This window comes from Lithobates pipiens, unplaced genomic scaffold (genome assembly GCF_037356315.1).
Source record: "Lithobates pipiens isolate NorthernLeopardFrog02 unplaced genomic scaffold, aLitPip1_a1.2 Scaffold_10, whole genome shotgun sequence".
Classification (NCBI taxonomy): domain Eukaryota; kingdom Metazoa; phylum Chordata; class Amphibia; order Anura; family Ranidae; genus Lithobates; species Lithobates pipiens.
Window position 1 is genome coordinate 79733946 of NW_027507686.1, and position 113228 is coordinate 79847173.

Here is a 113228-nt window from a genome sequence, read left to right on the forward strand (position 1 = left end):
GATATATTTCTTAAGTTTAGTTTCAATGAACTATCCATAATGGAAGAATCCAGGGAAAACCCAACCCAAGACACAGAACAGGAGTGGGACCAACCCACACACACACAAGATGGAACAGTAAGAAATGACATTCCACACACACCAGGGTATAGGAGACCCGAAGGGAGGACAGTAGGGGAATATGAGCAAGACAGATATAGGGGGAATCACACTCCCTATACACCCAATATTCCGAGACATCACAACAGATACTCTCCTCTAAGGGAATACCCACAATACACCCCATTTAGAAACCGGAGATTTGAAAGAGATTTTTTTCCCAGGGGACAGGAACACAGACCACCAGGCCCGAGAGATACGAGACATGGTCCCCAGAGAGAATGGAGACCTTTCCGATATCCAATAAGGAATCAACAGTACGGGCCCCCCAGAAGAAATGGTGGATGGAACCCGAGATGGACCAGAGAAGACAATACGAGGAGGAACTATGGGGGAAACGGCCATCATCGGAATCAAAGAGGGGAAGAAACACACTGGATACAAGACAGAAGAGCAGAAAACGCATACGAGGAAAGAGAGGAGGCCTCCAGAAAAAGAAGAAGGGAACAATAGGGGAGGGCATTTATAATTTAAGTAAGGTGGTCTTTACGGAGGAAGAGCTCAGGGTGCTGGACATGGGCTTAAAGTTTGCCCCAGATAAGGGATTAGATAAATTTGAAACATATATAGACCTCCAAAGATTCGTGAGGAAACTTAACATCAAAAAATTTTTTGCAACCAGGAATCCCCACACGAAGGAAGATACTAACACATTTTACCAACACTCGCAATTAAGAAATAACTCAACCTTCAATCCCAAAGTCCAGCAGGATGAAAACATTAAGGTCTTCAAGAAGATGGTTGAACACGACCTAAGGAATATAGAGGTGAGGAAAACCAAAGGAAAAGGAATATGGGACACCATTAAATCAATAGAAAAGAGAAAGGGGATTATCATCAGACCCGCAGACAAGGGAGGCGGCCTTGTCATTTTGGATAGACAAGACTATGAGAAAGAAATGGAGAACTTGTTGAACATACCTAACACATACAAGAAGTTGAAGAAAAACCCGAAATCAGAATATGAAACTAAACTTAAGAAATATATCAAAAGAGGTAAAGATTCAGGCATTTTGAATAAAAAAGAGGTAAGATACCTACTTCCAAAGGCGGCAAAGACCCCAGTTATTTATTACGTCCCTAAGATCCACAAAAATCAAACTCACCCACCCGGGAGACCCATAATAAGTGGAATCGATTCTTTGTTTTCCAGGCTAGGGGCATATGTGGATGGTTTCCTACAGCCCCTGGTGACAAAAGGAAGGTCATACTTAAGGGACAGTAAGCAATTACTAGAGGACTTGAATGGAATCCCCATCAGTGAAAGTGACATACTGGTGACGATAGACGTGGAATCGTTATACACAAATATAAAACAAGAGGATGGCATCAGCAGTGTCGAGTGGGCATTGCAACGACTATCGGATTTAAAACAGGAGCAAATAAAATACATCATTGAAGGCCTAAGGATGGCAATGACTTCGAACTATTTCTGGTACAATGGAACTTTCTATACACAGACGAAAGGCGTGGCAATGGGGGCAAAGTACGCTCCAAGTGTGGCGAACTTGTTTTTGAACCGATGGGAGGAAGAACAAATCTATGGAGTGCATAGGCAAAATTTGAAATTTTACCGTCGATATATAGACGATATTGTATTGGTATGGGGAGGCACGGTAGAACAACTGCAAGACTTTTTTGGAGAAATCAATGACAATATATATCACATTAAATTCACAGGAAAGTTTAACACCCAGACTGTAGATTATCTGGACCTCCAAATTTACAAACATGAAGGAAATCTTGGCACCCGTACCTTCTTCAAGACCACAGATCGCAATGGGTACATTCCCACAAATAGCTGCCACCATTCCAGGTGGCTAGGGAACATACCCAAGGGCCAGCTTCTACGGCTATACAGGAACTGTAGCAAAATTGACGACTTTGACAAGCAGGCGGAAATCGTCATCGAAAGGTTTAGGAAGAAAGGGTATAAAGAAGAAAATCTCCGTAAATTAAAAAATGAAGTAAAACATATGGATAGGAAAAAATTAATTGAAGGTAAGAAAGTAAAACCAAAACAAAACCTCCATAACATCGCGTTCCTTACAGGGTATAACAGGCAACACAAAGATGTGGAGCGTATCATCAAAAAACACTGGCCGATCTTACAAGCAGACAGCTCACTCCAGGCCATGCTGCCGAACAAACCACGGTTCATCTACAGGAGGGCTCCAACACTCCGAAACAAATTAGTAAAAAATGTGGTGGACCCACCAAAACAAATAAGAATCTCTGAGACCCTAAAAGGATTCTATAAGTGCGGAAACTGCCTCCCATGCAGAAATAGTAAAAAGACCGAAAAAAAGAAAACTACTTTTAAATCCACCTCTAATGGAAAAGAATATAAAATCAAAGAATTGATCACTTGTAATAGCTCCCACGTCACTTACGTCATTGAATGTCCTTGCCACAAGCAATATGTGGGAAGGACCACCAGGGAGTTAAGAGTCAGGATAAGGGAACATATTGCAAATATCAAAAAAGGCTTCCAGAAACACAGTGTTTCCAAACACTTTAGGGATTTCCATAATCGGGACCCTGGACAAATGATTTTCTACGGAATAGACAAAATAAGAGGCCACTGGAGAGGGGAAGACAAAACGATCAAAATATCCAGGAACGAAACGAAATGGATTTTCAATTTAGATACCCTCCAGCCAAGGGGAATGAACATAGAATTAGACCTCAATTGCTTCTTAACTAACTTTTAATAGTTAACTGCTTGCCTCAGCATTGGATAATGCTGGACGAATATTCCGTAGTCAAAGTCGAATGTTATCCATACACACACATGATGTTACAGGATTCCGACAAGACCTAACCACATATATAAGTAGCCTATCTGCCCCAACACAAGACAATTCATGAACTTCATGGCCTATACCTTTGGGTTCAGGTCGAATGTTATTCATTCAAAATACATTAGATGTGTCGGAATTACAACAAGACTTGACTACCAGACACTTTAGGTATATGAGCGTCCCTTTATACACTTTACATTTACATTTAATTCTCAGTAGGTAAAACATATTTTATATTTTTTAATTTCAATTTTATTTTTACAGTACGACCAAACAAAAAATAGTTTTACCCCCAATTGGGAAGTAATAATAATCTAAATAATCTAAAAGTCCCCCTGTTGGAACCAAACACACAGTCACAAATATCACAATCACCTATAGGACGATTCTAAATAGACCTTCTCAGTACCTCCACATATATTTAAATCTTTTTAAGAATTTTAATTTCTCCCGAAAAACTTTCCTCTTGAAAAACTTTCCTCTGGAATAATTTCCTCTTCTATATTTATATATTAGTATGCATAAAAAAACTTTTTTAAATATAAAAAAAAAAAAAAAAAAAAACCTCTTAAATGATGTCACATAATTTTTATGAATTTTCATGCGTTTTCTTCAGTATTAATGTGTACCCCCCTTTTTTATGTATGAATTTTTTTATGTATGAATTTTTATATATGTATGAATTTTTTATATATGTGAATTTTATATATGCATTTCTATACATATATTTATTTACTGTATTTTTATTGTCATTTTTGTTTTCTTATTCAATATTCCCCAGATAGAAGTAATTATAAACTTCCGGTTAAATGGGAAAATACTAAGGAATGTCATCTAAATTGAGTATGGTTTATGGGTAGGCTGCAGTGCTCCAAGGCTAATTTTATCTGTCTTCCCTAAGGGCGCTATAGGGGGAGTAACTGTGTCCATCCCCAGCAGAGTAAGGGCATCCCACACCCAAAATGGCGCTGTTAGTTCAGCGCAGGCGTAGTGGAGCACTGCACCCTATTTAAGCAGTAAGGTGCACCAATATGGCCGCTCCAGAGGACGTCGTAGTGACGAAACGCGTAGGGCGTGGCCACGTTGTGTGCACTCGTTTGAGACGAACGGCGGAGTTTTTTCCATACGCATATGCTTTTAATGTAAAATGTGAGTAGATCTTAATATTAATAAACGAACGATTTGGTTAAGAACGTATTACACTATGGATATGTCTTTCCTTATATAATTAACGTTGGATACCATACGGACGGAATAACGAAGCTTCACCCAGTGCACCAGCAGCAGCCAGAGAGCGACACAGTGGCTTACATTGTGAAGGTCCATCCAGCCCCACAGGGGCATTAACTCTGGTGAGAGCATTCACATACTATAGCACTGAGTGGCGCACCGGGGATGAAGTTCTCTAATTGAAAACCCGCACTATTTGCACGAGTGAATCAAATATTCCCTATTGACTTTTTGTACCAATTACAACAATAATCTGAAGAGGCAGTATTACTAAGCCAAATATTAATTTTGGACTTACATTGGACACAGATGCGTCTTCATGCGATTATTGGTTGAAAATATTTCAGACCCCTGGTTGTTTTGATCCTTAGTTATTGTCTATTTGCACATTTTGCGTCTTCATGCGATTTTTTGGTTGAATTATTTCTGATCCTTGGTTGTTCTGACCTTTAGTTGCTTTTTTGCACATTTTTTGCACATGTTTGCACAATCTGTTTTAAACTAGCACATTGTTGAATACTAACATTATTTCCACCATTTTGCACACTTAAATGAATGTTTACATGTTTTTAGTAGGTTGATACGTATAGGATAATTTAACACCCAATTTTGTTTTAAATATAATGGAACATGAATGTTGACTCCACATTAATCACACACAATTTTCTTTGGATAAAATTGCTTTAGGATATCTCTGCACGGTATCACCAACAGTTTTTTCTTTTTCTTTTTATATAAAAAATAAACACTAGGTTTTGATGATAAGTTAACTCATCTCATCACTGATAGGGTTTAGTGCCATAACCTTTTTATTTCACACTTTTCATTTCCCTCTCCTCCCCAATAAGGAAGTGAGGGCTTCAGGCACAGGCAGCTCTAACCCAGTATATTTCCTTTTCTCTCTCCATTTTTCTAATTTTATTTCACATATTTCTATCACATTGGAGATCTGATTTTTCCATAGCGCGACTTTATTTATTCATTTATCTATCCTCAATTGAAGCATGATGGAGTCCAATGGTTGGGCACCCCTCAGGACTTGCTTTGCCCTAGTTTCATCCACTTCTCGGGGGTCCAGTCCTTTTCTTAACAAAATCTGATGTATGATCTTGTCCAAACATCTCATGTAATCTGACAGATTTTCCCCTGCATCTTGATAGGTGTGTTCCAATTGGTAGATTAGGTCAGAAACCTTCTCTGTTCTCCCAAACACATTCTGCAGGATGTCCAAGTAGTCCTGGGCCACACAGTTTCGTTTACTGAGTTTCAAATTTCGGATAGCCTCTGAGGCAGGTCCTCTTAAACTTTTCGCAATTCTTTGTTTCTTATGTGCCTCAGGGATGTTCCACTCATGCAGAGCTTGTGTGGTCTGCTCCAACCATTCTTCAAAGTTGCTTTCCTCCGGGGGTATGGGCTGCCTTTTGGAGAAAGTGCAGAGTTTCTGGTATGAATTCCCGGGGTATGCAGGGCTTCCCTTCTGGCATTTCACCACAAAGTCCCCTAAGGATGTAAGAAGCTCTGGTTCAATTATGGTTGGTCGTGGCTAGGAGGAGACCTTTGCTTTGACTGACTTCATCTGTGTGGAACTGACAGGGCTTTCACCTGGTCTCTCTGGGTGTGTTAAGAAAAATGTGGTTCTGTCAGACAGCTTCACACTGGTACCTTGGAAATTCTTGAGGACACCTTTCCTCCATTCTAGTAATGCATAGGTGCGAGAACAACGCCTGTGCAATTTCTCTAATCTGTTTCTCTTCCCAGTCCTCCCCTGGGAGTTCGATTGCCACTCTCGCTTCTGAGCATGTGCCTTCCGCTTTGCACCACTGGACCACGTGTAGCACTGACCCCCGAAGGAGCTGCTGGTTTTATTTGGGCCTGCACTTTGCTAAGGAAACCCCTTAACTTGACTCAATCCCCTTGACACAGCTGTGGTGAATTATGAATGAGTAGTGAAATGATGAGAGATGACCCCATAATACACCATACAATATACCTGTTACCGTGATACTCGATGGCTCCACCTGCTGAGAAAAAAACAGTACTCCACACAATTGAGGTACATAACCATAAATGTACTTTACTATAAATTGTTATAAGCAGGTGGTTACAATAATTGTACTGTCACCCTAAAATGAAATGACAGAAAAATTTATTCAACACAACAATTATACAAAGTAAAACTACAAGGGAGCTCCCCCTACTTTAAGAGATAGTTGTAAGATCTTGTTAATAGTACACAGTCTTTAATCTTTGTTTCTTCTACTAGCTATGACGGTCTTTATAATTTGTAATCCAAAAGGCAAAAAGGTTAGGCTGAACTTAAAAGCGGTCCTGCTACTATCTCTTTAAGCGCTCCAATGAGAGTTCCCTCCTGTATAGTACAATGCTCAAGATGCAACAAGGATTAGGCCTTGAGCCTGCCTAAAGTCAGTTTCTGTAAGCTTCTTCCGTGAGACTACAAATCCCAGCAAACACTGTATGTGATTCTATCTGAATGCAAGTGCGTTACAAGATGTGGGCTGCAGCCTGCTCACCAACTGGATCTGAAGTCCCGTTCAACAGCTCTGGTCCGGTGCACCGTAGTTTGCTGCAATGCCGGCTGGCTCCGTCACTCAGTTACGCTGGGTGAGCCGGGTCCTGTGACACTCCGGGAAGTGTCTCTGGATCTCTCCCAATCCAGTCACCGTGTCTCTCATGTTGTCAGATGACTGGCAATGTCTGTCGCTGCAGCGCTCCGTAATGGCTGTAGGCTGCTCCTCCTGAAGGCCTCAGCACGGGTCCTCACCAGTAGACCAAAAGTCCGGAAGAGGCCTAAAATGGCCACGCAAGGCTCTTTTATAATCTACCCAGCATGCAATTCTGTCCCAGGTGACCATGGGTAGGGCACCTGGCATTCTGGCTAGGCAAAGGTCAATAAAAAGGAACATAAACATAGTCACTTCTTATGATACTTTCCAATGTTCAAGAAAGAAAGATCCAAGTCCATTACTTGCTATTGGCTGCTAGATGGTGCCAAAGTCATGATAATGTCCATAGACTTATATCATAATAATTTCAACAAAGATAAATAGACAGTAATGTCAGCACTACATATACATATATATATATATATATATATATATATATATATATATATATATATATATATATATTTTAAAACAACTTAATCGTAATTAAACATTTCAGAGCTTAATTAAATACCTTGGGCTGGCTCCATCCTGTCATAGCACAAGACTGCCAGGAGATGTCTTACCACTGAGAGCCTCTGCCATAATGAAGGCACATAACTCCCTTATGTAGCCAGCTTATGGCCAGGGTGTACCAAGATGGCCACCAATGGCTTCACGAGGCTACTGAGCATGTGCTGCAGCTGTCACACCCAGTGGCGGCCCGCCCATAGGGGGCGCCCGGGCACCGCCCCCCCTCCTCCTAGGTGTAAAAAAATAAAAAAGTAAAAAAAAATAAAAAAAAAAAAGTTAAAAATAAAAAAATTAAAAAATAAATAAAATGGGCCCTTTAAGACATAAAAAAAAAAAAAAATGTAATTTAACAATTTAACATAGTGTACTGTGGCGCCGGTCACAGTGCACTATGAGAAGCGCCACGTCGATGCAATCACAAGATTGCATCCATGGCGCTTCATTTGCGGGTTAAAAACCCGCCTTGCGGAGCACTGCAGAACGCCGACTAGCTTCCTCCCGTAAAATCACTGTGATTCTACGGGCGGGAGCATTGTCATTCTTAGACAGGCAGGTCACTTCCGGTTTTCGGCTGCTTCACGAAACCCGGAAGTGACGTCGGCAGCTCCGTTCCTCAGCCCGAGCGGAGCTGCAAGACAGTGAGGCAGGAGGTGAGTCACCGCATAAAGGCTTTCTAGTTTCTACTTTGTTGAGAATGTTCATGCATTTAGCTGAATGAATGGAAAAAAAGCTTTCACAGCCAGAAAGGTTTCCCCAGGCCAGGCGACTTTTGCCGTGGCCAATCAGAGAATGAGCTCTGAAGGGGGAACTCCACGCCAAATTTCTGAAAAAAAATTTGACGTGGGTTCCCCCTCCGAGAGCATACCAGGCCCTTAGGTTTGGTATGGATTCCAAGGGGAACCCCCTACGCCGAAAAAACGGCGTGGGGGTCCCCCCCAGATCCACACCAGACCCTTATCCGAGCACGCTACCCGGCCGGCCAGGAAAGGGGGTGGGGACGAGCGGGCGGCCCCCCCCTCCTGAGCCGTACCAGGCCGCGTGCCCTCAACATGGGGAGGTGCCTTGGGGGAGGGGGGGCGTGCAGCCCCCCCACCCCAAAGCACCTTGTCCCCATGTTGATGAGGACAAGGGCCTCTTCCCGACAACCCTGGCCGTTGGTTGTCGGGGTCTGCGGGCGGGGGGCTTATCGGAATCTGGGAGCCCCCTTTAATAAGGGGGCCCCGGAATACCGGCCCCCCACCCTATGTGAATGAGTATGGGGTACAATGTACCCCTACCCATTCTCTCCGGCCGCAATGCCAGGGACTCGCTGCGCTGCCACTTATATAGGGACAATGGGGCGGTGTCACATGGGTTGATGTCACATGGGTTGGTCACATGGGTTGATGTCACATGGTGACCCCGCCCCCTTACGATGTCACAGTCCCGGAGGATGCTGGGACTGTAGCCATGTGACATCAACCCATGTGACCAACCCATGTGACATCAACCCATGTGACACCGCCCCATTGTCCCTATATAAGTGGCAGCGCAGCGAGTCCCTGGCATTGTGGCCGGAGAGATCGTCGAGTCAACATCTCCTGGAGAAGAAGAAGAAGAAGAACGGGCGGCGGCGGCGGCGACAGAAGACCGGGCCACTGCCTGTAAAAGAGCTATAAGAAGGCGCGGTGGCCCGGCAGAAGAACCGAAGAGGGGGACAAGACCTCCGAAGTCGGAAGAAGAGGCCGGCGGCGAGGAAGAAAGCCGGGCTCCTCCGCTAGCAAAAGAGCTACAAGAAGATAGCGGAGGAGTCCGGCGAGAAGACCCCCGAAGACGGAAGACCCCCGGAGCTGTGCAATAAAATATTTTAACCCTGTGTTGTGTTTTTTTTGTACTTTTTTTCACAGGTGAATGGTAGGGGTACATTGTACCCCATACTCATTCACATAGGGTGGGGGGCCGGTATCCGGGGCCCCCTTATTAAAGGGGGCTCCCGGATTCCGATAAGCCCCCCGCCTGCAGACCCCGACAACCAACGGCCAGGGTTGTCGGGAAGAGGCCCTTGTCCTCATCAACATGGGGACAAGGTGCTTTGGGGTGGGGGGGCCGCACGCCCCCCCTCCCCCAAGGCACCCCCCCATGTTGAGGGCACGCGGCCTGGTACGGCTCAGGAGGGGGGGGGGCGCCCGCTCGTCCCCACCCCCTTTCCTGGCCGGCCGGGTAGCGTGCTCGGATAAGGGTCTGGTGTGGCTCTGGGGGGACCCCCACGACGTTTTTTCGGCATAGGGGGTTCCCCTTGGAATCCATACCAGACCTAAGGGCCTGGTATGCTCTCGGAGGGGGGAACCCACGCCAATTTTTTTTTTCAGATTACATAAGGGGCGTGGTTTATGAGAAGTGGGATGGGCCAAAATGATGGGCAGGGTCATGATGGGCTGGGTCTGGTGCCCCCCCATCCAAAAACTTCACCAGCCGCCACTGGTCACACCCCTGTGATGCAGCTCCACCTCTCTAGGAAGTAAAACAAACACAGGAGAGGTGCGCAAAGCACCAAGACATACACAGAGTGAGGGGAAGCATGTGGATGCCATTTTACAGCCACTCTGGGCTTCTAGTCATTATAGCTATCCTCATGTGAGTTATTTAGCCATAGTGACCGGTAGGCAGAGCCAGCTGAGGAAGCATGAAACTGGGGAAAGCCCAGACAAGAAGGGGCTGTCTCAAACCAGGAGCAGAATATGTGCAGAATCCCAGAGGGAATGCCTGGGCTCCTATTCTCCCAAAAAGATCCAGGTTCCCAAACTTATTGGCGCCCTTAGCAGCCTAAGTATTGGGACTCCATATACAGGGGAGCATGAACCTGCATTTGTGTACCAACATAGTGGTATGGTAAGGGCTGTATCAGTGATCCACGATCCTGTAGGTTTGAGGACAGAAGAAAGAATGGCGCATGGGGGGGCCTGACTCTTTATTTATAGAGTTAAAGCGGGAGTCCGCCGGGACTCCGCGTTTTTTTTTTTTTTTTAAAGCCAGCAGCTACAAATACTGCAGCTGCTGACTTTTAAAATAGTGACACTTACCTGTCCAGCGCGCCCGCGATGTCGGCACCCGAAGCCGATCTCTCGATCGTCTCTCAGGTGCTGCCGTCGCCATCTTGGGTATGGGAATCAGGAAGTGGAGCCTTTCGGCTTCATTTCCCGGTTCCCTACTGCGCATGCGCGAGTCGCGCTGCGCAATAAGGATGGACCCGCTGCCTCTGGGATCTGTGTGTTTCCCAGCAGGCAGCGGGGGACTTTCGGAAAGGGGCGTAATCTACGCCCCTTTCCGCAGAGAGCTATCCCAGAAGTGGATGCAGATACCTGTACTGTACAGGTACCTGCACCCCCCTCCCCCCTGAAAGGTGCCAATTGTGGCGCCGGAGGGGGGGAGGGTTCCGATGAGCGGAAGGTCAACTTTAGGGTGGACCTCCGCTTTAAATTGGTCCCGTGGGTTGGTTGGGGGCGGGGTAACCAAACATCTCTATGCTGCCATGCAGGCACCAGGAAAAGTATCATACCATCTGAGATCAATGGACAGGCAAACAGGTCCAAACATGTAGGTGGTAGGTAGGTGTGCTGGCCGTGATATAGGGTTGAATGAACAGCCCTATATACACGTCCCAGACAGGTGTGCGGTAATTTCCTCCGCATCACCTGACTTGGCCGGGGATGTGTGCGCTTGCACTATCACCGCGATCGCACACGCGCAGTACAACGCAGCACCGCAACAAGCTAGACCGCGGCAACAGGAGCATCACACTCAGGAGTCCAGGACTGGGAGCTCCCCCTGGTGTGGATTTCAGACACTGCACGGGGGGGGGGGGTGGGGGGCAGTGCGTGGGCAGATGGTTAAAGCCTATGTGATTGGATGAAATGACAATCAAAACAAGAAAGAAAATGAAAATAGCCACAAAGGTGTAAATGGGAAAAAGGGGGGCAGATGTTACAGTACTCTACTACTGCAAGAAATGCCTATGTGGAGCAGTTGCGGCTACCCGGCCACACATTAAGTCCAAAGTCCGCAATGCCCCACAAAAAATCAAATCAGACTGGTGCCAAGATGTAGGTGGCCATAATAACCTAGAGAAAAGAAAAAATACAATTAAAGCAGTAGTTTAAGTAATATCAACAAACAATAACAACAATATTACACTTGATATATTTTTATAGAAGAAATAAACATAGAAACTGATCATAATGAAGGTGACACAAATAATATCGCAAAATACATATTTTTTTTAAAACAATAACAACAATCTAAAAAATGGCAAGCAGGGAGGAAGAAAATAAACAAAAATAAAAATAATTTTTATAGGTAGCCTGCCTGTTGCCTAATATTCTAGGCTGCTATACGTCTTTTACTACTACCATCAATTTAATTTTAGTCATCTATACAAAGGTATATAAAAGGTACGACTAGTGACTCATATCATGCATATTTTTTCTGGATTTATCAGCATGGGTCTTTTTGATATATAGGGTGTGTCGGCTGTCTATACTATTCACGGATATATTGGACATACCCATATATAGTGCTAGATTGCACTGTATTGTTACATGGTATACCTACCTCACTATATCTTCTTACCATGCTTATTAGGCACGCCACCATGTGTTGTCCACAGTACCACTTGCATGCTCTATATCTGGTCTTGTTCGGACTGCTGCCATGGTGGCCCATTGCTCCTTGAGACATATATTTTATAATGATTGTACGCCATTAAAATTTTTATTGACTGCCTTTTTTCCTCTCTAAGGCCGCGTACACACGCGGGGACTGTTCGCTCAACTTTGTTCGTCAAACAGTTTCAGCGGACAGTCCGCTCAAAATTAGCATGGACGGACTTGGCCACACACGACGAACGAACAGTCCGCTGAAACCGTGCGCGATGACGTGAACGGCACGTACGACGGGACTAGAAAACGACGTCCTATACACTGCAATGCAACCTTCGGCGTGTAAATTCTTTCTGAGCATGCGCGAGACTTAGTTTGACGAACAAGCCTACACACGGGCGGACTGTCCGCTCAAACCAAGTTTCAGCGGACAGTTTTACGGAATTTCCGAAAAACTTTGTTCGTCAGACTGTCCGCTGAACCTGTCCGCTGAAGCCCACACACGAGCGGACTGTCCGCCGAAACACTGTTCAGCGGACAAAGTTGAGCGAACAGTCCCCGCGTGTGTACGCGGCCTTAGAAATTACTCAGCTCCCGAAGAAGCATTTTCTCGTGAAACATGTAGCAATTTATGTTATTACTCAGTATACACTTATATGTCTTATTTTGACATGTTCTGCATGTATTTAATCCACATTGGAGAGGTCTAGTTATCACTTCATTGGGCAGTATTTTTTAACGTGTTTTATGTAATAAAATGTACTTTATTTTTTCTATAATTGGTGCCTCTTAAGTCAATTTTTCTGTACTTTCAGATTACCGTTTCTATGTTATCACTTGCTCTTTTGCATGTAAGCAATGCTTCATGACAGTTAGTTATGTATTTGCAATACACTTTTTATTCTCAGTTTGCTGCATGGTGTGCCTGTCTGTGCACTCAATGTATGCCCGCCGTGTAGGGGAGATTGATTGGTGGTCTGGCCTCGGCCATCTTCAAACACCGGTCCTTTTTCGTAAAGCAATCCTGTGGCTACCCCCTTGTATTACTCTTGTTCTTATACTATTAATTATGTTTATTTTTTTGGGTTGATTGTCATTATGTTTTTTGTCATAGATAATACTTTGCATTATTCTTCCTAAAGAAGTGGAATTGTCCACAAAACATGTAGAGGACTCACTATTCACTGAGGATCAACAAGATCTTATACTCTCAGTGTTTTACACCCCTGAGGGCAGGGCTGGACTGGGACAAAAATTTGGCCCTGGACTTCATCATGGCCAGCCCACTTTAATGTTGAGTGTCTCCATCAGCACTTCCCTTTACATCAGAGTGTCCTCCCTCTCCTCCACCTCCCACATGTACTCACAGTTTTGAAGGCAGCTTCTCGTTCCTCTCTCCAGTCATGTGATAAGTGATAAGGGGAGAGAGGATGGCACTTCTGCCAGCTGTCTATCTCCCTCTGCAGGCTGGAAGGAGCAGAAAGCCTAATTCTCTCTCCAGCAACTGATGGCAACTGTTCCTCCTAACAGGAGTGAAATCGCAATCACTTACTCTCAGAGAGGAGTGGCTCCAGGACTGCACCTGACCAGCCCACTGAGCCATCGGCCCACCGGGAAACTCCCTGTAGTCCCAATGGCCAGTACATGCCTGCCTGAGGGTATAACATTGCTTTTATATGCTCAACAAAATATGGATTGTTGCTTTTATCTATGTATCTGTAAACTTGTCTTTTACGTATTTTCGTACTAATAGAATTTTTGTTTAATAATTTTTTTTGATGTAACTCTATGGGTACCGAGATAGTCCATTTTTTCATCTCCTATCTGAAGATATTGTGGGACCTGTCTCCAGTTTTTTCTATTTACCTTTAAAGTATAGAATATAGTGCAATATTTCAGGGACTACTACATGAAATTGTACCACATTCAACCCCCAGCCATTCCTCTCCTTCAAGCCTGCCTTAGAAACCTTGGTCTTCACATCCTCTAGGAGCCAACAGCAAGGCAATGGAAAACCCAGTGCTAGGACAAAGTCATCTAGTGCCCAGGGTGAAGATGTCAGATGCAGCCACCCAAGATTCCCCCAAGATTTATGAACAAAGTCTCCTCCCCCTCAAAACAAATTGAGCACTAATCTGTAGGCTTAAAAGCCCCCCTCCCAGTATAAGTCCCCCCAAATCCCCCCTTTTAGCTCAACTCATTTTCCCTCCTTCCAGCACAAATTCCCTTACGTCGCCCCTCTTAGCCCCCCCCCCCCCAATTTCCCCTGCTAGAACAATTCTTCCCTTGTTACACCCCAAATTCCCCCTCCAGCAGAAATTCCCTCCCCAATACCCCCTGCACAAATAACCCCTTCCCCTCACACAGTACAAACCCCCCTTCCAAATTACCACTCCTTACACAATCCTCCAAATTTCCCCCACTAGAACAAATCTTACTTCTGACATCCCCACCCTGCCTTCCAAATTTCCTTTCCTAGAACAAATATTACTCTCGTTACCCCTCCCCCCCCCCCCCCCAATTTACCCTAAAAGCATAAGTCTCCAGCAGATTTTCCCTCCTAGAACAAATCTTACTCCTGTCACCCCCCCCAATTCCCCCTCTTAGCATAAATCCCCCAAAATGTCACCGCCTAAGGCAAATCTTACCCCCCATATTTCCCCTCTCAGCACAACAAACCCCCCAAATCCCCATTCCCAGCACAAATCCAAACTTTTCCTTTTCCAGTACAAATCCACCCATCCCACCACCTAGCACTAACCCTCTTATCCTTGCACTGGAAGAATGCCAGCTATCAAAGCTGAGTGGGCAGGACTGGAGCAGCTCTCACACATCAGGTCGCAGCACAAAAACCCTCAAGGCTTGAAAAGAGGGGTGGGGCCCCAGAAACATATTGGCCTGCCCTGTATCCATCCCTTTGGTTGGTTCCACCCACCCCTGACATCACCATTCAGCTTTCACAGCTGCCGCTCTTCCCGTGCACACTGCCAGTCAACCCGTCAGTTTTGACACTAGAGCGTCTGCTGTTAGCTTCATCATCTGCTGCATGTGATGCTGTTCCATCTGGCTGTGCCCTTTTTCATGTCCATGATGTGTCTATGCTGATCTTCCTGTAGCCCAGATGTAAGAGTATTTGTTTTCAATAAATTGTGTCACATTCAGTTTGACTAATTCCAGCGCTCTTTTTTCCTTTTTCAGAATTGAGGAGGAGCCTAGGGAAGCTGACTTCTAACCCTTTTTCAGGCAGCCAGCAAGCAGATATGGCGCTGCACTGCTGCAAGGCTATTGGATCACTGCTTGAGGACACACTGGCTATCAGAATGAAACTTTAGAGAGTTTGCTTACCTGCTCCCTAACCACATTCTTTGCTAGGAGGAGATGAGGGATGGTTAAAACCCTGCACAGTCCCAATTTGTCAGTCCCAATTTGGAGCACTGTAGCTGCAGTGTGGATATAGAGAGGAGAGAGAGCACAGCCTGCACCTCGTGGCTCTCTCCTCCTTCAGAGATTCGACTTGTCACTACAAGCGCCAAGCTGACTACTTGGCGCCCCTCCCACCTCGCATGATACCAGCTCCCAGGGCAGCTGCCCCTCCTGCCCAACTCTTATCCTAGCTTTAGGAATCCCCTATCACAGATGGCAAGTTCCTTGGCGCCCAGTGAAATCCAACAATGTCGACTAGTATAAAACAATTTGGGCCATGTTAGGTAAGACGTTTTTCAGATCCTACACCCACATAGTTGAAATAGGGAACATGCTACAAGACACCCTATGTGCCAAAATCTCAGTTATCCATAAAGCATGGAAAGATCCCCTTGCTGGAGTTACTGGCCAATCTACCTGTTAAACCCTAACTGGAAAATCTTCAACAATATATTGTATAACAGGCGTCTACCTGACCTGTGCAGTCTTATAGACCTTGATCAAGTAAGTTTTACTGCCAAAGACAATACCACCAAATTTTAATTCATGGTGCCACCTCCAGTAAAATCCCCCTGATATTAATCTCTATGGATGCTGGGAAAACATTTGGACAGAGTGAATTAGAACTTCATGAAATCAAACCTTCAGCACATAGTCCTGGGTCTCAACATGTGCAGATGGATAAAAGTGAACTGCTTCCATCTAACAATCTTTGTGAGGGCCAATGACTTCCACTGTGCGCGCTTCTCTCTACACAATGGCAATTGTCAGGGCGGCCCTTTCTGATGATTTGCATTCTCGTTTTAGAACCCCTCTTTTGCCACATCAGAATCAACCCAAGTATCTTACTAAACAAGTTCAACACAATATATCTGCCTACTTAGAAGATTTGAGCCTTTTTTTTATCTAAACCAGTAACTTTCCTCCTTAGCCTACTAGCAGAACTTCACCATTATGCAGACCTTTTCTGCTTTAAAGCTATTATTTAGAAATCCCAAGCCATGAACATCTTGACATAGAAACATCAGATCATGAATATCCAAAACATCTTACCTTTAAAATACTGTAAGTTGTAGATAAATTTCTCTCTTTCACCTACTTGGGAATCCATTTTTAACCACTATCCACAAATACCACTGTATTGACCATTCAGTCCTAAAAGAAAGGCTCAAAATCAAAGGAAGGCATAGAAATCCCAGAGCCAAACCTTTATTACAATGCCACCCACACTGCCAGAATATTGGATTGGTATAGGACCTCCTCACTGAAAAATAGGTCTTCCTTGGACAAGATTTATCCACTACCCCACTAGCAGGCCTATCTTGGCTCATTCATGGTGCCCAAAAACATGGTATCCACCATCAATTAATTATGGTGACCTTGTGCGCATTCTCCTCTTCTGCTCATTAAACCCATGGTTTCCTCTGGTCTGGAGCCTTGATCCAACAAAATACTCCATAATATCTTACAAGAAGACATTGCTAATACATACCTGGAACCCTCTGCTTTGGAAACAGGAAGCAAGCTAAATACTTTCTTGTATTAAAAAAAAAAAATGAGACAAAGAGAGAGAGAGAGAGAGAGAATTGTGCCCTGTGCAAAACATTAGTAAGAATTCATGTAGAATATGCAGTTCAGTTTTGGTTACAAGTTCACAAAAAGGATATTGGGGAACTGGAGATCGTGCAGAGGACAAGCAAACTGATGAGAGGCATGGAGGAGCTCAGCTATGAGGAAAGATTAGCGGAACTGAATTTATTCTCTCTTATGAAGAAGAGATTAAGGGGGATATGATCAACATATATAAGTGGTCCATGTGAACTTTTTGTAGAGTTATTCACTTTAAGGTCATGAGAAAGGACAAGGGGGCACTTTTTATGCCTGGAGGAAAAACTATTTAGGCTGGGTATACACTAGAGCATGGTGCGGCTCACTGCAGTGTCCAGTGCGTCTCCATTCACTGGTTCAGGTACAATTTCAGCCCAAATTTCTGGCTGAATTCAGACCTGAAACAAACCAAAAGACGCACAGGACTCCTGTGCAATTTCGGAGCTGCTTCCGAGATATGTTAACCGGCTTAATAGAGAGCTGGTCACAATCTCCTGCTATGCGAATTGGATGTGGAAAATTCACATCCAATTTCCAAAAGTGTGAACCCAGCCTTAAAGATTATGCAAACCCTCTTCTATAGCCAGTGAAGTGAACAGCCTCAGATGATACACAGAGATGAAACAAATCTCTCTACATTCGTTTTACAAGTATATCTGCTGTCTTTACCTTTCTCCTTTTTTGTACTACAGATTATGTTAAAAATCTTTCTTCCTCATTCAGCAGTGAGTGTGGAGTCTGGGCATACACTGTGTGAGAGCTCATTGGAGGAAAGCACCCCCTCTACATAGGAACAGGAATGAAGAAACTTGCAGAGCTGCAGTCTGAATACACACGCTCTCTGCTTATCTATCTTTAAGTTCTCTCCCTGACACAAATTTCCAGCTGCTTTTATCTCCTGTGTCAGAGAGCTTGTCAGAAGTTATCATGCTGATAACAGAGGAATGGAGCAGTAGAAAGACACTGCACTCATAGCTTTAGAGAGAGATAAGTACACACTACAGATATATCAGGTCAGATTTCATAAAGAAATTCACATACAGAAAGAGCTGTGAAAATGTGGAATGGACTCAATCAAGAACTAGTTCTGTTCAACTCAGTAGATTGCATAGCTCTCGACTGCTCCTGATTTGGAACAAAGTCCCTCTTTCCTTCGTTCCTCCTCATTTGTCCCTCATTTTGGTCTGATCTATATAGTTAAAAGGTATAAATTATGGGTATAAAATGCACAATTTACCTATCAAAAAGCGTTTCCCAGTGCTAAAACTTTCATCCAATGTCTAAACTGCTCCATTTGTAAATGTCAAAAGCCAGTATAAAGGAAAAGTAGTGGTAAAAAAAAGCACATGTGTTTTTTTTAATTCTCCTATAAAGAGGCGTAGTGGTGGTGTGTCCTGTGCCTACATACTTTTGCTAATAGGTGTCCTTGTTCCCATCTCAAAAAGTTGGGTAGTATGCTAAAGCTGGATACACACTATACAATTTTCTGTAAATTTTTTCTTTCAGATTTACCAAAACCATATAATATGAGGTCAAACCTAGTTTCACACTGTGGTGCTTTACAGGCGCTACATTGCTAAAAATAGTGCCTGCATAGTGCCTGTAAAGAGCCTCTCCTGTGTCTCTAGTGTGAAAGCCCGAGGGCTTTTACACTGGAGTAGTGCGCTTGCAGGGCAGTAAAAAAAGTCCTGCAGGCCGCATCTTTGCAGCGCTGTAGGAGCGCCCGATACACCGCTCCTAAAGCGCCCTTGATCGCTGAAAACAATGGGGCAGCTCCGCCGAACCGCGGCATTGCACCACAATATGCGGGCGGTTTTAACCCTTTTTTCAGCCGCTAGCAGAAGTTAAAACTGCCCCGCTAGCGGCCGAATAGCACCATTAAAATGACGGTAAAGCAGCGCTAAGAATAGTGGCACTTTACAGCCAAAACCTGCCTGCCCCAGTGTGAAAGTAGTCTTAGGGAAATCAGGCAACAAAAGTTGTATAATGTGTTCGGGGTCTTACTCTGTCTATAAGGCTGCTTTCACACTGAGGCAGTGGGTCTGTTAGTAGTAAAGCGGCGCTAGTTTTAGTGGCGTTTTTCGGCCCCTAGTGGGATGCTTTTAACCCCCAAGAAGGGGTTAAAAGCGACTATGTTGCAGCGCTTTCAGATCCATTTTCAGGCGCTTTGGAAGCACTGCCCATTAATTCCAATGGCCAGGGGCAGTGTGAGAGTGTGGTATACAGCGCTCCTATACCGCCCTAAAGATGCTGCTTGCAGGACTTTTTTTCCCGTCCCGCAAGCACTCGGGCCCCCACACTGGGGAGGTAGTTTCAGGCGCTTTACAAGCGCTAAAACAACTGAAAACTGCCTCAGTGTGACAGTAGCCTTAGAAATGAAAGACTTTTGGCTATACATTCTCTAGATTTTTGAAATGCTTGGACCAGGTACTCATAAGCCAACTGCAACCACCAGATGGCGCTCCGCCTCCTCCTTCTCAATAATGCTTTTACAATGATATAGTCAAACAAATGTGTATTCTATACTCGTATACCGATAAACAGATTTTTTTTTTTTTTTTTTTTTTTAGGGTAAATAGAAGTAATTATTAACTGAATCGTTTGTTCTTGATAAAAGCAACCAAACACTTCCTGTAATATTAGTCAGTTCCCTGCAGTGAAACGCACGTTGCGTTCCAGACAACAGAGCAGAAAGGCCCCCTCTGTATGGCCTTCGAGGCTGCCCTGTAAAGTGCCTGTTTTTAGCTAGCGTTGCAATCGTAACCATAATCGATTCGGTATGATTTGCCGTGACGGATATGACTTGAAAATCCAGCGTATTTTGCGGAAAATAGAAAACTTGAAACTGTCAGGCGCGGTGTAGGCAACCTAAAGCTCAGTGGTCGGGGGGAAGAGGCGGAGTCGGCGGGGAAGGGAGGCGGAAGAAGCCGTAGAGTCAACATGGCGGAGGTGAGGGATTATTATTAGTAGTATCTCTGTGTACAGGTTTATATATCGCTAACATTCATTGTTTCTTATTTTCACTTTAAAATGAATGGAGAGGGGAGAATTCTTCACACATTGTAGCCGTGCTGCTCCTGTTTCATTAAACAAGGGATGCTGGAGGCCTGTGTTTTCATGTCACTCATCTCTATTATCAGTGAGCTAGGGCTGCTTTCAGTGCTGTAACCTGGGGAAGGAAGCAGCCATTGCCTTGTGTAAGACAATGATATGTCGCTGCTCTGTTATCCAGTGATCAGCATTGTCGAATAAGTGACAACTTGTTTTAATGTTTTTAAAAGTAGCAAAAGACAACTTTTTTTAGGCCTTGTTCACACTAAAGCATGTGCCTAATGGGGGGGCTGTGTTTACCTGGAGGGGTATTCCAGGCATCCCCCTGCAGGCAGTCCCATAGATGTCAATTGGGATATAGCAGCTGCACGGACGCAAACGATACTCCCAATCTGACAGTCATGCAGATGAAAGGATTTCAGATTGGGAGGATCATTTGTGCCAATGCCGGTGTGTCGCTGTGCAGGTAAACGCAGCCTTCCACAGGCGTGCACGCTAATTTTGAATAGAGCAGTGAAAGAATAAAAATGTTCATACAGTGCGCAGTGCTTCGACATGCCCTCTGCACATCCAGCTAAAGTGGTTGTAAACCCTCTCCTATACACAGTGAAGTGAACAGTCTCAGATGATACGCAGAGATGAAACAAATCCTCCTACATAAATTATACTTGTATATCTGCAGTCTTTCCCATTCTACGCTCTTTGGAAAGTTCAGATCTAAGGATGAGCTCAGGCGTGTTCACATTGGACCACGTGTAGAGCCCGCCAGGAAGTTGGCGCTGCGCTAATCACAGGCAGTGAGACTTTGCCCTGATGTGCGGCAGCAGAGATCGGACAATGTCTCACTGCCTGTGATTAGCACAGCGCCGACTTCCTGGCGGGCTCTGCACATGGTCCATGTGAACACGCCTGAGCTCATTCCTATTCAGATTGTGTTAGAAATCTTTCTTTCTGTTTTAGCAGCACACATGGGTGGGTGTGGAGTCTGGGCATACACTGTGTGTCAGTTGATTTCAAGGAAAGACACACGCACCCCCACTCCACATAGGCAGAGGAATGAAAGAACTTGCAGAGCTGTATTATAAATAGACAAGCTCTCTGCTTATCTACCTCTTAGCTCCCACCCTGACACAAATTTTCAGCTGCTGTTATTTCATGTGTCGGAGAACTTGTCAGAAGTAAGTATGAGCTCCGGGGTGTTCGCACACTTCACGTGCAGAGCCCGCCAGGAAGTTGGAGCAGCACTGCGCTAATCACAGGCAGTGAGATATTTCCCAATATGCGGCTGCAGAGATTGGGACAATGTCTCACTGCCTATGATTAGCGCTGTTCCGACTTCCTGGCTGGCTCCGCACGTGGAGTGTGCGAACACGCCTGAGCTCATCCCTAGTCAGAAGTGACTCTGCTGTTAACAGAGGAACAGAGCAGGAGAAGGAAATGGCACTTGGAGCTTTGGTAGAATTAAGTAAACACTAGAGATATGTGTGCTTAGGTCACACAATTCATGAATGAGGTTTACAACCACTTTAACAATGGTGCTCAGGAAGGGTGAGTGTTGATTGGAGCTCATTGTTGGGGACGTGTTGGATCACTACGCTCGCAGCAATGCGGATCTCTAGTGGAGTTCTAGCACAGGGCAGTGCGATATAGCTCTAAGGGTCACCATACACATTACAGTCTGAAGTCCTTGTATAATCCACTTTTGATTTACCAAAACTCCAGCATTTCAACACTATCTGCATATTTGTCTGTGTGTGTAATATGCGGACTAAGGATGAGCTCAGGTGTGTTAGCAGCTTCCCCATGCCCGAGCCCGCCCAGGAAGCTTACACTGCGCAGTGCCAATCACAGGCAATGAGACATTTCCTGATCTGTGCACCTACTTAATCTATCCATTCACTTTATATGAAATCAGGCAGGTCCTTGCACTACATGATAATTGTTAGTAGTTCTAAGCCCTGGTTGACACCAGTGCGGCTTTGAAATCGCTATACTTCAGTGCCATTTCAGAGCCACAGATCAGTGTGATGTGCACCTCTGATTTCATTGTGGCTTGCGACATTTAAAGGAGTTGTAAAGGCAGAAGGTTTTTAATCTTCATGCATGAAGATAAAAACCCTTCTGTGTGTAGTAACCTCCCCAGCACTACCTAATACTTACCTGAGCCCCATCTTTCTACAGCGATGTCAAGGAGTTTCTTGGCCATCCTACACTCTCCCTCTTGATTGGCTGATACACAGCAGCAGCGCCATTGGTTCTCACGGCTGTCAGTCAGTTAGCCGATCAGGAGAGGGAGGTGGTGGGGCCAAACGGCAGGTCCGTGTATGAATGGACACACAGAGCTTCAGCTCGGCTCTGGTGCCCCCATAGCAAGCTGCTTGCTATGGTGGCACTCGACAGCAGGGAGGGGCCAGGAGCAGCGAAGAGGGACCTGAGAAAAGGAGGGTCTGGACTGCTTTGTGCAAATCCACTGCACAGAGGAGGTAAGTATAATATGTTTGTAATGAAAAAAAAAACGAGACTTTACAACCACTTTAACTGAAGTCAATGAAAGTCGCGATGAAATCAGAAAAAAGTAGTGCAGGAATCTTTTTCAAAGTTCCTGCACATGAGTCACGGCTATTTTAATGTGAGTGTGATGCGATTTTGGAACTGACAAATCACATCGGTGTGAATCAGCACTAAAGGGGATTGTAATGAGTGTGGTGAGCTTAAATTGGAGCCGTAATAATAATAATAATAATAAAAAAAAAATACAGTTTTATTTGCAGAAGATATATACTATAGGGTTGATTTGCTAAAACTGGAGAGTGCACATTCTGGAGCAGCTCTACATAAAAACCAATCAGCTTCCAGGTTTTATAAGTCTAATTGAACAAGTTGAAGTTAGAAGCTGATTGGCTACCATGAACAGCTGCGCCAGATTTTGCACTCTCTGGTTTTTGTGAATCAACCCTTATGTCTGTTTTGCATTAAACTTTCTTGCCTGCCTGTCTGCTGCTCAGCTTGGTGTACAATTTCAGCATCTGCTGAGATAAATGAACCCCCACAAATTTGCAGGAGTTGCGTCATGTTGACCAATGAAAACAGCCAAAGGTGTCAGAGACGGGTGCAGGAGTATGACTCCCACAGGCATCGGCATGGTGGGACTTGCAGTTTCCCAACAGCTGGAGGGCAGCCAGTTTGAGACCCCCTGCTTTAAATGTCTTCACCCAAATCCACCAGATCTGTCATAACCTCTCTTCATCAGGGAGACTTTCTAGTCTGTTGAAATCAAGGATGCATAATTGCATGACTCCATCTTTCCAGCATTTCAACACTATCTGCATATTTGTCTGTGTGCTTAAGACTTCCAGTTTGTGGCCATACCATTTGTTCTGGCTTCTTCACTCCGGATTTGTTCATCAAGTTATTAGCCCCCATGCAAGCCTTACTGAACTCCAGGAGTATCTCCTCCCAGGAGCGAGCCGATGAGGGTGGCTAATTCCTACATACAGTGAGACCATAGAGAACGAATGTAGTGACCCTTTAACAAGAAGTCAGGTCACGGCACCAAAAAAAGGAATTTGGGGATTTGGAGGAGGCAGAGAGCTAAAAACTGTAGGCCCCAAATTGCCTCTAATGTAATGTTGCAATTGACATCATGTTTGGCAGCTTCCTTAGTTGGCAATTGGGCTGCCTATCAGGTCCACACATGCCTTCTGCAGACCTCATAGGCAGCCCAACAGCCAAATGGAAGCATTGAAAGAGCAGGCTGTTAATTGCGAGGCAGCAGCTTAGTTTTGACAGCCTGACAAAGAAATCAATGTTACTGGCAGGAACGCCAGGCAAGAAAATGTTTCAGCAGATTCACCAAAACAAATAAAATCATTTGCTTAAAGCAGAATTATACATGTCTCAAATCCAGCGATGCCATTTTCCGGAGCTCCCTGCCCGGCCGCTGACATTTTTGGGTGGCCGGCTTCTGGGCCTCGATCGCCAGCCACTTTTATTGGCCAGGTGGGGATGATATCAGTTATCTTTGACATTGACGAATTTGTACAATGAGCTGTGTGCGCGCAACTCACTGTACAGGCAGGTAGATAACTTTAATGCATAAGAGACAAAGCATGTCTCTTCTGCAGTAAAAATGCTGCATGTTCGCCCATATTTATTTGGTAGCTAAAGTTCCACTTTGCCGGACATAGTGAAAAATAAATTTGGGGCTTGCATACACCAAGGATGGCGATTTATAAACTAGTTTGAGTGTGTTTTTCTCTTTAGCATATTCAACAACTTGATATGTTTTATATAACACCATTTTATATTTGTAGATATAAAAAGATATATTGTAGCTATAGAAAAGATATATTTGCATGTTAACACCTGCTGCTTTCATTCTTTCAGCCAGAGATTGTGGAAGGATGTCGATTACCTGTCCTTCGCAAGAATCAAGACAATGAAGTGGAGTGGCGTATGTGATTCTGATAGTCTCTTGTTTGTTATTCATTATTTTTAAATAAATGCATAATGTGTAATACATTTTAAATCTGAGAATATGCAGTGCATTGCAAAAGTATTCACCCCCTTGGCATTTTTTGTATTTTGTTGCCTCACAACCGGGAATTAACATGGATTGTTTGAGGATTTGCATAATTAAATTTACAGAACATGCCCACAATTTTGAAGATTTTTTTTATTTTGAACAGTAACTAGGACAAAATAACAGAAAAAAAATCAATGTGTACACCCCCCTAAAGTCAATACTTTGTAGAGCCACCTTTTGCAGCTGTCACAGCTCCGAGTAGATTTGGATAAGTCTCTATGAGCTTGCCACATCTTACCACTGGGATTTTTGCCCATTCTTTTTTGCAAAACTGCTCCAGCTCCTTCAAATTGGATGGTTTGCCCTTGTGAACAGTAATCTTTCATTCTGACCACAGATTTTCTATTGGATTGAGATCTGGGCTTTGACTAGGCCATTCCAACGCATTTACATGTTTCCCCTTAAATCACTCAAGTGTTGCTTTAGCAGTGTGTTTGGGGTCATTGTCCTGCTGGAAGGTGAACCTCCATCCTAGCCTCAAATCACACAAAGAGTGGTACAGGTTTTGCTGAAGAATATCCCTGTTTTTAGTACCATCCATCTTTCCCTCAACTCTGACCAGTTTCCCAGTCCCGACTGCTGAAAACCATCCCTACAGCATGATGCTGCCACCACCATGTTTCACTGTGGGGATGGTGTTCTTTGGGCGATGTGATGTGTTGGGTTTGTGCCAGATATAACGTTTTCTTTGATGGCCAAAAAGTAAAATTTTCATCAGACCAGAGCACCTTCCTCCGTACATGTTGGGAGTCTCCCACATGCCTTTTCGCAAACTCAAAAAGTATCATTTTGTTTTTTGCTGAAAGTAATGGCTTTCTTCTGGCCACTCTGCCATAAAGCCCAACTCTATGGAGCGTACGGCTTATTGTCGTCCTATGTACAAGTACTCCAGTCTCTGCTGTGGAACTCTGCAGCTCCTCCAGGGATACCTTAGGTCTCTGTGCTGCCTCTCTCATAAATGCCCTCCGTGCCTGGTCTGTGAGTTTTAGTGTGCGGCCATCTCTTTTCAGGTTTGCTGTTGTGCCATGTGCTTTCCATTTGGTTAATATATAACTCAGATTGAAAAAACATTGAACTAATGGCTATAATGTAACAAAATACCACAAAATGGTAACAAGCCAAGAGGGTTGAATACTTTTGCAAGGCACTGTATAATGTACAAATCAAAACCCAGTTGTCAGTTATGAGGGTATTATAATCTCCTGTGGTCTTTTAGCACAAAATGGCTGAAATCTATTTTTTTTTGTTTTGGATAAAGTAGGTTATATCTAAATATTTTAGAAAATGATCTCACTAGGATTCTATAGATGAATGACAATATGCCCTTTAGTTAGATGCTATTTTATTTTCTGTATTATTTTTAGCACTGGCAGAAATCCTGAGTGTTAAAGACTTATCTGCAAAGAAACTGTTCTACGTTCACTACATTGACTGTAAGTAAACTATCTATTCATAAAATATTATTTTAGTTGTTTAGTAAAATTTGTATTGTATGTTTTTAAATGCCTTCAAAAACTTAAATTATATGTTACGTTTTACAGTTTCCTGCAGAAGCTGTTTCTCTGTGTACTAATATTGGTTATAGATTTGTGGTATTTTGTGTTATTGGAAGCCGATGAGTGTTTTCTTCAGTTGGGTAAAACATGATGTCAGCTGTATGAAACAAAATCTCTCTTAACATAAGAATTAATATAGTTAGAATTTTTTTTAAATTTAAATGTTGAACGGATAAATATGCTGCATGCAACTCTTTCTACTACCGAAGTTGCTGGGAAACAGTGTAGTAGTTTGTGTTCCACCCAAAAATGGAACTTGCGCTTATCTGCTTCCTCTCACCTCCAGTGTCACGTTTGGCACCTTTCGGAATCTGCAGCGATCTATGCCATGTCCGGCCCCTCCTCTGTCCCCCTCCACCTCTGTCTTCTGGGAGACACACAGGTCCCAGAAGACTGCAGGGACCAGTCAGGACACGCAGTGTGACTCACGAATGCGCAGTAGGGAACCAGGCTGTGAAGCCACAAGGTTTCACTTCCTGATTCCCTTAATGAAGATGCCAGCGCCTCCGCCCGGGAGCCGAAGGCTGCTCTCAATTAACAAAAGGGCACAATATCCTCTGTTAATTGGGAGCACAACTCTTTGTTCTGCTGCATCTGACAGACAGCACATGACCATGAGAGCAGGAGCTGCATGCTCTGATCTCTCTGCCAACTCCACTCCCGGCTTGGCTCAGAGCGGGGGTGGGGGTGTAGGGTTGTTAACCCTGCAGGCTCTGCTCGTGTAGTGTAATCACTAGAGAGGGGTGTGAACAATCTCCCAAAAGCTCATATCCCTTACAATAAGCCCGCACCTAGTGGGATACTGCATCAGTTTTCTTCATGAAAGCCTGCCATATTGGCACAGGAAGCTGACTTAATTTCCCTGTATTTATCTTCCAGTTTCTTTACTATGATAGTGGCTGAAAGTAATATTTTTCTTACAGCAAATGCACACTGCGTGGAACATGCAAACACCAGTCATGCTCCCACAGACACTTGGTACACATGTATTTTTAAATATTATTGTGTTATATTAAAGAGTAACTATTTTTGCTGAGAAAAAAAAGTAATCCACTCTGGATGATTATGAGCATGTTAACATTTTTTGTTGCAGATTCCTACCTGTTTCTGCCCAGATGGAATAGCTTTTTGTTAGGCTGGATTTACACCTAGGCATTTTTTGTGCTTTTTGCATTTTGCAAATTTGCACTACAGCCCATTTACATGTTTTCCTATGGAACACGTTCTGTAGTGCAAATCTGCAAAATGCATAAAGCATTAAAAATGCATAGGTATGATTCAAGCCTCAGACCATGCCCTGTGCAGTATAATTCAGAAAAGGAGTAACTGAGTATAATCATCTGATACACTTTCAGTGTTCTGATGAGAAACATTGCAGTTTCTGCATCTCTTATGAAGTCATTAACCCTTAGGGAGTATCTCACAAAAACCCGACTTCCAGAGTTTGTCACCCAAGCAAGAAATCACATTTTTAGAGGTTCTGTATAATAACGATGTACAGAACAGATTGCCATATTAGATTGAAATTTACAAAAAATTATAGTGGCTTCAGATTGAAAATAAAGGTACATTTTTATTAACCACTTCAGCCCCGGAAGGATTTACCCCCTTCCTGAGCAGAAGACATTTTGCGATTCAGCACTGCGTCGCTTTAACTGACAATTGCGCAGTTGTGCGATGTTGTACCTAACCAAAATTTACCTTTTTTTCCCCCCACAAATAGAGCTTTCTTTTGGTGGTATTTGATCACCTCTGCAGGGTTTTTTTTGCGCTATAAACAAAAAAAGAGCGACAATTTTGAAAAAAAACGCATTATTGTTTACTCTAATAAATATCCCTCAAAAAATACATAAAAAAATAAAAATTTTTCCTCAGTTTAGGCCGATACAGATTCTTTGACATATTTTTTTGGTAAAAAAAAAATTCAATAAATGTTTATTGATTGGTTTGCGCAAAAGTTATAGCATCTACAAAATAGGGGATAGATTTATGGCATTTAAAAAAAAAATTTTTATATTAGTAATGGCGGCGATCAGCGATTTATTTTTTTTCCCTTGCCGTGACTGCGACATTATGGCGGACACATTGGACAATTTTGACACATTTTTGGGACCATTGGCATTAATACAGAGATCAATTCTATAAAATTGCATTGGTTACTGTAAAAATGACGCTGGCAGTGAAGGGGTTAACCACTAGGGGGCTAGGGAGGGGTTAAGTGTGTCCGGGGGCGTGTTTCTAACTGTCTGGGGGATGGGCTAGCAGTGACATGACACTGATCGCTGCTCCCGATGACAGGGAGCAGACGATCGGTGTCCTGTCCCTAGGCAGGACAGGGAGATGCTGTGTTTACATCGGCATCTCCCTGTTCTTCAGCTCCGTGACACGATCGCGGGTATCCCCGCGGACATCGAGTCTGCGGGGCCCGCGGGCACGGAGCTTGCAGCAGACACGCATGTGCGCACGGCGGGAAATTTAAAGTAACATATGTTATGTTACGGATACGTTACGAATACGTTACTTTGCCCAGCCGTGCCATTCTGCCGACGTGTATATATACAGGCGGCGGTTGGCAAGCGGTTAATAATAATACTAAATTACAGTATGGCTTGATAGCAATTGTATGTGCTATATTATTTTTTTCCACGAAAGTGGAGTTACTTCAAACCAATACAATATATGTTGTAGCATAATGTATTTTCATAGAGCTGTGTAAAGCAAAAATGTTAATTATTTGTTTATTATTACAGTTAATAAGCGGCTAGATGAGTGGGTTACTTACGACCGTTTAGACTTGAAAAAAATCCAGTTTCCAAAAAAAGAGGCGAAGACTCCAACCAAGAATGGGCTTTCTGGGTCAAGGCCCAGCTCACCAGAAAGAGAAGTGGTGAGTAATCTGACAAGATGATAAAAAGCAGATTCTCACCTCTGTGTGTGTGCCAAATGTGCACTGTAGCTTTTATTAAAAAAAGCAGTCATTAAAAACTGGACACACTTGAAAAAAAACATGCAGTTAATTGTACAGGATCAGATCAAGGGTTCAATACTTGCACTAATCATAGCCATTTGTAATAAAAAATAAATAAATAAATTATTAAGCCAACCTGTTCCAAATATATATATTTGATTTGTAAGTGGTCAACACCAGGCTGGCTCTCATTAACCCAGTACATAACAAAGGTGTCACTCATTTGCATCAGGAATCTTTAAATGTGGCTAGTATAAATAAAAGAGAGCATCTATTTGGAGGGCTTGATACCAAAAGTGATCATTTTTGCAGAGATATGATGGCAGGCATGCCTTAGATTTAAAGCCAGCATGTGATGAAGCTTACCAGCATGCTTCAAGAAATTATCGGTTTTTGGTACAGTTAATTTCTCAACTAGAATTATCAACTCTTTTCTTGATAAGGCCTTTACACAACCAGGTGTTAACGTTAGCATGTTAATGCTAGATGGAGTGTCATATTCACAAACATTCTGAAAATAAAGTTTTATTAACCCTTCTCTAGGCTGGGAGTGCTTAATAGCATTTTTATGGCTGTAGACTTAAACAGGATTTCAGTAGATATTTTAAAGATATGATTTTATAGCTGCAGGAAACCTTCACCACATTCACGTTGTTTTCCAGGCTGTGTAATGATTATTTGATGCATTCGGAAATTTTCTCCAAAAACTTTGCTGTGCTTTGCCTACCAAGTTTTCTCATTTTGTGTAATAGAGATTTTTAGGACCACAAACATGCATTGATTTTCATTGGGTTGTTAATGAAAGTGATACTAAACGCACACTAACAATTATATTTGAAATCAAATCTTTTTTTATTTTGTGGAAATAACATGGTGTGGGCAGATTTCAGACAGTCACAGGATGTGTCACACCCCTCCAGCCTGTTTCTTAGAATAAGAGTGAGGTGAAGCCTCCATCAATCAAGATGTTATATCCCACCCCAATTGTGTTTAGCTGGTTACTGGGCCTGGAGGAGGAGGGAGGGAGTTGGCTGTCATTTACCACTGTGTATATGCTCACATATGTGACTCTCTAGTCAAATGGGCTGCTCAGATATGATGGGGGGAATGCTCAGCATAGAATCTCACTGAAAACTGAGCATGTGCAGAGTTGCCACCACAGCTGCAAAATCCCTAGCTGAATTAGAGACTTGAACATAATATGGTGATGGAGAGCAGCAGGATCAATCAGTTTTTTTTGCAGAATACAGAAAACAAATCTCCCACAACAGTAAAATCTGTATATGCAGAATAGCATGCTTGTTATACTCACTGTGGAACTTAAGTGATTAATCCTCAGCATTGTGTAAAAACGCTGTTTGATCCTGTATGCACAGATCCTCCCCCTCTTGAACGGCTACTCTGGACAAGTTAAGGTAGTCCTTCTGCACATGCTCAGTTTGGTCTCAATTGCTGGAGAGAACATTTCCTGTTTCAGTTGAGCTGTTCAGGTCACATGATATTGGCATCACACATTTGGCTTTGTGTACAGATTCTAAATCGAAGCCCAGTGACTAAAAAAGAACACAGTGGGCGGGATGTCACATCTTGATTGATGGATGATCCACCTCCCATAAAATCATAAGGACACAGGCTATAGTGGATTTCAAGAGGCAGTGATTCCCATAAACGACATAACACCACTGTATTGTTTTTTCAGTGTTCTTTTTTGACACCTCAACAGCATCAGTTACAGCCTGCAGACGTGCATATTGAGGTAATATTATTAAAAATACATTTTATTTCCCAATTTCTAAATTCATAAATAATACAGATCGTGCCAAAAATGTGTTGTTTTCTTTTTTTCATATTTGTGATCTCTCTGTCTCTCTGTCTCTCTGTCTCTCTGTCTCTCTGTCTCTCTGTCTCTCTGTCCTTATTGAAATAGGGAACACTATGTTAACAATAAAGATGCCACCCTAGGTGAATGATTAAAGTGTTACTAAACCCACAACAGTAAAATAAGTCTGTATATGAAGTAAGGCTCTATCTGCAGTAAGGCTCCATGCACACTGAAGCTTATAAACCGGCCTCTTTATTGGAGTTTGGGTGTTTTAAACTCCCCTCTATGTTATCCTATGTGTCCATGCACACATGGACATTTTTGGATGTTTATCGGCAGTGGACTTTATGGACTGTTTTCTGAACGCCATAAAATCACTTTCAGGAGTAGTTTTTCTGACCACAAAAAATGCCAAACGCTGAAAAAACCTTGATAAACACTCAAAAACGTGGCTCACCAGCATTTTTTAACGTTTTTGATCCATTGGAGAAAAAAAAACACAACGTTAACCGCTAATAAACAATATTGCAAAAACATAAAAAAAACGTTGAAAGACTTGCTGCAAAGCTACTAGCGCTTTTATAACGTTATTTTAACGTCCAGTGTGCATGGAGGCTAAAGCATGCTTGTTATAGCCCTTAGCGTGGAACGTAATGGGGTTAATCCTCTGCATTGCGTAAAAAGGCTGTTCAGTTCTTTCTCCTCTGATCCTCTCCTTCTTCCACAGACTCCAAAAAATAACCTGATATTCACAGAGTCTATAGAGTCAGGCTACTCAGTTTGGTGTGTATTGCTAATTTTTTATTTATATTTTCTTGGGAGGGTGCATGTGATCAGCACAGGGCCAGTCAGCACTGTCCAGACAGAGGATCAGGGTTCTTGATGTCTGATAGGATAATTGTGGTAGAAATGAAAATTCCTCCTTTAAGCTATCAGCACACACTGATAAATGTCACTAGATTACTCTAACTGTTATATACAGCTGATGAAAAGGGGTATTTATCAGTTTATATTTACTAAAACTATTGCATTTCCTTGTTCTGTGTACTGTGGGAGACCAGATATAGTGAATTCAGGAACAACATGTAATACAGCATTTATTGATAGTTTTTTATGATGTGGGTTTAGTGACACTTTTTCAACATTTGGTTTTTCACAAATAATCTCTGCCTATAGTGTTAAAAAATAGACAATAGCTTCAGTGTAAACTTGTTTCCAAAAAAAGAAAAACAAAGCCAGAGTGTCTGTGCCTTAATCATTATCTACTAGATATTGCTGCCTGTTATATGCAACTCATTTTGTGTTTCAGACTCGGACCCTCAGGTCCCAACAGTTTAACTTGTGTATTGTTCACCTGACCTGATGCTGGATTCTTAACTTGTCTATATAATTTATTAATGAAAGTCTTAAATCTGATCTGTGTGGGGAACTTTCATTTTCAGCTTTCTTTGGCATTCCAGCTTAAGTTTTTCATCTGTGTCTGGTTTAAAGGGCTGCTTTGCCACCCCTGTCCCAGGCAGGTGGTGACTGTGTGCATAAGTGTCAGTCTTAAAACATAATGACACAGGCAGATTATTTCTGAACCTCTGTCCCTGACACAGTGACATACATTGAGAAGAGATTTTTATTATCTCTTCACACAACAATGATAAATAAAGTAAATTCCATAAGTGTGACCCTCCCACTGTATTAGGGAGAGGTGATAAGCCTGTGTCATTCCTTTTCCACAGAGGAAGATTCCTGAACTCATTCTACCTCCAGTTGCAGCCCCTGCGGGAGGAGGAAAATCTCTCCCTGTTCCAGTAAGATATCATCTCCCGTACTTCCGTTCATGTCTGTTTCTCTGATTTCAGTATTCTCCGTAAGATCAACTTTCCATGTTGTATTTTCTTTTCTTTTAATGACTTACAAGTTACTTTGCTCTTCCATCAGAAACGGAAAGTAGAAATTGTATCACCAGCCACTCCAGTTCCACCAGTGGTAGAAACCACTCAGGCCTCAGTCTTTCCACAGGTAAAACATACAATGACAAGCAGTTTTAATTATGTTACAGTTTCACTACCATTGTAAATATTTGCGTGTAATCACTTGTCAGTTTTTTTTTTTTTTTTTTGCTGTAAGGCCCCTTTCACACATGTCCATCCGTTTGCGGATAAAATATGGACATACATGCATTCCTATGGAATAGTGGGTTTCTGCACAAGGGTCTGATTCTGCAGACAGAGGAAAATCCTATTTTTCTATCCGTCTGCAGAGCGATTTGGATGAACACAGACAGACAGTCCGTGTTCATCCGATCCCCCATAGAGGAGAGCGGAGATCTGACAGGGTGGTCCCTGCACAGTGTGCAGGGACCGCCCTGTCATCTGCCGGCAAACAGAGCGATCCCCACTCAGCAAGCGGATCATTACGGATTCCGTTTTCTCTTTTGTACACTTGGGGATGGTGTGTGTGTGTGTGATTATTTTTATTTGCTAGTACATATTTTGGGGAAAAAAAGCAAGAAGTTTTCTTTTTAATAAATTTATTCCAGATTATAATATACTAATTTATGATTAGTATAGCCAGGAAACTGCCAGGAAACTGTCAGGAGGATCTGGCGGCCAGAGCACACAGAGCGGGGATCTACCGCTGGGACACGGCTTCTATATAAATAGCCGGCCACTGTCAAATCAAATCCTGCCTCCTGGATCAGCACTGGACTAGTGTGCTGTCTATTAGAGTAGCCGATCCAGGAGGCGGGACTTTTTTTTTTCTTACAGCGCCTGGCTACTCATATAGAAGCCATGTCTCAGCGGGAGATCCCTGCTCTGTGTGATCCGGCCACCAGATCCTCCTGACAGCTTCCTCCAAATTCCTCCCTGCTGCACTTATGGGCAATGATAGGCTGTACTGATGAGCAATTATACAGTGTCTTGAAAAAGTATTCATTCCCCTTGAAATGTTCCACATTTTGTCATGTTACAACCAAAAACGCAAATGTATTTTCTGGGATTTTATGTGATAGACCAACACAGTGGCACATAATTGTGAAGTGGAAGGGAAATGATAAATGGTTTTCAATTTTTTTTTACAAATATCTGAAAAGTGTGACACACTTTTGTATTGAGCCCCTTTTACTCTGACACCCATAACTAAAATATGGTGGAGCCAATTGCCTTCAGAAGTCACCTAATTAGTAAATGGAGTCTACCTGTGTGTGATTTAATCTCAGTATAAATACAGCTGTTCTGTGAAGCCCCCTGTGGTTTGTTAGAGAACCTTAGTGAATAAACACCATCATGAAGGCCAAGGAACACACCAGACAGGTCAGGGATAAAGTTGTGGAGAAGTTTAAAGCAGGGTTAGGTTATAAAAAAAAAAGAAAAGAAAAAAATGTCCCATGGATCTCATCTCATGGAGCACTGTTCAATCCATCATCCCAAAATGTAAAGAGTATGGCACAACTGCAAACCTATCAAGACATGGCCGTCCACCTAAACTAACCGGCCGGGCAAGGAGAGTATTAATCGAGAAGCAGCCAAGAGGCCCTTGGTAACTCTATAGGAGCTACGGAGATCCACAGCTCAGGTAGGAGAATCTGTCCACAGGACAATTATTAGTTGTGCACTCCACAAATCTGGCCTATATGGAAGAGTGGCAAGAAGGAAGCCATTGTTAAAAGAAAGCCATAAGAAGTCCTATTTGCAGTTTGGGAGAAGCCATGTGGGAGTCGCAGCAGATTTGTGGAAAAAGGTGCTCGGGTCAGATGAGACCAAAATTGAACTTTTGGCCTAAAGCAAAATGCTATGTGTGGCGAAAACTAACATTGCACATAACCCTGGACGCACCATCCCCACCATGGAACATGATGGTGGCAGCATCATGTTGTGGGGATGCTTTTCTTCAGCAGGGACAGGGAAGCTGGTCAGAGTTGATGGCAAAATGGATGGAGCCAAATACTGGGCAATCTTAGAAGAAAACCTGTTGGAGTCTGCAAAAGACTTGCGACTCGGGTGGATGTTCACCTTCCAGCAGGACAGCAACCCTAAACATACAGCCATAGCTACAATAGAATGGTTTAGATCAAAGCATATTCATGTGTTAGCATGGTCCAGTCAAAGTCCAGCCCTAAATCCAATTCAGAATCGGTGGCAAGACTTGAAAATTGCCATTCACAGACGCTCTCCATCCAATCTGACAGTGCTTGAGCTATTTTGCAAAGCGTAATGGGCAAACATTTCACTCTCTAAGTGTTCAAAGCTCTTAGAGTCATACCCAAAAAGACTTGCAGCTCTAATTGCAGCAAAAGGTGGTTCTACAAAGTATTGACTTCAGGGTGGCTGAATACAAATGCACGCCACGCTTTGGAAATGTATTTGTAAAAATAAATAAAATTTGCAAAACCATTTATCATTTTCCTTTCACTGCACAATTATGTGCCACTTTGTGTTGGTCTAGCACAGGGATATGCAACCTCCATCTGTTGCAGAACTACAAGTGCCATGAGGCATAGCAAGACTCTGACAGCCACAAGTATGACACCCAGAGGCATGATGGGACTTCATTTTGCAACAGCTGGAGGTCCATTAATTGCATATCCCTGACCTATCACATAAAATCTCAATAAAATACATTTTTGTTTTTAGTTGTAACATGACAAAATTTGGAAAATTTCAAGGGCTATGAATATTTTCTTTTCAAATATTTTATTGACAAAGGGAAAGGAAACATGCATAAAACATAACAACATACATTGTAGCCCACAGAGAAGGGGAATATATCCAAATGTCCAGAAATGCAACGTTTAGCTGACTGAGTCGCAGGCCACATAGTTGGATAATGATAAACCAAGGTAGAACATTTAAGTATGTAACGACTGCATTGTACTATGGTATTAGAGGTTAAGGGATGCCATATGCATATACTAAGTGACAGAAAGAGAGAACCCTTGGAGAGGTGGTACCAGTTGGCAGTAATGTGAAGCCCAGTGCACAAGGGGCATCTAACGGTATAGGAATTAAAAAAAAAAGAAAAAGGAAGATGGACCATAGGATAGAGGAGGATAGTGATGAGAGGGGATATTATGGTTATTCAATAGATCTTATTCCTGAAACATCTAAGTTAGTTGAGGTCAGGACAGGTCATCATTCTTGGAGTGGGTTATTCCAAATCTGGGGAGGTAGTGTGCATGGAGTCTGACGGGGGAAAGGGAGGGTGTAGGAGGGGAAAAATATAGGGAGCGAAGGGGATCCCGGGGGATGGTTTGTTAGGGGGAAGTTAACCACTTCAGCCCCTAGAGAATTTATCCCCTTAATGACCAGAGCATTTTTTTGCGATACAGCACTGTGTTGTTTAACTGACAATTGCGACGTTGTACACAAAGAAAATTAACTCAATTTTTTTCCCACAAATAGAACTTTCTTTTGGTGTTATTTGATCACCCCTGCGGTTTTAGTTTTTTGCGCTATAAACAAAAAAAGGCTGACAATTTTGAAAAAAATATATATATTTTTTACTTGCTATAATAAATATTCCCCAAAAAATATATATATAAAAAATAAAATAATTCTTCCTCGGTTTAGGCCGATATCTAATTATTCTACATAATATTGGTAAAATAAATGCAATAAGCGTAAATTGATTGGTTTGCGCAAAAGTTATAGCGTTTACATAGGGGATAGATTTATGGCATTTATTTTTTATTAGTAATGTCGGCGATCTGCGATTTTATTTTATTTTTTATTTTTTTATTGTGACTGCAACATTACGGCGGACAGATCGGACACTTTTGACACTATTTTGGGACCATTGACATTTATACAGCGATCAGAGCTAAAAAAATAGCCACTGATTACTGTGTAAATGTCACCGGCAGGGAAGGGGTTAAACACTAGGGGGCGATCAAGGGGCTAAGTGTGTTCTAATTGTAAGGGGGACGGGCTCACTAGATCATGACAGAGATCACTGCTCCCGATCATTGGGATCAGTGAATCCCTGTCATGTTACTAGGCAGAACAGGGAAATGCCTTATCTCTCCATTCTGCCTCTCCATGTCACGATCGTGGACCACCGGCGGACATCAAGTGTGTGGATCCCACGATGTCCGCTTGCCCACTAGCCTGTGATGATGGAGGGATGTACGGGTATGCCCATTTGTGCAGCCAGGCCATTCTGCCGACGTACATCGTCATATAGCAGTCAGTAAGTGGTTAAAGATCTATATTGGAGTGACACTGATATCAAATGTTCATAAGGTTCAAGGGGACGATAGCACTTCATCAGAATCTGAGGGGATAAAGTGAGCAATCCACGGGCCCTATAAGTGTTCATATTTGAGAGTTTTGTCCTGGAGAACTGCTTCTATTTTGGCATGGATTATGGCTCTGGTGACTCTGTTTTTGGTCTCTACAATGTTGAGATGAGGGGTTTTCCATGCCTTGGCGATTGTTTGTTTAGTGGCAATCTGCAAGAGGAGTTTATATTGGAGGCGAGTCGCATCCAAAGGTTTTTTGAGTAAGGCTGTAACTGGATTTGGGTCCAATGAGCTGTTAAAAAGTGTGGAAAGGATATAGAAAATTTCAGTCCAAAAGATTTTAACCAATGGACAGGTCCACCTAATGTGGAGGTGGGTGTCTGCTTCTGTGCAGCCACGAAGCAGAGATTGGAGTATGAGGCCAGGTATTTAGAAATCTGGGCAGGGACAAGGTACTGGCGCATGAGGACTTTGTAGTTCGTTTCTAATGCTACAATATTTTCAGAGGCTGATTTTAGTGGCTTCCCATATATCTGACCAGTCTTTGGCGTCTAGTAAGTCCCAAGTCCCTCACCCATTTAACTGCATGTTGTAGTGAATTATGGGGTGGGGGAGTCTAGTAGCTGAGCATAGAGGTCAGAAATTAGACTTTGAGTGTGGGGATCTTTGTTACAAGTGCGCACAAATATTGACATTGCAGACAAAGACGTGTCTCTATGGAGGCAGGGGGTAAAGGAATGTTTAATTTGGAGATAGCAGAAAAGTTCAGTGTTCGGGAAACCATGAGTTTCGCATACGGATGAGAATGGCTTAAATGTGTCGGGTGTTGTAATCCAACCGGGGTAAAAAGCCGGATTGCGGAGGTATGGCAGAAGTGGGTTATGGGGGTGATTGGAGGCCAAATTTGTTTTTGAGCCTATCCCAGGTAGTTAAACTATGTTGGTTTATGGAGTTCCAAATGGTTCTGCAGTCGCATGGGTGAAGCCATAGTATGTTGGCTACTGATAATAGATCACAATCTACAGAATCGAGTGTGACCCATAATGGTGTTTCTTGTGTGGCATGGTATTTAGTAAAGTTAGGGATTCCTAGGCCCCCCTAGATTTAGGGAGGAAGAGGATGTTTCTGGCGATGCAAGGTCTAGTGTTGCCCCAGATATAGTGGAGTGTACATCATTGTAGAATTCAAAGGAAATGCCATGGGATGGGAATCGGTAAGACCCGAAATAGATATACGGCAATATGGTAATTTTAACGACGGAGATGCGGCCTAACCATGCCAGGGTAACGCAGACCAAGAAGATATGAGGTTGGTTAGATGTGTTGGCATTGCAGGGTCTGCGGTTAAATTGATGCCAAGGTAGGGGATATAATAAGGTGACCAGTAGAATTGGAGAACCTGTTGGAGTTGGGATAGGAGTGATGGGGTTTAGTGAAATGCCAAGGGCTTCATGAATACTTTTTCAAGGCACTGATAGGCTGCACTGATGGGCAATGATAGGCGGCACTAATGGGCCGCACTGATAAGACGGCACTGATGAGACTGTGTTTAGGGGCAGCCAAGATCAGAGCTGGGTGGGGCAAATGGTGGCGAGTAACTCTTAAGGCCTGGCTAGTGGCTCAGCACTTGAAATTTTGAGCTCTGGTATAAATTATATATGGAACACTGACTTTGTCTTAGCAGTCTCTACTAGTTCTTTTTACATAGACTCGGAATAATCTTCTATACAGTATTTAGTGTTCTATAAAAAGGAATTTAAAAATCTGTAGTAATTTTCTCGTCTATACTGGGAAAATTATTGAAATGAATGTGGTCCATGCCTTATTCTTAGTCATTTAGTTTGTGCAGTACAGACACTTGAAATGTCTGGAAACGGCCAGTAACTTTCCTCTTTCTGTTTGATGTGATTTTAGCCTTATTAGTGTAATTGTGACAGAGAAAATTGAGTACTGTCCGTTATACTTTTTTTTTTTTATTTGCACTAACATACAATTTTTCAGGACAAGCTTTCAGGGTATGTCCCCTTCTTCAAGGCCCAAGCAGTACTGATTCACATTTTTTTTTTTTTTTTTTAACATTCTGCTTAAAAATTTGTGAATCAGTACTGCTTGGACCTTGAAGGGGACATACCCTGTTAGTGCAAATAAAAAAAAGTATCACGGACAGTACTCAATATTCTCTTTCTGTTTGAAAGTTAAAGTGGGTGGATACAACTCCAGCAACCTCTCCCTCCTCTTTGACATGTGGCCGCTCTCGACAAATGGGCACACACCTTAGCAGCAAGCCAGAACGTGCATGTTTTCCATGCGTCTTCCTTTCCATAGCAACCTATCAACATATTTAAACCAGAAAGTGGAGGCAGAGTGAGAAGCTGTACACTGTCTTCACCTCCAGCAGCTCTCCTGTCTGTGTTCTGGGCTGCACGGTCTGTGTCCTCTCTCCACCACCTCCTCTGATACTTCCTGGGCTTTGATTTCTCCCTTTCCATCACTCACATTCAATGTCTGTGTCGGCTTCCCCTCCAGCCGCTTTGAGCACAGGAAGCTGTCAGGGGCGGGGAGGGGGGGTCGGCACATCACATTATCATGTTCAGCGATCCCTGGATTCTCTCTACACATCCCATTCAGACAGGAAGACATCAGTCACTTGTTTACATGTCTATCTCATTGTGAATAAACAAAGTGAGATGTGTTCAATACATTGCAGTGCTGCAGGGGAAAGGGAAACGGGAGTTCCCATCTTCAGCCAGTGTTGTATTGTGCATTATATTTTTTACAGGAATCTAGAATATGTATAAAAAGCACTTCAGTGACTTCTTTTTTACAGTCACTGAACTGCTCCTGCTATTACTGAAGGCATGTATGTGTGCTCAGGATCCTCTGCCAGTGCCAGGAGGGAGGGGGGGAAGGGTGAGGAAGGAGAGGAACTAACTGTTGGAAGCAGGTATCAATCAGAGGAGAAGGAAGGGGGTGGATCCAGACTCCCATTGTGGTATGACACTTCAGGAAAGTCTCTGGTCCCTCCCACAGGTAATTAACCCTATTTTATCAGAAAGGGTGCACTTCTCAGAGTGCAGGAAAGCTCTGTAGGTACTAGTAGCTCATAAGGATTGAAATTAAAGCAGAGTTCCACCCAAAAGTGTAACGTTCTCTCATTTGTCTCCTTTCCCCCTCCGGAGCCCCAATTGGCACCTTTCAGGGGGGAGGGGGGACAGGACATCTGTCTTTGGTCCCACTCCAGGGATTCTGCACCATGGCCCATGACATCACCACAAGCCTCACTCTTCCTCCCCCTGTCACCAGGCTAGTAGGAGAGGGGAGCGGGGCCTCGCGCATGCCCGCAATGGCCACGGCAACAGCCGACAGCTGATGGAAACATCAGCTGTGGTGCCGACATCGCTGGACTCCAGGACAGGTAAGTGTCCTATTATTAAAAGCCAGCAGCTGCGGTATGTGTAGCTGCTGGCTTTTATTTATTTATTAATTTATTTTTGGGCGTACCTCCGCTTTAAGCAAAAAAAAAAAAAGTTTTCTTTTTTTTTGTAAAGTGTTTTCCTTTCTAGAAACATCATTGGTCTTTCAAATATTTTTGGGAGTAGTATCTACTAGTTTTGGAAGTGTATAAACAGCTTTAAACATAATCGATGGTCATAATCTTCCCGTTTTTCAGTTATATAGTTGGCAAGGGTTGGATAAAGATTGAGTGTATGTTTTTACTGCCCTACCAATATTTTTATACATTATTTCCTAAGAAAGGCATCTAAAAGTTGTATTTTTTTATTTTATCTAAGCTCCCTGCTGACACCACCAAATGTGGAAAGGAATTCCACATCCTTACCACTCTACTAGTAAAGAACCTCTTATGCATTTTAAGATTCAATCGCTACTCGTTCAACTTCATTGTGTGACTTTGTGTCTACTTTGGAGACGACCTATGAATAAATAGTTTTATCCCAATGCTAAAGTCCTCATTTAAAGATTTTTATATTGCGATCATATCCCCTCTTAAGCGCCTCTTCTCCAGGGAAATGCATTTGTAGTTTTTCCTCCAGCCTCTTTATTGGCTTTGAAATAAATAAATAAATTGAGCTAAGTGCCTGGTGCTCAATGAAACAAATGAAAAAAATAAGTGACACAGCTGCACTCATAAAATACAAGTGCTTAAATGATCTAATAGTCTGCTTGTTGTGCTGTGTATAAACTATGTTTTCTCTCAAATGCTAAATAAAAAATTGTATGCATTAGGACTCATTTCCACGAGACGGATCCACTTCTACTGAGTCTGCCTCTGTCCGCCAGCTCAGCGGGAGATCTCTCCGTTGATCTCCGCTGTGCGGATGACAGGTCCCTCTTTGCTCACTGAGCGGTGAGGGGCTTGTCGAGTGCCGCTGGTTTCTATAGAGAGATTGGATGAAAACAGACAGCACATCTATTTTCATCAGATCTCATCCGATCTGATCCGCCAGCGACGGATCTGGACGTAGGGCCACCCGTCTGCTTTTGGCAGATCGGACCGGGATGGATGTCAGCGGATATGTCAACCTCTGACATCCGTTGCTCCATAGACCAGCATGGAGCGCCCGTTCAAAACTGACAGACGGACCTGAATGGTCAGACAGTGTGAAAGGGGCCTGAAAGTGTCATCTCAAACACAAAAGCAATAAACAAGATTAAAATGTGATCTCATGGTTAATGTGTCAACAGAAAAGTCCATCTGTATATCCATCCATCAAAGTGAATCTGTAAAATCCATCCATGGTCATCCATCCATCCATCCATCCCTCCTCCTCAGTTATCCGATTTACAAAACAAAAATGTAACCATTAAAGTATTGTTTCAAACAGATTAATCACAAATCAAAACAATGTTACCTATATGTATCAAAAGAAAAGTCCATCCATATTTTCAGCCTTTCAAGTGAGTCAGTGAAATCTATCCATAGTTAACCCATGTACACCAGTGATACCCTCCACCTCTTTCCACAGAGCCACTTACCAGAAATAAAGACCCCAGATTATAGGTGGTCTATAAGCGCTCGGAGGTGTATAGCTCTAGCAGCAGGGGTTTCCTCCAGATCAGATGCACAGCAAGCCAGTGGGGGACTGAAGGAAACACTACCTCTTCGGCAATAGATCAGACAAAGGAAAAATGACAGCCTCCAATAGTGAAATACTATAATTGCTAGATAAAAAAAAACTGTAAATCTACTCACAAATAATCAGAAACCGAGCACTTATCACATCAAATTTCAAACACCGATGTACTGATTCACTTTATTAGCTTTGTTGCCCTTCTCTGGACTCTCTCCAGTTTAAGAGCAACCTTCCTCAGGATTATTAACCAAAACTGGACCACATTCTTAATAGTGTTTCTAAAGATAAAACGTGCATTCTTTGCATTAAGGTAAAAAATGTTTTACTGCATCCTGTGACCTCCCCCCCCTTCCCAGCCACATACTTCCCTGCTCTGCGCTTGCGATGGGGGCAGACACACAAAAGGAAGTGCCAAGATCGCCAGTGGGGGATTCCAGAGGAGGCAGTACGGGGCTGCTCTGTGTAATACCATTGTTTATTATCTTCATTTAAAAATTGCCTTTAAAACCGCTTTAAGATGTGGCTGAATCAAAATTTTGTAAAGTGATCGAATTTTAGTTTTCTCTCTTGAGTAAATACCCTTTTTTTTTTTTTTCAATGTTTTTGTTTTAGATTTGGCAGAAATTAGAAATGAAACCTAAACCAGCAAATACATTTTGTGAAGGATCAAATAATAAAAATATCACATTTAGAAAGATGTATTTAAAAAAACAACATTGTATGTAAACCGCTTAGGTAGTTGCTAAATTTTACACATTATTTATACTTCCAACATAAAGAGCTTCTAAGACCAGTCATTTTTTATTTATTTTTTTAAACCAGCTAAATGTTTTCTAATTTTGTGTGAGTGTGTTAGAGTTAGCTCTTCTGTCAGGTTTTTATTTGTATCGCCACTGTGACACTTGTACTAGAGATGAAGGGGTCGGTGTCACCAGGATAGGAATACAATGAGGAGAAAAAAGTATTTGATCCCCTGCCGATTTTTTTTACGTTCGCCCATTGACAAAGAAATGATCAGTCTATCATTTTAATGGTAGGTTTATTTTAACAGTGAGAGACCGAATAACAACAAAAAAATCCAGAAAAGCGCATTTCAAAAAAGTTATAAATTGATTTGAATTTTAATGAGTGAAATAAGTATTTGATTCCTTCGCAAATCATGGCTTCGTACTTGATGGCAAAACCCTTGTTGGCAATCATAGAGGTCAGACATTTCTTGTAGTTGGCCACCAGGTTTGCACACATCTCAGGAGTGATTTTGTCTCTCTCCTCTTTGCAGATCCTCTCCGAGTCATTAAGGTTTCAAGGCTGACGTTTGGTAACTCGAACCTTCAGCTCCCTCCACATATTTTCTATGGGATTATGGTCTGGAGACTGGCTAGGTCACTCCAGGACCTTAATGTGCTTCTTCTTAAACCACTCTTTTGATGTCTTGGCCGTGTGTGTGTTATGGGTCATTGTCATGCTGGAATACCCATCCACAACCCTATTTCACTGCCCTGGTTGAGGGAAGGAGGGTTGTATCCAATATTTGACAGTGCATGGTCCCATCCATCATTCCTCTGATGCTGTGAAGTTGTCCTGTCCCCTTAGAAGGACCCCCCAAAGTATAATGTTTCCACCTCCATATTTGATGGTGTTCTTGGGGTCGTAGGCAGCATTCCTCCTCCTCCAAACATGGTGAGTTGAGTTCATGCTCGATTTTGGTTTCATCTGATCACAACACTTTCACCCAGTTCACCTCTGAATCATTCAGATGTTCATTAGCAAACTTTAAGACCGGCCTGTACATGTGCTTTTATGAGCAGGGGGACCTTGCAAGCGCTGCAGGATTTCATTCTTTCAAGGCGTAGTGTGTTACAAATTGTTTTCTTGGTGACTATGGTCCCAGCTGCCTTGGGATCATTGACAAGATTCTCCCATGTACTTCTGGGCTGATTCCTCACCGTTTTCATGCTCATTGAAACTCCATGAGGGGAGATGTTGCATGGAGCCCTAGACCAAGGGAGATTGACGGTTATTTTATGTTTCTTCCATTTGCGAATAATCGCACCAACTGTTGTCCCCCTCTCACCAAGCTGTTGGCGATGGTCTTGTAGCCCATTCCAGCCTTGTGTAGGTCTAGAATTTTGTCCTTGACATCCTTGGACAGCTCTTTGGTCTTGGCCATGGTGGAGAGATTGGAATCTTATTGATTTCTTCTGTGGACAAGTGTCTTTTATACAGGTAACAAAGCTGAGATTAGGAGCATTCCCTTTAAGAGTGCTCCTAATCTCAGATCGTTACCTGTATAGAAGACACCCGGGAGCCAGAAATCTTGCCGATAGGAGATCAAATCTTTTTTTCACTCATTAAAATGCAAATCAATGTATAACTTTCTTGAAATGCATTTTTCTGGATATTTTTGTTGTTTTGTCTATCACTGTTAAAATAAACCTACCATTAAAATTATAGACTGATCATTTTTGTCAGTGGGCAAACGTAAAAACATCAGCAGGGGATCAAAAAATACTTTTTTTCCCCTCACTGAACTTGAACAGCAACAAAAATATTCAGAAGTTCTAACCCTTGCACACACTAAAGTACCTTTTGCTGTTGGGGAGATTTCCCTGGAAGGGAGTGAGCAGAACAATCTCTAACAGGGAACCAAATGGGAATAAAACCTGACAGGGGCTATGCCCAAAACCTAAGTAGAAATTTCTTTTTAACTGGAGCTGGCTTCATGTCAATTGTTGACACCTATACTGACGTATTTGTTGTATTCTTAAGTCTATATATTTGTAAACCACTGAAACTTTATAAAGTGCCTGCTGGCTCTTCTGGTTCTTTCTTGTAGAATGGGGCAGCACGACGGCCCAGTGCCCCTGCTGTACCTCCTGGACGAAAAAGGAAATCAAATTGTCTGAGTGCCGATGAAGTACTGATTGATGAGGTAATACATTATTATTATTTTTTTTACATTTGGCTATTGAGAAATACTATGATTTACTGATGACTAATGACCTTTGGGACAGCCCTTAAACTAAAATGAATTATAGCGTGACTTTTAAAATACTATTTTCACATGAGAGAGGTTATAATTACTCTTATGTTATTTTAAATGAATGTCTGATTTGTTTACATCAATGGTAACTCTACTTTCTTGGGGAAAAAAATTAAAATAAAATAATATAGCATAATAAATTGCAGCACAAGTCATATTGTAATTGAATGTTATTACAAATTACCTTTCCCTTTCAATCTACAATTCTACATATATTAATTTTCTTTAATTTTCTTTAAAATGCAATATGGCAACCTAGAGGCACCCTGGGGGTGTACAATCCCTGCAATGTACATTGATCACCCACAGGTGAATGTTTTATTCTCAACAAAAGGGGATTTACTCTTTACATTTAGTGAGAATTCGTTTAGATCCATTTTTGGTATTTTAGAGCCCAAATAAAATTAAGAGGGGCAAATAAAAACATACATTTGTAAATGTTTGGCTATTATGCAAGATATATTTGAGCTCCAGTGCCCCCATAAAAATGTGTGCTTCAGGCAGCAGGTCGTGGAGAGGGACCGATACCCTGTGTGGAAGCAGCGTTCTGTCTGCAGTGATCTGATACACCAGCTCCCTGTCTAGTCATTAGGGTTAGGGTTCATTCAGATGGCTGTCCATCTGTGAGAATCCATTCTTGGTGTCAGAGAAACTTCCTACAGCCCCACTCTGTGTGCAAATAGCCATGGCGTGGCTAGATGTATACACTATACACATTGATGGTCGCCCCTGCTGCTGTTTAAATGTAACTGCTCATCAGAGCTGCAGTAGAAAATCCATTCTCTGATCTCCCCAGTGGCTAATGAACCTGGAACCACTCAGCTTTGAGTAATTTTTGGATGTGGAGCTATCAAACCCTGAACCCATAGCTGGAAAAGAAGCTCAGAACAGTCTATGCGGGATCAACTTCAAAAGAGTTGATATTAGAGATCAAAAAAAAAAAAAACCTGGTATCTCATTTAAAGAGAACCTGTCACCAGCACTATGCTAACACCTAGGGAGTTTTTCAGCCACCTTGTGATAGCAATAAAGTACATGCACATATGAATGCAAATGCGCACAACAAGTAAATATGTGTATGAAAATGACGATTATAGATTGTGTGTAGGAGAGAGCCCATCCCTTGGAGAAAGGGGTATGCTGTAGAAAATCATCAACATTATTGATCTAAAGCATGTTATGCTGATCCTTTAACAAGCAAGGCATGGATATTTGGTGGGTGTTTGATGATAGGTGGAGGCTATTTGGAAGATTTATATGTTAATAAATGATTGGGGATGTTTTAGTGAACTGATGTATTATAAGGGACTATGAATTGATCACGTGTCACTTTGGTAGTGTGGAATTATCACTTGGTAATATTGTCATGCAGTGCTTATTCAGACTTGTTTGGATTTATTGTAAGGGCGAACGTGTTATTGATAAATGGAGTGTCTGTCCAACTGTCATTTATTTTAAAGATGTATTATAAGCAACCTGGTTTGTTTGAGGGCTAGGTTAACATAATATTCTGTCTTGCATACCTTAGGACTCCCAGGATAGCTCAGATGGAATCCCTACTGCACCAAGAATGACAGGAAGCTTGGTGTCTGACCGCAGCCATGATGACATTATTACTCGAATGAAGAACATTGAATGTATTGAGCTAGGACGTCACCGCCTCAAGCCTTGGTACTTCTCTCCATACCCCCAAGAGTTGACTGTGTTACCTGTCCTTTACTTATGTGAATTCTGCCTCAAATATGTCAAGAGTCTTAAATGTCTGCAGAGACACCTGGTAAGTAAAAACACTATCTGTAATGAAAAAAAGGTTAAATATTTGCTTATTTTTCAAAAAATATTGTGTATACTTCTTTATTATGTACAAGCCTAAAATATTTGTTCCAGATTTTATTTCGCATATATGGCCATCAGGTGAAGCACTATGTTCATTTTCACAATTGTCAGGCTCTCCTTATCTGCTTCGCAGATAGTCTGTTAATCGGATCACTCAATGAGATTAATTTGCACACAAAATGGAATCAATCAAAACAGTGACTCATCGCCTCATATCTCTGTTTCAGTTTTATTCAGAGAGAGGGTCTGAAGACAGGCTTCTCCTGTGGTCTCTTATACCTATGCATTTTTCTTTAATGCACCTTTTATTGATCTCAATGGAAACACTTCAAAGCATATGCCTTAAAACATATTAAGTCAGCATGCATCATAAAACACATTATTGTTTCACCGTAAGCATCAACACGTGTTCATGTGCAGTGATGTGCGCTGTGGTATTTGTTGGTATTCAGCACATGTAAAAATTTTGTAAAGGTGCATGTTAATGCAACCTGACATGCATTTCCATTTGTTTACATTGATTTCTGTTGAAAATGTATAGGTGTGAACAGGTCCTTTACGGTTCTGTGAAATCCCAAGTTATAGATGCAGCCGGAATAAATAATTTCCCCTCTCCTCACTACAGTACTTGAACACTCTCTTATTAAATAAGAAAACAAAAAGTTTTAAAAATTACCGAACAAAAAATGTGTTCTAAATAGATTAAATAAAATCTATAATTTTTATATATATATATATATATATATATATATATATATATATATATATATATATATATATATATATATACATTATACACACACATGTGCATCTCAAACATTTTTAATATCAAAAAGTTAATTTATTTCAGTAATTCAATTTAAAAAGTGAAACTCATATTATATAGATTCATTACACAGAATGATATATTTCAAGCATTTCTTTCTTTTCATTTTGAATTACGCCTTTCATGTCTAAGCCTTTTTCTGACATTTGTTGCTTACAAGTTAAAATCCATATTCTTTGCTGGAAAATTACTTAGAACCCACAAACACACAGCACAATTTTTTGTTTGTGTAATGTGAAAGATGATGTTATGCCGAGTAAATAGATACCTAACATGTCATGCTTTGACATTGTGCACACTGGTGGAATGATGACAAACTACATTACCTAAAAAAAATCTCCATAGGCAACGCTTTAAAATAATTTAACGGTTACCAGGTTAGAGTTACAGAGTATGTCTTTTGCTAGAATTATTGCTCTCATTTTGAAGATACGTGCAATTTGAACACAGTTTACATTTGCTGGTGCGACTTGCATATGCGTTTTCATATGGGTTTTCTTTGCTGCACAGGGTCAGGGGCACTTTAACCACTTCAATACAGGGCACTTAAACACCTTCCTGCCCAGACCAATTTTGAGCTTTCAGCGCTGTCGCACTTTGAATGACAATTGCGCGGTCATGCTACACTGTACCCAAATGAAATTTTTATCATTTTTTTCCCACAAATAGAGCTTTCTTTTGGTGGTATTTGATCACCTCTGCGGTTTTTATTTTTTGTGCTACAAATAAAAAAATACCGAAAATTTTGAAAAAAAAAATGTTTTTTTTTGTTTCAGTTTCAAAACTTTGTAAATAAGTACGTTTTCTCCTTCACGGATGGGCACTGATGGGGCTACACTGATGGGCACTGATAAGGCGGCACTGATGGGCACCAATGAAGTGGCACTGATGAGGTGGCATTGATGGACACTGATAGGCGACACTGATAGGCGACACGGATGGGCGACACGGATGGACACTGATAGGTGGCACAAATTGGCACTGATAGCTGGCACGGATTGGCATGGATGGGCGGCACAGATGGGCATGGGTAGGCGGCACAGATGGGCATTGGTAGGCGGCACAGATGGGCATGGGTGGGCACTGATAGGTGGCACAGGTGGGCACTGATAGGTGGCACAGGTGGGCACTCATTAGCGGCACAGGTGGGCACTCATTAGCAGCACAGGTGGGCACTCATTAGCAACACAGGTGTTATACTGTACTAATGGATGCCAATCAGTGCCAAACAATAATGCATGCCAATCAGTGATGCCCATTGTGGGCACTGATTGCCATCCATTATGGGCACTGATTGGCATCCATTGTGCCTGACTGGCATCCCTGGTGGTCTAGGGAGGATTACCTCTGCTGGGCATCCCTGGTGGTCTGGTGGCGTCCCTGGTGGTCCAGTGTGGGCATCCTCGGAGGGGCTGTGCTGATAATCGATCAGCACAGACCCCCCCTGTCAGAGGAGCAGCCGATCGGCTCTCCTCTACTCGCGTCTGACAGACGCGAGTGAGGAAAAGCCGATCACCGGCTCTTCCCATTTACACTGTGATCAGCCGTGATTGGACACGGCTGATCACGTGGTAAAGAGTCTCCGTCGGAGACTCTTTACCGAGATCGTAGTTGCCGGGTGTCAGACTGACACCCCGCAACAACGATCGCCGCGATGCGCGCCCCCGGGGGCGCGCATCGGCTCATAATCCTGATCACGTCATATGACGTCCGGTTAGGATTATGAAACCACTTTGCCGCCGTCTATTTGTAATAGGGCGGGCGGCAAGTGGTTAAAAAATTTTTTTACATTGTCCCTTTAAAAAATTCTGATCACTTTTATTGCTGTCACAAGGAATGTAAACATCCCTTGTGACAGTAATAGGTAGTGACAGGTACTCTTTATGGAGGGATCAGGGGTCTAAAAGACCCCAAATCCCTCCTTTGCACTTAAAAGTATTCAGATCACCGATTAAATACTGTAATTTTTTTTTAAATCTGCGCCATTGGCATTGGAGACCCGATCAAAGCCGAATCCAGCTTTGTATGGGTGTCGGCCTAGGTGGACGTGGCGGCTGGTGGCTCGGGTCTCCCGGTGGGACGGAAGGCAGTGGGAGGGGGGACGTCCCCTCCTGCTCCTTTAGGATAACAGCCAAGTGGCTTTTAGGCGCATCAGTTATCACTAAAAAGCCAACCGCTGGCTCTAAAAAACGGTATGGTGTAACCCCTTCAAGCCATGAACACAAATTTGCACACGGTCGGCACAAAGGGATTAATATGGCTTACAGCTAGTGAAAATCCCAAATTCTGTATCTCAGAAAAGTACTATATTGTAGACTTATGGTGTCACAATATATCAATAATGTCACAATAATCAGCTAATTAACTCAAAACACCTGTAAAGGTTTCCTGAGACTTTAAATGGTCTCTTAGTCTGGTTCAGTAGGTTACACAATCATGGGGAAGACTGCTGACAGTTGGCCAGAAGACAGTCATTGACACCCTCCACAAGGAGGGTAAGTCACAAAAGGTCATTGCTAAAGAAGATGGCTGTTCACAGAGTGCTGTATCCAAGCATATTAATGGGAAGTTGAATGGATGGAAAAGGTTCATAAGCAACAGGCATAACCACAGCCTTGAGAGGATTGTAAAGCAAAGCCCATTCAAGAATTTGGGGGAGATTCACAAGGAGTGGACTACGGCTGGTGTCAGTGCTTCAAGAGCCACCACACACAGACATATCCAGGACATGGGCTACAACTGTCACATACCTTGTGTCGAGCCATTCCTGAACCAGAGACAAGTCAGAAACGTCTTACCTGGGCTAAGGAGAAAAAGGATTGGACTGTTGTCCAGTGGTCCAAAGTCCTCTTTTCGGATGAAAGTACATTTTGCATTCCATTTGGAAATCAAGGTCCCAGAGTCTGGAGGAAGAGTGGAGAGGCACAGTTGCATGAAGTCCAGTGTGACGTTTCCACAGTCAGTGATGATTTGGGGAGCAATATCATCTGCTGGTGTTGGTCCACTGTGTTTTATCAAGTCCAAAGTCGGCACAGCCCTCTACCAGGAATTTCTAGAGCACTTCATGCTTCCCTCTGCTGACCAGATGGAGATACTGATTTAATTTTCAGCAGGACTTGGCACCTACCCATGCTGCCAAAAGTATCAATACCTGGTTTAATGATCATAGTATCACTGTGCTTGATTGGCCAGCAAACTCGCCTGACCTAAACCTCATAGAGAATCTGTGGGGTATTGTCAAGAGGAAGATGAAAGACATCAGATCCAACAATGCAGACGAGCTGAAGGCCACTATAAAAGCAACCAGGGGGCTTCCATAACACCTCAGCGGTGCCACAGGCTGATCACCTCCATGCCACATGGCATTGATGCAGTAATTCATTCAAAAGAAGCCCTGACCAAGTATTGAGTGCATACTATACTGTACATGGACATACTTTTCAGTAAGCCAACATTTCTGTATTTAAAATCTTCTTTTTTTTTTTTTTTATTGGTCACATGTAATATTCAAATTTTCTGAGATACTGAATTTAGGGTTTTCACTAGATGTAAGCCATAATCCTCAACATTTAGACCCCTTTCACACTGGGGCACTTTTCAGGCACTATAATGCTAAAAATAGCAGAGCTTTACTGCCGACGCACCCACCGCCCCAGTGTGAAAAGGGCCTAAATGCAAGAAATGCTTGAAATAGATCTCTCTGTGTGTAATGAATCTAAATACTATATGAATTTTACTTTTTGAAATGAATTAGTGAAATAAATTAACTTTTTGATATTCTAATTACTTGAGATGCACCTGTATATAGATAGAAAACTCTGCACCTGTGTTTGAATGATTCCCAACTAACTAGAAAATCATGAGCGTAATTATTTATTTATTTTTCCTCATTGAGTCCAGTCCGTGTCTAACGGTGAAATGGCAAAACACTGTGTACATTATAAACTAAAACACAAAATAAACAGCAATGAGTGAAAATCACCCTGTGTTTGTATTGCCTTTACTGGAAAAAATGTATTTGTAAGACGGAGACTTTATATAGACCTAAAATATCAGATACAACAGTTTAAGGTGTATGCAATGGCAACTGGTCCAGTGACAACTGCCTAAGATGGAAATTTCTTTTACTTTAGTGCGATTTCTATTCATTTCCTTTTGTAACTCCAAAACAGAAAATAAATTCTTCTCAGCCGTGCACAAACAAAAGGAAATGATTTGATAGGGCTTGGATAACCCTTGCCTACTTTATACAAAAATTTTATTCAGAAAATGAAGTCCTGCTAGATCACTTCAGGGTGGCCCATTTGCAGTTATAGCTATGTATAACATTAAAAATAAGTGCCTATACTCTTTAAAAAGTTTCACAGTGCTCTGCACATTCTCAGTTGATCTCTATATTTAGGCACTGTGACAAATTTGTAAAGGCCAATCTGCTGACTGTCTAAAGATTTACTGCTACTCAGGAGCTTCAGCAAAATGGCAGCTTCTGGCAAGAAGAAACAGGAACAATGCTCAAGGCAATCTACAGCACACTAATTTTGGTAGCATAAATACTAGTCCTGTTGCACACAGGAGTAAAAAAAAAAATGCTGAGTTTTTTACTGATCTGTAATTGGATGCATTGTTGTTTATGAAACATTGCACACAGCTGAGTAAAGATTAGTAATACGGCATTGAGTACAGACCAGTAAAACAAAAATAGAAAATTTTACATTTGAGTGCAGTAATTTACTCACATACACGTGTTAACTAGTTTATAGGCATGTTTACGTTAGTATACAGTAAAACCTTGGTTTGAGAGCGTTTTGCAAGACAAGCATAATTTAAATAAATTTTTACTTGATATACAGGGGATGTCTTGATATACAATTAGCATCATGTCACACCTCAGTAAAAAAAAAAAGAGAAGAGAGGTGCCTCTAAGTGTAATATGGTTACATTTAACAAAGGTACAGCATTTAGCAACTCACATGGTTGATGATTAAAACAGGTACACCTAAGTATGCAGGGATCCAGGGTAAAGCTGTCTACATAGATCATCCTCCGCACCGCCATCGACGTCACCATGCTGCACTCCACAATATTTTCAAGCCTCACTTTCAGAACGCTCTACTGCACGATAGTCTGCACGATAGTCTGCACGATACTCTTCCCGGTCACGATTGCAGATTGACATTGGTGAGAACCGGCGATGCAGAGGATGGTCTATGTGGACAGCTTTACCTCGGATGCCTGCATACTTAGATGTGCCTGTTTTTCAGGGCTTTTTTTCCTCAAAAAAAGGTGCAGGAATTCGCACTCCCCCTCCTAGGTCACACCCCTACCTGCCCCTAGAATGCCACCACCCAGTTAGGTAAGAGACAGCGCAGTCCAGCAACATTTAACAGGGGACTTGGGCCATCTTTTATATTGATTGGACCCTGGGTGAAAATTTTCTTTGGGCCCCCTCTGCATGTAATTTCGCTCTCCACCTGCTGTAAACTTGCAATAAATAGCAGCTAAACTCCGTTTAGTGTAGCAGATCAGGCAGCAATTGTGATTAGTTGCTAGAGGTTACAGCACATCATCATTGCACACCCATTGGCTTCTGGGACTAGGTGCGGTATCATCAGTAGCAGTGGGTGGGGGGTGTGGTGAATGGTATTAATGGCGGTGCTTGGGAGGGGGAATTGGTGGCAGTGCTTGGGAGGAGGGTGAAATCGGTGTCAGCGCTGGGGGGGGGAATCAGGAGCAGTGCTTGGGGGGGGGGATCGGTGGCAGTGCTTGGGAGGGGGGGATTGGTGGCAGTGCTTGGGAGGGGGGGGATAAGTGGTAGTGCTTGGGAGGGGGGGGGGATCAGTGGTAGTGCTTGGGAGGGGGGGGGGGATCAGTGGTAGTGCTTGGGAGGGGGGGGGATCAGTGGTAGTGCTTGGGAGGGGGGGGGGAGAATCGGTAGCAGTGCTGGGGGGGGGGGGGAGAATCAGTGGCAGTGCTTGGGGTGGATGTGATCGGTGGCAGTGCTGGGTGCAGATCAGTGACACTCGGCCACTCGGTTCCCCCTGCATGTGAGAGAGAGTTTTAGAGAGAGGGGTCAGAGAGGGGTGTGAGAGAGATACCCAGTAGCTTTCATAGGACATTCATGCTGGCCAGCAGCGGGCAGGGCCCATTCTTCTTCTGGGTGAGGTGCTCTGCTTCATCCAGCAGAGTCCCGGACTGCATTCGCATCCCGCCTGTCTTCAGGGAGCCTGACCCTGGCTACCCCGAACATCTCTCTCACACACAAAACATGCTTTCAGTCGGTCTGTATTGAGAGGCAGAGTGGAGTGCAGATTATTCCGCCTTTCGCTCTCATAGGCTGCAGCAGTTTGATCCTCCAGAGGCCACCAGTGGCGGGGAGTGCTCTGGCGGCAGAGCAGCAGGCTTCACAGATATGGACATGGGAGTTCTCTCCGGCATGTTCCGGCAGAAAAAAAGCCCTGCCTGTAATCATCAACCATGTGAATTTCTAAAATGTTGTACCTTCATTAAATATGACCATATTGCTACACTTAGAGGTGCGACTCTTCCCTTTTATACTCTGCAGCTCCTGCTAGATTTTGCTTCTAATCCCCTTGTGGAGGCTGCTATTTGTAAATGGACATTTTATGGTTACACAAACTATCACATTGCTATAATATTTTGATATGGGCTGTAAACTAAAGGATTTATGAATAAATGGTCATGGAACGAATCATCTTTTCCATGAATCGTCCGTTTCCATTATTTCTTATGGGAAAATTTGCTTTGAATTACAAGCATGTTTCCGGAACAAATTATGCTCGCAATCCAAGGTTTTACTTTATTACAATAGTGGCAATGTAGAAGACTTTTACTTGTCTATATGCTTACGCACCTTTGCTCGCCTATACTCAACATTATTGAGCTCTTCACACACAGTGATTGGACCCTTGCACACGGGCATCATGAGTAAACATCAGTAAATTACGAAGCCTGTGTGCAAACACTTGCTGCCCGCCATATAGCAAAATGACAGCGGCAAAGTGGTTTCAATATCTTGACTGGACGCCAGGATATTAAGCCGCTGCGCTCCCCAGGGATCCCAATCAGTGCCCACAATGGATGCCAATCAGTGCCCACAATGATTTGCAGGCATTGTGTGGCACTGATTGGCATCCATCAGTACCATACATTACAGTACATCTGTGCCACCTATTGGTGACACCTGTGTGCATCCATCAGTGCTGCATATTGGTGCCTGTCAGTGCCCATCAGTGAAGGAGAAAACGTACTTATTTATAAAACTTTGTAACGGAAACAAAAAAAAAATTTCGGTCTTTTTTTTTTTTTGTTTAGCAGAAAATAAAAATCCCAGAGGTGACGATCAAATACCACGAAAAGAAAGCTCTATTTTTGGGAATAAAATGATAAACATGTGTTTGGGTACAGTGTAGCATGACCACGCAATTGTCATTCAAAGTGCGAAAGAGCTGAAAATTGGTCTGGGCAGGAAGGTCTATAAGTGCCCGGTATTGAAGTAGTTAATGTGGAATGTATGTTTCTTGCTAAAGAACATTATTTTTATCAAGATGTTCTGGGTAAAATTCCACTTAAAAGCATATATAATCTAAAAGAAAAAATAACATATATACTTTTATTTTAAATCTTATTGGTTGATGTGGACAGTACCACTTTTTCTTTACATACAGCAGGAGATTTTGTTCCCATTATAGATTAGTAATTGTCCTTTATGCAACAATGCTGATCCTTTCTTTTGTCCTTCAAAGACAAAATGCAACCTGAGACATCCGCCAGGGAATGAAATTTACAGGAAAGGGACCATCTCCTTCTTTGAAATAGATGGACGTAAAAATAAGGTAAGTACAGGTGCATTTTACTTATGTAAATCTAGGATGTACTTGGAACTGCGTTTTTAGCTTCATGGAAGGAAAACATAGATAATCCAACTACAGGGCTTTCCTCAGCAATTTCAGTTTTGATGCTAACCTCAGATGGCTCCCCAGGAGCTAACAGAGCAGGGCTTCTGGATATGATGGAGCACATGACCTCCTCATGTGACAGTGTTTGGGCCTGAGCCTTTAATCAGTGTACCTTGACAATGTCACATGGGGTAGCCCGAGATGTTTAACCGCTTAAGGACCGCCACACGTACATATACTGCGGCAGGACGGCCCTTAAGTGAGTCTAGAGCGCATGATCCCGCTGTGATTGGACACAGCGGGAGCAAATCAACGGGTCCGCCGGAAACCCAGCGATCATTCCAAGAGAGGCAGACTGGCGGTCTGCTAGTAAGGAAGACAGAGATCTTGTGTTTCTGCTAAGCAGGAACACTGATCTCTGTCTTTCCACAGCTAAACCACACCCCTCCTCCACAATAAGAGAGCACTCCCAGGGAACACATTTAACCCATTAGTACAGTGACAGTGCATTTTTTTAGCACTGATCACTGTATTGGTGTCACTGGTCCCTAAAAATGTCACTTAGTGTCAGATTTGTCCGTCGCAGTCCCACTGAAAATCACTGATCGCCGCCGTTACTAGTAAAATAGTAAAAAAAAAATCCATAAATGTATCCCATCGTTTTGTAAACACTATAACTTTTGCGCAAACCAATCAATATATGCTTATTGGGATTTTTTTTGTTTACCAAAAACATATAGCAGAATATATATTGGCCAAAATTGATGAATAAATGCGATGTTTTATTTTTTTATTTTTTTTATTGGATATACTTTTTAGCAGAAAGTTAAAAATATTGTTTTTATTTTTTTTAATTGTCGTTTTTAAATAAAAACCACAGAGGTGATCAAATACCACCAAAAGGAAGCTCTATTTGTAGGGAAAAAAAAAAGGACATGGATTTTATTTGGGTACAGTGTCACACGACCACTCAATTGTCAGTTAAGCTAATGCAGTGTGGTATCGTTAAAAATGGCCTGGTCAGGAAGTGGTTAAAGATGTTCTCTAGCCTCACCTTTTAGTATATCACATTTATACAGCCTTCTCTCCTCTACTGAAAATGCTTACTCTAATTTCACTGCAAACTGAAAGTTTCCTACATTGTGCAATAGAAGCTGCAAGTCAGGTGGAGCCTACCTTATTTCCTGGCTAGAGGACCTCTAGCATCATCCAGCTCTTTCTTCCTCCAGTCTAACTGTTCTTGGCCCACCCCTTTTATTAATTGAATTTCTGTTGTTGCAGTCATGTGAGCATTACATGAGGCAGTCTACCTAGGACAGGGGTGTCCAAACTTTTTTCAAAGAGGGCCGGATTTGATGAAGTGAACATGTGCGAGGGCCGACCATTTTGCCTGACATTCTTTGAACCGTTAAAATGCGGTCTAAGTGTGTTCGTTCAAGCTCTAATACACTGCCCAACAAGAATTCTCTTGCCTTTGTGGCTGTGTGTGGGAAGAGATGAGCTTGGGCGTATTTGTACATACTGTATTAATTGGTGTATAACACGCACCTTCACTTTAAGAGGGAAGTTTCAGGGAAAAAAAATGTTTAAATAAAGAACTGTGAAGCAAAATAATGGTCAGTGCCCACCAATGCAGCCTAATCGGTGCAAATCTGCAGACCCACCATTGCCAAGAATGTAGCCTCACCATTGCCAGGAACACACCCACCACAGCCAGGAATGCACCCACTGTTGCCAGGAATGCACTCACCATAGCCAAGAATGCCACCAGCATAGCCAGGAATGCCCCCACCATAGCCAGGAATGCCCCACCATAGCCAGGAATGCCCCACCATATCCAGGAATGCCCCACCATATCCAGGAATGCCCCACCATATCCAGGAATGCCCCACCATAGCCAGGGACGCAGCACCATAGCCAGGGACGCAGCACCATAGCCAGGGACGCAGCACCATAGCCAGGGACGCAGCACCATAGCCAGGGACGCAGCACCATAGCCAGGGACGCAGCACCATAGCCAGGGACGCAGCACCATAGCCAGGGACGCAGCACCATAGCCAGGGACGCCGCACCACTGCCAGGGACGCCGCACCACTGCCAGGGACGCCGCACCACTGCCAGGGACGCCGCACCACTGCCAGGGACGCCGCACCACTGCCAGGGACGCCGCACCACTGCCAGGGACGCCGCACCACTGCCAGGGACGCCGCACCACTGCCAGGAACGCCGCACCACTGCCAGGAACGCAGCACCATTGCCAGGAATGCACTGACGAGCACCAAAGAAGAATCTCCTGTTTACACGGCGGCTTCTTTAATAGAAAGTCCCGCCTCCTTTGATGGACAGTGGCAGTGCAGGAGAAGGACTTCCTATTACAGAGGCCGCCCGTAAACAGGAAATTCTCCTGTGTACGGTGCTCGGTCCTGTCCTCCCTGTACCTTCCGAAGCATATATATCTTTTGTGGCCCCGGCGCTGGGAGATCGCCGGGGGCCACAAAAGATATATGTATGTCCAAATAACCAGGTGGGCCATTCAAAACCGGGCCGCGGGCCAGACTTTGGACATGCCTGACCTAGGAGCACCCACTCCCCCAGACTTGTACTCAACCATCAAGATATTTTTGTATTTATCCAACTATGTAAATTAATATGTCAATGTTTCCTATAGCTGATCTAAAAATTCTAGGTAGTGATCTATACAAAAGCTGTGATAGACGCACGTCTGTTACTATTATAGATAACTACCTAGAAGTTTTAGATCAGAGTCCTAGAAGAACATTTGTCATATTTATTTACAAGCCCTGTTGAAAGGGGATTGTTAGCCCCAGGAAAGCGTTGGTTCCTTTATATTCCTGCTATAATTTACAATAATGAATCCTGGACTCCTAAACCCTGGTACATGCTATCATTTTTTTTTTTTTTCGTTCAACCCAGCTAATGGCTGAGAGCCCTGACCAGCGTGTTCTGGTGGGGGGGAGGCTGCCCCCGTCAGAACACAATAGCACAGCAGGGGGAGATCGCTGTACTAATGTTGTATTATTAGTACAGAGGCTCCGACCTGAGCCGTCAGTCTTTTTTGGGGTTGAACGAAAAGAAACTAGTAGTATGTACAATGCTTTAAACACTTTATTAGGACAGATCCTGTTCAAATCTTGGTTACAACTGATAATAAAGACCTACAAGCACTGTACAGAAGGGGTTAATTATGATAAACATAACTCCCCATCCTTTTGTTAACATTACATTTAAGGGTAAAGCTAGGTAGGTATTTTAAGAAAGTAAGCAGAATTTTTTAAATATTTTTTTTAAGTTATACTTTATTTATAAGAACATGTAATAAAGTAGGTGTTATCCCAATTTGGCTGCAAAGGTTAAATACACTTTAAAAGCTAACTCCAGCTTTCAGACCATGTTTCATGTTACATGAAGCATGGTTGGCATACACGGCATGCACAGCCTCCACACCCAAACCACCCACTCGCCCCCAACTACAGGATTATGTGGTCCTTTTTCCCACCCGCTTTTGTCATAGTTGAATTCTACACAGCTGTGTGGTAGCTTTGTCCATGCAGCCGCTACAATTCATTAATTCTTGACCTTTCATAAGTCATATGTTAATAAACAAGGGTTTGTGGCTAAAAAAAAAATCTTAGCCAACTAGGAAATCAAGTTTTGAGTCTGGCTGTCACTGCTGTGAAATATACTATTACCTCCTTTCTGTCTCTAATGTACTATTAACTGTTTTCTTTCATTTCAGAGTTATTCTCAGAATTTGTGCCTTTTGGCGAAATGCTTTTTGGACCACAAAACATTATATTATGACACAGATCCCTTCCTCTTTTATATTATGACTGAATACGACTCAAAAGGTTTCCATATTGTTGGCTACTTCTCTAAGGTTGGTGTTCTTGTAAGCTTTAAAGATATTCAGTTTCTGCAATATCTGTAGTTACCGTTTTCTGATAATGAGAGGCAGATTTACAATCTTATTTTCCTGGCAGAATTCTTGAGCATGCAATAGTATAAGATTCCCAAAGCAAGCATCCACCTACTGTTAGGAAAAAGAGTTCAGCATTTGAAGTAGCAACTTAACATAACCCCAGTGCAAAGAAATAAAATTATATTTATTAGTAACGAGTCTCAACACACAAAAAAATAAACTTTTGAACTTTTTTTGGGAAATGCACAGTGCTTTCCCTTCTGTTGGTTTGTGGTGAGGTGCAGATGCATTTTTTTTACATTGTATAGGTGTTAGGCCCTTTTCACACTTGTGCGAGTTTTCCTGCGACTTTGGACATCAGAGTCGCATGACAAGTCATACCCAATGATAACCATTCATATCTGCAACTTCAAGGTAGACCCTGTACTACTTTGGTCTGACTTTAATGCGAGTTGAGGTTCGTAGACCTCAAGCTTACAAAGGCATTCCCTGAAATTGCGGCAAAATCACACGACTTTCAAGTTGCAGCAGTGTGAAAGGGGCCTTGGGGTGCTTTTCAGAATGAATGGCGGTGCAAATATTCCATGCATTATGGTGCTTTCTCATCATAATGTGCACTAGTGTAAATGGAGTTTAAACACCACCCACCCCCATCCTGGAGGATCTACTAGGACAGGTCAAACACACCTGGACAGAGTAGAACATCTGACTTATTGAGTGGAATATCTCATCTCAAGTTATCTCCACCTTCTTTTTTCAAAATGATGTCAAGGCTCAAATTATCAAGCAATCTTATGAGCAGGTTCACCCTGTTACTTTGCAATAATACACATGTAGTATGGTGCCATTAGTTGAACCCCACCACACTTTGCAAAAGCATGTGCATTGCAGCAGACTACAATGCACAGTGACACACTACCATGCATTGTGGTGCACTGTTACAAAAACATTGTATGAATGAACCTTTATTTAGTGCTTTATGTTGCCTTACCGAACACTTTAATGCACCACAACAGTGTGAAACCGTCTGTAATGATCAAACATTTTGTGCACAAATGCAAAGAAATATTGACTTGGATAAAGATAAAATATCATTTTAGGATCCATTTGTGCAGAGATTCACAACTCATAAGGATTTGCAGACATTTTACTCTGCCAGGTGTTTTATTTAGTTTTTGTTTTCCATTTACTGGACACCCTTTTTACTCCATCCTTTGGGTATCGTGGACCTCAGTGTACCTGACCTAGGTGTAGCCCTTAGAATGCTATGAAACAAATGCAAATAGAAGTATTTTTCATTAATTCGCATAACCTTTTTCTCAAGGCAATCAAAAATGGTTATTGTACTAAGTCCCTCAATAAGGATGGGACTTTTACATTGCCAAAGTATCGGTTTCCAACTCTATGGTAAAAGTAATACAGTTACACTTTAACGGAGGAGAGAGTAAACGCAACACCAACTACCTCAAGATCACTAGCAGGTGTCTCCACCATTTAGGAGATGACTAGCTAGATTCCTTGAATGTAACAGGTCAGTATAAATACCTCTAGTATCCCTCAGGCCGCGTACACACGCGCGGACTGTTCGCCCAACCTTGTCCGCTGAACAGTGTTTGGGCGGACAGTCCGCTCGTGTGTGGGGCTTCAGCGGACAGTTTCAGCGGACAGTTGGACGAACAAGGTCTTACGGAAATTCCGAAAAACTGTCCGCTGAAACAAGGTTTCAGCGGACTGTTCGCTCGTGTGTAGGCTTGTTCGGCCAACTAAGTCTCGCGCATGCTCAGAAAGGATTTTCACGCCGAAAGCTATAATGCAGTGTATAGGACGTCGTATTTTTCGTCCCGTCGTACGTGCCGTTCACGTCATCGCGCACGGTTTCAGCAAACTGTTCGTCCGTCGTGTGTGGCCATGTCCGTCCATGCTAAGTTTGAGCGGACTGTTTGCCGAAACTGTTGGACGGACAAAGTTGGGCGAACAGTCCGCGCGTGTGTACGCGGCCTCAGGCATCCTTGAACACCTGTGCACATTGAGGTCATTAGCTTTTGATTACTGTCTCCTCCTGGCAGCCCAGCACAGGGGTGTGTCCCTACCATACTGCAGGTACAGCTTTGATCCCACTGGATTGCTATAACTAGGTAATCTGTGTTTATTTTGATATTGGGACACAGCTCCATCATCTCTATATGTTAGATATGAACTGGATATCTCAAGTAAAATTGCTATAAATGGGTGGCATTTGCAGGCACTACCCTATGTAGTTAGGGTATGTAATAGTTAAACCTGAATTTTAAAATGTGCACAAAATTAAAAATTGTGACAATGGAATTGTCCTGTATTAATGTTTTTGTTTAATAATTATTTGAATCTGTAATATAGTGTAACTGTATTACTTTTACTACATAGTAGACGACCTTTATTCTGGTTCGTTAACATTCCCACTATTATGAGAGAGTTTAGCACAGTGCATATTTATTTTGGGAATGTGATGCTAATAGTCAGCCTTTGCACCAAGAAGCTCTGTTGTAATCTACAACAGTTAAGGTAATGCAGACCATTCACGACTCTCTACTCTGTTGACCTTTCCAGGAGAAAGAGTCTACAGAGGACTATAACGTGGCTTGTATACTCACCTTGCCACCTTACCAAAGAAGAGGATATGGAAAACTGCTTATAGAATTCAGTAAGTAGCCTACAGCACTTCTTAGTCCATTGGGTCTTGTGTACTTATCTGAAATATACTAATATTCCTTACTTCTCGCAGGTTATGAGTTGTCTAAAGTAGAGGGAAAGACGGGCACGCCAGAGAAGCCACTCTCAGATTTGGGTCTTCTATCTTACCGTAGCTACTGGTCTCAGACAATCTTGGAAATCCTCATGGAACTGAAGACTGAGACTGGAGAAAGACCACAGATCACTATTAAGTAAGATGTAATGATTAATATAAGTAAGTCATAAGCCATAGAGTGATATGTACAGGTGGTGTAGTAATGTTCAGAAACTACCTTAATGAGAAAAAATTGTGTATATGTTCTAATGTGGGCTTTTTTTATTTTTAGTGAAATTAGTGAGATAACCAGCATAAAGAAAGAAGATGTTATATCTACACTGCAGTACCTAAATCTCATCAATTATTACAAGGTAAATCTCTAAACTAAAATCTTAGCCCATTGCCTAGGTATTCAAACTTATTATTGGCAAATGATTGTATCTATTGCATGCTAGATCTATTCCAGGAGTTTGGTATTCTGCAAAGCCCAGGTGGTCAGCCTGCTGCCCTTTGGAGCACTTACTGTGCAGCCTTTGGGACCCTTGCAGACAATGAGAAAACATTTTCTTTTTTCTTTTTCTTTTTTTTAACCTCAGATCTATAATAGTGGATATCGCTGTGACTGCAGGCATCCAACAAGAGAATGTCAGTCATTATCTTAATCGTACAGGGCACAGGCTAGATAATCATAGACCTTGGTGGATGACTAGGTGTTACATCACACCACAGGTGGCACCTTTACCATCACTTGTGCCCAGAAACCTTATAATGTACTCAGGCACTTCCCAGTGCCTTTTTGCCACAGGACAGTCGAAACCTGGGTCACTGTAGACCATACCTGTAGATGCCCTTACCCCATTTCCACACCCAACTCTGTGAGTACCCCAAAAGGGAATATCCTCACTGATAGCATATGGTGGAAAACAGGCACAAGGGAATACCCCTCAAGCCACTCAGTGTGACGTTACTTTCTTTGCACCAGAGCTCTACATCCGTTTCTAGCAGTATCAGCACACATCAAGCGGCCTATCTGGCCAAGAAAAATTTCTCTGCATTTATGTCCACCTTCTCTACCTAAGTCAGAAGTGAATATACCTGTTCTAGAAGCAGTAGAAATGGCACAAAGTGAGGAAGACCTGGAATTGGTGCTAGAGTAGGCCCTCAGGCTCCTATAAACATGATACCCTGACAACTGCTTGCCATTATAGACATGCTCTATTCTGCTGTTTTCAAAAAACCTCAGGATAGTTACACTCGAGTCCCCCCAGCTCACCATCCCCTTTGGGTACTAAGAGATCGGCGCTTTCTGTGCTTTGCAGTAATAGACAAACACTTTTGATTTGTTATGCTGCTATTCAAACTATCATCAGCTTCCAGAGTTTTCACAAAAATGTTTGCAGCTCCCCTCATCCTCCTAAGAACTTGGGACATTCAGGTCATAGGATATCTAGATGACCTTCTTCTGAGGGATTCATCTCCTTAAAAACAATTTGCAAATGTCCAAACAACTTTACAGATTCCACAGGCCTTCAGCTGGAAACGTACGTTGGTGCGGGGATTCGTCATTTCCGGGTCCCTATGTGATATCCAATACAACCATTATATCCAGAACAAGGCAGGTATCACACGCCATCATGAATATATATCCATGCGCACATGCTGTAGAAACCTTGGTGCCGGCATTGGCATATTTTAAACCAATTTTTAATAAAAGCTCCCCATTAATCTCCTGGAGCTCAGGCAATAAAATTAGCTTTGCGTCACTTGATCTCCCTTCTTCAGGGACACCAGATCAGTGTGCAGTCAAACAATGCTACAACAATGGTCTATGAAACATCAGGGGGGATCCAGGAGTCCGGCACCCTTAAAGGAAGCAAATTTAATTTGTCCTGGGCGGAGATCCTGTCTCCAACAATCTCTGCTGTTTACATTCTGGAAGTGGAAAATTGGCAGGGGGTCTTCCTCAGCTGTCCACACCATGTCTTTGCCAAAAACAAAGTTTTGATTTCAAATATTATTTTAAGTCTGTATCCCAAAGGCTTTTTTTTTCTGAATGTGTGACTAGTAGCAGAGGACTAGAACTCCTGCTTATGCTTCCCTGCAGATAGGCTGGGAAAGATCTGGGTTATGTGTCAGCAGTATATCGATTAGGAAAAAGGTACTTGGATGCTTTTTTTATTAAAATAATTACAGTGCCATCACCCACATACAGAAATAGAAGAGACAATATAAATTTAACCACTAGCCGACCAGCCTCCTCATATACTGCGGCAGGTTGGCACAGTTGCGCAAATCGCCATAGCTGTACGTCGCTACTTTAAGACATCACAGCCCGCCGCGTGTCCCCAGGGCTAATGTGCGTGCCCAGTGGGCACGATGGCCGCCAGGCACCCGTGATCGCTCGTGACAGAGCGAGAACCTGGGATCTGTGTGTGTAAACACGCAAATCCCGTTTCTCTGAGGGGAGAGGAGAGAGATTGTGTGTTCATACCAAGTATGAACACCGATCTCTCCTCCCCTAGTCAGGCCCATCCCCCTACAGTTAGAACACACATAGGGGACACAGTTAACCCCTTGATCGCCGCCTAGTGTTAACTCCTTCCCTGCCAGTGACATTTATACAGTTAATCAATGGCTTTTTTTTTTTGTTCTTATCGCTGTATGAATGGCTATGGTCCAAAATAATGTCAAAAGTGTTCCGATCTGTCCGTCGCAATGTCGCAGTCCTGATAAAGATCGCAGATCACCATCATTACTGGTGGGAAAAAAAAAATTATAATAAAAATAACATAAATCTATCCCCTATTTGTAGACGCTATAACTTTTGCACAAACCTATTGCAATTTTTTTTGTTTTGTTTTTTGTTACCAAAAATATGTAGAAGAATACATATCGGCCTAAACTGAGAAAATATATATATATATTTTTTTTTAATTTGAGGATATTTACTATAGCAAAAACTAAAAAATAAAAACCGCAGAGGTGATCAAATACCACCAAAAGGAAGCTCTATTTGTGGGGGGGAAATGACACAAATTTTGTTTGGGTACGTCGCACAACCTAAGCAGTGCCGTATTGCAAAAATGGCCTGGTCAGGAAGGGAACAGTCCCCAGAAAGCCAATGCTCCTGTGCACAACGCTGGATCAAGAGGGAGCTCTGATGAGTACTAAGGGGGGGGGGGGGTGCTGCTGCACACAGAAGGTTTTTTTAAAATTCATGAATGCAAAAAACCTTCAGCCCTTAGAACAAGTTTATCAATTGACAATTGCTAGAGCCAAAAGACAACAACTCACAAGAGTTTATGCTCCCTCAAAAGATAAGGTACCTCCATTACATCTATGTGCTCACTCTACCAGATCTGTTGGAGTTTCCTGGGCTTTGACATCAAGCTTCTGTTGCCCAGGCCACCACCTGGTTTTTAGTTCATGCCTTCTCCAAGTTCTACTAGGTGGATGTCCAGACTCCTGCGGATGCAGCCTTTGGCCGCAAGGTTTTCTCAGCAGCACTCTGCGTTAGTTCTGTGACCTTTTGTTTTGTTGGGCCTGTTGACACTTCTTGTTGCCTGCCCCTCTGATTCATTGCTTGGGTACGTCTCAGAATCTGGCAATCCAGCCTGGGTCCTGTACTATATGATTAGGATAAACAAAATTTTGACTTGCCTGTAAATTCCATTCTCTATCCTGTTGCACATCTGTAGTCTGATAACTTTCTTTGACATTATACTAGCTGTATATTATCTGCAGCCCTTTGGTGATATCAGGGATGCACTTGAGGCTACTTGTATCTATCATGTGCGTTGACCATGACTGTATTGTAACATATTTATTAGCTTGCCAATTTTCCTAAATGACTGGAGCATATGTTTATTACAGGGACAGTACATTCTTACACTTTCAGAAGACATTGTGGAAGGTCACGAAAGAGCTATGCTGAAGAGGGTTCTCAGGATAGATTCCAAATGTCTGCACTTTACACCTAAGGACTGGAGCAAAAGAGGGAAGTGGTAGGGAAATAAGATACAAGAACTTGAAAATCAGAAGAACCAGAAATGTTAAGCTGTTGTATGGCATGTAAGAGACTTTCAAAGCCTGAACGCCAAGAACATTTTGAACAAGTGAATTTTTCCACTTCATTCAAAACAGAACTGACAAACCATTCTATCATTTCGTGGAGGCCATATGGCTGAATACGGTCTTTTAGATTACCGGCTGATACAAAAAAAACAAAGTGCCACTGATGCCAAGGTGTGAGTGGTCCCATAAGCTTGAACTGTACATTTAAAAGAGGTGCTTGCTATACAGAGTAAAAGAAATGGTTTTTAAGACACACAAACAACAAAAACAATGACTTATTGAACTGATTGGACAACTATGGAGTAGTCTATAATCAATCTTTATAGACTTTTTAGCTGTAGGCTTTATTTAATTGACTATCATTACACATGGCTAGCTCCAAAAGAATATTTGCTTGAATATCATATCCATCTGATAAACATGTTAAAAAGAAATTGCTACACTCATACATCTTTTTACAGATTCCCTCTAAAGGTGCAAGCAGACATGGAGGGGGCTTTAAGGTGTTCAAGCATAATTCAGTCATTGTCAGGCAAAACTGTTTGAACTTGAATGATCTACTCAAACAATACTCATTTGTGGAGGGAAAAGTGCAAGGAGACAGGTTCCACAGCAGCTAACCTTCAGGGAAACAATGGCAATCAAATGATGTTTCAAATTTACCAGAGTGGTCACCCAGAGCTGTCTGCACTCGCCATGGGTTTGTTGCCAAATTCACCTAAAAATAGTGAAATGGGAAGATATTTGTCAAGTGATACCTTTCAAGGAAAAGCTTTCCCCCCTTGATGTGATTTTTTTATGAAAATAATTTGATTTATACATTTAGATCAGCTTGTTATTACTTGATGGCTTTTGGACTGCCTAATGGAATAAGCTCAGAAGAGTTTTATAGAACAAAAACGTTTAAAAATATTTTTTGTGATTTGTTTTCCACAAGTGATTTGCTGTGACTGTATGATGGAAGCCAGTGCTAGCTGTCATTTGAAGATCTAAAGTGACATTTTTTTTTTTTTTTTTAAATACAAATGTTTGTTTTTTACTATGTCTCTAAGATATCTTTTAAAAACAATGTGGGGTTCTTTACATAGATAATTTTTTTTAAATATCTGCAGGTAAATAAGTCATCTTCTTCAGTTTTAAAGTACATGTTTGTATTAATTTTTGCACCAAACTCTAAGAGTTGCTCCAGAAGCATTATGATGGGCAGTAGCGGTAATAGTCACCCTGGGTTGCATGGTTTATGGAACAAAAGTTTAATTCACCTGTTGCTAGCCAAGATTGTAGGTCTTCATTTCAGCTGCTTCTAAAATGTATTTATTTAATTTTTTTATTACTTTATTCTTTATTACAAACCAGTTTAAGGGTAGAGATTCACCACCATGATCAACCTCAAACCAGATAATGAACCCTAGAAAGTGCTCACTTTATTTTTATTTATTTAATTTATTATTGGAGGAGTGTGGGATTAAAAAAAAAAAAAAAAAAGGTATTCTGACCTCCCTGCTGCAGCATCAGTGTGATGCTGCAGCTGACTCATGCTGGCTCTAAGCCCAAGAACCGTGCAATCACATAACCACTGATCGCTCCATTCACTCAGAGCTGAGAGCAGTGACTGTTAGTCACTGCTTTCTGCTCATCCAACACTTGCTGAAGAGTAGGCAGGAGTGGCTGGCTCAGGCTCTCAACAGTAGGCTGGGAGGCTGAGCCAGTTGTTGGTCAGGCACCTGGGTGGATCCCAACATTATTGTCAGGATCGGCTCTGTGATGTCAGCTGACTTTAGCCCACTGTCAGTTGATTCTGGGTGACCCAACAGAGAAGTTTAGCCCAAAAAAGGTTTGGCTAGACTTCTTTCTTAACACATTATGTTTCACCCAACACCGTATTTTCTGTTTTAAAGAAAAGGTCAATGTATTGTCCAGCAAAGTATCAATACAGAATATTTAATGTGCATTAACCTCTTGCCGACCAGCCGCCGCAGTTTTACTGCAGCAGAATGGCACGGCTGGTTGAAACAACGTTACCTTACATTACTTCGCCCTTTGGCCACTAGGGGTGCGCGCCGTCAGTGTGTGTCTGGAGCCGATGCAAGTGCCGCAATTGCTCGTGACAAACAGATCCTGGTTCTCTAAGGGGAGTAGAGACCGATCGTGTTTTCATACTATATATGAACACTAATCTCTCTCTCTCCTTCTAGACAGTCCCATCCCCCCTACTGTTAGAACACCGTTAACCCCTTGATCGCCCCCTAGCGTTACCCCTTCCCTGCCAGTGACATTTATACAGTAATCACTGCATTTTTATAGCACTCATCGCTGTATAATTGTCGATGGTCCCAAAAATGTGTCAAAAGTGTCCGATATGTCCGCCGCAATATCGCAGTCCCGATAAAAATCGCAGATCGCTGCCATTACAAGTAAAAAAAATAATAATAAAAATGCCATAAATCTATCCCCTATTTTGTAGACACTATAACTTTTGCGCAAACCAATATACGCTTAATGCATATTTTTTGTTAACCAAAAATATGTAGAAGAATACATATCGGCCTAAACTGAGGAAAAAAAATTGTTTTTCTGATAAAAAAAATGTAGGTATTATAACAAAAAGTAAAAGATGTGTTTTTTTTTTTTTCAAAATTGTCGCTCTTCCTTTTGTTTATAGCGCAAAAAATAAAAACCACAGAGGCGATCAAATACCACCAAAAGAAAGCTCTATTTGTGGGAAAAAATTACGTCAATTTTATTTGGGTACAGTATCGCACTACCACACAATTGTCAGTTAAAGCGACGCAGTGCCGTATTGCAAAAAATGGCCTGGTTATTGAGCAGCCAAATCTTCTGGGGCTGAAGTGGTTAATTGCTACATAAGAGATCAAAAGCGTGGAATGGAAATGTCACAGCTAAGAAACTGGTTGATGAAAGTGCACCTAATCCTTGCCTATCAGTAATTCAAGCATCTATTTAGCTTGACAGCAGACACCAGTAATTTTAATTCTTACCTTCCTGCTCTCCCCTATCACAACTTGTCAAAACCCTGGTGATTCCAGGTATGAGGAAACACGTACCTCACCTGTATTACCACATATCCTCAGTGTCCAGTTTCAGAGAAGTTTATAAAGCTCTCAGCTGAACTCAAATTTATGAAATTTGTATAGGAAATTTTAGGGGCTTGCAGCTAAGGGAGTTCAGGTGAATGTATTAGCTTCTAAAGAACAACTTACTTTTTTTTCTTCCAGGAAAAGTACAGGTTAACTTGGAGGAACTGCAGGCTGCGCGCATAATTTGTAATAAAAACATCTGTACCATTCTGAAGCCTCCCTGAAACCACTTTGCATATTATTTTACAGTTGTGCTCATAAGTTTACATACCCTGGCAGAATTTGTTTTCTTGGCCATCTTTCAGAGAATATGAACACAACTTTTCTTTCACTCATGGTTAGTGTTTAGCTGAAGCCATTTTTTATCAATCAACTGTGTTTTCTCTTTTTAAATCATAATGGCAATAGAAACTACCCAAATGACCCTGATCAAAAGTTTACATACACCAGTTCTTAATACCGTGTATTGTCCCCTTTAACATCAATGACAGCTCGAAGTGTTTTGTGCATGAGGCTCTTTATCTTCTCAGATGGTAAAGCTACCCATTCCTCTTGGCAAAAAGCCTTCAGTTCCTGTAAATTCTTGGGCTGTCTTGCATGAACTGCACGTTTGGGATCTCCTCAGAGTGGCTCGATATTGAGGTCAGGAGACTGAGAGGGCCACTCCAGAACCTTCACTTTATTCTGCTGTAGCCAATGACAGGTCGACTTGGCCTTGTGTTTTGGACCCTTGTCATGTTAGATTGTCCAAGTATGTCCCATGCGCTGATGGATGCAAATGTTGCTCCAGTATTTTAAGATAACATACTGCATTCTTGCCATCAATTTTGACCAAATTTCCTGTGCCTTTGTAGCTCACACATCCCCAAAACATCAGTGATCAATCTCCGTGTTTCACAGTAGGAATGGCGTGTACCTTTTAATCATAGGCCTTGTTGGCTCCTCACCAAATGTAGTGTTTTTATTGTTGTGGCCAAAAAGCTCAATTTTGGTCTCATTACTCCAAATGACTTTGTGCCAGAAGGTTTGAGGCTTGTCTCTGCTGTTTGGCATATTGTTAGCAGGATACTTTGTGGCATTTGCGTAGTAATGGCTTTCTTCTGGCGACTCGACCATGCAGCCCATCTTTCTTCAAGTGCCTCCTTATTGTGCATCTTGAAACAGACACACCACATGTTTTCAGAGAGTCCTGTATTTCACCTGAAGTTATTTGTGGGTTTTCTTTGCATTCCGAACAATTTTCCTGGCAGTTGTGGCTGAAATTTTAGTTGGTCTTCCTGACGGTGGTTTGGTTTCAACAGAACCCCTCATTTTCCACTTCTTGATTAGTTTGAACACTTCTGTATGGCATTCTCAATTCTTTGGATATCTTTTTATATCCTGTTTTTTTTAAATTTAAGACAGAAAGACCAGTCCACAAGGACCTCATTAACAAAAATAACGCTTTAACAATGTTACATTCAAAGATACATCTATACAGATGATATTCCCGTCCATTCGGAATGTTAAAAAGGTGTCGGTGTGCGGGATATTATATGTGGAACCTTAGCGGGTCCGTCCAGTAGACGTGATTTGGTATGGCTGGAAAATGGAAGTGTTGAGTTCCATTAGTCCAGTGGACTCAGTCTCCCTTCTAGGATTTCCCTAATATCTTGTATGTATAGTAAGAAATCAGATAAAGGAAAGGCCCCGTAGGGGTTGAAAAGACAGGGCAAAGCCCCTAAGAGCAGGAAGATAAGAGAAGAGTGTGGGGTGGGGATGTAGGAGGTAATGGGGAGGTGGGATTGGTAGGTGATGTGTCTTCGAGCCTATAATCGTGTGTCCAACCCCTCTAGGCAGCGTCGCCCATCTCGGACGCATTCAAAGTCAGCATCCAAGAAAGGAGCGGGATCGGATGAGTCAATTGGACAAGTTGTTAGTCAGTCCCTCTGAGGCTTTGTCCCTCGTCAGAGTATCTAAATATATTCCAAAGCTGCCATGTCTGGGAGGATGTTTCCTGTCTGTGTTGATTAGTGAGGATTAAGTCCTCCATCCATCTGATCTCATCCACTTTTTGCAGCCATTGGGCAACCGTCGGGTGTGGGGACTTCCAGTTTAGTGGGATGTAGGCCTTGGCCGCATCCAAGAGATGTCGGATCACAGATTTTTTGTAGGCTCGTGGTGGTATGTCTGTCGTGTGTAGATGAAAGTAGGTCGGTTCGTCAGGCACTGTCCAGTTTGTGAATGTTTGGGTGATACGTCGGACTCCCCCCTCCCCCCCCCCCCAGAAGTTCTGTAGTCGGGGGTATGACCAGAAAATGTGCAGGAGGGTGCCTTCCTCTGTCTGAGGCCGTTGGGAAGAGTTTGTGCAATAGGGCAGGGGTTCTGTACCGGTGAGTAAGGATTTTATAGTTTGTTTCCTGGGTTTTGGCGCAGAGGGAGGATTTATGAGTAAATTTGATTATGTATTGTCTTTTGTTGTCATTGAAACAGCAGTCAAGGTCTCTTTCCCATTTGGTGAGGGATTGCGGTTGGTAGTCCTGCGGAGGTTCATTCAGAATGGAGCATGTCAAGGAGAGTGTATGCGTGAGGACACCAGTTGCTGTACAAAGCTCCTCCAGAGGGGTGAGGGGTTGTTATGAGTTATTGGGGGGGGGGGGGGGGCGGGAGACTGTTTAGGAAGTGGCTGAGTTGCAAGGCTCTCATGAAGTCTAACTGGTATGGGCCATTGGGGTCTGACAGCTCCGTGTATGTCCGCCACCTGCCCAAGGTGCTGAAGTGGGACGCATGATATAGTCCTGCCACTCGAAAATTATGGAACTTCTTATCGTGTAGGCCCGGTTTAAACTGAGGATGGCCTATGATGGGCCGCAGTGGGGAGTTGCAGGTTGTGAGGCATGATTTTGCCATTAGTTGCGAGCATATGTTAGCCGTGTTGCCTATCGGGGGGTGGTGCTTGATCTTGGGTGGGAGAGTACTGTGGCACCAGGGGATTGTATGGAGGGGTATGGCACTTTGGTCCTGTTCCAGTTGTGTCCACAATTTGGTGTCTTTATGTCGACACCAGTCCAACAGTCTGCTAAGGTGTGTTGCGTGATAGTACATGCGGATTTCTGGCAATGCCAGGCCTCCGTGTGCTTTAGGTAGTGAAAGTAATTTCCTATTTAGGCGTGGGTGTTACCCTTCCCAAAGACATCAAGTAAATGTAGAGTGGACTTGTTTAAAGTAGTCCCCAGGTATTCAGATTGGCAGGGCTTAGATTAGATACAGGAATTTGGGGAGTATTGACATCTTAAGGATGTTCCAGCGACCGAGCCACAAGTGGAGTCTGTTTCCCCATTCATCAAGTAATTTCTGAACTGCTTTCAGTAGGGGGGGGGGGGAGTTGAGCTTAAACAGTTGAGGTACGGAAGTGGGTATGTAGGTGCCTAAGTACTTGAGGGCCGAGTCAGTCCATTTCAGGTGGAAGCTATCTTTAAGTCGCTGGAGCTGGGGCTTTGGTATCCCTATGCTCATAGCTTCCGATTTGTTAAAATGTATTTTTAGGTTTGTGAGACGGCTGTAAATGTCGAACTCCCTTAGGAGGTGTGGTAGGGAGGTTGAGGGGTTTGAGAGGGAAAACATGAGGTCATCCGCATATGCCGATACCGTGTGACGTGTCTCATTAACTCCTATTCCGGTGATGTCTGGGTTTATTCTTACGTGGCACAGGAAGGGTTCCAGGGTCAGGGCGAACAGCAAGGGCGAGAGGGGGCAGCCTTGCCTAGTCCCGTTTGTGATTGGGAATGTTTCCCGAGAGAACACCGTTCATCCTTCCTCTGGCCGATGGCGCCCTTTAAAGCCGCGGCCACCCAATTTAGCATCCTATCTCCCAGACCTATATATCTCAGCGTCTTGAACATGAAAGACCAGTTTACCCGGTCGAATGCCTTTTCAGCATCCGTTCCCAGGAATATACATGACGTTTTACAATCGACCGCTATGTGTAGTAGGTTGAGGACTTTGGCGGTGTTGTCCCTAGCCTCTCTGGTAGGGACAAAGCCCACTTGGTCCAGGTGGATGAATTGGGGCAGGTATTGTTGTAATCTGGAGGCCAGTATCTTGGTGTAGATTTTCTGATCAGTGTTTAGGAGGGAAATCGGGCGGTAACTCCCGAAATGGGCCGGGTCTTTGCCCTCCTTGGGGATGACCGAGATTTGTGCTTGCAGTGTAGTGTAGTGAAAAGCCTTCCCTGTTCCTATACCATTAAATAGTGAAACTAGGTGCTAGGGTTGGGAGAAGGATCTTATAGTAAGAGACGGTGAGACTGTCCTGGCCCGGGGCTTTGCCTGGTTTTGCGTTTTTTAGGGCTAAGTGAAGCTTGGGTAATGTGATGGGTTCTTCTAGGGATTCTTGCGTCTCCTTTGATAGCGAGGGCATTTGGGATTGTTCTAGATAAGCTGTCATGGTCGCTGCTGTGGGTGGCATCGTGGCAAGATTGTATAGGGCGCTGTAATAGGTTTTAAATTCCTGTGTGATCTATTGGGGTAACGATCTTTTCAGTCCCACGGTGGTCCTGATGTGTGGGATGTAGGATGCCGCCCTTTGTGTCTGCAGTGTTTGGGCCAGAAGTCTCCTGCATTTGTTGCCCAATTCATAAGTTTTCCTACGGCAGATTTGCAGAGCCGCTTTGGCTTTAAATTGAAGGAGGTCGGTAACTTGCGAGCAGATCGTGTTAAGCTCGATCCCAAGCTGTCTGGTCGGAGTCATTTTATGGGTCAACTCCAAGGCCTGGAGTTTGGTTAAAAGCATGTCTAATTGTGCAGACCTTGCCTGTTTGAGTCTGGAGCCGTGTTTAATGAGGACCCCTCTGATAACGGCTTTGTGGGCTTCCCACACCACCCCTGCGTTACTGTCTTGGGTACCATTGGCATCAAAATAATGTCCCAATTCCTTGACCACATCCGCTAGGACTTCAGGGTTCTGTATTAGGCTTTTATTAAGTTGCCATTGTGGCCGCTGTCTTGTTTGTGTATCTGATAGGGTGTAGCGCATTCTGATCTGGGCGTGATCCGACCATGTAATCAAACCAATGTTAATTTCCTGTATTGCATGGAGTTGTCTGTGGAGGACTAGGAAATAGTCAATGCGTGAGTAGTTCTGGTGTGGTTTGGAGAAGGTGTAGTTGCGCTCTCCCGGGTGAAAGAGGTGCCAGGTGTCAACCAGTTGTGCGGAATGCAATGTTAGGCTAATACGTTTGCACGTGTCACGTGTGGTGGAAAAGGTACCAGAGGAGGTATCTTCTGTTGGGATCAGTGGTATGTTCAGGTCACCCCTATAATTAGCTGACCCTTTGAGAAACGTATGAGGTGGTTTACCCGCCTTTTTAGGAATGCATCTTGGTGTTCGTTTGGGGCATATAAGTTTGCCAGGGTCACCTTCCTGTCTCCGATCAGCCCCTTCAGATACAGGAAGTGGCCCTCTGCGTCTGAGAAGCTATGAGCGTCCAGGGCACTCTAGAAGAGATAAGGATAGATACCCCTCTAGTCTTGGCTTCAGTGTAATTGGAGTGGTAAGCCAGAGGATAGTGTCTATTCCTAAGTAGCGGGAGTTTATTCTCTCTAAAGTGTGTCTCCTGCAGTAGAACTATATCTGCCCTGGTTTGGTGCATATCGTGGAGTAGCATCCTCCGTTTCTCGGGTGTGTTTAACCCCTTTGCATTAAGGGAAATTATGTTGAGGACGTCCATGTTTGGGGGGTTAGAGAAGGTTATGTGGTGGGGAAGGGGGGATAGGGGGTTAAGAGTAGTATCAGGTTAGGATAGAATAGGTGGAGCTAGCTCCGAGAAGAAAGAGAGGAGATTAGGAAGCTGTCTCAAGGAAGTACAGCAATAGGAGGGTAACTATTGTAGCTCTATTGGCTGAGATGCTCCGAAGGGATTTCCCTGGGTATGGAACGCGGGCCTATGTGGGGGAGTAGGCAGACGGGGACGTGAGACGAACCCCCGGCCCCCCTCGGCAATCCGTGTGAATGTATCGAGCAGGTATCTGCATGACGAGACATGCAGACTGCAGCTACCAACCATGAGTGAACATTCTGAAAAATAATAAACAAGGGTAATGATTCACAACTAGCAGTCTTACTTTAACAGTTTAACTTTACCATGAAACAGAACAAGAGCAGCAAATACAGTGCAATAATCATTAGCATGGATGTATTAAGGAGCATTATGCTGTATACAATCGGGTATATTCCCCATCCCTGGATCTAGGGGTCTCAACCCCCATTGCCCCCCACTGGCTATTGTGGAACATTGGTCTGCAGGAGAGTGTGGCCCCGTTAGTTCCTGGGTGGTCTTGGTGTTCCCCCCCCCCCCCCCTGGGTGGAGCAAACAGTGATCCCAGGCAGGGGAGGGGGGTCGGCATCGCGTCTATCTTCCAGGTGGTAGAGTATTGGTGCGTGGACGTGTGCTGCCCATCCACTTCCCCTTGGTTCTCATTATTCCTCTAATGTAAAAGTACTACCCAAAGTAAGAGGGGTGGAGGAATTGCTCTGTCCTGGTTAGAGGTCCCTGGGTGTCTGATCCCCCCCCCCCCCCTGGTTAGAGGGCCCCTGTCTCCCAATGTAACAGGCATGATTCATGACCTGTCCCACATCGGGACAGGTCAGTTGGTGTGCTCAAAGTTCTACTTCATGTCCATTTGGAGCGGTGGCATTCTGCTACTTTCTGTTTACCTGTAACCCAGGAGTAGGGCGTAGTTGGCGTGCATTCGGGTTAGTCCTGGGATGGTCCATGTCCCTGGGGTAGCTCATGAGAGAGCTAGGTAGGCCTTCCAGATGCTTGGGTTGTAGCTAGTCGACTCATCCAATCATCTGCTGAGAATGCCACCGACCGCGGGTTCGTCTGTCAGTTCTGGGGGTGTACACATGGGGATCACTTACAGACGTTGCCCTCGAGGGGAGCGAAACAGGCCGTTAGGATTCTGCCTGGAGGAGTACTGCGGGAGGTCTGTGGCTTGGGATACTGGAGGTATTAATATGTGGGGGCAGGTTTCCAGCAAACTTAGTTCGCTCAGTCTGGGGTGCTTCCGTTAAGGTAGGTGGTGGTGAAACCATCAGGGATGGGTGGCCCAGGGCCTACTCGTGTGCTGCTCCTCCAGACGTGGAACGGTGCCTCCGTCTGCCTCGTTGCTGGCGAGGTGGTAAGGGACCGCGGTGTGATGAAGCGCCCGATCTACCCATTTGGTGCGGGAGGATCTGAAGCCAGTTGGGAACTGGTATTGGCTCCGCGTGAAGAAAGCGGAAACACGCCAGTAGGTCCGCGGCGGCCAGGAGAGCAAAGGCCCCGGAGTCTCCGCAGAAGGTCACTGAGAGGGGATAGCCCCAGCGGTAGGTAAAGCCATTCTGTTTAGCTAGATCAAGGAGAGGTCGTAGCAGGGCTCTACGTCTGAGAGTCGAACTGGACAGGTCTTGCAGAATTCTGACTTGCGATCCGCCCACCTCTATATCACCATGTTCCCATGTGTGCCTCAGGATATCTTCTTTTTGGGTGTAGCAGTGCAGTCTGCAGATCACATCCCACAGCCTTCTCAGATTGGCGGGTCTGGCGCCCAAGGCTCTGTGTGCTCTGTCTAGAATGATAGCAGCTTCTGGATCCTCTAGCATGGTACGGAAGATCTCGCTGACCTTCGCCCCCACATCCTCCGCCTCCGCCGGTATACCACTGTTATTACGGCGGCTCCGGTTCTCGACATCCTCCAGGTGCAGCTGCAGTGCCACAGCGGTGTCTCGGTGCTGATCACGGGATTGTTCCAGCGCCGCCACCCGGACTTCTAGCGTGGACACCGCTGTCTCCCCTGTCGTCACCCGGTCCGCCAGACCTCCCCCCTCACCTCCTGTATATCTCGCCTGTGGGTCTCTTCTAGGCGGAGGATCAGGGCTTCAATGGCTGACTGGGTAGGGAGAGCCTGCAGCATCTCTCTGATGTCTTGGTCCAGCGTATAGGTATCTAGTGGTTGGGAGGCTGATATCGTGGCTCGTTGGGGATTAGGAGGGCTGTCCGGGGAGCCGTCAGGTGGTGATTGGATGTTGGGCAGGAACTCACCAGCGTCTGAGGCGTGTGGCTGCTGTGTAGCTCCGCGCGTCTGGCCTCGTGGTGTCGCTACTCTGGCTCCGTGTGGCTTTTCCTGTAACTGCCTGAAGTAGCTGTGGATTTCTCCCGAAGTCTTGCCCGATGGTGTCCCCCGGGTTGCTGCTCTGGTTCTGTGTTTTTTACCTGAGCACATACCGGTTCAGAGGTACAGCTTGCCGGGGAGTGAGGGTTCAGGCTGGGGGTTCATGTAAAAACCAGCCATGTCCAGACTGCGACCCTCAGGAGGGTCCGTACACAAGGGCGCCACGCTGGCTCTGTGAGGTTGCGAGCGGGTTCTCCAGGCGGGTCCCCGGTCCTGGCCCAGTCTGCAGCGCTGGTCTGGGCGATACTCTCTGAGGTTCCAGCTAGTCTATTACTCCCCCAAATCCAGCAAGTTGGCACCCAAGTTAGGAGAGGTGCAGGGGGGGAGCAAAGTAAGGAACTGCCCCTAATAGGCTAGGGGTTGTTGGAGCCGGCCTTAGGAGCTCAGATTGACCAGTGGGTGTCTTTATGCAACCCAAGCCATCCGCTGGTCGCAGGTCCCTGGCATGCACTGGTTGAACAGGGACTCTGTGTGCACCAGCAGCCTCCCCTCTCACATCAGACACACAGGCTGGTGCACAGTATTGAGGATGAGAGTTGGCATTGGGAATGTAAGGGAGGCCCAGGGTGGTGTGTAGTAGGCAGCAGCCTGGAAGAATCTGGCCTCAGGATGCCCCCTAATAGACAGGCAATAGTAGGAAGCTGCTCTGGGGTTTGATTAGGTACAGGGCGGGACCCACGCCTCTGAAGCCAGGCCGGACAGGCCGCGATGCACTCCTGCTGGGCAGCCTTCTCAGGAAACAGCGGGGATTCACAGGCCTCACTAGGCCTGACCAGGCAGCGGCCCCCGCGACTGTCCCCAAAGCTCAGCGCAGCCGCCGGACTGCTCCCGGCGGCAGCGTGGTTGGTTGGAGGGGGTGGATGGTTGTCTCTTAACCCCCTAGTTGCCGGAAAAGCGTCCTCCTCGGGAGGCCTCAGGCCGGCAAGATGGCGGCCACCATAGGTGTCTGGAGGCAGCGCCTCCCGTTCATCCACAAATGGATCGGCCGCACAATATCGGCACAGGACCCTGCAGATTACAAGGCTGGGCAGGCTAGTGAGTTTTGTAGCCCTTTAGCTCAACTGATAGGCTCAGATGGCGTCTGATTGTTCTCCGGGAACCCGGAGCGTCTCTCAAACGCATCTGCCGCCGTTCGCACGAGGACACGCCCCTCCCTTTCCTGTTTTATACAGTTCAGCTACCTTTTCCCACAGACCCTTTGACAATTCTTTTGCTTTCCCCATGACTCAGACTCCAGAAATGTCAGTGCAGCACTAGATGAAAGATGCAAGGGTCGGTCAGGAGTCCAGAAATTCATTGACCTTTTACACACACACACACACACACACACACACACACACACACACACACACACACACACACACACACACACACACACACACACACACACACACACACACACACACACACACACACACACACACACACACACACACACACACACACACTCACAGCTGAGGATGGTTACTTTTAATAGCCATTCAAACTACTTTGTGTCAACTTTTATGCATGTTATCAGGCCAAGATCACCGGGGTATATAAACTTTTGATCAGGGTCATTTGGGTAGTTTCTGTTGCCATTATGATTTAAAAAGAGTAAACACAGTTGATTGATAATAAATCATAAATTCTGCCAGGGTTCAAACTTATGAGCACAACTGTATATATACTGTGATGCTGTACTTGCCAAATATGCTGCAGAAATCTTCCTCTACTGTGTCTGGCTGCGACCATTTTAACTGTGGGCAGCTGAAGCTGCTGCCTGTTCACTTCCTGGATTTAGACAGAGGCACACCTCCAGCTCTGCAGCTCTCATTGGCCCTCTTATGACTCACCAACCCTCTCCCTGGCAAGCTCTCACGAGAGGGAGAGCTGTGCATGATGTCATAAGCCTAGGCTTTTTACCAGACAAGAAACAGGAAGTGGGCTGTATAAGGTATTTACTGGCAGAAAAAATATGTTTTACTATCCAAAGTTAAAACAACAAGAGCCGAAGATTTCATAGATTAAAAAATTACTTGAAGTTCCTCTTTAAAAGTATAGAGACTTTTGTGGTTTAGGTTTTGTCAATTTATAAAATTATTTATCGATACAACTTTTAGTGCAATAAAAATGCATACCAATTTGTGGCAAAAGCTGCAAAATAATACTTAGTCTTGAGTGCACCTATTTTGATGTATCAGATGAGTTCTGAAAGCCTTTGTGCATCAAAGGTTTTGAAAAAATGCTTTAGTATAACACTGACAAAAGTACACAACAAAATCGGGACATGCTCAAATACACCAAAAAATGGATTGCTGATATGTAAATAGTAGGGTTGCACCGCTACGGGTATCAGTCCCAGTACTAAGCATTTGCAAATGCTCGAATACCTGCAATTTGAGCCCATACAAAATGAATGGGTCTAAAACACACTGCAAAGAATCTAATGCGATTTGAACAGGAATGTGGTGGGATTCCTGTCCGAATAGCATACGGTTTCCCCACCTCGCCTGTATGATCCCAGGCTTTTCATAGTGACTTCAGCCTGGGTTCATACAGAAGCGGTTTATGAAACCGCATGCGATTTAGACAGGAATCGTACCGCATTCCTGTTCAAATTGCATTAGATTATTTACAGGGCAATTTGAGTCCATTTGTATGAACTGAAATTGCACCACAAAGGTATCGTGAGTACTTCACCGAAAGTTGCGTTACTCGCTGGTAAAGAAAAATGGTATCAGTGCAACCCTAGTAAATACGTAAGAGTGTTTAATTAGATTGTGCTGAAATATCCATTAACGGATAAAATGGTCATAAAACCTGACTAAATTGATCAACATTAACCCCACTGTATATCTCATGACACAGCTGGTTGGCGCCTGCTGTGGATCCTGCTTTTGCCTGCATATAAATATGTCCTTTACTTTTCTGGTCTTTAAAGATGCTGTAGACAAGACATTTGAATTGCTTTTCAAGGCTTCTTTCTTCAGCATACATTCCATGCCACATCTTCATATTCCTCATGATGCCACCTTCTGGTGAGTAGAAATTGGCAAAAAAAGACGACAAGCTTAATCCCTCCTAGCTAGGCACATCCTCGGTTTGTTGTTTGTGTCCTAGGCGATGGTCATGTCTGTGCAGCCTCTGCATAAATTTATTATTTTCTTTTGCATCATGGGACACAGAGTTAGACTAATATTCATTACCTGCTGGTTATACTTCATCTCCAGGTGAATGGACACTGGTAGACCAAAGGTCTTTAGACAGGAAGTGACCCCCTATATAACCCCTCCCATACAGGAAGTACTTCAGTTTTTTTACAAGTTTGCAAGGTGGATGGCACGGTTGTTTGAGCTCTCTGAGCTCCAGTCTCTAGTCCCACAAACGGTTCTTAAATCAAGGGATTGACCGATCAGATCCAGTTGACGCACGCTTTATATGCTTAGATAAATGGTAGCCAAGCCATGCAAAGAATACTCAAGATCCTGCGAGGATTTTCCTGTAATGCGGCCTTCGGGCGCTGGACCCTGCAAAGTGGAATCTTGGACACCACAGCGCTAAGGCATTTCTGCTTTAGGGAGTGGACCCTAAACATGAAAAGGGTACCCAATCCTTGAAGGTCCTCAAGTGACAGGAACCCACCGTGAAGGGTAAAGATTGGGCTCTTAGTTTTTAAGCTGCCCTGCGCCTGAACGGGTAAGTGAAACCCCTTTATTATTATTGTGGGGTGTCCCAGTGATTGTAACAATCAGTCAAGCTAGCTAGAGGCTGGACATCTGTGTGCAGTGACCATGCAGGGGAATTTTTGGGCTAGCTGTGTTTCCAAAGTGTACCTTTTTTTTTTTTCTGGTGTCTGGCTGTTTCTTACCTGATGGTTCATGACAGTCCGCCATTTTGCTTGGTTCGCCATGGCGCACGTGCATTCGCAAAAGTGCCGCTGGGCTCAGCAGTTTGTTTGGCGGCCATGGCGCACCTGGCACCTGGTTTTCTGGGCGCACGAAGATTGACGTCATATGCGAATACGGCCACACCTTTTTTGCCGGGACCGCGTGCGCGCACACAGCTTAGTTAAGATGTGTATGCCAAGCATGCGGTACTTCCAGAAGGCAGCTGTGGGAGCAGGCTCTGAACCAGGCACTTGCAGCAGTTCTCCTCATGCACTGTACTGTAGTTGAGCATCATGGAAAACGTAGTTCCAAAACATCTGGGTTGCCAAGGTTCACCATCACTGGCATAAGGGCTTGGTGAGAACTACTAAAGGATCTCCCTTCTGAGGTGTGTTAATACTACACCCAGGTACTCCCTTTTTGTGGCTAGTAAATGTCTTAAAAAAAGAGGAGCAAGACACTACACTACAGGGAAGGGCACACCTATGTCATCATCAGTAGTTCCAGATGAACCTAGTCGTATCCCTAGTGTATCCCTTGAAGGACCACAGGCTTCCGGGCAATCTGAGACGCTGCTCCCACCTGGGATTGTGCCTAGTCAATGCTGCTGCTACACCCTTTATCACTAGGGATGAACTGTCCTCAGCCCTAGCCAGGTTAGAGCACAGGATTGCCTCCATCCCGCAGGGTGCCAAGAAGCGTGACCGATTCCCCAAAGCCCCCCCCCCCCCCCGAGAGCCTCCTAGTCTGGAGCAGGAATGGGTTGGGGATAGGGAAGAGTTTAAAGCTCAGAATTTTGTGGATAGCCTGGCGGATGAGTCTGCTTCCGAGCAATCTGGACAAGAAGATATCCAGTTGGTGTCTGCCTCTCAATCACAAAGGCTTTTGATCCTCTTACCGAAATGTTTCGTTCTGCCTTTAAGTTGCTTCTTTCAGAGGTTACTCTGCCTCCTTGATCCTCTTTTGGATCCCTGAGGCCTCTTCAGGCCACACAGGCTTTCCACTTACACCCTCTGTTGGAACAGGCGGTATATGCTGATTGGGAACATCCTGCCAGTTCGTAAAGGATCAGATCAGATGGCCTGACAGACCTAACCAGGAGGATGATCTGCCTTAAAAAAGTCTGATCCTTTATGCAGGGGGCAACTTGTTTGCTTCCCCCCTTTAGGTCACCTATGTGTCCTTGGGACTTGAACTTGGTGCTGTCTGTGTTACCAAAACAACCATTTGAGCCTATCAAGGAAATTCCATTAGACTTGGAGTGGCACAAGCTAGCTTTCTTAATGGCTATCACCTCAGCTAGAAGAGTGTCGGAGTTGGTGGCCCCTTTCGTGCAGGGGAACAAACTCGATCCTTTACCACGACAGGGTCGTGTTACGACCTGTTCCATCCTTTTTGCCAAAAGTAGTGTCAGCCTTTCATTTGAATCAGGACATTGTTTTGTCATCTTTTTTTCTCTCAGCCTCGTTAGGCGGAAGATAGACAACTGCATTCCTTGGATGTTGTCCAGGCAGTCAAGGTTCATTTGTCTAGATCTGAGGAGATACGAGGATCAGACTCCTTTTTTGTTTTACCAAAAGGACCCAAGAAGGGGCAGGCAGCTTCCAAAGCTTGCATTGCCAATTGGGTCCGTCAATTGGTCATTCAGGCCTATGGTCTGAAACGTAAAGCTCCTCCCTTTAGGGTGAGAGCTCATTCTACCAGGGGGGTAGGGACCTCCTGGGCTTTTCACCATCAGGTATCTGTGGCTCAGATTTGTAAGTCTGCAACATGGTGTTCAGTGCATCCATTCACAACATTTTATCAAGTGGATGTTTGAGCAGCCGATTTGGCTTTCGGCTGCATTGTACTGCAGGTGGCTGTATAAGGTCTGATGGCTATTGTTTGGCAGGGTGTCTCCCTCCCTTCAAGGCTATTGCTTTGGTACATCCCAGTAGGTAACGAATATTAGCCTAACTCTGTGTCCCATGATGTATGAAAAATAAAATAGGATTTTTTTTGTCATACCTGTAAAATCCTTTTCTTTAAGTACATCATGGGACACAGAGATCCCTCCCCTCTTTTTTTGAGGATTCAGTGCTTGCTACAAAATGGATGTACTTCCTATATGCGAGGAGTTATATAGGGGATCACTTCCTGTCTAAAGCCTCATACACAAGATCGGATTTTCCCAAGGCGTCTTTCAGGACAGCACCTGAGAGATGGTGACTCCTCCCTCATCCTTAGGAAACACCTTCTTCCTCCAAACTTTAAAGGGAGGCACCTCCCTACCAAACCTCAGTTATTGTGTTTCCTCCGGCCCGGAGGGAACATATTTTGGGAGGGAGTCGAGGTCTCTTGAGTGCTCCTGATGGACAAGGCTTCCTTCCCTTTTTTCTTTTTTTTTTTTTTTTCCCTCCTCTAGGGACCCGCTGTCCTCCCGACCTACCCAGGCCTCAGCAGCGGTAGCAATAGGGCTCCTCTTCCCCTCCTAGTGCTCGGAGAGAGCCGAAGATTCGGTGGGCCGCACGGTCGTAGGAGAAGTGACAAAGCGGGTCACTGGGTCGGCGAAAGCATTGTTTCCGGCATGGAGGGAGGACAGGAGCTGGTGCCTATTTCCGGTCCGGTGCAGAGGCACTATGGGAGTCCGGAGGCGGTGTGTGAAGCCACAGGTGGAATACTGCATGCCTACTATGGAGGAGGCAGCGTCTGCAGCAGTGGGGACAGGCACAGGCACCAGCAAAGTCCAGGTAGGAGGCAGCGGTTAAAGTCTGCCTTTTCTCCTATATCTGACTTTTGGTCTCTCTCTCTTTCTCCCCCCCCAGTGGCAAGGGGTCTGTCTGGGCACTAGAGACTGACTGGTTTCTTCTTAGTGCACATGTGTGGTGATCCTTATCAAAGCAGAGACTGGGTCTCACTAAGGGCTCAGTTTTTTTTTTTTTTTTTCCCCCTTTTTGTCTTTTTTTTCATAGGCTAAAAGCTCTGACCCAAAGAAGAGATGTCCTTCTTGCAGGGCCAAATTGGGAGAAAGTTGGAAAAAAAACCCTATGCTGTGCCTGCATCACTTCTTTTGTTAAAGAGGAATCATCCTCTGTATGTGAGGATCTGGTTGCCTCTGTAAAGAAAGAGCTATACGCCACGATTCAAAATTTTTGGGATTCACTAGTGAACCCAGCTGCTAGTCAGCCTTCCACTTCAGAGTCCTCCCAGGGGTCTTTCTCTATCCCAGTGTTGGAATCTCTGCCTGAAGACCCTTCAGATCAGGGAAAGCAGTCTCCTGCTCCTTCCGTTAAAGATTCAGAAGAGGAGATTGAGGAGACTGAGGCAGTCCCCTCTAAATTCAAACTGTCCCTGGAAGAGATAGACGGGCGCCTTAAGACTATTCATGCTACACTTGGCTTAAGTGAGGCAAGAAAGGAATTACCACTCCATGACCGCATGTATGCTGGGTTAGATGAGCCTAAGGGGTGAACGTTCTTAGTTCACTCGGTCATCTCTGAGGCCAGTAAAAAAGAATGGCAAGATCCAGAGAGCCCTTTTTTTTCCAAAGCCCACAAGAGGTGTTTTCCTTTCGAGGAGGACCCTGCTGCGGTGTGGAACAAGGTGCCCAGGCTGGATGCCACCTTCTCCCAGGTCTCAAAGTCCACAGACCTGTCTTTTGAAGACATGGGGGTTTTAAAAGATCCAATGGACAAATGCATGGATCTTTTGCTCAAGAGATCATGGCAATCAGTTATGAGCAATTTAAAGCCAGCAATGGCCACAACATGTGTAGCCAGGAATTTGGAATACTGGGTTAAACACCTAAAATCGCATATAGCGGCAGATTCCCCTAAACAGGAAATCTTATATTCCTTTCCTACCCTGATTGCGGCAGTTGCTTATATTGCAGATGCCTCAGCTAAGGCAATTAAGATGTCAGCTTGGTCAGCAGCTTTAACTAATGCTGCAAGAAGAGCTTTGTGGCTTAAAACCTGGCCAGGTGATTCAGCATCAAAGAGCAAGGTGTATGGGATTCCCTTTTTGGGTGACCTTCTTTTCGGCCCTGACCTCCATAATATTCTTGACAGGGCGGCCGATAAAAAGAGATCCTTCCTGGACAAAAAGAAAAAGCAGGTTCCAAAACGTCTTTTTCAATCTCAAAAAACTCAGGATCAAGACGGCAAGTTTCAGGTGAGAAGGAAAAATTGGTCCACTTCGAAACCGAAAGGTAAAGGCGGAATTCTCTTCCGTCCTCCTATACAGGACGAGAAATCTCAATGACTCGTCCCTGCGGGTGGGCGGAAGACCGCAGTGGTCAAGGATAACTTCAAATCGGTTTATTCTGACCACTCTCTCGCAGGGCTACACACTCGAGTTTACCAAAGGCCCCCCAAAAAGTTTTTTAATTACAAACACCCCACAGGACTCGGTAAGGGCCCTGGCCATGAAGTCCTCTCTCGGGGAACTGATGTCGCAGGGTGTAGTAGTCCAAGTACCACTAGAGGAAAGGCAGGAGGGGTTTTATTCGCATGTCTTCCTGGTAAAAAAGCTGACAGGAAAATTTCGATTGAGTCTCATCCTAAAGCCTTTAAACGAATCCATCAAGTACAAGTACATTCTCAGTCAGGAATCTTCTGACGCCAGGTTGCTTCATGGCGTCAGTAGATTTGAAGGATGCATACCTGCGTATCCCAATCTCACCCCAGTCTCAGAGGTTCCTCAGGCTGGCAGTGAGGATAGGGGGCGTGGTTCATCATCTTCAGTTCAGAGCCTTAACCTTCGGTCTGTCATCGTCACCCTGGATTTTTACCAAGGTGATGGCAGAAGCGTTGGCTCCGCTGCGTCTTCAGGGAATCGCAGTTATTCCTTATTTAGACGATGTGCTATTTTTTGCCCCATCAAGCGAAAAATTGCAGATCAATTTAGGCAGAGCACGCAACCATTTGGAGGCTCTGGGGTGGATTTTGAACCTCAAAAGTCTTCGCTAAACCCATCCCAGGAGATTCAGTTTTTAATTCTGTGGATCAAAGGATCTTTCTTCCTTTAGACAAGAAGGACAGGATTCAGGGTGCAGTGTCAATGCTGCAGACCAGCCAGCGTCTGACGGTAAGACAGGTTATGTCAGCTTTGGGTGTTCTGACCTCAACAATGCCAGCTGTCCAGTGGGCAAGGCTGCATTTCAGGTGTCTTCAGGCTTTTCTTCTGAGATCTTGGGATCACACAGTGGTATCCCTAGAGACAGAGGTAAGAGTGCCAACCCAGGTGAAAAGGTCACTGTGGTGGTGGAAGAGACAGGATGTCCTATTGGAAGGGTTAGTCTGGGCTTTTCCAGTCGAGAAAAGACTAACAACCCGATGCCAGTTCCTGGGGGTGGGGAGCCCACCTATGAAAGTCTTTCACTCAGGGAACCTGGTCCAAAGAAGAGGCCTTAAGGTCCTCAAACTGGAGAGAGCTCAAGGCGATTGCCTTAGCTCTGGAGTCGTTTGCTCAGGATCTTCAGTCCCAGCATGTTCAGGTCCTAACGGACAATGCCACAGCTGTGGCCTATTTAAACAGGCAGGGGGGTACAAGGAGCAGGTTGCTGCAAGTACTAGCCCTGGAAATCCTTCGGTGGGCAGAAAGGCATTTATTGTCGCTATCGGCAGTCCACCTAAAAGGGGACCTGAACAGGGTGGCAGATTTCCTAAGCAGGAACCCTATTCAGGAGCAGAATGGTCTCTGCCGAAAAGTGGGGGCAACCAGAGGTAGACCTGTTCGCCTCAAAAGAGAACGCCCAGGTTCCCCAGTTCTTCTCCCTGAACAATCACGACGGGTCACTGGGGACAGATGCGCTAGCATATCCATGGGAATTCCGTCGTTATGCTTTCCCCCCCATTTCAGTTAATTCTGTTAATTTTAAGGAAAATTCAAAAGGAACAAGTACCAGTCATACTAATCACGCCCCTTTGGCCAAAAAGGGCCTGGTTTTCGACCATTCTAGGGCTGACAGTCAAGCCTTGTTGGCATTTGCCCCTCAGGCACAATCTGTTGTCTCAAGGCCCAGTAAATCATCCAGGAGTGGCCAGCCTGGCACTCACAGCCTGGTTTCTGAGAAGCAGCTCCTTAGGAGCAAGGGTTTTTCCAGCCGTTTGATCTCAACTCTTTTGTCAAGTAGAAAAAGGGTTACAAGGGTAATTTACGCTAAGGTTTGGAAGGTTTATAATACATGGTGTATTTCATCCGCCCAGGATCCAGGGAGCCTTGTTGCCATCCTAGAGTTTTTACAAGATGGAGCAGACAAGGGACTAACAGTTAGTACTCTGAAGGTGCAGGTGGCGGCACTAACTGTGTTTTTAGAAAGATCTGTGGCCTTAGATCCACTGGTGATCAGATTCTTTAAAGCTCTTAAGAGGTCTAGACCAGCAGCTCTTAAAGTTTTTCCTAAATGGGATCTGTCGGTAGTCCTGCAGTCTCTAACAAAGGGTCCTTTTGAGCCTCTGGATGAAGCGCCCCTCAGATATCTCACGTTAAAGACCATTTTTCTGATTGCCATTGTCTCTGCACGCAGGATCAGTGAGCTAAATGCTCTATCTATTAAATAACCTTATCTGTCTATTTTTCCACAGTCATTCTTAGAACAGATGCTAAATTCTTACCGAAGGTAGCTTCAGTACAGAACCATACTCAGGACATAGTACTTCCAACCTTCTGCGTTAACCCAGAAGGAAAGGAGACCCTTTTCCACATGTTGGACATCAGGAGGACTCTGTTGTGTTACTTGGAGAGGACAAAGCCTTTCAGATGTTCAGATTCACGGTTTGTACTTTTTTCAGGTAATGGGGTTACCAAGCTACCAAAGTTTCTTTAGCAAGATGGCTGAAATGCTCTATCTCAGAGGCATATTCCCAGGCAGGGTTATCCCCGCCAGCAGGGATTTGTGCACACTCAACCAGGGTTATGGCGTCTACATGGTCAGAGAGAGCTGGTGCCACCCCTGAACAGATCTGCAAGGCGGCGACATGGTCGAGTTTTCACACATTTGTGAAACATTATAGTCTGGACCTCGCATCTGCCAGCGATCAGGCGTTTGGCAGGAAGGTCCTGCAAGCTGTTGGCCCGCCCTAAGGGGTAAGTCTCTGTTATCCTCTCAGGTGCTGTCCTGAAAGACGCCTTGGGAAAAACCAAGTTAGACTTACCGGTAACTTGTTTTCCAGAAGTCTTTCAGGACAGCAACATCCCGCCCTATTGTATTTTATTATGCTACGCTGTGACTAACGTATATGTTTATGTGTTCCAGCTGGGGCCGGAGGTTCTCTTCTACAACTGAGGTTTGGTAGGGAGGTGCCTCCCTTTAAAGTTTGGAGAAGAAGGTGTTTCCTAAGGTTGAGGGAGGAGTCACTATCTCTCAGGAGCTGTCCTGAAAGACTTCTGGAAAACAAGTTACCGGTAAGTCTAACTTGGTTTTTCTGCCGGGAATTGTATGATGACAGACTGTTGGTCTAAAATCCGACCATTTGTATGCTCCATCGGACAATTGTCAGATTTTCTGCGGACAAATGTTGGATGGCGGGCTTACACCCTGTTCCAAATTATACCAATGATATTTTTCTCATTTACCTAAATAATTGATGTAAACAACAATCAGCATAATTCTCATGTTATCAACTATTAAAAGTACAATTCAAATTTTATTGAACAAACCTCCTAATGATACGTTTTTTGTTTTTTTTCAAAATAAAAAACTTACAATGCACTGTTCCAAATTTGTTATGCACATTAAGTTTAAAAACACTTTATAGGTGGAAAGAACTGAAAATTGTAATTTGTTGTGTTTGCGGCATATTTACTGAAATCAAAAGCTATTTCTTTTTTTTTTCCTTGACACAACGTTTTTTTATTGAACAAATAAAGAAAAGATACATACAGTAGGCTTTTTAACAGACGCCAAGCATAATAATCAGTATTATTTATAGTAGGTGTATATTAACATCTCTAATTAACGTATGTATCAATACAAGACAGTATTGTTAGTACCATTTACGATTAGTCTTATCCATATATTATATTTGTTATGTTGTAATAAATGCACCCTTCTTTTATTATGCACATTATGGGGGATTGTTGGGAATAAAATTAATGAGCAAGAAGATGTACATGGCATACCTCGTCACAATCAGAGACAAGTTTCAGGGGCTTTAAGCCATCCATCCCATATCTTGTCATATTTAGATGGACGCCCTCTATGAGACTAGATACGTTTTTTGTTATGTAGAGCTTTAAGCTCCACTATCCAATGTGAAGGCTCCGGCGGGTTAGGTCTCCTCCAGGCTCTAGCTATGACCTTTCGTGCCGAAAAGAGTGTTTCGTGTAAGAATATTTTAGTGAATTTGTTGAGCCCGGTATCTGAAAAGATACCCAGGAGGCACGGTTTTGGTTGGAGCGTTATCGGTGAGCCCATTGTATCATGCAAGAAGCGTGCACCACTTGTGCCCAGAATGCCTGGATTTTGGTGCATTGCCATAGAGGGTGGAAAAAATTGCCCACGGCTAGATCACACATTGGACAGGTGGCCGACTGGCTGTTTTTTATACCTAGAAATTCGGAGTGGCGTGAGGTAGGCCCTGTGTATTATGTAGATTTGATTTAGGCGGTCTGATAGTTTGGGGGACACTAATTTACATGTATCTGGAGCATCTCTCCATTCATCATCCTCTATTGTGCCCATCTCACCTTCCCATCTGGACTTTAAGCCGTATGCTGATGTGGTTGCCTATGGTATTGTCAACATGGTGTAGAACTGAGAGATCAATTTTTTAGGATCTGAATACTTTATTGCTGCCATTAAGGGATTGTCATTTAAGGAGAGATCGTCCAGAGGGAACTGTGTACGAAAGGCATGACAGAGTTGTAGGTACCTGAATATCATGCGGTTTGGTAGTGCAGATTTCAGCTTTTAGACTATCGAAGGACTTCAGTTTCCTATTGTAAGTAATATGTGACAAGTAGAATATTCCCATAGAGCTCCACACCCCACTATCATGAATAAGGCCAAACTCTGGTAGGGCTCTATTGTGCCATAGAGAAGTGTAGCTATGCGGTGGTGCGATGTGTAATTTATCAGATGCCATACTCCATATCTTCCTATATTGATACAGCAGAGATCATTTGTCGGTCAGTCATCCCTCGCCTTCCACTCCTCCCGCTATTGCCATCAGAGGGGGCTGTATCCACCTTGGGCACAAGCAGTGTAGGAACCTGTTTTTCTCAACCTTGTCAATATGGAAGATTTTTATAGTTGGGCTGCCAGGTAGTATGCTTTGAGGTCAGGAAGTGCCATTCCAGCAAGGTCAGTCGGGTGTTTCAACTTATGCCATGCAAGCTTGTCTCTAGTGTTGCCCCAGATAAATGGTTTAAGGATAGTTTCCAGTATCTTAAAATGCCTGAGCACCAAGTACACTGGCGAATGCCAGATCAGGTATAAGATTTTGGGTAGTAGAACCATCTTCACAAGATTTATGCGACCCATAACCCCAAGAGGGAGACAGGCCCAAACCTGAGTCTTCTACTTAAGCATTTCAAATATTGGTGTTATATTAAGAGAGATGTAGTCCGCAGGTTCTTGAGTGGTCCAAATTCCTAAGTATTTGATAGCATCCACCCTCTTCAAAGGGAGAAGGGCCCTGTCTCTAGGTGGTGGGAAACTATCAAGTTGGGGTATTTGGGATTTGTCCCAATTAATCCGAAGACCGGAGAAGACTCCAAAACGCTCTATCAGTGCTAGTGCAAGTGGCAGGGAATTTTCTGAGTCATCTAGGTAAAGTAAGGTGTCGTCTGCATATGTGCTGATCGTTTCTGTGACCTCTCCCCTCTGTAAGCCCACTATTCCTTGATCTGTGCGTATAGCTATAACAGAGGACATCCTTGTCTTGTGCCCCTAGAGAGGGGGGATTGTTCTGAAGGCCACCCATTAGCTAATACCCTCGCCACTGGGTTTTGGTACAGGAGCTGAACCCATTTTATAAATTTGGGGCCTAGGCCGAACCTCTCTAAGCAGGTCCAGAGGTAGCTCCATTCCATGGAGTCGAATGCCTTGGCAGTGTCCAAGGCTACGATCACTCTGGAACCTGGATTGTCATGAATTGCCCGGAGATTGATGAACAGTCTCCTCAAATTAAAAGAGGTGTTTCTGCCTGGCATGAAGCCAGCCTGGTCTTCGTTTATTAATGTCAAGATGATAGTATTGAGGCGGATGGCCAGTTTTTTTCGCGAGAACTTTAACGTCTACCTGGAGAAGAGAAATAGGGCGGTAAGACTCTGGGAGGTGCGGGTCCTTACCTGGTTTGGGAATCAGCACTATGATGGCTTCCCTCATAGAAGCTGGGAGTTCAGAGTTTTGGAATATGGAGTTGTAAAGTGAAAGTAGTCTGGGAGCTAGTGAGTGAGAGTATGTAAAGTAAAACTCCACGGGAGACCATCTGAGCCCGGTGCTTTGGACCTGGGGAATTCAGCTATAGCCCTGGTGGTTTTCATCTATTGTCAGTGGTGCTTCCAGTTCCTCTGTCTGTTCCCTGGTTAATCTAGGGATTGGCAGGTCAGCTAGGAATGATTCCATCATGGTGGCATCGCTTGGAGCTGTGGTGGTATATAGATTGACATAGAAGTCCCTAAACATTGATGACACCTGAGCAGGTTCTGTCATAAGTACACCGCCAGGAGACATGAGTGAAATCACTACCGGAGGTCTCTCCTTGCAGTGTACCATGTATGCCAACAACTTCCCAGCCTTCTCTCCATGTTCGAACGACCATTGTTTATGGAAGAAAACCTTACGCTTTGATTTTTTCATAATGTAATTGGTTTATTGTTCTAGAGCAAGCTTAAAGAGGAAGTAAACCCCGATGGGTTTACTTCCTCTTTCATTCCCTGCAAAGGTAAAGCATAATGGACTACTATGCATCGCATAGTAGTCCACTATGTGTCACTTACGTGACACAGGAGCCAGCGAAGTCACCTGTAGTCCGGCGCATCCATCTTCTCGGCGGGTCTCGCTGCTCCGCCGATGTCTTTCGGCAAAGCCACGATGACGTCACTCCCGCGCATTGCCGTTGACCGCGGCAAGCTCAGTGCGCCTGCGCGCCTCTGTCTACGGCACATGCGCCATAGACAGCGGTGCCTGTCTTTCGGCAAATATCTCCTAAACCGTGTAGGTTTAGGAGATATTTCTTGGACCTACAGGTAAGCCTTAATCTAGGCTTACCTGTAGGTCAAAGTTGGTTGTAAGGGTTTACAACCACTTTAAGGCTATCCGCCTTATCTGATGTTGGATCATCCAGAAATGCCCTCTCAGCAGTGAGAAGGTGCTCTGTGGCTTTTTCTATAGTTACTTCGGCTGCTTGTTTCAGCTTGTTAATGCGTGTAGTAAGTGTCAGGCGGGCGTGCTTTTTAAATATTTCCCAGACTATTTGTGGTGATACAGAATCTGTGCTAGTTTCAAAATATTGCTCCCAGTCCACAGTAAGGTCGTCGTTCTTTTGGGAACAGGGTTAGCCAAAAGGGGTTCAGGCACCATGTAGGCGGTGGGCGAGCGTGTGGCAAGGAGAGTTTGGCCCAGTAAGGGCAGTGGTCTGATAGGGATCTTGGTGAGAATCCCGTGTCTGTCGTTCTAGATAGGAGTATGAGGTCTATGCGTGACATAGAGTGATGCGATGTGGAGAAACAAGAATATGCTCGGGACATGGGGTTCCTAGAACTCCATGTGTCTACTAGGTTAAAGTCAGAAGTCTCGCAAATCTTGTCGGGCGGTGTGACATGGAAGGGGATAAGGGCCCAGTCATTCTATCCACCGAGTCTAGTCTAGTACATTATTGAAGTCCATATAATTGAATTCGTCTAAAAGGATAGTGTATTAGAATGGGGGTGGTACATAGAAGGCCAATAACAATATAATTTCCCCATATGTCTTAGCTTTAACGAAAACATATCTACCGTTGGGGTCTATCTCTGAGCCCTGGGGTTCAAAATGCGTGGTCTTAGCAATTAGCAACGAGACTCCTCTGGAGTCTGTGGTGTGGACGGAGTGATAGGCCCATCCTATCCATGGGCGTCTGAGTGACTTCTGAGCTAAGCCTTCGGGATGTGTCTCAACCAGGACCACTATGTCCGCTTTCTGCTTTTTAAGCAGCGCAAAGATGGCTGATCTTTTGACTGGGTCCCTCACCCCACGGACATTCCATGTGAGGAATTTCAAGGTGGCCCTGGAGCGATATGGGCATAGTGTGGAACTCCAGGATTCAGATCACCCCTAGTGTCTATCATGGGTGTATACAGTTTACTAAAAGGAGAAGCCATCAGCAACATAACAACAGTATTAGCATGGTACCAGATAAAATTACTTTGTACAGAGTAAGACCTTCTGTCTTTTGATAATATAAACCCCCTCCCCTCCCTGCACGATCCCAACTTGTGCAGGCTTTTACCCTAAACTGCCAACATGGCTTAAAGAGTGTCCAGCCTGCAAAAGAGATGGTAACAATCAAAAAGATATAAAAAAGGGGGACCACTAGGGCAGACAATACTCCTGCTGCAGCCAAGAGCACCGTCAGCAAAATAGTGGTTGATGCAATCCATCTCAAGTTGCAGGTCGTAGTAAGTGGTGCAAAACTTCGCTGAGTAACGTAACACAATACAGGACTGTGTACGCTTTCTGCAGTGAGCTTACGTATGAAGTGCCTCCCTCCGCCGGTAAGGAGGAGAAAAAATAAAACAAAAAGGGGGAAGAAAAAGCAAAGGAGAAGGATAAAAAGACAGGAAAAAAAAAGGGGGGTAATAAACCCGTGCAACTATCATGCATGTAGACAGCTTGCGTATTCGGACCCTGAAATAAATGTATGTTATACTAACAGGAGAACACAGATGGCGGAAGCTGTTGTGTTGGGCTTGCGGTTTCAGTGGCTGCTGGGGAAAATTCTGTACTCTGATGGGTTTCCGCAGTCCCCTCCAGATGCAGTCAAGTGGGACAAAAGTATGGAGAAGAGTAGAGAAATGCAGCTTCCCCTCAATCTTTTCACACCGTCCTCTGTATGTTACACACTAGTTCAGGGAGGGGCAGCAGTGACAGAGAGCAATATCCATGATGCAGACTGCAGCCCCATCACTTGGTAAAGAGATAGTCAGTCAGATAGTCAGAGATGAGACTTATGCCGTGTACACACAATCGGAATTCTCTTCGGAAAAAGGTCCGATTGTTTTCCCGACGGAATTCGGCTCAAGCTGTCTTGCCTACACGCGGTCACATCAAATTCTGATCATTTATAACGCGGTGACGTACAACATGTACGACGTGACTAGAAAAAGGAAGTTCAATAGCCAGTAACCAATAGCTTCTGTCTCGTAGTTGAATCTGAGCATGCATGATTTTTGGCGTGTTGGAATTGCATACACATGATCGGAATTACCGATAAAAAGTTTTTCCGTCTGGAAAATTGAGAACATGCTATCAATTTTTGGCTGGTGGAACTTCGGATAGCTAAATTCCGATGGAGCATACAAACGGTCGCATTTACCGATGAAAAGCTCTCATCTGTCTTTTTCTGGCCGGAATTCCGACCGTGTGTACGCGGCATTAGTGTGTGCAAGAGGAGATCTCAGGAGGAGAGGAGGAGGTATAAAAATAAAAAATAATAATGGGGCATAAAAAGCTATTTCAATCAAACTTTGAACAACTTTTTAACTTTTAAAAAATTTTAACAGGTCACGTTAAAATTTAACATAGGACCCCTTATTTTGATAGCAGCTTCACAAGTCTTGCATCCATTGAACTTGTGAGTTTTTGGACAGTTTCTGCTTTGATTTGCTTGCAAGATATCAGAATAGCCTCCCAGAGCTTCTGTTTGGATGTAAACTGCCTCCCACCCTCATTGATCTTTTGCTTGAGGATGCTCCAAATGTTCTCAATAGGATTGAGGAAGGGGGGAGTATGGAGGCCGCACCATGACTTTCTCACCTTTTATCTCCATAGCAGCCATTGATGCAGAGGTATTCTTTGCAGCATGAGATGGTGCATTGTCATGCATGAAGTTGATTTTATTACGGAAAGCATAGTTCTTCCTTCTGTACCAGGGAAGGAAGTGGTCAGTCAGGAACTCCACATACTTTGTAGAGGTCATCTTTACACCTTCTGGGACCCTAATGGGGCCAAACAGCTCTTTTCCCATAATTCCGGCTCAAAACATGACTCCACCACCTTGCTGACGTCGCAGCCTTGTTGCAACAGCGTGGCCGTCCACTACTCCATCCTTCCATTTGGCCACCATGGATCCCCCGAGAGGCAATCGGATTTTCCCCAGATCAACTTTACCTATAAATGTTAGTACCCAGTTATATTATATACACTTACGAAATAATCCAGGCCCTTCTTAAAGCAATCCACTGAGCTGGCCAGAACCACCTCTGCAGGGAGTCTATTCCACATTTTCACAGCTCTTACTGTGAAGAAACCTTTCCGTATTTGGAGATGAAATCTCTTTTCGTGTAGACATAAAGAGTGCCCCCTTGTCCTCTTTGTTGTCTGTAAAGTGAATAACTCAACACCAAGTTCACTATATGGACCCCTTATATATTTGTACATGTTGATCATATCCCCCCTTAATCTCCTCTTATCAAGAGAGAATAAATTCAGTTCCTCTAATCTTTACTCATAGCTGAGTTCCTCCATGCCTCTTATCAGTTTGGTTGCCCTTCTCTGCACTTTCTCCAGTTCCCCGATATCCTATTTGAGAACTGGTGCCCAAAACTGAACGGCATATTCCAGATGAGGTCTTACTAATGATTTGAACAGGGATTGTGATTTCCATGCTTCGGTAAAAAAAAAAAAATCTGAACTTAACCACAACTTTTTTAAGGTATATGTGGAGTGAAGAAGTTTTAGAAAATATAAAGGAAGGTGAAGGACCCACAGGATCCTCTTAAATATATAAATACACTAAAGTAAGGATACACATGGAATAAAACCACGTAATTATGATTGAACACAGTATATACACACAAGGATGGTTAAGGGTCAATATATTTGCCCACAACTTAACCAGCAGCTGCTCTCTTGATCCGATGCATGGATCTAGCAGAAGTCTTACTCAATTTGCCTTTATCTGCATGAAACCCGTCTGTGCTCTGAATTAGTAACAAATCTCTTAATAGTGCGATGATCATGCAAGTTTTCGTGAAATATCTAATGTTTTCATACCTCGTCCAAGGCATTGAACTATTTCACTCTTTTCGGCAGCATAGAGATCCTTTTTCTTCCCCATACTGCTTGAAAATGGTGCTCTGCTTAATAATGTGGAACACCCTCCTTTAGTAGTTTTTCCTTTGATTGGGCTCACCTGGCAATCTAATTATCACAGGTGTCCGAGTTTGAGTTGAGACACAGTGCCATCCATGAGTTAAACTGAAAAACAAAATATTTAATCTTTGTGACACTGAAATAGAATTTGCAGAATAATTTGGAACAGGGTGTATAAACTTTCCGTTGACAACGGTCTGTTTGTCAGATTTTTCGATCGTGTGTACACAAGTCCGTCAGACAAAAGTCCAAAGTACGAACATGCAAGCTTGGAAGCAAGGACAAGCCTGAGGCGGTTGGTCTTGTAAACTAGCATTCGTAATGGAGAATTAACATTTGTGACACATTAAATTATGAAATCTCAAAATGCACATTCTCTTCTTCTTTAACCACTTAAGGACCAGGCTTCTTTTTCAGACTCGGTTTTTCAAGTTAAAAACACGTTTTTATGCTAGAAAATTACTTAGAACCCCAAACATTATACATTTTTTTCTAACACCCTAGAAAATAAAATGGCGGTGATTGCAATACTTTTTGTCACACCGTATTTGTGCAGCGGTCTTACAAGCGCATTTTTTTGGGAAAAAAATTAACTTATTTAACTAAAAAAATAAGTAAACAGTAAAGTTAGCCCAATTTTTTTATATTATTAAAGATAATGTTACGCAGAGTAAATTGATACCCAACATGTCACGCTTCAAAATTGTGCCCGCTCGTGGAATGGCATCAAACTTTTACCCTTAATCTCCATAGGCGACATTTAAAAGATTCTACAGGTTGCATGTTTTGAGTTATAGAGGAGGTCTAGGGCTATAATTATTGCTTTCGCTCTGTTTTAGAATCAGGATGGGAGGAGCCACCTGCACGTAGTGGATGCGGGCCGCGCTGTGCCTCTCTCCCAACGCGCGTTCACCTGCCTAGGTCGGAGACCCAAAAGAGATGAGAGGCAGCATTACACACGCTGTTTGAGCTCCCTCTTCCGCACGCAGCAACGGGGCTAGCGGATCCACCGAGTGGTAGGCTCACAGCCTGAAGCGGAGTGTGCCCCCCTCTCTCTTCCCCCCCCTCGAGTGGACAACCGGAGAAGGCGCTGGATGGACAGGTGGACACATAAAATACAAGCAAGTGTGGCAGCAGAAGACATCCCCTGGTCGGACGGCTAGAAACGGTAATGTGATCTGATGTCTTTGATAAACCCCATAAGTCTGGCACACTGGGTACCCTGAGCGCTGTTTTGAATGTGAGTGGTGGATTTGTTAAAGACCAAAAGAATAAGGATAACCTAATAGCATCAATTTTCCAGAGGAGTGTTTATGTGTACTCCCCCTCTCTTGCTGTAGCAGACTCAGGAAGGCATATGATATTATGAAAGGAACTGAGTAGGATGATGATGGTGTACGCCAAGTGTATCTAACACAGCAGATGCATTGAACGGCTGGTGATTTAAACGTTTCAGTAAGCTTTGCAGTATCTGAGGGTATCCTTGAGAATACAAGGACGGACGGATGAGGGACGGAAGGTGGGGGAGCAGCACTTCAAACCTGTAGAGACGAATACTAAGATTTATTAAAATCTTAAACGTAAATATCACATACTGAGGTAAAAAAAAATAAGGTTCTGGGATGTGATCAAAACTGCTGGTAAATTAATTCCCTGAGTATCCCTATAAAGCTCTGTAGTATCTGGCATTGAGTGGATATGGAGGAATAAAAAGAGATAAGGGCCCCAGTTTGAAACTACAGGGTAAATCTGGATCTGACTTGGTGGGTCCCTGGGAGTAAAAAATCGGACCCCCGTAAATCAAGATAGGGGGGAGCAAAACCAAGGTTCCTTACGTTTACCCGCTGGTCATTAAAGAAGTAGCAGGAGGGGTTGGACACTGGATCCCTGAAGAAGAAGGCCCAGGAGGGGCCAGGTAAGTAAAAAAACCGGACCCCCAGCGGTGAGCCCGGGGGGCATCCAGCGATACAGGACAGGGGAGACAAGCGTGTCGGAGGATGGGCAAGGCTCTCCCACACAGACAGCCAATATAAGGACAGGTAGTAGCAAGTCCAAAGTGATAACTGAAGGGACTGGTGGGGAAATAAACAGTAGTAAGCCCGCCACATGTATCAGAATAGGGGGAGAGAGCCCTCAAGAGCACGATAAGGAAAAAAAGGGAGACCAGAGGACAAAGGGAGGGACACCCCCCAGAATGAATGATGGACCCAGGATAGAGGTGCCTCAGGGAAATGTGGAACAAATAAGAGAAATACTTACAGAAGCTTTAGCCAGAATAGAGGCATCACTGAAAATTGATATAGCAGCAATCCGCTCAGATATAGGGCAGGTCTTAGGTCGCGTAGAAGATTTGGAAGAAAGAATGAACATTTATGATCAAAAGCTGAGGGAAATAAAGGTTCAAATGGAATCTATCCAAAAAATAAATAGAGCGGCACTATATAAAATTGAAGACCAGGAAAACAGAGGCAGAAGGAAGAATCTGAGGATAAGAGGAATCGCAGAGACAGTTAGGAATGAAGACCTGAGTAAAATAATGAAGGACCTGTTCAATTATATTTTGGGGAGAGAGGAGGAGGAAATATTGAAATTGGACAGAGTGCATAGGATCATAAGATATCAATCTCAGGCGAATGAAACCCCAAGGGACGTAATAGTGAGATTCCATTACTATGAGGAAAAAGCCAAGGTCCTGGAAAAGACACGTAAAATGGAAAATATCAGGTTCAAAGAGATGGAATTGCAGATATTTTCAGACTTGGCCGGTGAGACCTTAACAAGGTGAAGACTCCTGAAGCCCTTGATAGAACAAATGAAGGGGTTGAATATACCATATCAATGGGGATTTCCAGCCTGCCTGAGGGGTAGGAGGGATGGACGCTCTGCCGTTCTGCGATTTCCGGAGGACCTCCCAGACTTTTGCAGTAAATTAGATATTCCCCTGCCAGACTTGCCAGGATGGCGGGAGAGGGAGGCAGAGGATGGGGGTCTTGAGGGCATGGGGGGGCTGTGGATCCGGAGGGGGGAGAGGAAGGATAGACTGTAAACACTGATACCCCTTCTGCGGTTTGCTGGGGGAGGGAAAGGCCTGGGTAGAGGTGGACGGGGGAGGGGCGCGGCCTGCCGCTATGGGAGAGGCTATCCCAAGGAAGCGGGGATTTGACCCATGTCTTCTGGAGGAGTGGGCGGGTCCATGCAAGGAACAAATAGGAAATTTGTTCAGGGGGGGTGGGGGGATGGGAAGGGGGAGGGGTGGGGGTGGTTTAAATGGGTTATTGTGGGGTTCATCTCTCGCCCCTCCCCCTCCTCCTCCCTATGTTTGTAATCTCTCCCCAGGAGGAGAACCCGCATTGGGGCCCTCAGAGGGGCGAGAAGAGCGGAGGAGGGGGCGGGTGGCTCTCGGGTATTAAATGACTATGTTAAACGTAATATCATACAATGTAAGGGGAATAAACAATGTTAAGAAAAGATTTATGGTCAGCAGAGAGCTACGGTACTATGGGCCAAATGTGATATGTCTGCAGGAGACACATATAGTATATGGAATAGGAGGAAGACTCACCTCTTGGCAATTCCCTAACTGGTTTTATGGGGACTCCACGTCAAGCTATGCCAGGAGTGTAGCAATAGGGTTTGACAGAAGAGTAACTTTTGAGTTGGAGGAGCAAATAGCAGATCTAGAGGGAAGGTATCTTTTTATAAGAGGGAAATTATTCAATTAGGAATATACCATAGCAAATATTTATGCACCGAATAGAAATACAGAAAGGTTCTTGAGGAAAACTTTGAGTAAGCTAGCAGGATTTAAAAGGGGGAAATTAGTAGTGGCAGGAGACTTCAATCTGAGTGTTGAGCCTCGGAGGGACTCTATATGGGTGTTTACCCGTGACTCGGTGGCAAAACAAAACGGATTGAAGCGTCTGCTAATTGAGCATCAAATGATAGATGCCTGGAGGGTTAGACACCCGGGTATTAGAGACTATACGTTCTATTCGGCAGTACATGGGACATATTCCAGAATTGATTATGTGTTATTAGAACAACAAATGCTCCCTTAGCTAAAAGATGTGGGAATAAAGCCGATGACCCTCTCAGATCATGCTCCTGTTATAATGCAGATAGAAATAACTACAGAGTGCTTCAAAGGCAGGATGTGGAAGATCAATGACTCCCTGATCCAAGATTCAGAGGTAGAAAAGAAAATAGAGAAGGAATTAGAGGAATTTTTTTGTAGGAATGAGACACCAGGTATCCCCAGAGGTATTATATGGGAGGCCCATAAAGCCTATATAAGAGGTATCTTGATAAGTATTGGGACTGGAAAAAAAAAGAAAGGAAAGAAAATGGGGGATCTACAGAAGGAAATACAAGAACTAGAGCAACAAACAAGACCTAAGGGGATCCCAGAGAGGTTGGAGCTGAGAAATAAAAGCGAAGAACTGAGAGAATTGATGGAGCAGGAAAGGAAACGGGCTTTCCACATAGTAGACAAAAAGAGATACCAAGAGGGAAATAAATCTGGGAAATGGATGGCGAGGGTAGTAAAGAAAAAAAAAAGGCCTCCTTTATAGCTAAAATCAGAAATGAGGGTGGGGAAATTAGACACTCAACCCCGGAAATAGCCAAAGTCTTTCATAGTTTCTATAGTCGGCTTTATAATGTGGGTCAAGAAGAAAAGGGAAGAAATCGGGACGATGTTAGGGGTTACCTCGAGGAACTTGACTTTGCAGGCCCTCCTGGGGAGGAATTGGATCTTCTAGAGGCACCAATAACGCAAGAAGAAGTTTTGAGAGCAGTTAGGGAGATGCCAACTGGGAAAAGTCCGGGCCCGGATGGGTATTCTATCATGTATTACAGGAAGTTTGCAGAGATCTTGGTGCCTCGGTTATGCGACTATATGAACGCACTGGCAGAGGGAGAACATTTTTAAGGGAAGAGGCCTTGATGGCGTATGTCACCTTGATATTGAAGGAAAGTAAAGATCATTTGGCCCCAGAGAGTTACAGGCCAATATCTCTGCTGAACACCGACATTAAGATCTTTGCAAAAGTCCTAGCAGAAAGGTTAAAAGTTTTACTGCCGTACTGGATCTCTAGCGATCAGGTGGGCTTTGTTACAGGGAGGGAAGGGAAGGACAACTGTCTTAAATCTCTGTTATTGATACATGAAGCTAGAGGGAGGGAAGCCCCAGTCGTCCTGCTGTCAATAGGCGCTGAGAAGGCCTTTGACAGGGTCGACTGGGGCTTCATGAGGGACACCCTGAGACATCTGGGAATAAAGGATAGAATGATGAGGTGGATCATCCAACAGCAAAAATTAAAATAAACGGAAGTTTGTCTCCGGTCTTAGAGTTGCATAACGGAACGAGACAGGTTTGCCCCCTGTCCCCGATGCTCTTTGTACTAGCTCTCGAGCCCCTACTAGCTGCAATTAGGAAAAACGGGAATATAAGAGGGATTACTGTGGGAAAAGAGGAATATAAGGTGGCCGCGGACAATCTGTTGCTCTGTGTGTCAGATCCTAGGATTACAATACCTAATATAATGAAGGAACTGAACAGATATGGAAAGTTAACAAACTTCAAGATTAATGTATCTAAAACTGAAATTTTGAATATTACTGTAACGGAGCGACAGGCACTCCAGGCGTCACTGCCTTTCCCTTGGTGTGAGGGGGAGTTAGGGTACCTGGGAGTGAGGCTGACCGCATCACTTTCGTCTGCATATGCGGCCAACTATGTCCCGACCCTTAATAAGATCAGAGATTTCTTAAGACATGAAATATAAACCATTATCAATGATTGGTAGGATAATCAAATTTATATGGGGACGTAGGAATCCTAGAATTTCATATGCTATATTGGAAAGGGCCAAAGAAAAGGGGGGATTGGCTGCGCCAAATTTTAAGAGATACTATCAGGCAATTATTATATCACGAATCACGGGTTGGCTACACGATAGGGGAAGTAAGGGATGGGTGGATATTGAGGAAGCACAAAGCATGGCCGATTTAGGGAAAAACATATGGGTCCCAAGGGAGCACAGGGAATTTGCAAGAAGCACAAACCCACTAACACTAAATGTTTTTAAAATATGGGATGAGTTGGGAAAACTATATCATTGGGAATTCAATTCACCGTTAATTTCTCTATTAGAGACAAATTACTTTAAACCTGGGAAGGAAGAACACATATATTTCACGAGGTGGGCATAAAGTTAAAAGATGTGATGCATGGAAATAGATTATGCACTTTGAGTGAATTAAGACAACAATGGGGAATCAGACCGTTAGATAACTGGAGATATGTACAAATACAGCACTTTGCACGGGCACTGCCTCAGCCACTACGGGGGGAGGGAGAGTTGAGACCTATGGAGAGATTTCTCTCCTCCCCCGGGTGTCAGAGACAGACCATATCCAAAATATATGGAATTCTGGGAGAAGAAGGGGAAGTGGGGGACCCACCCTACCTGAAGAAGTGGGAGGAAGAATTGGGAGCTTTGAGGGATGAGGATCATAGAGGTAGGATTCTGAGAGCTGTATGTACTACCTCTGGAGATACTAGGACAGTTGAAATGGCATATAAATTGATGGCAAGGTGGTATATAGTCCCGCAAAGAGCACAGAAAATTAGAGCAGAGACTTCAGCACTGTGCTGGAGGGGGTGTAGCACCCCCGGGACTTATGCACATATTTGGTGGGACTGTCCAAAGATTCAACTGTACTGGGAAAAGATTATAGACAACATACAACAGATAACAAGTTAGGAAAGTGCTTGTTCCATGACACGGATAAAACTATAGCGCACTATAAAACAACATTGATACCCCATATGTTGAATGCAGCTAAGAGCTTAATTCCAAAGGCTTGGGGAGCCCTTAACCCCCCATCAACTAAGGAATGGATAGAGAGGATTGATTGGATAAGATCGATCGAGGAAACCATACTTAGAGAGGAGGATCAGGTAGAAGTATTCTACGAGATATGGGAAAGATGGTTGGAGTTTAAAAAGACAGTAAAACATTTGGAAATGTCAGAGGGCTAGAGAGACGGGAGGAGTAGGGGAGAGCGAGGGAGGGAGAGGAAGGAGGAAAGAGGGCGAGGGAAGTTAGGGGGGGAGGGGCTGAGAGAGAGAGAGGGGAGGGGTGGGGGGGTGGCTATGAATAAGAATAGTAAGGGTTTATTTTTTGTACGGTTGCTACATTGTTATTAAATATATTAAAGGATAAGAATAAAGGTAAAATGAGGATTAAAAATATATTAAAAAACACGAAAGAACATATGCAGATGATTGGCAGTCTTGGTAAATTTCATGCGGGTGAGATAATGAACAGGTGGATAAACCGAGGCGAGTATACCTCAACGACGGAAATCAGTATAATAGACCCGCTGCCTACTGATGCATAAACAAAAAAAAATTATTGCTTTCGCTCTAACGATCGTGGCGATACTTCACATTGTGGTTTGACCACCGTTGTCATATGCAGGCGCTACTCATGTATGCGTTCACTTCTTTTTTTTTTTTACAATTTTTTTAATTAATTTATTCAAGGAATATGATCAAAGACTAAGACAAACATCTGAGCATTAACAGTTTGTTATCCTACACCAGATTGCATGTATACATTATATACCAGAACATGTTATTACATCCAAAGGACAGTATGACGTTTTGCTTAATTGAGACATTTTTCATTTCATGTGATGGGTATTTAAAGCCACATCTTGATGCTGGGTGTGCGTAGGGCAGTAATGCTAGTGGAGAAGATATGTTGCCCCTTAGTGGTTCCCAGATCGGTCCCCTCTCATTTTTAATTTGTATATATTAGAAAAATTTAGATCCCTTTGATTCGGGTCCATTGAACTGAGAAAAAAGGGGTAAAGAAGAGGGATAGTTAAAAGTTAAATAGAGAGGAGAAAAAGAAAATAGAATTCGGGGAAGGGGGGGTGCAGGAGGGGTAAGGGGGAAGGTGGGGGGGGGCTCTGGAGGATAATTCTGTGTGAACTCACTTTACGCGTGGGCAATACAATCGGAGCTTCTGGATGCTCTGTAGCAAGTAGGGTCAGTAGTTGGTCATTAAGTTAGCAGGGTGACTTTCAGTCATTCGGATCGCTGTCAAGGAGGGCTCTTCCTTCGTCTGAAAAGACAAAGACATTCCATGTCAACCAGGTCTTGGAGTATCGCTCCTGTTGGTGTCACGCAGTTAGTACTAGGTCTTCCAATCTATTTATTTTGTTTACTTTTCGGATCCACATCCCTACTGTCGGGGGTTGTGGGGACTTTCACCTAAGAGGGATGCAAGCTTTAGCAGCATCGAGAAGGTGACAGATAATAGATTTTTTGTACGCCTTCCCAGGTATATTGGTGGCATGTAGGAGGAAGTATGCTAGGTCATTCGGTATTTCGCGTTTTTGTGAGTTTTTTTGAAGGTGCGTCCAAAAGTGTTGTAGTTTGGGGCAGGTCCAAAAAATATGTAAGATGGTACCCTTGTCTTCCTTGCATCTCCAGCACGATCAGAAGTGTCTGGGAAGATTTTTTTCAGTTTCACTGGGGTTCTGTACCACCTGGTTAAGATCTTAAAGTTGGTCTCTTGTGTTTTCATGCAATGCTGTGTTGTACTGAAAGTTTTACCTAGATCCTTTTCCCATTCTTATATGCAGTTCAAGACGTGAGGGTCTGCAGGGGTAATTAGTAGCTCCTAGTTAGCAGAGAGTGTATGGTGCATTGCCCCCATCTCCGAGCAGAACTTCTCGAAGGTGGTAAGGGGCCTGTCAAACAACCCCGGGGCCGGAAGGGTCCTGAAGAAATGGGAGAGTTGGAGGGCACTCCAGAAGCCCAGCCGGAAAGAACCCGGCTGGTCTACCAGCTCCGGGATCGTCGGCCACACCCCCCCCGCGCACGAATTGGGGGGCCTGTGTTAGGCTTGAGTCCTTTAGGTCTCGGAAGTTGGAACCCTCCATTCCCGACGTAAAAAGGGTGTTCCCCATAATTGGGTACAGGGGTGAAGTATTTGAGGGTACATTGGGGGACGAAAGTAGAACTGAGCATATCTTGGCTGTATTGCCTATTAAAGGGTGGTTCTTCATCTCTTGTGCAAGGGAGGTATAACACCACGGGGCTCCACTGAGAGGAACGTCTGATTTGGCCTGTTCGATACGCACCCATAGTTTAAAATCTGTGTGTCTGTTCCAATCTATCATCCTACTGAAATGTATTGCTTGGTAATACTTGCGTATGTCCGGCACTGCCAGTCCCCCATGTTACTTAAGTAGCATTAGCTGATTACACTGTAGTCATGGTCGTCTATGTGCCCAGATGAAGTCGAAGAATGCCGTCTGAATTTGTTTAAAATAGCTAGCCAGGTTATGGACCGGGAGCGCCTGTAAACTTGGGGAGGATGCCCATTTTAATAATGTTGCAGCGGCCCAACCAAGAATGGAGACCTGTGTTCCACTCGTCTAGAAGTTGTTTAGTTCTACGAAGTAGTGGTGGGAAATTTAGCTCAAAGATTTTGGCTACATTGGGGGGACCAATGTACCCAAGTACGTCAACGCCTTGTCTGTCCATTTAAATTTAAAGTTGTTTTGTAGTTGTACAATTGATTTTTGTGGAAAATGTACTCCCATTGCTTCTGGAGAAGTTAATCTGGAGGTTTGAGAGCGCTCAGTATCTCCCAAACTCTGTCATCAGGTTAGGAAGTGAAACCAGCTGGTTCGTAAGGGAGAAAAGCATGTCATTGGCATAGGCCGATACTTTGTGTTGGGTGTCTCTTATCTTGACTCCTTCAATATCTGGGTTATGTTGGACCATGCAGAGAAATGGTTCCTAAGACAGGGCAAAGAGGAGACGGGACAATGGGCACCCCTGGCGCGTCCCGTTGGTGATTTCAAAGGTGTCTGAAAGAACACCGTTGGCCTGTACTCTTGCTGCTGGTCGGGAATAGATTGTGGATATCAACCTTAGCATTTTGGTGCCGAAGCCAGCGTGTCGTAGGACAGCAAGAATGAAATTCCAGTTCACCCTGTCAAAGGCCTTTTCTGCATCCGTGCTAAGAAATACACATTGTGTTTTTGAATGGTTAACTGCCTGAAGTATATTCAGTACTTTCGTAGTGTTGTCCCTAGCCTCCCGTGTAGGGACAAAGCCCACTTGATCTAAGTGTATCAGAGTCGGGACAAGATGTTGAATTCTGCTCGCTAATACCTTAGTAAAGAGTTTGAGGTCCAAATTGAGCAGTGAGATCGGCCGGTAGCTTCCACAGGATGTTGGATCTTTGCCCTCTTTGGGGATCACTGAGATGTGTGCGAGTAAGGTTTTGGCCACGAATGTTGCAGTTGAGCCTAGTGCATTGAACAACTTGACCATGTATGGGGCAAGGGAGGGAAGAAGGGTCTTATAGTACTGGGCTGTAAGGCCCTCCGGACCAGGTGCCTTCCCCTGTTTAGTGGCCCCCTTGGATTTCCTCTATAGAGATGGGGTCTTCAAGGATGTCTCTGTCTGCGTCTGGTAATCAGGGCATGCGTGATGATGACAGATAGGAATCTGTTTTTTTATTTTATTTTTACAGTTTTAAAAAAAAATAAAAGAATTTGGGTCACTTTTATTCCTATTACAAAGAATGTAAACATCTCTTGTAATACAAAAAAGAATAAGTCCTCTTAAATATGAGATCTGGGGTCAAAAAGACAGATCTCATATTTGGACTTAAATGCAATAAAAAAAGAAATAAAACAATTGTCATTTGAGAAAAATGACATAAAAAAAAACTGCCTTTAAGACGTATGGACGGAAGTGACTTTTTGGCGACGCTTCCGCCTGCTATGGTATGGAGACAGGTGGGAGCCATCTTAGCCTCGCTCATCTCCATACCCAGCCATGGATAGGACCCAATCACCTCTGCTGCTGGCTCCGGTAAACAGCGGGAGGGGGGGACCCCTCTCCCAGCGAATCCGCCGCAGACACCACCATTATCGTTTACCGAACCGCTGCCTGAAGAGATGGATACCTTGGTTGTGGCAGCAGCTGTTGCCATTCCCGAGATATCCCTCTTCAAAAAAGGGACGTACATCGCCGTACAGTAGTCGGTAAGTGGTTAATGGAATAATAATGAAGCTGCTTTGCTGGTGATGCCATTATGGCAAACACATTTTCAAAGGCTTTTTTTTCTAGTGATATCATGAGTAATATTATTATGCTTGTTATTTTTTACCATTATACAGTAGTTTTTAAGATCAAAGATACAACTATGTTGGTGTCCCTTGTTAAATTTTACATTGGGAGTGGCAGTTACATTTAAAAAAATAAACGATCATTTGAAGTAAAACACATAGCCATATATTATTGTCCACAAATTTTATTATTGTGCATAAAAAAAAAAAAAAAATTAGACATGCTATCTGCCAATAGAACTTAGCCAAAAAGTACATTCTATGCATCCAAAAATATACCAAATCATTATTCAACAAATAAATAAAATAAAAGCCTCATGCATGTGTTCTTAATATAGGGGGTCAACAATGCCAAGATTGGTAAAAGCAGGGGGTCTGTCGTCTAGAGATAATTTCCGAAAATCATCCAATTATTCTCCTGGAGCTCCCGCAGCAAAGGCATATAACATAATTGGTCACGATTTATAAAGCAACCAATTTTTGGGCTCCTTCTGCTAATTTCATGTTAGTAGAAGTTTGGCGAGTGTTGATTTGCCCTTTTAATTTAATTAATGAACAGCCATTCGTCAACCAGCCAGGTTGCAGAATCAGAGGAGATAACGTGTTATTTCAACCTGGCTGGTTGACGAACGACTATTCATTAACGAAATTAAAAGGGAAAATCAACACTCGCCAAACTTCTACTAACATGAAATTAGCAGAAGGAGCCCAAAGAGTGGTGCATGAACTTCCTCTTTGTAGTCTCGTGGTACGTCACTACATTCGTGTTTGTTGGCCAACAATTCCGTGCCGTTTTGTATGCAAGACAAGTTGTTGGCCAATGCCCTTTGGACAAAAGTGATGTTTTGTCTGTGGAAAATTTGATTGTGTGTACGAGGCTTTAGACTTTGTCTACCAGTGTCCATTCACCTAGAGATGGCGTAAAACCCAGTAGGTAATGAATATTAGCCTAACGCTGTGTCCCATGATGTACTCAAGAAAACTATTTTACAGGTAAGTATGACAGGAAAAAAAAAATCCTATTTTTTCAGCCAGTGTCCAATCACCTGGAGGTAACCCTATTATAATGCATAATACTTACTGCAGGCTCTTCAGTTTTCCTAGAGTACCTCCAGCCAGCTGGGGAGACACAAATGCAATAATATAGTCAAAACTGCCGTAGCTCCCGTGTCAGGACCACATGTCTTCAGGTGGGTAACTGATGCTGTCGTGAGAGGCTCCGGGAAATATCACTGGTACTGGTAAGTGTAACTTTGTTTTTCCCCTAGTTATCTTTCAGGACAGCCATCTGAGAGGATAATCGAGCATTTACCCTTAGAGTGGGACTACAGCTTGTAGGACCTTGCCTCCGAAGGCTTGATCCTTTGCTGACAAAAGGTCAATCCTGTAGTGTTTGACAAAGGTGGTAAAACGGAACCATGTTGCTGTTCTGCAGATTTGCTCCAGCCCTCTCCACCTGTAATGCCGCCAAAGCTCTCGTAGAGAATGCCCTAATACCCTCTGGGACCTCCATACCTCCCAAAACATAGGGCTGGCCAATCACTTCTCCAAGCCACCTAGCTAAAGTAAAAGGGAATCAGACTTCCTGAACGACTTTGTTTTATGTAAATATTGAAGGATGCCACCAAAAAAACTGCTTTAAGGGTTAACAATTTTTATAGAACATGCCTCCTGGGGTTCAAAGGGGCCCCCTACTAGGGCCTGTAAAACCAGGTACAGGTCCCACTTAGGGAACGGTGGCCCCTGCCTACTTAATGCCCTGAAAAACCTGACTGACTATCCACAGACTGGATGCCAAAGCCTCTTCTACATATACAGAGACTGCTGAAACTTGGCTTTTTAGCATCTTGAGGGCAAGATCCTTGTATGCTCCGCACTGCAAAAATTCCAGGACTGCAACCAGACTTTGCTCCTCAAAGGAGCTTTCTGCACACCGAGCATTGGGCCCCTTCCAAACTTTTTGGTAAATAGCACGTGTCTTCTTCATGCTGCTTAGCAGCATATTCACCAGTCGTTTTGAGAAGCCCATAGTCTTCAGCAACTGCTTTTGGTAACCAGGCAGCGAGGGCCCATCATTCTACCTGAGGGCAACACACTGGTCCCTGAAAGAGAAGAATCCTCCCAGAGTGGTAGTATCCACAGAGGCTCTGTTGGATTCTGCTGGACTCCCGCATCTCCGGGCAATCATTTTGAAGACCTCTTGGTTGAGGCTCCTTCTTTTAGCCTCTTCCGGCTGAGGAAGTCTGCCATCTGATTCAGTTCCCCCCTTTAGGTGAACTTCCAAAAGGGAAAGCATGTTGCTCTAAACCCAATTCCGGATTTCTGCTGCAAGGGACCACAAAGTTCCACGCTTGTTCCCCCCTGTTTATGTACATGACTGCTGAGTTGTTGGCCAGGATTTTTATGTGATGTTCCTGCAGCTCTTCCTGAAAAGTAATGAGCGCTTAAAGTATCGCTCTCAATTCTTTCTAGTTCAATGACCTTCTCATCTCCTCTCTCTTCCAGGTGCTTAACCACTTGCCGACCGTCGCACGACGATATACGTCGACAGAATGGCACGGGCAGGCATATGGGCGTATATATACGTCCCTGCCTTCCCGCGGGTGGGGGGCCCCCCCCGGTGCCTGCGGCGGTCGGTATTCGTTCGGGAGCGATCCGGGATGAGGGGGCGGCCATTCATTCATGGCCACCCCCTCGCGATCGCTCCCGACGAATGGAAATGCTCCGTGACATCACTTCCTCTCCTGTAATGTAAACATAGGCAGAGGAAGTGATGTAATCTCTCCTCCATGTCGGTATTTTTCGTTCCGGCACCGAGGAGAGAGGATTGGTGAGTTGCACCAACACGACACTACACAGTAGAACATGCCAGGCACACTCACACCCCCCCTTCACCCCCCAATTACCCCTGCCCCCCCAGTCACAGTGACACCAATTGCATTTTTTTTTTTTTGCATTGGTATCATTTGTGACTGTAATAAGTGTTAGGGCAGTTAGGGTTAGCCCCCTTTAGTTCTAAGGTACCCCCCTAACCCCCCCAATAAAGGTTTAACCCCGTGATCACCCCCCGTCGCCAGTGTCACTAAGGCTGGGTTCACATTGCAGCGGTTTATGAGAACGGATGTGATTCGCACCGCACTGCAGTGCAAATCACATCCGATCTCTGTGCGATTCGAGTTCAGCCATACAGATAGTATGGCTGAATTTGCGTCGCACCCGCTGCAAATTCGCACGGGACCCTTTTTTTGGTCCGCAGCAGAATCGGATCGCATGGGTGTTCACACCATGCGATCCGAATTTGCAGATCGCACTGCGATATGCGAACTGATCTGGGGGTGTCATTAACATTTCACTGACACTCCCAGCAGTTCGCATAGGGCAGTGTGAACTGCCGCCGGGAGGCATGCAATGCGGGAACCCGCCGCGGATTCGTGGCGTTCCCGCATCGCTCCAGTGTGAACCCAGCCTAATAAGCGATCGTTTTTCTGATCGCTGTATTAGTGTCACAGGTGACGCTAGTTAGGCAGGTAGGTATTTAGGTTCACCGCAGCTTTTTATAGCGCCAGGGACCCCCATATACTACCGCATAAAGCCCCCTGGTTGCCCCCTAGTTAACCCTTTCACCAGTGATCACCATATAACTGTTACAGGTGACGCTGGTTGGTTAGTTATTTTTTATAGTTTCAGGGCACCCGCCATTTATTACCTAATAAAGGTTTAACCCCCTGATCACCCGGCGGGTGATATAAGTTTGAGGGTCAGATAAGGTCTGCGTCGCCCCAGGCAGCGTCAGGTTAGTGCCAGTACCGCTAACACCCACGCACAAAGCATACACCTCCCTTAGTAATATAGTATCTGATCAGATCTATATTAGCGTCGCCAGCAGTTTAGGTTTCCCAAAACACATTGTTAGCGGGATCAGCCCAGATACCTGCTAGCACCTGCGTTTAGCCCCTCCGCCAAGCCCAGACCAGCCCACCCAAGTGCAGTATCGATCGATCACTGTCACTTACAAAACACAACACGCATTTTATGGCCTTCAAAACTGTAATAGGTAGTGAGGAGTGAAGTCAAAAATTTACGCCCTTAGAAAGCCTGAAGGCGGTGCTTGGTTTTCGGGGCCCCGTACGCGGCTAGGCTCCCAAAAAGTCCCACATATGTGGTATCCCCGTACTCGGGAGAAGCAGCAGAACTTATTTTGGGGTGTCATTTCACATATGCCCATAGCATGTGTGAGCAATATATCATTTAGTGACAACTTTGTGAAAAAAATAAAATAAAAGTTTGTAATATTCCCGCAACTTGTGGCAAAATATAAAATATTCTATGGACTCAACACGCCTCTCAGCAAATAGCTTGGGGTGTCTACTTTCTAAAATGGGGTAATTTGTGGGGGTTTTGTGCCATCTTGGCATTTTATGGCCTTCAAAACTGTAATAGGTAGTGAGAAGTGAAATCAAAAATTTACGCCCTTAGAAAGCCTGAAGGCGGTGCTTGGTTTTCGGGGCCCGTACGCGGCTAGGCTCCCAAAAAGTCCCACATATGTGGTATCCCCGTACTCAGGAGAAGCAGCAGAATTTATTTTGGGGTGTCATTTCACATATGCCCATAGCATGTGTGAGCAATATATCATTTAGTGACAACTTTGTGTAAAAAAAAAAAAAATTTTTTTTTGGCATTATTCAATCGCTTGAGGCAAAAAAATAAAATATTCAATGGGCTCAACATGCCTCTTATCAATTTCCTTAGGGGGTCTACTTTCCAAAATGGGGTCATTTGGGGGGGTTTTGTACTGCCCTGCCATTTTAGCACCTCAAGAAATGAGATAGGCAGTCGTAAACTAAAAGCTGCGTA

At 44.0% G+C, this 113228-nt stretch overlaps 1 protein-coding gene across 2 annotated transcripts; it reads left to right on the top strand.

Annotated features, from left to right (window-relative positions):
- The first annotated feature begins 19947 nt into the window (after window positions 1-19947).
- KAT5 (lysine acetyltransferase 5) lies at window positions 19948-70073 on the top strand. Of its 2 annotated transcripts, XM_077456120.1 has the most exons (15): window positions 19948-20004; window positions 24493-24559; window positions 26056-26124; window positions 28998-29134; window positions 30915-30971; window positions 32768-32839; window positions 32970-33050; window positions 45201-45296; window positions 46936-47184; window positions 55833-55922; window positions 59743-59883; window positions 62512-62605; window positions 62687-62846; window positions 62982-63063; window positions 66566-70073. In XM_077456120.1, the coding sequence occupies exons 1-15, from the start codon at window positions 19996-19998 to the stop codon at window positions 66698-66700; spliced, it is 1539 nt and encodes a 512-aa protein (XP_077312246.1). In that variant the 5' UTR covers window positions 19948-19995; the 3' UTR covers window positions 66701-70073. The 2 variants fall into 2 exon arrangements, with proteins under 2 accessions (XP_077312246.1, XP_077312247.1); XM_077456121.1 differs by lacking the exon at window positions 30915-30971.
- Window positions 70074-113228: the final 43155 nt, after the last annotated feature.

Coding starts and splice junctions, on each gene's coding strand:
- KAT5 (XM_077456120.1), top strand. Junction 55,923..59,742: donor TAGATGGACGTAAAAATAAG/GTAAGTACAGGT, acceptor CTTTCATTTCAG/AGTTATTCTCAGAATTTGTG. Junction 59,884..62,511: donor TTGTTGGCTACTTCTCTAAG/GTTGGTGTTCTT, acceptor TGACCTTTCCAG/GAGAAAGAGTCTACAGAGGA.